At 32.9% G+C, this 139970-nt stretch overlaps 11 protein-coding genes, 1 non-coding gene and 2 pseudogenes across 17 annotated transcripts; 8 read left to right on the top strand and 6 right to left on the bottom strand.

Annotated features, from left to right (window-relative positions):
* Window positions 1-5211: 5211 nt before the first annotated feature.
* On the bottom strand, window positions 5212-8765 carry LOC120578410 (uncharacterized). The gene is made up of 3 exons (XM_039831111.1): window positions 7703-8765; window positions 6135-7581; window positions 5212-6040 (listed from the first exon to the last, which is right to left on the bottom strand). The coding sequence occupies exons 1-3, from the start codon at window positions 8763-8765 to the stop codon at window positions 5212-5214; spliced, it is 3339 nt and encodes a 1112-aa protein (XP_039687045.1).
* A 15023-nt stretch (window positions 8766-23788) lies between these two features.
* On the top strand, window positions 23789-31395 carry LOC25487462 (uncharacterized). The gene is made up of 17 exons (XM_039830732.1): window positions 23789-24918; window positions 25044-25130; window positions 25243-25447; window positions 25541-25676; window positions 26195-26398; window positions 26552-26633; window positions 26717-26829; window positions 27658-27824; window positions 28742-28952; window positions 29180-29234; window positions 29339-29395; window positions 29471-30043; window positions 30186-30250; window positions 30345-30401; window positions 30490-30583; window positions 30709-30849; window positions 30928-31395. The coding sequence occupies exons 1-17, from the start codon at window positions 24166-24168 to the stop codon at window positions 31030-31032; spliced, it is 3105 nt and encodes a 1034-aa protein (XP_039686666.1). The 5' UTR covers window positions 23789-24165; the 3' UTR covers window positions 31033-31395.
* A 9642-nt stretch (window positions 31396-41037) lies between these two features.
* On the top strand, window positions 41038-45621 carry LOC25487460 (uncharacterized). Of its 5 annotated transcripts, none has more exons than XM_024776595.2 (9): window positions 41038-41228; window positions 41572-41743; window positions 42679-42874; window positions 42998-43084; window positions 43190-43394; window positions 43488-43581; window positions 44160-44272; window positions 44385-44549; window positions 45339-45621. In XM_024776595.2, exons 3-9 carry the CDS (start codon window positions 42731-42733, stop codon window positions 45365-45367), a joined length of 837 nt encoding a protein of 278 aa, XP_024632363.1. In that variant the 5' UTR covers window positions 41038-41228; window positions 41572-41743; window positions 42679-42730; the 3' UTR covers window positions 45368-45621. The 5 variants fall into 5 exon arrangements, with proteins under 5 accessions (XP_024632363.1, XP_024632360.1, XP_024632365.1 ...); XM_024776592.2 differs by having other exon boundaries at window positions 42601-42874; XM_024776597.2 differs by lacking the exon at window positions 41572-41743.
* Window positions 45622-55090: 9469 nt separating this feature from the next.
* LOC25487457 (uncharacterized) lies at window positions 55091-55969 on the top strand. The gene is made up of 2 exons (XM_013609399.3): window positions 55091-55175; window positions 55380-55969. Exons 1-2 carry the CDS (start codon window positions 55148-55150, stop codon window positions 55823-55825), a joined length of 474 nt encoding a protein of 157 aa, XP_013464853.1. The 5' UTR covers window positions 55091-55147; the 3' UTR covers window positions 55826-55969.
* Window positions 55970-60443: 4474 nt separating this feature from the next.
* LOC25487456 (uncharacterized) lies at window positions 60444-62950 on the top strand. Its single transcript, XM_039830731.1, has 7 exons — window positions 60444-60591; window positions 60712-60798; window positions 60903-61107; window positions 61204-61297; window positions 61470-61582; window positions 61695-61859; window positions 62650-62950. The coding sequence occupies exons 1-7, from the start codon at window positions 60490-60492 to the stop codon at window positions 62676-62678; spliced, it is 795 nt and encodes a 264-aa protein (XP_039686665.1). The 5' UTR covers window positions 60444-60489; the 3' UTR covers window positions 62679-62950.
* Window positions 62951-64814: 1864 nt separating this feature from the next.
* On the bottom strand, window positions 64815-66136 carry LOC25487455 (berberine bridge enzyme-like 22; annotated as a pseudogene).
* A 362-nt stretch (window positions 66137-66498) lies between these two features.
* Window positions 66499-71555, top strand: LOC25487452 (serrate RNA effector molecule-like; annotated as a pseudogene).
* Window positions 71556-77335: 5780 nt separating this feature from the next.
* LOC25487450 (uncharacterized) lies at window positions 77336-78264 on the top strand. The gene is made up of 2 exons (XM_013609392.3): window positions 77336-77420; window positions 77662-78264. The coding sequence occupies exons 1-2, from the start codon at window positions 77351-77353 to the stop codon at window positions 78093-78095; spliced, it is 504 nt and encodes a 167-aa protein (XP_013464846.2). The 5' UTR covers window positions 77336-77350; the 3' UTR covers window positions 78096-78264.
* Window positions 78265-82684: 4420 nt separating this feature from the next.
* On the bottom strand, window positions 82685-84158 carry LOC112419036 (protein SENSITIVE TO PROTON RHIZOTOXICITY 2). Its single transcript, XM_024775775.2, has one exon. It carries the CDS (start codon window positions 84059-84061, stop codon window positions 82859-82861), a length of 1203 nt encoding a protein of 400 aa, XP_024631543.1. The 5' UTR covers window positions 84062-84158; the 3' UTR covers window positions 82685-82858.
* Window positions 84159-89693: 5535 nt separating this feature from the next.
* On the bottom strand, window positions 89694-89766 carry TRNAV-UAC (transfer RNA valine (anticodon UAC)). The gene has a single exon. It is a non-coding gene; the product is annotated as a tRNA-Val (tRNA).
* A 7514-nt stretch (window positions 89767-97280) lies between these two features.
* LOC25487446 (zinc finger protein ZAT5) lies at window positions 97281-98479 on the bottom strand. Its single transcript, XM_013609390.3, has one exon. It carries the CDS (start codon window positions 98325-98327, stop codon window positions 97434-97436), a length of 894 nt encoding a protein of 297 aa, XP_013464844.2. The 5' UTR covers window positions 98328-98479; the 3' UTR covers window positions 97281-97433.
* A 14755-nt stretch (window positions 98480-113234) lies between these two features.
* LOC112419446 (uncharacterized) lies at window positions 113235-116141 on the top strand. The gene is made up of 5 exons (XM_024777137.1): window positions 113235-113708; window positions 113866-114327; window positions 114417-114567; window positions 114675-115220; window positions 115303-116141. The coding sequence occupies exons 1-5, from the start codon at window positions 113235-113237 to the stop codon at window positions 116139-116141; spliced, it is 2472 nt and encodes an 823-aa protein (XP_024632905.1).
* Window positions 116142-116637: 496 nt separating this feature from the next.
* LOC25487444 (uncharacterized) lies at window positions 116638-125422 on the top strand. 2 transcript variants are annotated; one of them, XM_024776590.2, is made up of 7 exons: window positions 116638-117152; window positions 118178-121060; window positions 121640-121693; window positions 123156-123485; window positions 124119-124264; window positions 124374-124494; window positions 124803-125422. In XM_024776590.2, exons 1-4 carry the CDS (start codon window positions 116709-116711, stop codon window positions 123411-123413), a joined length of 3639 nt encoding a protein of 1212 aa, XP_024632358.1. In that variant the 5' UTR covers window positions 116638-116708; the 3' UTR covers window positions 123414-123485; window positions 124119-124264; window positions 124374-124494; window positions 124803-125422. The 2 variants fall into 2 exon arrangements, with proteins under 2 accessions (XP_024632358.1, XP_013464841.1); XM_013609387.3 differs by having other exon boundaries at window positions 116639-117152; window positions 124131-124264.
* A 3106-nt stretch (window positions 125423-128528) lies between these two features.
* LOC25487443 (transcription factor FER-LIKE IRON DEFICIENCY-INDUCED TRANSCRIPTION FACTOR) lies at window positions 128529-130382 on the bottom strand. Its single transcript, XM_013609386.2, has 4 exons — window positions 129863-130382; window positions 129440-129625; window positions 128995-129168; window positions 128529-128890 (listed from the first exon to the last, which is right to left on the bottom strand). The coding sequence occupies exons 1-4, from the start codon at window positions 130343-130345 to the stop codon at window positions 128792-128794; spliced, it is 942 nt and encodes a 313-aa protein (XP_013464840.1). The 5' UTR covers window positions 130346-130382; the 3' UTR covers window positions 128529-128791.
* Between the last annotated feature and the right edge of the window lie 9588 nt (window positions 130383-139970).

Below are 139970 nucleotides of genomic sequence, written 5' to 3'. Positions count from 1 at the left end.
CTCAACATTTTCAAAGCTTTTAACATCATGAGTTGGTCTTACTTGCAATCCATCTTGAATGAGATGGGTCTCGAGATGGGTCTATGTTAACAGTGGGTCTTTTGGATGATGATGTGTATCTCTACTGTAGAATATCATGTCATTTTTAATGATGTTCACAATGGACCAATTACTCCTGAAAGAGTTCTCCGACAAAGATGTCCCCTCTCGCCATACTCATATATTATATGTACCGAAGGTTTGCCGGCCATCATAAAAAATAACGAGATTTAGGGTAAGCTTTATGAGACTCGTATCTATGGCACTACTCTATCAATCAACCATTTTTTATTTGTTGATGATAATTTCCTTTTTTTTACAAAGCCAATACTTTGAAAGCTCAAAGTTTCAAAGACATATATTTTCACCATGAGCATGCATTTAATCAGGCCATACATTTTGGAAAATCCGACATTGCTTCAGCAAGGACACATCCTACGAAACTATTTCCCTCTCTTGGTGTTGTTGGTAATATTGGTAGCCAAAAATATCCAAGTCTCCCTTCCATGGTGGGGCATATTAAGAAGACCACTTTCGCTTACCTAAAACGTAGAATTTGTAAATAAGTGTCAATTTTGAAGTGTTGGATTCTTTCTCGCGTTGGAAAGAAAATCTTAATTAAATCTGTTACTCAGGAATCATGCCGTATATGTATGGATCTTCTCAAGGAACCCTATATCATGCAAAGTATCACTCACATGAGTATCATATGAAATTTGATGATTTCGCCTCGGGTTCAAACATTTCTTTGGCGTTTAGCCCACCAATGCTTGCAGACTCGTGCCAAACTCATCACCCACATATGCCATGTGACAATGTTTGTGTATCTTCTGAGAAACTTGTGGAAACCCATATGCACACTTTCTTTCTTTGTCATAAGGCTTTGAATTGTTTTGTAAAAATGGGATTGATAATATCGTTCGGTAGCTACTTCTCAGTGTTAACATTTTCTCTGATATGCTTTTTGATTTGCTTGATAGGTTATCATCCCAACCACAACCATTGACTGTGATGATTTCATGGAGTTTGTGAAACACTAAGTTGTGAGAAGCCTCTAACACCACTCCCATGTCCATTGTCACTTGAGCAATGGATTCACTAAACAGATAAAAGAAATATGCTGTTGGAACATGTGTGGAAATTGAGTTAAAAAGACTAAACACAAATTCTCATGTTGGGCAGTGTTGTGTGAATTGAAAAAAGTGGAAGTCTCACATCGGATGGAACACACACATTAGTAGTGTTTATATATTGGAGGTGTACCTCTAAAAGATACATAATTATGTGAATGAAGTAAAATAATGAATAAATTAAATAATAAATAATAAATTTAATCATTATTAGAAAGTGTTTTTTTAGTCCCCAAGTTTTGCTAAAATATTTGGAACGCAATCTATAATATTTTGGTATATTTCTTCGACTTGTGTTGACAAGTTATTCTCCTTTTTCTACTCCTTTCTCTCCCTTCAAATTAAGAGTGTTCTTAAGACCATATAGTCCCTTGTCGATATATTGTCCCTTCGGAATCAAGAATGGTCTTAAGAGCACAGTCCCTTCAATTATTTATGTCTTTTTAGAATAAAGAATATTTTAAGATCATAGTCCCTTTTCGGTATAATAAGAATGATCTTAAACATATATATTCTTCTTCAATTCATGGAGAAGTTAGATGTTAGAATGGTTATAACACCATATTTGAGTGGTTGAAATACCATATTGGTATTTGGAGAAGTTAAAAATTAGAATTTTGGTAACACCATATTTGAGTGGTCTCAACACCATAATAGAGTGGTCATAGTACCATATTGGTTTCAATATTAAAGAGTGGTCTTAGTACCATATTTGGATGTGTAATTCTCGAACGGTTTTCTACAGTGCAGTAGTTAATCGAACAATTGTAGCTGGGTTTGTTTTATCCTGGAGGCGGCGTGGTTGATACTCTGTCTTGCACAATTTTGGACAGTGCCACGAAACGTCTTAAAAAGAGCGACCTGGTCGTGATTCAACCTAGTAACAACTTCGGTAGATAATAGAATTTGAAAATCCAAATACAATAGTTTGGAAATCCAAAAACAACATATGCAAAGAGCAAAAATCATGATATCCGTAAAGTTGGTCCAGACCGACGATAGGCATGATAAAGTGCAACATTGAAGCCTCCGTTTTGAACAACAACTATATATTGGGGTATAATATGTGTTTTAAAGGCTCTTTGAGGTTGTTCTTACTTGGCAAATCAAATTATATATGCACTTCCCTTCCACCATTTTAGCATTAAAAGGTAAAGCCATTAGCTTGCTTGAATATATCAAAGTGGTCATATGGAACAGAATACATGCTGTTTTGTTCGAAAACGATTGTAAATTTATAGCTTTTCTAAAAAAAAAAAAAAAAGATTGTAAATTTATAGCTAATACTCTTGCCTTATCTCATACCCCTTTAACGAGTTTGAAGTATTATATCACTACAAGGAACATTGCCTTTTGTCAGGGGCAAAATCCCTGTCAAAAGGACAAAATCCCTGGCAAACGGGACATTTGGGAGGGAAAAAACGAGGGGCAGATGGCCTGGCAAAAGCGCTCATCGCAAACACTTTGCCAGGGGCTACACCCCTAGCAGAAAAACGAGGGGCTGAACCCCTGGCAAATCGCGCCACTTTCTCCCTGGCAGAACCCCTGGCATGGTCCGTCACTTTTGTCTGCAGACTGCACCTCTGACCATGACTGACTGACGGCTTGACTGACGGCTCTGACCGAAGTGACAACTGATTTCAGCAAAAAACGAGGGACATGCGAGGGGTTTAACCCCTGGCAAATGTCCTTATTTTTTTAAAAAAAATATTATTTTATGAAAACGAATTTTTTTAATTAATTTTAATTAATTAATAAAATATATTTAAATTAATTTAAAAATCGTTTTTTTTTAATTAAAAAATATATATTTAAAAAAATTAATTTTTTTTAAAACACAATTAAATGCATATAAATAAAGTTTAATCACACAAACACTAATAAGTCTAATTAAAATGCATGAAATAGAAAGTGTACTTAATAATATTACAAACCGTGCAGGAAAATAAATATTGTGCCGGGAAGAATGGAAAACCTCCCAAAATCATACAAACCATAACATAATAGTAAAGAAAACACACAACAAGCATCATAAGCATCAATCATCCATCTCGAGGTCGTCGACATCATCATCCTCTTCGCCCTCACCATACACTTCATAGGGGTCTTCCGCATCATCATCACACACTAGAGGAGCCCTCACACTCTCTCGGCTTCCACTATGCTGCCCACCACCTTGCTCATTCATATTCCAGCCTTGCTCTTGCCTAAATGTGTCCAACTGAGAGTCTAGGAATTCTCGTTGCTTCCTAACCACCTCATGGATCAGCTCCTGTTGGGTTTGCATATGGGCAGCAAGCTGTTCTTGAGTCAACCTAGTGATCAGATCCCGGATTTCTGGAGTGAGCTCAGGTTGCCGAGAAGAACCCTCCCCAGCATTAAGGGTCAACTTTAGAGTGGTAGCAACACCCTTGCGGTAGTTTCCAGCTAAGTTTCCTGCACCGTACAATCGCCCCTTCTTCTTCTCACCAGCAACTTTCGTCCATGCACGAAGTGTGAGAGCTTCATCAACAGAGCATCCACGGGAGAGCGCCTCTGATAGCTGACGATCATACTCCTCCTAAAATAAATAAGAATAAAATAGTTAAAGATAAATAAACATTAACATAAAATTATAACCACTAATTAATAAAATTAATTAAAATACACTTATGTAACAATTACCTGGCATATCTTGGAGCGATCATCAACATACTGGCCTGATCGATATGTGTGGGTCTTCTTGTGGAGCTCATTTATGTATGGCTCCCTACCCAGCTTCTTTGCCTAATTGACAAGAAACACAATTATTAAGTAGTTAGTAAAACATTAAACTATATTTAACCACAAAATATTTAAAAACATACATTCTATAAAATTAATTAACAGAGTTATTATTTTTAATTACCAGTCGACGGGCATGCTCTGTTGTGCTTATGCAGCCTCCCGTGTGGATGCATCCCCCTTTCTCTGATGCTCTGTTCTTCTTTGCCTTCTCTGATTTCGTCTTAAACTCTGGACTCCCCCAATAGTCCACCAACTGCCTCATAAGTGGCTCCCCGATCCAGTAGGGCCTCTTTCCAGCAGTCTCGTGACGAAGTCGGACATGTCGCAACATGTCGGAGAGGCGGGCAGAAGCTCTAATGTGAAAGTTCCTCCTTATCTGAGCATAGTACTTGGGGTTCCAGGCACACTTCATCTGCATATTTGTTAACATATTTTAGGAAATTAGTAAATTATAACATATGTGCAGATAAGTTAAAATATATTATGATATGTATTAATGTTACCTCAAAAAGACCAAACCATGCATCCTTTTCATCATCTGGGATATCACCATAAGTCTTCCAAAATCCATGATACCTTCCCTGGATGATGTCTCTAATGGCACTGGCGGCTGGCTTGCAGGGCATGAAACTACAAACAATGAAAACTCATATAGTTAAACATTACATAAATTTATAACAATATACATATTGAACAAAAATACATAAAGACTTACGAGTTCCCGCTAGGCACAATGATGTAACGCTCTTGTTCATCTTGCGGATAATCTGCCATCTCCTCATCATCATCATCAGCACCCTGTTGGGGTTGGGATTGGGGTTGGGGTTGGGGCGGGGGTTGTTGAAGTTGAGGGATCATAAAGCCGGTCTGCCCATGAGGTAATGATGGTGGAGGAGGCAACTGGTAACCTGTAGGGAGGATAAAACCAACAGGTGCAACAACACCAGACCCTCCAGCGGGTGCACAGGCACTAGCTTGGGATGACCCAGTCGATCCTTGGCTAGAAGAAGAGGGTGGTCTGGGAAAGGGAGTCAGTGTGGCAAGTGTGGCTGGATCCGCAATGTGTGTTGTGAACCGCCTCCTGGTGTCCTTGCTCTTGCCTTTCTCTTTTTGTTTCGGAGGCATTGTGAATCTGTTAAATAACAAAAAAAGTTATATTGTAAAGGACTCAAATATATACATCATTAAACAAGTGATATCTTCATTCAAACACAAATGTATTCAAGATTACAATAAATTCAAATTCAATCATTACAAGGGTGGATAACAATATACTTCAAGTGTTGTTATCAGATGCATAGTTATATTCATCTACATCACCATCATCAACTTGATTGTCTTGGTGGTCCCCTTCATTATTATCATCAACAACGTCTTCATTCTCATCTTCAACTTCATTACGCATCTCCAAAATAGAAGGATCAACCTGATCCCCTTCAACCTGAGAGTCTTGCCAACTTGTAACTTGATCTACTTCAATTATCTCATTTACATGTGTCATATCATCGGCTTGGTAAGCAACTTCTTCGTTTCGTTCTTCAGTCTCGATGCGGCCCCTCGGTTTTGTTTTGATTGCAACAGACCAACCCCGTTTGCGTGGTAGAGTTGGGGGATAAGGAACATAGTACACTTGCCTAACATTATGTGCCATGATAAACGGGTCATATTCTTTATATTTTTTGTCGACTCGAATGTCAACAGTGTTGCATAATTTATTAATTTTAGTCCATCTAGGCGAGGGATCAAACCAGTCACAATAAAACAACACCACTTTATTGTCATTATATGAAAGCTCATAAATGTGTTTGATCACGCCATAGAAATCATCTTCACCTCCATCTGTAACTCCTTTTACATAAACACCACTATTAATAGTCTTTTTGCCTTCCGTCCAAGAGTGGGTATGAAATTTATATCCATTCACGAAGTAGGTGTGAAATTCATTGGCACATTGTAAAGGACCCTGAGATAATTGCCGTAAACGGATGACTTCATCAGTTGGCTCGGCATTATACACTCTTTGTTTAAACCAAGCTGGAAAATATTCATGTATCGAACCAACTGTCGATCCTTCACCAAACTCCGCATAAAAAGCAATAAATTCCCTAAAAAGCAATAAATTCAATACGAAGTTGTTAACCGCGTTAAAACTTATTGTTATATGAACTAGTAAAAATGGGTAGGAATAGATTTACTTACTCAAGGTATGGTTTAACTTCCGCACAATTAATCAAAACATGAACATGAGCAGACCGCATCTCTTTCTGATCTACCATCCAATATTGAAGCACCTTGCCCGCGTGTCGACCATCAAGATTGAATACGGATAAGGTTGATGGATCCCGTAAATCGTTAACCTGAACTTCATTTCTTGTATTTGATGGAGTAAGTAGACGATCAACGAAATAATGGCCGATAAAGTATGTGGTTTCCTTGGCGGTGTAAATAGCAACAATTGATCCTTCCACTTTGGCCAGATTTTTAACTGCTCGTTTTGAGTCACCCATGAATCTTTCAAAAGGGTACATCCACCTATATTGAACAGGTCCGCCAAGTATAGCTTCATATGCCAGATGCACAGGAAGATGTTCCATAGAGTCAAAGAAACCTGGTGGAAAAATTTGCTCCAACTGACAGATAATGATTGGCATATTCTTCTCCATTTTCTCAAGTTCATCAACTCTCAAGGTTGAAGCGCACAAATTTTTAAAAAATTGACTAATCTCAATAAGTGGATCTAGCACATGTTTGGGCAATGAACTAAATGCAATTGGGATAAAGTTCTCCATGAAAATGTGAGAGTCATGACTTTTCATCCCATGCAACCTTCCCGTGTTGACATCGGCACACCTGCCTATGTTAGAAGAATATCCATCGGGCATTCTCAAATCCTTCAACCATTGACACACTAATTTCGCTTCTTGGGCAGATAGGCTGTAGTTGGCTTTCGGTTTCAACAATTTCCCATTCGGTTGAGGTTTCAACTCCAAATCCTTTCTCTTGCAATATATTTGTAAGTCTTTTCTAGCCTTCTCATTGTCTTTTGTTTTGCCTTTGACATCCATCACTGTGTTAAATATGTTGTCAAAGACATTCTTCTCAATGTGCATTACATCAAGATTATGTCTGAGCAAGTTATCTTTCCAATATGGGAGGTCCCAAAATATACTCCTTTTAGTCCAGTGGTGGTCTACTCCGTATCTTGGTATTGGGACAGCTCGACCATAATCAGTGACTTTTGGATAATCACAAACTCTTGTCCACACTTCTTCTGATGTAATCTTAGGTGGAGGACCAACAAAAACTCTCTCATCCTTCTTGAAACCATTCTTAAGTCTTTTAAACGGGTGATTATGAGGCAAGAACGGACGATGACAGTCAAACCACGAACTCTTCCCTCCACTTTCCAAAGTAAATGCCTTTGTATTTTCCATACAATGTGGACATGCAAATCTACCATGAGTACTCCAACCGGACAACATGCCATAAGCGGGAAAATCATTAATTGTCCACATCAAAGCTGCTCTCAACTTGAAATTTTGTTTTCTAGAAATATCATATGTCAATTCTCCAACCCACAACCTCTTCAAATCATCAATTAACGGTTGTAGAAACACGTCTATGCCTGCTTTAGGGTTATCTGGTCCTGGTACAATACAACTCAAAAACAAGTGTCATGCACATTTCAGGAGGGAGATTATACGGGGTTACAATGATTGGCCAACAAGAATATGGTTTTGCCGAGGATTGGACATATGGCTGAAAACTGTCAGAGCATAATCCAAGTCTCACATTCCGTGGATCTGCTGCAAAATCAGGATGTACTCGATCAAAGTGTTTCCACGCTTCACCGTCAGAAGGATGTCGCATCACTCCGGGAATTCCATTTGAATGATGCCACGTCATTTGACTAGCAGTTTTCATCGATGCAAATAGTCTTTGTAATCTTGGTATTATCGGCAAGTAAAACATTGACTTAACCGCAACTCGTTTCTGCTTGCTAATACCGTACCTCGGGCTTTGACAAAATTTACATTCCTCCAATGGTCCATCATTTATCCCAAACTCATTGTCATAGAACAACATGCATCCATTTCTACAACAATCAATCTTTTTAACTGATAATCCCAACTTCATCACCAACCTCTTCGCAGCATGATAATTCATTGGCAGATTATCTTTGAACGGAGTAACGGCCTTCAACATCTTCGTAATATCATCCATACCATCATCAGGATTAAGATAGTTCGACTTATGAGATAAAAGCCACACACACATAGATAGCTTAGAGTGCGAAGACCCTTCATACAAAGGTGTATTACTTTGACTCAACAATCGGTAAAATCTTTGCGCCTTCTCATTCGGGGGTTGTTCCTCTTCATCATCTTCAACATCTTCACCGTAAGACAATTCCACCCCTAAAGCGTCCGCAACCATATCATCCATCATGTTGAATTGATCTGTGTTGACATCTTCATTGTATTCCACATTTGTTTCCACATTTGTTCCACCATGGCTAGTAGAAGCTTGTGCATTGACCCCTGCCCCAAAATTCTGAAACATTTCACCATTATATGTCCAAACCCAATAATTAGGCATAAAACCAACTTTTTTTAGGTGTTTCTTCACATCTCCAGGATCGGTAATTATATGTCTGCACCTACATTTTAGACACGGACATCTAATTCCTCCCTCATCTCTACAGATTTCTTGCTCCCATGCCCATGAAATAAATCCGTCAACTCCTTCGACAAATTGCGGTTTTAGTCCAGTTCTTCCCGGAAACGTCCTATCGTACATCCAACGACGATAATATTCATAATACTCCATCTTCTACACGTTCCGCAACTTCATTGACGTATTCCACGTCAAAAATAAATTATTACTCAACGGAGATAACTAACATTATGCGGAAAAAAAATCCCGCTCAAACAATAAAATATAAGTTTACGCGCAAACAAATTAAATTTTTATCTCGCAAATTAAATATATAATAATTAATTAGTAAATAATTGTAACATAGTTTTAATTTTCATCGATAAACAACTTTCTTGTACTATACTATTTTTGAGTCCCTCCTTTTTAAACAATATCCATTATTATATTATATTGTTTTATTTTATAAAAATAATAATTATAACATTTTAGACACGGAAATCAAACATATTTTAATTTATTAAAAAAAATTAGATTTTTTAACAAAGTTTTAATTTAAAAAAAAAAACTGATTTTTAATACACTATTTTAATAAATTGTTTTCCAACAATAGAAATTTTTAGTATAGTATTTTTTATGAAGCATTTTTATTTTCCAACGCTTTGATTAGTTTTAATTTATTAAAATAATAATTATAATTTAAATATAGCAACAGATTTTTAAATATAAAAACAGATTTTAATTTATTAAAAAACAGCATTATGTTTAAAAATCTGTTTTTATATTTAAATTATATTTATGTTATAATTTAGAAACTAATTTTAATATGGCATTAACTAAACTAAAATATATTTATAAAAACTAGTTATTATAAAATTTAAAAAAAAATAAATTTTTAATAACAGATTTAGTTTAAAACAAACAATTTAACTACAGCATGCATATATTTTTTTTAACATTCTACTACAACATGCATATATTTCATTTTATCACAAAAAAAAAAAAAAAACAGCATGCAAATCTTTCATTTAATTAATCACAATAAATTAAAACAACATGCATATATTATTTCATTTGATCACAAAAAATAAAATATGCATATATATATAATTCATTTTATCACAACAAAAACATGCATTTCATTTTATCACAATAAAAAATGGATATATTTTGAAAATTGCCAACATTGATGCATAATAATATTAACAAACAAAAATAAAATTATCATGATATAATTTTTTTTTCTTCAGATTTTCGGAAAAAAAATAATACTTTATCAAACAATTAACATATTTTACATACAACACATCATCAACATGTATATCAGTTATAGTGTTATGAGAAAAAAATATCACTAACATGTTGAAGCTTTCCAATAGAAATCTGCAATGCAATCCAAAAACAGCAAGAGTTGGAGCAAAACCTAACACCAGGAGGCGGATAAATAACACAGCTGCAAATAACAAACAAAATAAATAACATTAATAAGTAGTAAAATTTAACATCATGATAAAACATATAACAAATAAATAATTTTTTTACCAAATAATAGAAGATTGAAGAATGTTTTGTATGAAGGTATTGTGTTTTAAGAGAAGGAGAAAGTTTCTAAGAGATTTGCACATGATCAAACCGGTGCTTCACTTATATAGGAAAGGAAAAAAACCAGGGCCTTTGCCAGGGACATGTCCCTCGGAAAAATCGGTCAAATCCTAGCTTAGGTAGGCGCAGAAGTAGGCGCAGAACGTGTTGATATTTGCGACGGAAACTAGCAAAATCCGAGGGGTTCCGCCCCTGGCAGGCCGGCAGCGCTCAGCTTTTGGCAGGCCCTTGTCAACTCAGCTGGGAAAACGCAGGGATTCCTTTGGTTTTCGCAAACCGAGGGGCTGTTCCCTGGCTTTTTCCGTCGGTTTTTGCTGATAAGCACAGATTCCCACAGATTTTCAAATTTCAAACTGGCGCCTTATCAAAACCGAGGGATTTTTGTCAAAAAGCGAGGGGCAAATCCCTGTCTTTTGTGCCACCGGTTTTCCTTGGTATTTTCCCTGGCAAATTTGCCAGGGGTTTCAAACCCTTGTCAAAATCCCTGGCAAAGGGTCATTATTCTTGTAGTGCTCTACTCAATTGAATCATGACTACATCTTTATGTTAGGCTATAGATTAAACGGGTTACTTGCGGTCCGGTGGGGCTAGCCCGCGACAGGCTCAAGCTAAAAAGATCCGATTTTAAACGGGCTCAATTTTTGTACCCAAACCCTACATTTTTTCGGGCTTTTACAGGCCAACCTGATAAGTCCGACCCATTTTGACAAATCTATATTCAATGTATATTTTATATATACGGTGTCGGATACGGTGTTAACTTTTGTGTCTAAATAATCTAGTTCTATTTTATAGTATAAGCATCACGATCCAATAAATATTAGGTCAAATATGACATAGTGATTGTTCAACCCTAGGATAACCGTGTATATTCAAAAACGATGATGTATGTGGTAATGAATCCACATAAAATAGGCACAAAGTATATACCATGCAAGGTTCTTACTCTTTGCCAGTTCACTATCGCACCAATATATTCCTTCCACAATCCACATCGTTAATGAGTTATTATGTGTCGTACCAGCCCCCATAGATCTTTCTTTATCGAACTGATTTAAACAATTTATTTAGTAAGCAAAATGTGGACACACTTTACCACCCTTTTGAAGATTTAACAATTAAATTTTCTGTAGTTAAAAATTGGTGGAGGGAAAGGAAGAGAACTTATATATTCTTATAATAAATTCACACATATAACAATTAAATTTTCTTTAGTTAAAAATTGGTCTAACACAAGCTGTTAGTGTGCATTATGTGTAAGTGTAGTAATCTATAGGTATCAATTGAGTTTGATTCCTACTGATTGAAAAATTGTTCAATATAGGTTGTTGTACAGTCCTAAAATGTCTTCTTGTTTTTTTATTTTACAAAAATAACTGATTATTATTACATATATAAGATAAGATAAGATGGTGGAATAAATAATTATTTATTGATTGTGCAATATATCGAAGTGTTTTTTTCTTGTAAAAAAAACTTCAATATATTACATAGTCAATACATCATTCAAGTAAAGTAAAGTAAATAGATAAATAAATATAAAATTATTTTACTTATCATTAAAATGCCTCAAAATTAACATCGTTTGATAAAATTGTTAAGATGTTAATCTAATCATGTTTCAATGGTATATATCAAATAATTCATAATTTCTTTAAATTATAGAGATTGTCTATATGATATAAACTTTTAATTCAACGGTAGATTTTGTAGCACATGTATCTTTTTTTAATAGAATTTTTTTTATGTTAGTTGGATTTCAAGGCTCACTTTAGACATCACAAATATTAAGACTCGTGGATTATTTATAAGTTACGAGATACTTACCGATTGCTCATCAAAAATGTCATCATATCAATTTGAGAGTTGAATAACTCACATCTTTGGAAGGTATGATTAACTCTTTAATGGCTAAACTAACCTTCATCGACAATAAGATATACTTATAGATAAAAAAGTATTTGAAGTTAATATATTTTTTCCTGTTTTTTATTAATAAAATAAAAAAAGGTTTTACCAATGTGGCTTTTGAAAAGAGAAAAGTACCTAAAAAGAGGGTGGATCAAAGTATATGGAGCATTGAAGTTGGTCGATTCCACGCATATACTTTGGAAGATGCTGAGATCTGAGTTACAATTAAACCCTTTTACCTTTGCTTTTTCTTCTTTATAAACCCTTCCAACCACTATGCTACTATACACCAACATAGTTCCTTTATTATTCCACAAGTTAAAAGCTCGATCAAGTAATTTTCTCTCTTTGCACCTCCAAGCAATGCTTTTCCCACCACCCAAGTTGGCTATTTTATGGCTCAAGCATATGATGAAGGATATTGATGATGAAGGTGGCGGTGGACAAAATCATCATTCATATTATGATTCTAATTAATTTGGAGGTAACGGTGTGGTGATAGTGAGATTAAAGCACAATTATTCTCACTCTAGACACACTTCAGGGCAACTCCAATCCTTTGGCAAACCACTTTTCTATAGTAATTTGACTATATATCATTATCAATGGTCTTGATATGCATGACCAGTTAGAGGGGTCTTCTTCACTTTTCTATAGCTTGAATTTTAATTTTGAGTATTAAAATATTAACTATAACCGGGAGTAGTTATTTGGCTTTTGTTTTGTGGATCTATCATGCAATATATGTATGTATTGATGTATTAATCACCTCTGTATGTGTATCAGAAATTTGAAATCGCCATGGGAGCATAAAATAATATGAGGTGAATATATTTAAGTACATTTGATCGATGCATTTTCCCTTTACGAGAAAAAGGTATAATTCGATGCCTTTCATATTTATAGAAATAAAAAGTTGTATGTGGTGTCTTCAAAAAAAAGTTGTATGTGGTTCAATGAAATTATGCATTAGTTGGCGATTAGATTCCCAACTTCCTACTTACCACATGGCCCTTTCTTCTAAACAAACAAACCTGAACCAGTACTTTTATTAGTTTTATAATCACTTAAAACAGAATATATTTTTTTAATATGGAACATCTTGATAAATGCTCTACCGTGGATAATACTTAAAAAAATGTTTAAAAGTCTAACTACGTTGTAGTCATCTCTTGATAGTAAATGTTGATAGTATACTCATTATTTTGACGATTGAGATAGTGATTTAATGGATACCAATTTGATCGAAATAATGGAAAATGATTATGTAATTCGTATTGAACCAACAATAATTAAATCACCGTGTTAGGCTTTTAGCAGTAAATTTTTTTTTTTTGAAGAGGCTAAAATGAATTATATTACCACATCAAAAGATTCAACCTTGCACAAGGTATGCCAGAGAGAAACACCAGAGTCTGCAAATATTTACAAGGGAAACAAAAAATAGTGAAAACAGAAAGCCATTAACTATTAGCCTATGCCCAAAATAGAGAAGGGGCTAAGCCACCAACCATGATAGTTGAAGGGAAGACACGGATACTTCGCCTTCAGCCACCTGAAAGTCAGCAACTTAATTTTATCAACCACCTGAATAATTGAGCATTCTTTGCCATTGAAAAACCTGTTATTTCTTTCTTTCCAGATTTCCCACGTAGTTGCATACCAAAGAACATGTAAAATAGATCGACGAGTCTTTGAGGCACCACCATCAATAGTGAACTGGTTGAAATGGTCCCCACAGAGAATGGAAGAACCGTCGACAAACCCAACCACCTGAAGATATAACACCAAACCGAACCAAATATATTACAATGTAAAAATAAATGAGCCAAATTCTCCTCAGACCCACAACCAGAAGCACACATGTGGGCATTATGCTGAATCACACCGCGGCGAAGAAGGTTGTCCTTTGTTGGTAACCTATCTAGAAACAAACGCCAACCAAACAGAACGACCTTCAAAGGGATGTCTTTATTCCAAAGGGAAGACACCGCCACCAGAGAACCAGTCGGAGGTTGAAGAGTGATTAAATTATAAGCACTACCATGGTAACTGGTCATAAGTTCTTATTTCTGAATAATATCATCAACAATAGTTAAAAAATTTAAACCTTCGTAATTGGTCTACCATGGATTAATACTTAAAAAAATGTTTAAAAATCTAACGACAACAAACACAGTTTCTTGGTAGTAAATGTTAATTATACTCATTATTTTTAAGATTGAAATAATGACTTACTGGTTTGATTGAAACAATAGAAAATGAATGTGTAATTTGTATTGGACGAAAATTAATCAAGTTACCGTTTTAACTCTATATAATAAAAAAAAATATGAGTTTTTATTTTTGAATAGAGAAATGATATTTGAACATCCATTTTGTGACAACTTTTGCAACAATTTTCTCTCTCATACTCACATTACTTTTTACTTTATCTCTCTATTGTTTTGGTTTTCGTGCAAATATCAACTTTTTCTTTGTAAATTATGGTTGTCCCAAAAATTATCAACTAAATAGTTGTTTAAATAACACTCCTCATTTGAATAATATGGTCAGCAATCATTGAAATTTCTAATAATTTTATATAGGCTTAATTACTCTTTTGGTCCCTTAACTTATTTTTTGGCTTTGTTTTGGTCCCTTAACTATTAAAAGTTTCGTTTTGGTCCCTTAACTTACTTTTTGGTTTCGTTTTGGTCCCATATCTTAATTGTCAATTTATATCTTGATCCTGTCGGACCTAGAGATCTTTGGATAGTGTGTAGAGTGGCCTTTGAGTGCAGGACCTTCGTCGGTAACAACCTTCCTTTTTAGAAGGGGACGTACATGCACACATTCTAACAGATAAGTCAGAAGGCGTTGTGGATGATAGACGCGTCTAGTGTAAAAAAGGAGTGTATCTAGACAAATGCCACGAGTTAGCATTTATATGACAAGTTTAGGTTCTGGTCCTCAGATCGTTACCTAGACAGGTGTTCTTGAGGGATACTTGTAATTATATCAGAGGGAGTCAACATTGGAGTAGGTCCTAAATAGTCCAGGTCTCTTCATGAAGCCTTGATTTAGTTATATTTAGTATGAGTCTGTATCATGCTTAGCTTGCATATAAGCTTTGAAGGGTACCCAGATCTAATCAAGGATTCGCTTGGTCTAGTCCGAAACAGTTGCCCCCAAACTATTATCTGATGGAGTCAAATGAAAGTCTGATCTGTAAGTCTGTTGCGGATTTTAGAGGAATTGTTTTTGTTTGTTTGGCATGATTCTAAAAGGCTATGAATTCTACATGTTATCATATATGTTAGCTTTTGAGCTTAAACACTTATTTTTTTTTATATGTGATTGTCCAATTGTATGTTAGCCTTTGAGCTTAAACACGTAACTTTTTATTGATGTGTGATTGTCCAATCATATGTTATTTCCTTCAAAACTTGCATTTATTTTTAATGATATTGCATGTGATTTTTTCATTACACAGAGACAATTTGTTTTCCACCATGAGCCTTCTTAACCACATGTCAGCCACATCATCTTATGTTTGCCACACAGACGTTTTTGTAAGAGGATGTCGGCAGAGACCAAAGCCAAAACGTTTATAACTTACGAGGGTTGTTTTAGAATAAAAAAATATACATGGACGAAAACCAAAAGCACGCGAACTTACATGGACGATTTCCATATTTAAGCCTTTTTTAATTAAAAAAAACAATTTTAATAATTTTTAAAACTTTTTAATTAATAGAAATGACATGTCAATGCCAGGTGACAAAAGTTGCACAGTCAACAACTACCACATAACCTTTTAAATGAGCCTAAGGACCTTTTTAAAAAAATACAGGGACCAAAATCCATATAGGCCATGTTTATAGGGACCTTTGACATATTTAAGCAAAAAAATATATCGTAATTTACCAAAATAAACCTAAAAACATTATAACATCAAGGCTAATAGGGGCATTAATTCAAGCTTAAATCTTGTTATTGATGTTAAAACTGCATGAAAAATTATGTGATCTTTCCAGGTATTTTTGTTATGTATTCCTCCATTGATTCGAATTTTGAGATGAACAAGACAATTTTTCCAATTTTGATGAATCCTCTCTCAATTGATGGCTCAATAATCTTGATTGAATTACCTCCTCCGTTTTTAATATTTGATTTGTGACTAAAAATGCCACAGGTGAACTTAGACATGCTTTTATATGTGGTTGCAAATTAAGAATCATCATCTCCATCCATGATTGAATCTAAATCTGAAGTTTCATCCTCATCCCTCGGGTATCACTTTGAGACCATGTGAAGAATCAAAAGATAACATATAAATACTCATGAGATAAAAATTCATAAGGTATCATATTGATTGATAATACAGGAATTTGTGTACACAATAATATTGTTTATATAGCTGATAACACATAAGATGTGTGATCTTTTTCTTTCCTTAGTGAGAAGTGAGTGAGAATTCCATTGTTTACCAAAATAGAGAGTTTTCTTAGAGTGAGATCATTACAAGCACTTGATAGCTTATCATTTTCGTATAAGTTTTCATCCAATTTAACAAAAAATCATGGATAACCTACATTTAGAGGAGAAGAATATGAGATTGAAATATCGGAGGAAGAATTGGTATTGAGGAGGTTTCGATCCAACATTGTGTCTGATTAGGAGATTCTTAACAAACAAACAAGTCATAACGCATTTAATGAAGGATAATATGAAGGGTATCTGGTCACTGGTGAAAGGTGTAGAGATAAAAGAGATCAAGATGGGGGTTTATATCTTTCACTTTTTCCATAAGCTAGATGTCCGAAAGGTGCTAAGTGGGGGGGCCATGGTTTTTCAATAAACATACGATGATCTTGGGGGCTGTGGTAGATGGGGAGAATCCATAGCAAGTTACACTAAACTTGGTTCCTTTTTTGGATTCAAGTTCATAATTTATCAATGGCTATATGGTGGAGATGGTGGGACATAATGTGGGGAACTGTGTGGGTGGATTTTTAGAGTATGATGAGAAAAACAGTTCCTGTAACGCCCTAGTTATTTATTTAATTATTTTAAACTATGTGGAGTGTATATATATATTTATATATATGATGTTTGGTGATTTATGCGGAGTATATATATGCATATATTTGTATATATGTGATTTTTGGGTGATTTATGTGGTGTATTATTTTATTATATGGTTTATTTAATAATAATTAGAATAAGTATGAAATATTAATTATTTTGGTGTTTGGGGAATTAATTGGAGTTATTAGGAATTTGGGGGAGTTAAGTGTAATTAGGAGGGAGTTACTCTTAAGTGGGAAGTTAAGAAAATAGAAGTTAGAATTATTGTACGTGAGAAAAACAGTTTTACGTGAAACCAAGCCAAGGAAGAGAAAACCAGGAGCAAGAGAGAGGAACCAGAGGAACCCCTTTTTGCTGTGCATTTTTCATTCTGAACTAAGGTAAGGGTGGGGTTTACTTCAATAGTGTAGAATTTAAAGTCTGATTTTGAGTTTAACAGGTTTTGGTAAAAATTGGGGATTTTGGGTTTTATGTTGAAATTGTGGGTTTTGATGTTGTAAGCATGAATTTGATGTTAGAAATAGGTTCTAAGTGTATACAGAAAGTTAATTTGCATCTGTAAACTGATTTGGGGAGTGATTGGAAGAAAAATGGGATTTTGGGGAAAAACCAGATTTCTGCCCGTACAGAAGTTCATCGCTCGCCTCGCGAGCATTCATGCTTCGCCTCGCGAGTGAGCAACTTCATCACTCGCCTCGCGAGCAGTCCAACTCGCCATGGCGAGTAAGCCTGGATAAAACTTGATTTTTGAAAAGTTGTTATAAGATGTTTTGGGGATGGTTTAAGGTACCAAGATGATATTAATGATGAATGGTGGAAGTTTTAGGTTAAAAGGATGAATAGAGAGTTTAGAATTGGAGTTTGAGTGAGAAAATGTCACTTTTTCCCGAGAGTACCTGATTTTTACTTGCCTCGAGTTCGCCTTGAACTCGCCATGGCGAGCTAGTGTTTTTGTGAACTCGCCATGGCGAGCAGATGTGCTCGCGAGGCGAGCTACTCAGTTCCTGAGTGTTGATTTTCGTGCATGGATAGTAGTAACTTATTGTTGATGTGCTGAGCATAGTTTTATGTAATTGTGCATTATTATGGATTGATGAATTGCTGGTTGTTGCTATTACTGATGGCTATGATGTATGATTTATTTATTAAACCATACATGTTGTATTAATTGGAGTCACATGGAGTTGCATTGCATGGTCAGTTGTATGTAGATATACACAAGTAGGTCCATTGCATATGCATAAAACAGCGGTGAGGGCTTCGGTCCTGGAGTACTAGTTGCTCAACATCGGTGAGGGCTTCGGTCCTGATGAATGCTTTAACCATTCAAAAGCGGTGAGGGCTCCGGTCCTGATTGGTACCACATGCATAATGCATCTCATTCAGAAGTCTAAGATGGTGTCTTAGCAATGGTCATGTCATTTGCATGAGTCTCGGTTGTTATTTCAGTTATTATCTGGTTGATGTTGATGTTGGATATGCATTCATATATATATGTATTCATTGTGGTCTTGGTGTATTGTTGATGTTGTTGATATTATGTACATTGTATACATACTTGTTAAGTGGATGATTATGATGATGTTGTTGTGGCTTGTGAATAATTATGGATATTTGCAAACGATATATTTGAAGTTATAGGGTGTTAGATTCAATTGAAGATTTAATATCTATATTGTTGTTGTGAATCTCACCCCTTCTGCTTGAAAATGTTGCCCTTCCTATGGGTAACTTGCAGGTGATCCTGAGTAGTTGGTGGTGGCTCAATGTCGTGTCTAGGGCTCTGATACGTGGGATGGGAACTATTATTCGTTTTATTGTTGTTTTTCTCCTATGTATCAATTTTTGGAACTTGATGATGTGGCCCTTTGATGGTTGATATTGTTGTTAGGCGTTATGCCAAGATATTATTTGGAGAATTTTAACCGCTGTTGTGGTTGTTTGAAATGCAAACTTTCCGCTGCATAATCTTTGAAGTTATTAAACATGTTGAATTAAATAGCTTTATTTTCTATTTAAAATTTTTGAAATGACGTGTAACATGCCGTTGTGAAATTACTCTGATGTATTTATGCTATTTTATTGCTTTTGGGTAACGGGGTGTTACAGTTCATATTTCTAGAGGTGTTATATGAGAATAAGAGTTGTGGTCGATGTTAGGAAGTCATTAGTTTGTAGAAAAAGTATCAAGAAGAAAGGGGCAGCGCCTGTTATAGTTAATCTCAAATATGGACGTTAAGGCATTTTCTGTTATTACTGTGGAACGCTACAACATACAAAATATGCATGTGAGAAATGGACGATGATGTGACAAATTGGGGTCTAGATATCAGAGTTGCAGTCAATCAGAGAATCCGAGATGGTGGAAGCAGACGAGCAGTTGAAGAGAGCTCTCAGTTAGGTCAGGAACCAATGTAGGGAGGAGAGGCGCAAATGAATGCTGCAATAAATACAGGAATTCAAACTGTAACAACAACTAATAATACAACAGTTATCGTAGCGATACAAAAAAGGAATGGTATAATTGCATAATTAATTAAGCAACAGGCAAAAATGAAAACAATGAAGAAGGAAAGGATTTTCAATTATGAGCTAGTAACTGTAGAGCATTCAATAAGGGTGGCACAATCAAGTGTGGTAATTGTAGAAGAGAAGGATATTGTGGAATCTGACAAGAAACAATTTTGTGATGGTAGGAACAAGGAAGTAGGCAGGGTATATACAACTCGTGAACAAAATAAAAATCATAATCCAATTTAAATTGATGGCAACAAAGAGATGGTTCAATGTGGCACAACAAATGTAGTAATTGCTACATTAACATCAAATAACCAATTTTTATTGACAAGTCGTGAAAGTCAGGACTACTGGGAGCAATGAGTTTCATGAGCTAAAATTTTCGGGGATAGGGCAACCCGAGTGCAGCTCCCACACTTAGAGACTTAGCTCGAAAGTATCGCCTAAATGTCTTATTTCTATGCGGAACTTTGGTACATGCTAATAAAAAAGAAGATATCATAATCAGTTTGGGTTTTAATGGATCATTTGCAGTTGATAAAATCGGGAGAAGTGGATGATCAGTAATTCTTTGGAAGTATCCTTTTGATTGTAATCTTATAAACTATTCTCAAAATTTAATTAATATGGAAGTAATTCACCCGCATTATCCAACATGGAGGTTTACAAGCTTTTATGGTTATCCATAAAACGAAAGAAGACGGGAGTCATGGGACTTGCTTCAAACTCTATCTCAGGACAATGCTCTGCCATGGTGCGTTATGGAAGATTTTAATGACTTATTCCGGTGAAGAAAAAAGAAGTAGAGTTGATCATCCACCATGGAGGATAAAAGGATTCTGGTAGGCTTTCCAAGATAATAGATTAATTGACCTTCACTAGACAGGACATCCGTTCACATGGGTTAAAGGTAAAAGAGAATGAGATATGAAGGAATCAAGAATTGACAAAGCCTTCACAACTCAGGTGAGGTGTGATATTTTTCAGTAACATCAATTTCATAATGTCGTATCGCATAATTTTACTCGAGTTACATGAGAGAGTTACCAATTTTGCGGATGATTGCTTTTTATTTTGCAGGGCCAACATTAGGGAAACTACAAAGATAAAGGAGATTTTGCAGGTGTATGAAGCTGTGCCGGGACAAGCCATCGATTTCCAAAAATTTAAATACTTTTTAGAAAAAATACATCATAAGCGAATAAGGAGGAAATAAAAAATGTGTTTTAAGTGACAACTACTATGGGGAGTGGAAAGTACCTAAGAATGCCATCAATGATTAGTCGAAACAAAAGGGCAATGTTTGGTTATTTGAGGGACATGGTATTGAGGAAGATATGATAGTGGTCTTGAAAACATCTGCCAAAAGTAGGGCGCAAATTTCTAATCAAGTCCTTAGCGCAAGCGATTTCTCGTTTTGGTGGGGATTAAATAGGAGGCAAGGAAAAGGGATCAATTGGCTCAATTGGGATAAATTAACAACGAGGAATGAGTATGAAGGTATGTGTTTTAGGGGCTCGTCTAGGCTACAACCCAAGTTATATTTGGTGTGGTATCTTTGCTTCACATGTACTAGTTAGAGGAGGTCAGAGGTGGATAAGTGGTAATGGTAAAAGCACTGCAGTTTGGACATATCCTTGGCTAAGGAAGGAAGGGATTCATATGTTTCAAGTGAAAAAGTGGAAGGGATGGAAATCATGAAGGTTGCAAATTTGATGAATATAAATGGTGCAAGCAACAAGTGGGGGCTGATTGTAGGAACTTTCAATGAGCAAGACATAGAGGCTATTTTGAAATTGGTGTTGCTGAATCGAGTAAAGGAAGACAAGCTCGTTTGGAAGTTCAACCATAAAGGAAACTACACAGTAAGGTCTGCATATAGGTATGCAACGAAAACACTTGTTGATAATGAGGAATATCAAGTACCAGGGGAATGGAGAAAAATGTGGTGGATGAAGATTCTGCAAAGGATAAAAGTTTTTATATGGAGGGTGTTGAGAGGAGTGCTTCCCACACGTATGCATCATCAAGATAAAGGTGTGTAGTGCACAGGAAGATGCCCTTTTTGCGAAACAAATTATGAGAATGACTAACATATTTTCATTGGGTGCGAAGAGGCGAAAAATGTTTGGCTAACAACTGGATTGTGGGATTTAATTAAAGACATTGTTGTTGTTGCTGCGAGTTTTACAGATTGTATTTTTTAGGCTAACAAGTGAAGAGAACAATGATATGGCTATGATGCTTTAGAATGTATGGCGTCGTCATAATGATAAAGTATGGGATGGTGAATTAAAGAAAATTAACATAGCGGTTCAAATTGCACCCGCGAAGAAACAGACCAGCAATATCTATGTAGAATCATCAACAACAAACAACAACTTGGCATTTTGTTTGAATTCCAATGCCACACGAAGGTGTTTTGGGATATGTGTGGGCATTCAGAATTATCGTGGACATTTTACAAAGGCAGCCACAACTTGGCATGAAGGCAATCCTCCCCCAAAAGAAGCGGAAGCAGTAGGATTACATGATGCTATTTATTGGCTTGGTCTATGAGGACCATCAAAGGTGCATATAGAACTAGATTGCCAAGTAGTAGTTGATAGCATAATTGATGGGAACACCAATAAAGTGGACTTTGGTAATATCATATATGAATGTCACTCGCTTTTACAACAATATCATAACTTTAAGATAAGTTTTGTTAGAAGACAAACTAATATTGTCGCTCATACTCTGCAAGGGTGTCAAGATTGTATCCTAGTCACTAAATTTTTGATTTGATTCCATCTTATATTAAAATTATTGGGAGAAATGAAATAATATGCGTTTTTAACTATAAAAAAAACTAGTAACGCGGAATAATTGAGTAACTAATCAAATAAAACTACCTGAAGAATATTTTTTCCTCGTGAGCTTAGCTCTGCTGAGAGGGACGATGTATAGTATATGAAAGGTCTGCGGTTCAAACTCCGGCCACCACTAACACTTTTCAATGGCAAAAAAGGAGAAGTTTTTTTTTTTTGGTTAATTAATCCTTTGGTTTTTAGGGAAAATAGATTCTGATAATTCGGAGTTCGATCGAAAGATATATAAAATATGACAAAGAATTGTTTTTATCAAATAATCAAACACAGATTCTCTTGAACAATTCACATTTTATGAAAACTCATTAATCACTTGGACGCAATGTCTTATTTAAAAAAGTTATACAATACTATATTAATATTTCCCAAAGTAATGATTCTTTTTAGACCTTTTAAAAGATCCATATATGACAAATTCGTCAACTACATCCTTTAAAATTATAAATATTGTTTTGTGTGCAAGTGTGAGTTATATGTCCCACATCGGATAAAACAATAAATGTTGAACACCTTATAAGTGAGAGGACCATAAACCCATTGCCTTAAGGTTTTGGGTAAGAGTGCGGCGTCTCTCTTGTTTGTGGGGTTGTTCTAGCCTCGATGTGGACGGTCCCCCTGACTCCCCCAATGACCCAATAATGGTATCAGAGCCCCGGTTCGACGAAGGGTATGACCGAGGCTGTCGGCTCGTTTGCGGAGAAACCAACAACGACAATACGAGCAAGTAAAAGCTTCCCCTTGAAGGAGGAGCATGATGAATAGATGGACTCACACTTGAGGGAGAGTGCTGTTGTGTGCAAGTGTGAGGACCCATAAACTCATTGCCTTAAGGTTTTGGGTAAGAGAGTGTGGCGTCTCTCTCCCTATGTGATTGTTTTAGCCTCGATGTGGACGGTTCCCCCGAGCTCCCCTTCATGACCCAACACATATAAATAATTATTTTATAAAAACAATGAACAATTTGAGATACGATAAAAAGTAAAAAAAATAATAAAATGTAAACTTTATTTTTTTTTATAAGTAAACTTTATGTTATTATTGAAAGCAACCCACCAATGAATCAATTCTCCTCTAAACCATTATAATCCAACCAATCACTGTAAAATTCAAATTCTATTAGCTCACACCTTTTCTATTTTTAGATATACAAATAATAATAATTTTTTATTTATCCTACTTACATATAAATAAGGAATTGTTCAAGCCAAAAACACTCCACAAAACACAAGAAGAAAAATTTGAAAAAACCTCAAGAAAATGAATCGCCATCGTCATAGTAGGGTTAGTTTAGTCTTATTAGAGACAAATCGTTTCATTATACACCCCCCTCTTTCTCTCTTCTCTCTCTTACATTACCCTTTCTCATTCTTCAACCCAAAATCAAAATCAAATTTCCACCAAATCAAAATCAAAATCAATCAAATCTCACATTTCTCAATTCGTATCATCAAATCTCATCATTATTCCCAAAAAAACCCTAATTGTTTTTTCGTTTATTTTTCCCTTTTTTAAAACCGAAAAATTAAAGTTGAATCGTTTTCATTAAATTTTTCGCGATTAATTTGGGGGGTTCTATTTTGGTTATCATATAAAATCATTCTATGGCGAAAGGAACCGATTCAGATGAGTTTATGGTTCTTTCTAGGGTTAGAACAGGTTTGAAACGAGAGTTTGCGTTTGCAATGAAGGCTCAATCTGAGATCGATGGTTCGTTGGGTCGAACCAGGGGTGGTAGTAAGAACCGGAATGAGGCTCCGGTTCAGGAAACGCCGGTTGGGAAAAGGGTAAAAAAAACCGGTTTAGATGATGTTGTTATGAGTGAGGAAGAGGCTAAGAGTGATGTTGTGGATCTTGTTAGCGATGAAGAGGTTAGGAATGTTGAAAGGGAAAATGGGTTTTTGTCAAAATCTGATATTGATGTGAAGAGTGATGTGGTTGATGAAGAAACCCTTTTGAAGGAAGAAGAAAAAGTTGTGATTGTGGATGAAATTGAAATGGAAACTGTTTGTGATATCAAAGATGAAACCCTAGAGGATAAGGGTACCCTTTTGGAGGAAAAGGGTAATGTTGGTGGGAAAAGGAAAAAGAGGGTGTCGTTAGAAAAACCAGTTAGGAGGTTTACAAGATCAGCATTGAAGGAAAAAGATGAAGAAATTAAGGATAATGCTGTTGTTGTTGATGTCGATAATGTTGTTGAAAGCGAAAATGGGGTTTCTGAGGTTTCGCCGGTTATGGTGACTCCGACTCCGATGAAATTTGGCAAGTCTGGTAAGAGGTTTCCTGTCAAGCTGAAGGATCTTCTGGCTACTGGGATTCTGGATGGATTGAAAGTGAGATATGTGAAGGGACAAAAGGTATATTGTTTTGAACTTTATAGATTTTGGTCTGGTTTGTGAAATTGTGAATGATGCAAGGAGTTTTTTTTTTCTTTGTTGTGGTGCATTAGTGTGATATGAGTTTATTCGTGATTGGTGTGTAGGCACGTAAACCAGGAGAAAAGGATTTACAAGGTGTGATTAAAGATGCTGGGATTTTGTGCTCTTGTGGGAGTTGTAAGGGGAATCAGGTACGTAAATGGAGGGCTGGTTATTGTTTTTTTTTATTTTTATTTGTGTAGGTTTAGCATCTTGTAGGTTAGTAATGTGGTTTTTTGCTATTTGTTGTTTTTTGTTGAGTAGGTTGTCTCGCCGTCTGTTTTTGAGTTGCATGCTGGTAGTGCTAATAAACGTCCTCCGGAGTATACTTACCTTGAGAATGGAAAACTCCTTCGGGATGTCATGAATGCCTGTTCAAGTCTTCCGTTGGACACATTGGATAAAGTGGTCCAAATGGTCCTGGGTGATTTCACTATGCAGAATTCTAATATCTGTTTCAATTGCCGAGGTTTGAAATGCACGCACTTGCTTCCCTAGCTGTGACACTATGTAATTTGCAATCCTGTTGATTAAACATGTAATTTTGATGAACTGTTTGTAGGGTCAATTTCTGAATCTAACAAGGGTGAGTCAAAACTAGTATGCAATCCATGCATGGAGTTGAAAGAGACTCAAACTAGCCAACTTCAAACAGCAGCAACACGTAGTGAAAGTATTACCCCAGTAGTTCAACCCAGGTGTGTTTTTTTATTTGTTATCAATGTTGAATAGTTGCTATAGTGCAGCAGCATTTGCACAAACTACTATTATTCTGCAGTGCGCTATTTAGTACCAAATTTTGTCAAATTGCGGATATAGCCGCTGTCACACTGTTGCATAGCGGCATTTGATCATGCCACAATTTTTCGTTTTGTTATGTATAACATATTGGGTATGTTGTGGTACATTCTAAGAATTTAAGATAAGAACGTGCTTCATGGTTAAATTCATTCTAAAACATTGTAATGACATAATGTTTGTCGGCCATTTTAGATCCTTACTGTTACTTACGCTAAAATCAAAAGGCTCATTATCTTTTATTGTTTTATTTAACGTAACTTTCACTTGTGTGTACTCTGGCGCATGCTAATGTGTACTGTGTGATAAACGAGCATATTATTTGCTTGTATTTGAATACACATAGTAGGCATGCTGTGTGATCTATCGAAGTTCACTGGAATCATAGCATATATGACGAGTGATCCTATTATTTCAGATCACTAGAAGCGGTAGTACTTCCAGAGTCATTAAATACTGAGACGGTGGTTCCGAAGTCATCAAACACTGAGATGGTGGTTCCAAACTCATCAAACACAAATATGGTTCGAGAGACATCATCCACAAATATGATTCCAAAGGCATTGAATAATGGCATGAAGCAGAGTGCATCTGGCAAGAGTCGGGGAAAAATAACTAGAAAGTATGTCTTTTAAGCACTTAATATATTTGGAAAAAAAAATTAGAATTTACTGATTTAGATGTATATTATATATTATATGCATTAACAACACACAGCGTTCTAGTTTCACCAGGAATTTAAATTTTGCTCTTTTTCTTGAACCTATTTTGATAGGGATCTACGGTTGCATAAGTTGGTATTTGAAGAAGACGTGTTAGAAGATGGAACTGAAGTTGCTTACTATTCTCATGGAAAGGTAGCTTTGGTTAAAGATGGGTTCAGTTTTACCTTGTTTTATGACTTTCATCTTTTCTGATTGTGCTTTTGTGGTGTGTTCAGAAACTATTAGTCGGTTACAAAAAGGGATATGGAATCTTTTGTAGCTGTTGCAGTACAGAGGTTAGCGCCTCTACGTTTGAAGCTCATGCTGGATGGTCATCTCGACGCAAGCCGTGAGTTGTTTAAATTCTCGGATCTGTTGGGTGTATATGTCTCGTCTAACTATCTTTGCATTTGATTGCTTATCATATTCCCAGTTTTATCTTTTTCTTTGCCTAGCAAATATTTTGTGCTTTGTATTGATATTTTTAAATTCAGGTAAAAGTAACTTCATTAATAATTTAATATTGTTGCAAACCAGACAGTTAATTAGACAGTAAATGATTCAATGGAAAATATTGGAAATGCTTGTATATTATTGAAGAAAAGATAGAAAAGTAGAAGAGAATACTCTCCTTAACCACCCACAGAGCTTAGCTCCTCAGAGATCGTGGAATTCTCTGCCTAGCAACAGAACTTTTCATGCGTCTCTCATCTCATGACCTCCGCCTATAACAGAATTCCTCACAAACTCTCCATTGGTCCTCTTTTGATTGTTCAAGCCCACTTCATCAGCTGAGGGCCTATCAAATATATTGTTATTGTTATAGAGAAAAAATATTAAATTAAAACCGAAATAGGAAACATTTTAAAATCAATATACATGATTTTACAAGTTGAGAAATGAGAGTAACATGTGCCATCAATTAGTGAAAAGCAGCATTTTATTCAGAATTGGGAAAGGGGAATACAACCACTAATTGTGGATTTTTTATGTGCGTGCGTTTGCCTTTAAATCATATTGCATTTATCGCAGGAAAGTGGTTTATAATCTATTTTGTTATTTTCTCTCTTTCCCCATTTTCTAGTTCTTGTTGATTTTCTTTTTCGTGAATTGATATGTGCTGTTTTGTAAAATTAGCCTTCATTTCCTTGTTTAACATTGAGTTAATGTATTGCAGTTACCTGCATATATATACATCTAATGGAGTCTCACTACATGAGCTGTCCCTCTCTCTATCAAAAGATCGGAGATTTTCTGCCAGTGATAATGATGACCTTTGCAGCATATGTCAAGATGGAGGGGATCTTTTATGTTGTGATGGATGCCCAAGGGCTTTTCACATAGGTGAACATTATTTGTTTCTATTGTGTATTATTAATTAATGTCTAGTTTATTTGTTTCATATCATATAGATAATTATTGTAACATGGGTTTAGTTTCTATAAACAAGAAAAAGCCTGAATTTGTTGTACTTAAATATAAGCAAATGTCAACTAATTTATCCACATCTAATGTTTGTGTTCCAAAAATGCCCTTAAATGTATTCATTAATGTTATAAGAAGTTAGCCATTTTAGTTAGGGGTAGGTTTGTAAATGTATTTCTTTTTCTATTTCTACATCAAATGAAGCAAATTTAATAAAAAAGCCTAAATTTGTTGGCCTTAAATCTAAGCAATGTGAACTAGTTCATGTTTATCCACATTTACTTTTTGTATTCCGAAAATGCCCTTAAATTAAGTCATTAATGTTGTGAGAAGCTAACCATTATAGGTAGGGGGTAGGTTTGTAAATGTATTCCCTTTTCTACAATAAACCAAGAAAATTAAATGCATTTAATCATCCTTATTAAATGTGAAAGTAAGAATTTTTGCTTATAATTCAGTCCAGAGAGAGTACCTACGTCTCTGCACCCTGCCAAAAAAGAGTTATTATCTGTATCATTAATTATTTCAATTGTAGTATGTCATTAAAGTAATAAACAATTATAATTGAAGAATAAATTGTTACTGATTCAAATTTTGAATTCTCTCATATTTTATTGAATCCCCACTCTTAATTCAAGTTTGATGAATGGGAATACGGAAAAATAATTGGAGAAAATTGAGAATAGCTTTTAGCTTAGTACACACACAAGAAGAGTGCAAAAAGTCAAGTAAACAAACATGGGTCCACCACATACATCGTTTATTTCTATGCAACTTGGACTTTAAGCTGACATTGCGTTTTGTTATTCTCAATTATATGAATGTGTCAATTTCAGATTGTGTTCCTCTGCCATGCATTCCCTGTGGTACTTGGTATTGTAAATATTGCCAGACTAATTTCCAGATGGAGAGTAATGCACAACGTAATGCGAATGCTCTGGCAGCTGGAAGGATTGAAGGCATTGATCCTTTAGAACAGATAAACCGACGATGCATTCGCATTGTCAAAAGTGTAGCTGTCGACCATGGGGGATGTGCCTTGTGTGGGTAATGCTCTATTATACATTTCATCTTTTGTACATATCATTTGTAATCTTATATTCCTATTTCTCTTTTCTACTTTTATCTTTTATGCTATGCTCTGTGACATATTTCTGGACTTGAATCTTATAGTGCTTTGTGAAATATTTCTTTGACATATTTCTGGACTTGATTCTTTTATGCCTGTACCTTTGTTACACTCAGTTTGCTGATGTTTTTGTTATAATGTACAGATGTCATGATTTTGTTAAAACATTTGGTCCTCGAACAGTAATTATTTGTGATCAGGTATTGCCTTACGTGAATTATAGACCGCCAACCCTTTTTTGTCAACTGCTTTAATTGATTTCACCATTGGTTTATTTGAAGCACTGATTAATGTGTTCTTGCAGTGTGAGAAGGAATATCATGTTGGGTGTTTGAAGGAGCACAGCATGCAGAATTTAAAGGTCTCATAGTTTCTAATTCTTTTAACTTTTGATTGAAATTTGTTTGCTTTTTGTTGACCTGGGGTTATTTTCCAGGAGTTGCCTGAAGGGGATTGGTTTTGCAGCACAAGTTGCAGTCATATTCATTCTTCTCTAGTGAATTTGGTTGCTTCTGGGGAGAATAGTCTCCCAGATTCTATTCTAAGTTTGATAAAAAAGAAGCATGACACTGGCGTTGAAGGGAAAGGTGCAGACACTGGCGTTGAAGGGAAAGGTGCTGGCAATATCATTGAAGAGAAAGGTGGAGACAGTGTCGAAGAGAAAAGTAGAGACGCTGTTGAAGAGAAAGGTGCAGACACCGGCCTTGAAGAGAAAATTGCAGACACCGACTTTGAAGAGAAAGCTGTAGACACCGGCGTTGAAGAGAAAGCTGCAGACACCGGCGTTGAAGAGAAATGTGGAGACACTGGTGGTGTTGAGAAAGATGTAGACACTGGTGTTGAAGTGAAAAGTGTAGAAACTGGGGTTGAAGAGAAAGGTGTAGTCACTGCTGTTGATCCTGAAATTAAATGGAGGGTTTTGAACTGGAAGTTAGTTGCCTCAGGTGAAAATAAGCAATTGTCTGATGAATATAGGCAAGTGCTTTCGAAGGCTGTTGCCATCTTCCATGTGAGTATATTTATGTTTCTACCCCGTATCGGTTTTCTGTTTGTTCATCTGCTGTGTTGATAATACTCCGGAATGAAGTCAAGAGTTGTCATTTAGATTTATTATATGCTTACCTTTAAGAGATGGAGTGTTTTTTCTACAGGAGAGATTTGATCCTATAGTTGATTCGTCTTCTGGCCGTGATTTCATTCCGACAATGCTGTTTGGGTAAGCATCAGTTGTTTTTTCTTTCTAGTTGATTTGTTGTAACAATTATGAATGTTAATGAATTAGTTTTCTCTTATTGTTTTGACTTCCACAGAAAGAACATCCGCGGGCAAGATTTTTCCGGAATGTACTGTGCAGTGCTCACTGTCAAGTAAGTGATGAGGGTAGAATGACTTTCTCCAAATGCATACCTTGCTTCTTTCATAACCTGATTCCAGTTTCTTTTTGTTTGTTTTCAGCCAAGTTGTTGTTTCTGCTGGAGTATTCCGTGTTTTTGGACCAGAAGTCGCAGAGCTTCCTTTGGTGGCGACAGTTTCTGAGTACCAAGGACAGGTTATTTAATTTACATGAGTTGAACATACCCTACTTCTGTGCTTTTAAATCTGATTATTTTTTACAATAAAAATTGTGCAATTGTCGGCAAACATTCTTAACTCAAGTTATATTGGTTTATTCAGGGTTACTTTCAATGCTTGTTTTCTTGCATTGAGAGACTACTTCAATCTCTAAGCGTGAAAAACCTTGTCCTACCGGCTGCCGATGAAGCTGAATCAATATGGACTAACAAATTTGGGTTTACAAAGCTAGAGCACGATGAGGTGTGCAATATTTTATGTTGTTTCCTAGTTATATTGTTTGCTACTCATTACACTAACTTTCTGTCGTCGTTTTTACAGATCAACAATTACAAGAAGTTTTATCATATGATGATCTTTCAAGGGACCTCAGTACTACAGAGGCCTGTTCCGACACTACCAAGTACTTCTCAGGAGATTTTGTAAAGTTTTTAGAGGCCCTCTTATGCAATGGCCTTTGTTTTGGGTTTGTTTTGATGGGTTGCAGAGCACACTTGTTTAGTCTGTACAGAGTGTTCTGCCATTTTGGTGTACAGAAAAACAGAACCACCTTTGCTGATGATGCAATTTTTTTGTAGCAAAGAAATGATATGGAGATTAGAATTAAAAATTGAGGAAACTACTAACTGACTAGGACATGGGAGAAGGGATATTGATTTACTATCCAAATTTTTGTTGATACAAATTCACTTATTAGCTGCCATCGAGCGGTTTTAATGCGATTCTGTTTTGAATCTGAAGATTTCGGCATTTGTTCTTAAGGAACATAATTTGTTGCACCCTTTGGTATTTTGATCTTGTAAATTCTTAAGTTCGTTTGATATATAGCTGCAATATCTAAAGGGGTGAGCATCGTTAATAGTAATTTCTTAATTTGTTTTTTAATATGCACTGTCAGTTTAGTACAGTTTTTTTTTTTGACATCCAATAGCAATCAATGATTGTCAACCCAACCCGGCAACCCCCCCTCCCTCTAAATTACAAATCGCTTTGGGAAATGTGAGTTACATCAGCCAAAATTCTACTGTAATCTTTGTTCCTTTTAATTGAGTGCACTAGCAATAAATTTTGACAAAAAAAAATTAGTTATAAATTATATTGGTCATATTTAAGCACGAAGTCTAAGAAGCTTTTTTATGGCCAATAGTTTGACATTTTGATCAAAATAAACTTTTTATGCCCGTCGTTGGCTAAACCATAGACCTTTGCAGAGTAGGTTGACCTGACCTATTTTCAACCCTATTGCTGTTCAAAATTGGTAAGACCTTTGTAGAGTTTATGTTTAAAATAGGTCATTCAATAGGACCTTGGTAACATGAAAACTGTTTGAGTGAGCTTAGGGAAAAGCTGCAAGCGTGTCACGAAATTGCTTCCAATCACTACTCAGACTCAGATTGCAGACTTCTTCACAAAGGCTTTGCTACCTCAACCTTTTCATACACTTTTATCCAAGTTGGAATTGGTAGATATTTACCAACCTCCAATTTATGGGAGGCTATTGCATAATGAAGACATTAGTGATAATAAATCCTAGATATATAGATAACCTGTACAAATTATCAGTTAGTTACATTTACCTAACTGTATTAGAGTGATTGTTAGCATATAGTTAGTGTAGCATAGTTCCTATAGTATTTCACCTCTCCTATATAAGTTGTACTATCACTTTGATCACATTTAATGAGAATTGATTCATTCCATTTGTTCCTTCATAATAAATATCAAATATTTAGGTTCAACCATTAATTTGAAATCTTTGATATCGTAAGAAAAACCATAATATTTATAGGGTTTTTTAAGTTATATTTTAATTATCATATAACGTATTCAGAGTTTATTTAAAAATAATTCATCTGTATATTTGTAAAGCCCATAATTTTTCTCTCATATCTTTATGGTAAATAATACCAATTACAAATACATCTGTTACCCAAAGAAAATACAAGATAACTAAAGAGAATATGACTAGAGAGAAACAAATTTAAATCTTTAATTTAAGGAAAATCATGAATTAAGGAAAGTCAATAATACAAATTAAAAACCTGCCACCCAAAAAATGCGACAAATGAGAAACAAATTTAAAACTATAAATTAAGAAAAATCACAAATACCAATTATAAATACACCTACTATCCAAAAAAATATGACTAAAGAGAAACATATTTAAAACCGTAAATTAAGGAAAATAACAAATTAAGAAAATAAAAAATAATAATTACAAATACAATTGCTACCCAAAGAAAAAAGTCCAACTTCAATGTAAATGTTTATCAAAAAATTCCATGTGTTACAAGCCATATAAAAAGCTCCACATAGTTTTTATTTTATTTTTATCTAAACTTCCATAGGGTGTTTTGTCAAAAAAAAAAAAAAAAAAAAAAAAAAACTTTCATAGGGTTTTAAACTACTTACATTTTTTTTGCAAATTAATAAGCATCTAATTGTGGAGGCAAGACAAATTGGGGGACAATTTCCACTTGTGTGCCTCTACTTAAGGGTGGACAAATGGGTTACACCCGCTGAACCTGGCTGACGCATGAGAAAAAGGAGAAGTGGACGGGTCAAAACGGGTTGGGCGGTTTCGCGAGCTGAAGAAGCGGTTTAGGATGAGTTTGGGCGGTCGGTTCCCGGTTTGGAAATTACCACCGTTGAAAACTGCAACAGACCCGTATGTTAGGAATTAGGATAACATGTGTCTTGTAAATGTATTGGCCAACCTAGTTAGGCCCAAATAATTTCAGCATTTTCCAACCCAACCCAACACAAATTAAACAACCTTTAGTATAAATATTAAAATTACCAACTCCCAAACCCTAGTTTAATTCATCAAGCTGCAGCTGTTTCTCCCTTCTCTTCAGTTTACTGCTTATTCATGGTTGTTTTGTGTGGAGATTCCTTTCTAGTCATTTTTATCTGTTTAACAATACGCCAAACCAACATAAAAGATTCTCCCCTTCCCCTTGTAATTTCTGGAACATGATGAAATATTTGTATCTATACCAGATCCATCTTCATGCACATAAACTTGAATTTCTTCTATATAGATATACACTTTATTATAACTCGATATTTTTTCTTGTCTGATTTGAGATTTTCTAGATCTGGGTTGTAACTTGAATGAAACCACCCGTCTACCTGTAACTTGACAGAACCACCACCTGCAAAAACCGAAGCTGGAAATGGACGACAACGAAGTGGTGTTGTGTTTGCAGCCCGTCGGTTTGGTCTATTCCTTAATTTATGCTGAATCCCATATGGAACCGTCCACTGTCCATGCCTAGCTCTACAACAAAATTTCAACACAAAGTCAATATGGCTAAGTTTCCTTTTTTTCTTCTTCTTTATTTTTCTTTATTTTTTTTTTTTTGGTGGTGATTTTAACTTTTTTATATGATTCAATAGTTGTAGTTGTTATATGATTCAATTTTGTTTTTGTTGTTGTTAGATTGAATAGTTGATGATGCGTGTGATTGGATTATATGGTTTTATTGTAATACTCTGGGGTGTATATAAATTCTGATGTGTACTATATTGCTTCGAGTGAAATTTTGTTTTGCAAATAATTTCTTTTTATAAAATTCTATCTGGGGTGTCACCATTTGTGAGGTGAAGGATTAGTCTTAGTCTCAATTTTAGTGGGTGTATTCTCTTGGTTTAAATAGATTGCATCAATGAGTGTAAGATTAGTCTTGAGATTCAAATTTAGTACGAATCTAACATACGTTCAAAGTATTAACAAGCTATTAGCTGGGGCTGATCTTGGTGTAGGATCAAACGATGTACATATTTGGAATAGGAAATTCTTTTGTCGTTTAATTGTTGTATGATTGTTATTTTATTATTGCTCTTTGTGATTATGGTGTAATTTAGATTGATTGTTTTGATTGTAGTTATATTGAAATTGTGTTGGGACGATATGTACAAACACGTTAAAAATATAGTTCCAAAAACAAAAGAAGATCTAAAAGTAAATGTCTAGGGAAAATGTGTGAAATTAAAATTTAAAAAGGTAGTGATGTGATGAGTACAAAAAGAATAATTTAGTTGGAGACATTATGATTTCTGAACCATAGCAAAGTAAAATAGAAGGTATGAAGAATGTTTCAAATAATAATGATGATATGGAGTCTAACATTCTTGATAGAGGAAAAGAGAAGAAGATACAAACTAATGACGGGTTAGACTCACTATACTCTTGAAAAGACGAGGAGCTAGAATTTGCATTACAAAATTCCCAACTCGTTCACTATCCACTACAATTTTAGGAAGACACCTCAAAACTTTTTTTGAGGAACTAATTCAAGGCCCCAACTGAATATCGAGGAAGACATTGAAGAAAATTCGTTGGAAGATTTTAACATCCCTCCAAATAATATTCAAGTAAATACTTGTAACTTATAATAGTCATTTTTTAAAATTATTTTTCTTAGTGCATTTTTGGTTTGGTGCAAGAATTGTGAAACTTACATTGATTTTTTCAAAATAACTCCATATATATTTGGATGTACACTTATTGAAAATAACAAGGGTTAATGGTGTTTTACCCCCATGTAATATAGGTCATTTTCGGTTTTACACTCTGTAAAATACTTTTTTTGATTTACCCCCTTATAAAATATTTTTGTTTTGATTTAATCCCCTAATAGGTCATTCAAAAACCAGAATTTTCGAAGAAAAAAAAATGGTTAATTTGGTTAAATCACCGTGAATTTGATAATTCTAGCACCAAACCGCACTAATAAAATAATTTTGGAAAGTGAGTACTTTACGAGTATTTACTTGGATATTCTTTGGTGGGATGTTAAAACCTTCCAATGAATTTTCTTCAAATACTTCCTCAATATTGAGTTGGGGCCTTGAATTAGTTCCCTCTTGAAAAAGTTTTGAGGCGCCTTTCCCAAATTGTAGTGGATATATTGAAATATAGTTGGGAATTTTGTAATTCAAATACTAACTCCTCATTGGTTTGAATCCTTTTTTCTTTTCCTTTATCAATAATGTTAGACTCGCCATCATCATTATTATTCGAAACTTGCTTCATACTATTTTACGTTGCTTTGGTTCAGAGATCATAATGCCGCCAACTAAATTAGTATTTTTGTACTCATCACATCACTATCTTTTTTAATTTGGGTTTTACACGTTTTTCCGTTGACATTTGCTTTTGGATTTTATTTTGTTTTTGGAACTATAATTTCAACATGTTTGCACATTTCATCCAACACATTTTCAATATAACTACAGTCAAATTGAAATTACACCGTAATCATAAAGAAAAGGGCAAATTACACTCACCACCCCTCGGGTTTCTTTAAACAACACATAGACCCCTCTAGTTTAAAAATTAACATTGACCTCCCTTATTTGTTTCTTTAATTAACATATACATCGCTTGTATGCTAACACTGTTAGTTGTCAGTTAACTTCATTGATGCAGTGGAAGCTTTCGTCCGCTTAGATGTTTATCACCATGGCAACTCCTTGCATGGCAAAATTCATACCTCCATCTCAGTTGCAATTTGAGAAAAATTACACAATGGAGAAGTACAATGTGAATGTAAAAAGCCATAAATTCATCAAGCTAGAGAAATAGTTAAAACAAACTAGTGTTCAATTGTGATGATTACAACCAAATTAATCTCTCCTGTAATTACAGAGGACAGATAATTTGTTTGGGGACTGAATAATGTACAAACATGAAATTAATTCAGTTTTTTGTGTGTGATGGAAATTGATTCATCTGCCACTCACGAACATTTCACCACTTACGCTTATTTCTCTTCATTTTCAACTTCATGTTCAATTACTTCATTAATTCACTAGCATCATTAGTATTACTATCTGTCATCGATTCTAATCAGAGCGGTTTGACTTGTAAAAAAGGACGATGGTGAAATTGATTTGGAGTTGACCACGGTGACACGCATTCTCTAGTGGTGGGATGTAGCCATGTAGGTAGGTATACTAGCGATCGATAGAGCTATATATAGAGTAGACAATGGATAAAGATTATTACTCCCTCCGTTTTTAAATATAAGTAAAATTGATTTTTTAGATTCATTTAATGAAGTATGTGATTCATAATATGGATACATACATCATTAAATGACCTAAAAAATCAATTTTGCTTATATTTAAAAACGGAGGGAGTACGTTGTAGTGAAGTTATTCTGTAATGGAATAAATCTGAGTTGTTAAGAAAGAAACTGTCAACATACTAATACTAACAGTAACAGAGTTAGTTTGGAGGGGAGGTGAGTGTTTTTCTAAAACTAGAGGGTGTATATGTGTTTTTTAGAGAAACCTTAGGGGAGGTGAGTGCAATTTATTCTAAAGAAAATTAATAAAATAACAACCATACAACCATTGAATGAGGCACCAAAGAATTTCCTATTCCAAATATGAACATTGTTTGAATCTATGTCATATTCCTACAAGAAGTTGAATCTCAAGACTAATCTTACACTTACATTCCATTTATCAATCATACACTGAAATTGAAATCAACAGAAAACACCCAAGACTAGCACTTCACCTCATAAATGGTGACATCCCAAAGTTCTTATCACTAGTGCATTGGAAATCATCAAGGGTGAGTGAGAGTGTTGAGTTTTGATTGCTCGGTTGAGAAAATGTAGATTCTTCTTGTTCTTGCAATAGATACAACGTTGATTGCAACTTCATTAAAAAAATAATAATACAACGTTTACATTAAATTAGATGAACTTCTCTCCAAAAAAATTAAATTAGATGAACCTTCTTTCAAAATCAAAATTAAATTAGATGGACATTTTTTTTAAGGAATTAGATGGACTTAAAATGGCAAGCTCGCCATTTTAAATATGGAACATAGCTATGCTAGCCAATTGGAATATAGTAGGTAGCTTCTTAAAAAAAAAAGAAATATAGTAGGTATTTTTACACAAATTTGTGATTATGTTCCTCATTCATTCCAACGTTATTTAATAAATGTTCTTCCTTGAGTTAATGTTACTTTGCTGTTTAATAAGGTTAAACCATTAATCTATGATAGATATCCTCAACATATAAATTTGTATAATTAAAATAAAGTTGTTGGGTAATTATACTATTTTTTCTCGAATTCTTCCTATGAAATCTTTGATTTTGTTTTTCTCATTATATTTTCTCGAATTATACTATTGTAATTGACCTCGGTTACGGATTGCAATGAGTAAGGTTTGAGTAGAGTTCTTTGTTGTCAAAATCCCAACTTAAATCACAAAATTCAGGATTTTGCGACTTTCTTCATATTCAATGACTCAAATCCATGGTAGAATCCCAAAATAGGCAAAATCCATCGATTTTGATTGCAGTTTTACGATTTCTTATAAACAAAGTCATTTATGACTATATACAATTTATAACATATATTTAGTATTTTTTTTTGGTAAAATCCATCGATTTTGATTGTGATTTTATGATTTCTTATATCGATTCTACAAAAGTAGTTGAGTAATAAAATCCTTCGATTTTAGTTGCGATTTTACAATTATCGATTTTGCTCTTCTCCTTCGACCTGAGGCAAAATCCCGATTGATGGTAGCTCTCATATCCCCAGTTTAAAAAAAATAGTTGTACCTAGACCTATAGATGTGTGAGTAGTAACTTCCATACTTGTATCAATGTCCTCAAGGTACCCATGGACATACCTGTTATTCCCCTTAACAATAGGCAAAAATCCTCCGTGATTATTTTTGTGTATATTTTAAACAGTTGAGGCATGTATCTCCTTTTTCCATTTAGGTCTTCTATCTTTTAAAACATGCAAAAGCATTTCCTTTTAACATTTTTTGTTTAAAAAATGTTGATCTATGTGTTACAAACCAAAATATTAGACTGACTCAAACATGATTAGACATTGATAGATCTACTTCATGTGTGTATGAGATATTTGTTAGCAATATAGTGTTGATCGATATGGTTTGGTAAGTTTTCTTATGTTCCCACATCAAAGAAAAATATGGAGTGTAGGTCGACGATGCAAAAAAAACTGACAAAGAGAGAAAAAAAACTTCAACGCAAGGCAGAAGGAAACGTTAGAGAGAAAATAAAGAATTTCTGTTAGTTTTACTCAAGACGAAGTGGAAATTATTGAACTACACTCTCCAAATGGTAGGCTTATGGGAAAACAAGTAGTTAAGGTTGGAAGAAGTTCTGGCTTGACCATGGGAATTGTTTTAGTGTAAGCCCTAGAGTACAATGATGAGAAAGGGTATTTGCTTTCTAACAAATTTTCATGACAAAGTCCTCATTTACAGCAGTTAGTGAGAAAAAGAACTATATATGCGATTTATGATTTGACTTCTAAGACTAAAATGATTCTCATGAAAGGCTAAGGAGCTGGTCAAATATCAGATGAGCCAGACTCCATCATCTATTGCATGATAGACGACAGAAACACATTGGAAATTGACAGTACATCTACTCTTAAGAAGGAACTTATTATTATTAATGATGATTAAGAAGACCAAGAGGATAAATGCTAAGAAGCAATTTGTTGAGCCAAAAGATGATCAAGAGAAGAAAACCAAGAGGATAAATATCAGATTAAGGAATATGATCGTCAACTTGTTAGCATGGTTTCTGCAACCGGTTCTGTATCAGACTTTCTCTTTCGTGATCATGATGGTTCTCAAACGCGCACGGTAATTAACTCAAGCTCCAATTCTCATTAAATAAACTTTGAATCTTATAAAGTTCTTTTTCTGTTGTATAGTTTTATTTATTAATTTGTTTGTTTGTTTCAATGTCCTACATGCAGGGAGTATTTGAGATAACTTCTATATCTCTATCATGGCCCGCTGATGAAGATTGTCGTCCTAGCCACAACAAAGCAGCATGTTCCGTTTTATTGACCGATGATAATGGAAAGACTTTTGAAAGTTCCGGAGTGAATTCCCTCATATCAGACGAGCCTAGTAAATAAACCATGTTAACAATCTCTAATATCTTTAAGATTGACTGAAAAATTCATGTGGGACTTCTATTTCAAAATGATGGTCATCTACTGATTTTGTCTACTCTACTATGGTAATTCATTTGATTGTTACTTGTTGAGTTTGGACAGAAGCAGTAATTGTGCAACTGTAGTTAGGAAATCATGGCCACAAAGCAGGATACACATGACCATGGATTGGCCATTTACACTGTGTTGAGTAGTCCTCATGCATTGTATCCAGTCTCAAGGGACTATCATTCTTGAAAACATTAAATAATGGCTTCCTTTTATCACTGTCTCCAAATAAAATTTCTAATGCATTTCTCTAGAAAAAACAAAGTAGTCTTTTTTTTTTTTTCAATATAAAAGTAGTCCTTAAATCTGCCTCTTTAGGATTGTAACTTTGCATTTTAGTACAAAATTCCTAGGTTTTTCGGATTTCAAATTAGGAAAATAGGAAGTGAGTATAATAAATAATTAAGATAAACCACAATTATTCCACAATATGCTCTTTAGGACAAAATGTTGTCAAATAATGGTTATAGTGGCGCTTCAACACTATTGAGTAGTTGTAATACCCATAAATTTAGTATGAAATTTTTGACCAAGACAAACCAAGTGTATGTATACCCATAAAACGTCTTTTTTTTTTCTCACTCCACCCCTTTCACTTACTCACCACAACCAAATCCATTACCCCTCTCCACCTCACGCAAACTCCCTTCTCTCAACACTTCATCTTCTTCAAAAGAAAACAATAACCCTTTTAGATCCATTTATCAATATCAAAACATCATCTTCTTTCTCTCCTTCCATCTTCTTTCTCGCTCAGAGCAAGATCACCGGAATTCTCTTACTCTATCAATTAATCGATTGTAAATCCGTTATCATGTTTGGCTTTCAAATCTCAGTAACGGTGCAGCAGCGTCTGGCGCTTCTTTTCCTTGGTTCACAGCTTTGTTTTTTGATTTCAAATCTCAGTAGCTTTTTTATTTTTATTTTGTAAAATTAATCTTCATATATCCTTCATGTAAAATTAATGATTAATTTTTCTTTTGATTATGTTTTTTTTTTTTAATGTTGGATGAATATATGATGATAATGATAAATAAGAAGAATAACATGAGTAGGAAAAGATGAAGAAAAACAAAAAAAAATTAGATATTGGTAGATCACCGTTACATACGATGGACCTGCAATCTAATGGCTGAAATCACATCTAAAATATTAGACATAAAAAAACTAACGGAATGGAACAATTTGACTTACGGAGCATATTTAAAGGATCAAATTGAAAATTTTTAAAGATAAGGGACCAAATTAAAAACAACAGATAAATTAAGAGACCGTTTATGTAATTAAACGTAACTATTTTATTTGAATACAAAATATAAAATAATAATGGAAAAACTAGTAATTATGTAAGGAAGGACAAAAAGGTAAAAGTGGTTGAGACTTACGGATAAAAAGGAAAAAAAAAAAAAAACATTGATCCTCTCTTCTCCTTAGTTGGTTCAGCACCGAACTCACCTCCATTAACAAAAATTCCAAAAGAACTTCATTCTTCCATGAAAGCAATAGGGAAAATCACTTGAAGAGAAATTGGAGTTTTGGGAAGCTTTCACCATCCACTACAATCTTGCAGTTTCTTACCTCAAATAAGGTGAATTTCTCAACTCTGACTTCAAATTTAGTAAGGGCAAACTGAGATTATTGCTGTGGTTTAGAGAATTTCACATGCAAGATAATAGCGGTTGAAACCGTAATTGTTGACCCCTTTTAGTGATTTATTGTTGTTGCTGCTAACTTTTGGTGCTGAAATTGAGATTGTAGGTAGGTTAAGTTGTTTCTATTAACAATTGTGATTTTGTGTTATTCAACTAGAAACTTCCAATTTGACCTTGAAATGGTTTGTTTTCCTTTTTGATATTATCGTGTCCGGTTTGTGATATTTTCATTTTCTTTTCCTTACTAGTAACTCACTTTATCTATATACTCTATTTCAGATATTGAGACTTATGTTGATTCAAGCTTTTCCATTAGGCGTCATTCATTGGTTCATTTTGTCGTCATATAATGTAATGTGTGGTGTTCTCTAATGGCTCTGTTGCATATTGAGTTGTCTCGTAGTAGCTATACTTAATTTTGATAGGCGTGAGTGAGGCCTTGTATTGATAGGTATTGTATTCTTTGTCTTCCAAGTCTTTAGATGTTTTGAGATGACCATAACCTTGTGGAATTTATGTGATAATTATAGTAAATATTTATTTGAAATATAACTCAAATGATTTAATTTTATGTTTGAATCTTGATATGCGGAGTTAGGCATAGTAAGGCTTGCCAAACTAGAGTCCAAGTTTGTGCGCCGGTCATGATCTAATTTGGGTCGTGACAGTAGTTGACAAAAATGTTCTCAAATAGAGGCAATACCGCAATAGTGTTGTTATTGCGCAATAGTTTCATGATCCGCTATTTAGTACTATATGTTTGATCACAACAATGGCAACTACCTAATTGTCCCATGAAAAATAGATCTTGTGCTGCATAAATAATTCAGTGATTGACCTGCAAAGCAAGGGTCTCTTACCATTTTTGGAAATTTACTAGATACTACCAAAAATGAAAGAACTTTTCAGTTGTTAACAATTATTAATGAGTTGTAATTTATAACTTGCTTCTTAATAGAGTACACTGTAGTCTAGCTGTCATGAATTAGATAGTTACTGACATGGCAAGTTAGTTGCATAAATTCCAAAATATATGATCTATTACTATTTTCAAAATAATCCCCAAATGGTATAGTCATAACTAAAAAGAATTAGATACCAAAAAAGAACTTTAAAGGATTTTTAAATGGTTAACAGCTATTGATTAGTTGGTAGTTTTCTGTTATGGTATAGTTACTGACATGGTAAGTTAGTAACATAAACTCCAAAATATATGATCCATTACTATTTTCAAAATAATTCCCAAAATTTATAATGTTGTTTTACCTTAAAACTCAAAAGTGATAACAGTTATTGATAAGTTGGCAGGTTTCAAATGGTATAGTCATAACTAAAAGGAATTAGATACCAAAAAAGAACTTGAAAGGATTTTTAAATGGTTAACAGTTATTAATGAGTTGGCACTTCATTCATACTATATATATAACTCCCTCTGCACATGCAAATCAAATCCATCTCTCTCTCTTCTTGTGACCAAACAATGGAGGGAGGTTCTGGTAAGAGGTTTCCTGTCAAGTTGAAGGATCTTCTTGCTACTGGGATTCTGGAGGGATTGAAAGTGAGATATGTCAAGGGACAAAAGGTATATTGTTTTGAACTTTTGATTTTGGTCTTGTTTGTGAAATTGTGAATGATGTTAGGAGTTTTTTTTTCTCTTCTTGTGGTGCATTAGTGTCATATGAGTTTATTCGTGATTGCTGTGTAGGCGCGTAAACCAGGAGAAAAGGATTTACAAGGTGTGATTAAAGATGCCGGGATTTTGTGCTTTTGTGGGAGTTGTAAGGGGAATCAGGCAAGTAAATGGAGGGATGGTTGTTTTTTTTGTTTGTGTAGGTTTAGCATCTTGTAGGTTAGTAATGTAGTTTTTTTGCCATTTGTTGTTTTTTGTTGAGAGTAGGTTGTCTCGCCGAATGTTTTTGAGTTGCATGCTGGTAGTGCTAATAAACGTCCTCCGGAGTATACTTACCTTGAGAATAGAAAACTCCTTCGGGATGTCATGAATGCCTGTTCAAGTCTTCCGTTGGACACATTGGATAAAGTGGTCCAAATGGTCCTGGGTGATTTCACTATGCAGAATTCTAATATCTGTTTCAATTGCAGAGGTTTGAAATGCACACACTTGCTTCCCTAGCTGTGACACTATGTAATTTGCTATCCTGTTGATTAAATATGTAATTTTGATGAACTGTTTGTAGGGTCAATTTCTGAATCTAACAAGGGTGAGTCAAAACTAGTATGCAATCCATGCATGGAGTTGAAAGAGACTCAAACTAGCCAACTTCAACCAAGGTATCTTTTTTATTTGTTATCAATGTTGAATAGCCGCCATAGTGCAGCGGCATTTGCAAAAAGCACTATTATTCTGCAGTGCGCTATTTAGTACAAAATTTTTTCAAGTTGCGGATATAGCTGCTGTCACACTGTTTATAGCGGGATTTGAACATACCACAATTTTCCATGATCCGCATTGACAACACTATTTGTTATGTATAACTGATTGGGTGCATCGTGGTACATTCTAAGAATTTAAGATATGAACATGCTTCATGATTAAATTCATTTTAAAACGCTGTAATGACATAATGTTTGTCGGCCATTTTAGATCCTTACTGATACTTATGCTAAAATCAGAAGGCTCATTGTCCTGTATTGTTTTATTTAACGTCACTTTCAGTTGTGTGTACCCTGGCACAAGTTATGTGTACCGTGTGATAATCGAGCATATTACTTGCTTGTATTTGAATACAAAATAGTAAGGATGCTGTGTGATCTATCAAAGTTCACTGGAATCATAGCATATATAACGAGTGATCTTGCTATTTCAGATAACTAGAAACGGTAAACCCTAAAACTAATCTTGGTTTCAGATCAAAAAAGAAGAGAGAAGAAGGACCTAAAACTACTTCTGCAGAAACTTCTTCCCAGAAAAGAAAAGGACGCCCTCCTGGTTCCGGTGGGGGAAGATTCACTGAACGTATTGGTATGCTATAAGCGCTTTATTAAGTTGTTATGCAAACAAAGTTCTTATCTATGTTGGTTAGTAGATATACTTTTCGTTTATGTCTGGTGAAGATTTGCTTTCTTATATGCAGTTAGTCCAATTACTCCAGCACAAACACTCGGTTCTTCAGTGCATGGAACAATTGACGGGAAATTTGATGACGGATATATAGTCACGGTGGACCTGGGTTCTGAACAGCTGAAAGGTGTCCTGTATCATGTTTCAAGTAATGCATCTAAGGATTCTTCGATTGGAGGTACACTTATTTCAAACATACAAAAGAAATCAAGATTGTCATTATGTGATTATATTTGGTCCAATCTCATTGTTCCCCCATATTGGGGGTTTTCGGGGGGGTTAAACATACAAATTGACAATTTTATCCTTACAATAATTCAAAATTCAATTCTTGTATCATTCTTTTATTTTTTTAAAAATTATTAATGAAATTTGTACCTAAATATAATAATTATGAAATAAAAGGAAATATAATTTTTGTATATATAGTGAAATTAATTTATCATTATTGTATCACTTGTTTAAAAAATGTTTTCAAGAATTTTTATAAGATCAGTAAAAAAAATATTATTTTTATGTAATAATTATAAAGTATAACACAAATTATTGATTTTAAGAAGAAAAAAGGGTAAAATAGTAAAATTATCACAAAAGCTCTCATTTTCCCTTTCTTGTTGGTTTCTTAACTCCCAAACAAGGGAAGGGTTTTCCATCCTTTCCCCCTCCTCTCCCCTCCCTTCCCTTCCCCTCCTTAGCCTTTCCTTTCCCTCCCCTCAAAACTCGCAAACAGAGCCTTAACATATTTGTCTCTGGCTTGTTTAATGATGATGAAGGGGAGGTAAAGGAAAGGTTAATTGTATATCTGGAATAGGTTAATTGCATGCAAACTACAGAATCAAAATACATATTTGCATGTCAAAAACAAAACAAAGACATGAAGCTGCTATTATCTGTTAGAACTTGGTCTTATATTTTGGTATTATTTATCTTAGACTTTTTTGTACTTTATTTTGTTAATTTAATGCAGGTTTATCAGAAGAAAAGGTTGAGAGATAAAGAAAGATATGGGATTGAAATGTTGAAGTACAAATACAATGGTTCAGCTCTTCAATGGACTCTTTTATATGGAATCCTCAGACCTTTTTTCCTTTACTTTTATTCTTGTTATAGTTGATTTTATTTTATTTTATGGCGGTGAATGATTTTGCAAAACATGCTGTAGCAGTTCACTTTGTTGTAGTTCTTCTTAAATCATGGATCCCCTTATTTTATCAGTCTAAAGTTAATCAATGAATGGTTGTCTTAGCACATGATAAGCTATGCATTATAATTCAAGGTTTGCTAGTACTATCATTTCTTGTTAAGATTTTTAAGAACAACAACCAGCCTTTAGGGTCAACTACATCGATCAATAGACATCACAATAATCTGCCATATATACATCTCATTCCAACTCATTAGTATCTAGGTCTTTCTTAATAGCCTCTCTAATAGGTCCTTCATTTGATGTTATTTTTACCACAGAATCTACAGGTTTTCCCTAAGTCGAGTCTTACCAGATAGGTGTTACCTCAACTCTATAATATTGCTATTTTCAATCCTATTTTGTCTAGTCTTACTAGACATTCAACACAATATCCTCACTCATGCAATGCTTATTTTATTCTAGGGTTACTTTTTTTTATTGCCAACACATCATAAAATATAGTCGGTGTTACAACATACGGTAACATTTTCTCTTCAATTTGAGCGCTATTTTTGTATCACATAAAACACCTCGGAGGATCTTCCATTTCAGCCACATGAGACCTCCATTTTACACTTTGGACTCAAGATATCTAAGTTGTGTAAGCCGTGGAATGAGATTATCGCAAACTTTCAAATCTATGATGGAAATGTTGTCTTTTGCTAAGTTTTATTGAATACCCTCTCTTGCTTCTACGACGGAAGCCTTACGCTTCTTAGACTTATCTCCAAGCCTCTCATCTCCCATTTAATTTCTCCTTTAAGTCTTCAAGTAGGAACATATCATCTTCTAAAAGCATCCATCTCAATGTTGGCTTTTCAATGTGTTTCGTACGTATGTTCAAAACTATTGTAGTGGAAAAATCTTTTGTGGCTCAACTCTTTGTCCTCATCACACTAGTTGAGGTCCCCTCGTACATAAGTTGTTTTGAATAATTTATTACCTTGTAGATGACCGTAAGCATCAACAAGATGATCTGCTGCTAGACCATGCTTCCTAAACAAGGTACCAAATCCACCTCCACTGATTTGACTGCCTATTCCAACGCTTGGACATAACCCTGTTTGGAAAAACAACTTAACTAAGCGCTTATAAATAAGTAATTTTATAACAAGATAAAATAAAGTCTAGACTATTTTCACAAAAAGTTATAATCTTTTTTCACAAGCAATCTTAGAGAGTTTATATAAATAAGCAGAAAACAGCTTATGAACATGTCATAAGCTATTTTCACAAGCTCTCTCAGATCGTCTCATAAATGCTTGTGCTAGTAGATAGTCTCAGAAAGTCAAACTAATTCACCTGAAGGGAATCCATGAACTTTATTTGTTTCGGAGATTTTATAGTAAAGTTCACTTAATGTTGCACCAGCCTGAATCCAAGCAGATTCATCGGCAAGATTAATGTCGATCGAACGGATGTTGATGAGATCAATCATGATAAAGGGTGTCTTACAAAGATAAGATAGTCCGTCATAATCATGGTGACCACTAACAACCCTAATCTGCACACCAATCTCTTTGCTGCATAGTATGGCTCCTTGAATTTCTTATTCATGGGAAGGTGTCATAATGAGAAGAGGCTTGCTTGATGAATTCAGCCATCTTGGATTTTGTTTCAATGATTCCAACACTTGTGGATACAAGGATGAGTTGATAAACACTGTTTTTTCAGTGGATTCAGAATAGTTACTAACTATTGTTGACATGCACTGCATGAAACTCTCCTCAACTGAAGTAGAAGAAGCACAAGAGATTGAAAGAGATAGAACAGAAACACTACAAGATAATCCATCTGTGTGTTTTTCTTCCCTTCCTTGATTGATGATAAGGGAATTACTTTCGGAAGTACTGCTGTGAATTCCCTCAAAGCTGCAGGACCTATTGAGGTAAGCAAATCATAGTTTATGGAATGATTAGTGTTATTAACAATCTTTGCTTTATTTTCTTTACACAGTAGTGTTAAAAAGACTGTGTAAAGCCGCACTCATTTGTTTTATTAAAGTGAGTAACTTGAATTAACAATCTTTATCTTCTGGTTAATCAGATTGTTGCGTCCAGTTTTGTGACAAACGTTGCTAAGGAATCAACTCAAGAATTTTGACTGCTGCTGCTGCTCGAAATAGTAATTCTGATTCACAGAAGGTTCTTGAAGAGTTAGAAGCTCCTAGAATGTTAGAAGGACAGTCGATCACCAACAACTGGAGTTTTGCCACCAACTCCACCGGCTGCAGGTGGAAACATAAATCCCAAAACGACAACCACTAGTACTGCGAATGATCAGGACATGAAGTCTCCTTTGTAGAAGACACTTGAAATTAAGTGTCTAATTTTCAATAAAAAGACTTGTGCCTGAAGTTCATGAATTGTTCGATTTCGATGAGAGATTATTTGATTCTGATCTTGGTGATTGTGTTGAAACTTCCGATGCTCGTCAATTCGCTTTGCGTCTTACAGTCATCATTGAGATATAATTAGAAATTATATATGTTGTATGCATTATTTTGCAAATTATAAACTGTTACTTTCCTTGTTTTGATTACACTATTAAAAAAAAGTTAAAATATTTTGGCTTTGTTTGATAAGGTTAAACAATTATTTAATGATGATTGGTATCTTCTATAGTATAAATTTACACTAATCCCTCGAGCCTTGTTGGGCCTAAATTGGCGGAAAACTCTCCGTAGGAGATTTAACGATGTTGTATGTCCAATGTTGGATTCGAACTCAAGATTCTAATCCTATGACTCTTAACAAGATTTTCATTTGTTTTACTCTTAAAAAAAGTTGAAAAACATTACTTTATGTGTTTTATCAATCCTTTCTTGTTTCTAGAGAAAAACTTATTATTATCCATCCACTGAATCGGAACTGAAAAATTTGCAATTGGAGAACTTTCTCTACTTTTAATGGAACTTTAAAGCCGTAAAATTTAAAGGACTAGTAAGTCATGTAAATTGGTTTTACTGATAAATTAACAAGATTTCACTTCAAACTACTTCATGATTAGTGATTACTAATTATACAAGAGATTTTGAAGAAGTCTTTTTGCATTTCAATTTACCAATTTTTAGCAGTTAAGGGTCCGTTCAAAGTAACTTAATTAAGCTTATGAAAACTGTTTGAGAGAGCTTATGAAAACAGATTATTACATGATCATAAACTATTTTCAGCTTATTTCCATCAACTCTCAAAGATAATTTATTAAACAACTTGTAACTTACATGAAAACAGTTCGAATTTATTTTATAATGTTATAGAGATAGCTTATAGTCTCATACATAAACATTTATATGATAAACGCTATGCTATACTATCCTTAATGTTTTCCAAGCATACGCATTTGCGTAGTTGACAACAATGAATTTTACTTTGTTTCTGTTTGATCAGAACAATGACAACTACTTTCCCATGAAAAATAGATTTTGCGTTTGACCTGCAAAGCAGGGTCTCTTACCATTTTCATTGTTACAAAAGGTCTTGAAGAACTTACAGAATTTTCAAATTGTTAACATTTATTGATCAGTTAGAACTTTTCAGTTATGTTAGTTATAACCAGTTATTTACATTATTCCTTCTTCGCTAACTCTTCATTCGTACTATAAATATAACTCCTTGTGTACATGCAAATCAAATCCATCTCTCTCTCTCTCTCTCTGGCTCTTTACATTCCATAGTTACTTTCTTGATTTTGATTCTTCTTGTGACCAAAAAATGGAGAAGAATCTTGAGAATGAGGCACAAAAGATGATTGGTTCTACGACTGATCAGAAAGATGATGCAGCAATGAATGAGGGAGGCACTGGTAGTGATTCTTCAACTACTGATCAGAAAGGTGATGATGTAGCAATGAATCAGGGAAGCTCAAAAATGGAGGAGGATCATCAGAAAGAAAGTGGTGAAGATTATGTAGCATTGAATGAGGGAGGCACTGGCAGTAATTCTTCAACTTCTCATCAGAAAGATGTTAGTAGTGGCGATGATGTAAACAGGTGCTGATCAGTATTTGCTTTGCGACACTGAAACAGTTGGCAAAGTCAAGCGTGGCAAGAAGAATAAAAAACAGAAAAGCCCCAAGTCTATGGCTGAAGCAAGTTCTGCTAGAATAAATACAAGATCCAAGAAAAATCTCAATATCACCATCCTAATGAAACCGTTTGTGTGGGACCCTCATAGGCAATGGAAAACATGGCTTATGTTTCTAGGCAGAGTCATTTAACACAAATGGAGGGCTTGGTTAGCCCACATAAATGTTTGAGTCTTTAGAAGCTTTCATCTGAGTTGTGCTCTTTTTATTAGCATAATTTTGTTTTAGTATAGATTGGTCATAGTTGGCCTACATATATGTTGTAATAAGGTTCAGGCCTCCTCCTGATTTGCATTTTAATTTTTCTTGCTTTGATAAAATAAAATTCATGTCTGAAATCTTGAATCATCTTAACAATTGGTAGAACTTACATAAATTTCACCTTGGTAATAAATAATGTTAAAAAGAGAGTATTAGAGAAAGTTGCACACATTATGTTTTATTAAAAGTGAGTTACCTTTTTATCTATTGGTTAATTAGATTACTGCAGCCGCTTCCATGGAACAAAAGAAGAAATCAGCTGGAGAATCTTCTTCTGCTGCTGCTCAAGATGGTAATTCAGATTCCAAAAAGGCCATTGAAGAATAAGAATCTTTGCCAACAACTTCTCCGACTGCAAATGGAAACATAAATCCTGCAACAACTAGTGCAACAAAAGATCAGGAAAAAAAGTCTCCTTCCGAATAGGACATTTGGAGTCCTATTCGCTATTAGTTTTGTTGTAGAGGCTGTTCAAAGAATTGCATTGTTTTCTTTTCTTTTAGTTGTTTTTAGGAAGGATGATTAGGAATTTAATTTTCATGCTATGATGCAATTTACTGTCATCTACTAATTCCTTGTAGAAGAGATGATGATATATTTCAGGTTTCTCTTGTTAACTAAACATTATCATATTGCAGTTTTCAATAATTCTGACACTTAAGCAGTCTACGTAAAATTTGTAACATGGGATATTGTCATATGAAATATTTGAGTCTTTTATGATTATGCTACTCTATATACAGTGAACAGATTTCTTATAGTATTTTGTATGATATATTTGTTTTGAATTTATTTGGAAAATAATTCATTTGATTGTTACTTGCTGAGGTTGCACAGAAGTAGTAATTGTGCAACTCCTAGTTATGAAATCATGGCCACAAAACAGGATAGATATGACTGTGTATTGGTCATTTACACTGTGTGTAAGGTAGTCCTGAGGCATTGTATCTAGTCTTAGGGGACTCTCATTCTTGAAAACATTAAATTATGCAATTCAGTTGTCAGTACATATATACATCCTTTCTATTATAGCTTTTACTATTTATTAATCATTATAATTGTCTGCTAGCTTGGTTGAGCCATAAAGTGATCTTTGAAGCTCGCAGACTAAGTCAGGTTGAGAAAGAGCAAGGTCTAGTGGAGGTTGCATGTAAACTTCTTCATCAAGATGTCCATGAAGAAAAGCCTTGTTAACATCAATTTGAAAAAGAGGCCAATTTTGAGAAGAAGCGCGAAAGCTAGTAAAACTCTGATTATGGTCATCTTTACTTTACAAGACCTTTTGTTTGAGTGAAGCCTTTAGACACTAACCTAGCTTTATACTTTTTAATAGTTCCATCAAAATGTAGTTTGATTTTAAAAACCCACTTGCTCTTTTATGAGGGGGAAGCTGTGTCACTCTCTATGTGTTATTCTTCATCAAAGCAGTTAACTCAAATTTCATAGCTAATCTCCAATTTTCATTACACATCGCTTCCTCATATGTATTTGGTTCAGGGATACTGGATATATTTAGAGTAAAATGCTTATGTGCTGAAGAGAGATCGAGATAAGACATAAATGAGAATATAGAAATAACGATATCATCAAGGAATAAATAATAAGGAGAAGCATATGCAATTTTTTTCATATTATAAGTAGACATTTTGGATTGATAAGGAACACTATTTTCAAAGTAAATGACATCTCTAGATAAGAAAACTTCTTTTGAGTGCAAGTCAAATAAGATATGTCCTTTGACACCAATTTTAAGACCCAAATAAATGCATTTTCTTGATCTAGAGTCCAAATTTTTCTATTCAATTGTAAAGTAGAAGCAAAAACTAGAGAACCAAAAACTTTAAGTAAAGAAATGTTAGGTAAATAGATGAAAAGAATTTGGTCAGGAGACTTTTGAGTTAAGAAAGGTGCCGGCAACCTATTTATGATGTGCACAACATGTGCTAAAAAAATATTTGGTAAATGAGATTTAAATAATATGCTTATGCTTTCTCTCTACTATTCCATTTTGATGAGGGGTTGCAACACATGAAGTTTGATGTAAAATTTCATTTTCCGAGTAAAAGTCTTTGCTAAGAAACTCATTGCCATTATCAAATCTAATACGCTTGATTTTAGTGTTAAATTTTGTATTAACCATTTTCACAATTGATTTGATAAGATTTTATGCTTCTGATTTAAGCCTCATGGGATAAATCCATGTAAATATGGATATATCATCAACTGCATTAAGAAAATATTTGAAGCCAAACATGGATGTGAAAGATAAGGGGCCCCATATATCCATATGAATTAAATCAAAACAATTTTCAGAGATATGAGAACTTTGTGTAAAAGGAAGTCTTTTATTTTTAGCATAAAAACAAGCATCACAAGGAATACAAGATTTTTCTATTTTGACACAAGGGAAACTCTAATGTATTTCAATGAATTTGTCATAAGTATGGAGAAATATCATATGCTAAATCTTATATTCTATGTATAACTGTCATGCATCAGACATTCAGAATCATAAAAAATTATATGGCATAATTATTCTGTGTTAGTATAGGCACAAAAATGAGATTGAAGGAAAAAACAGGAAAATATAGAACATTGGTAAGGTAAAGGGAACTAATAAATCGTTGGTGAATCTCGACGGTCGTTCCACATGTTTGCTGCAATCCTCACGTTGTGATATTTCTGGCACCTAGATTCCTTTAGGAATAGGTTGGGAATTGACCCTTGTTAATTCGGAATGGAAAGAAAGATTCCAGAAAGAAAAAGATATTGAAAAATAGAAAGGAAGGCTGAGAGGCTCCAGTAACAATCTCCTATTAGCCAGTTGGCTCTCCAAGAATTTGTAGAGTGAAAGGTAAACCAAGGACGTGTGAGATGTTATTGAATCGAAAATCTCGATGAAACCATTTGGTGATTTGATTTGGATAAGTTTCACTCTTTTCAAACCATGTATAATGAAGAACTATGAACGGAGAGTAACTGAATTGAAAGAGATATTATTCACAAAATATGAGTATTACAATGAGGAACTACACTTATTTATATTAAGCTAATAAATTACTTGTGCAACAAGTAACTGCCTAACCCGTTAAACATAGAGACTAAGGGAGTAATTGTTGGCAGTTATAGATGCACTCCCCTTTTCACCAAATTAGCTTCAAAGTCTACTAGATGCTCTCTAGTAGACGGTCAAGTTCTTAAGTCACTTGATGTTACCGGCAAGTCACATTTCCCGTTCATTTTAATTAAAGGATACCTAAACTTTTAAGTCCAACTTTAAAAACCTATCTTTAACTTCTCAATCTAATATATAACTATAATAAGCAATTGGCTATTTTTTGATAGGGCTATGCTATGTGGTGCGAAAAAAGCATGTGTGAAATTTGACGTATTGATAGCAACTGGTGGATGCGTGTTTTGTTGGAATACATGCTAGGTGAAACTTTAAGAGATGTGCCACACAAATGCTTCATCCATCGTACCTAAGTCGTGTGCTATTTTCCTTTTTGATATTTTGAATTCACACTAATATGCCAAATTTAGAGTTTTAGTTTGTAGATCGAGAGTAATGCGGTAACTTATATATATGTGATAATCAACAAAAAGAAGATAATAGTTATGTTATAACTTATAAGACTTTGTTTGCGAGTTTGGAGGGGAAGGAATGGGAAGTCTTGAGAAAAAAAGAATAAATAAGTGGAAGAAATAGAGGAAAATGGAAGTGGAGGGCTTGGGGGTTAACTGTTCTTCATAATACTAAACCCTCCTCATTTGGGGAACTAAAAAGTTGTACTGGAGTAGAGTTTTGTGGGATTTTGGAGGGTTTATATGAATTCTTCAAATTTAATCTACGTTGTTATATTATTTTTAAAATAAAAAATATAATTATGATATGCATTAATTTATCATTCTCTAAAAAACTATTCTTTTAAATTTTTTAAAAGATTTTTCAATTACCCTCATATTTTCCACCCCTCAAAGCCTTTCATTCCCCTCCCCTCCAAACTCTCAAACAACAAATCCTAAGAGAACAGGGCCGACCTAAAGGGGCTACCACTAAAGCAAGGGCTTTATGCCCCCGAGTTTTTTAGGCCCTGTATTGTTATGCCTCATTTTTATCTTTGAAAATATTTTCGTACATCAAATTTCGTAAACCTGTTCACTCGAAGCTCAAGTGGTATGTAAATAAAGAGTCATAGTTGATGTAAGTTCGATTTTAATGCTACCTATTTTATTGGTTATTTGAACCTTAAATTCTTTTTGCCTTCAGATTCCTATCAATGGAATTCAATATTTGTATCTTTTCAATATTATTTTGTTATCTTATGATCTCTAACAATTGATAAATAAGTCAATATTAAATAATGTATATATTAAAAAGGTCACCCACTAACGGAGTTGATTATAGCGAAAGAGGATATACTCTCACAATGTGACAATCCAAAGTTTGATTCCTGACTGACAAAATACTCATATTTAATCAGTGTCTGACACAAATCATATAGAATTACTTTCGATTGAGGGAACTTATGAATTCTTTTTTGTTAGTTTTGTCTTATTCTCTCTAAACGCACTTAAAAAGTCTCTATTTAAATTTTGCTTTAGGCGTAAAAATACATTGGGCCGGTCTTGTAAGAGAATTGCTTATCTCTTAATTTATCAATTGTTTTTACTTCAAAGAAAAACAAATTGTTTGTACTCGTGACAAAAAGTAGTTTGTAATTGAGAAATGATAACTAAAAAAACAATTTAGTAACTTATTTGAATGATCTTTAGGATTTACTCTTTGAATAAAAGATTATATTTATGATTGGTCATACCTAAGGCATATAAAATCTAAATCTAAACAAACCGTTTTCTTATCAAAAGCAATCCCAAAAAGAAACCTTCTCATCATTTATAAATAATAACATAAATAAGATAATGTTACTGATTAGTAAAAATAAATAAATGATTTTGTTACAATTTTAAGATAATCACTCACCTTTTAATTGATTATTATTAATTGATTTGAATGATATTTAGGATTCTCTACAAAGATATATAACATCAAAATCTAAACTAATTATTCTAACAAAATAATCGTAACAAATTGTTTTCTTGTCCATAAAGCTAACAATCCCGAAACAAAACTCTCTCCTCATGATCTATAAATAGGGTTACATCCATAAGTAAAAAGTGCACAGAAGAAACTAAGAAGATAGGAGTAAAAAAGTTAAGCTTTCGAAATAAAAGAAATAACCATGGCTTCTTCAATCTCTACACAGTCAGGTATGTTTTATGAGAATTAGAATTTTATGAAAAAGTTAGCATGCTCTATTACTTTATTATAGTTATTGATGAGAATCATGCATGGAATCTTTAAGGTATTACGATGATTATTTTGATCTATGTGTATACAATTGTAAATAATTTTATTTTATTCATCAACTATACATATGCACATATATCTTATTTATGTTTTATATTTTTCAGAACCATCATGTTACTATTATGGATTGCATGCACATTACCAAGAGCAGTATGAATACCTTCGAAGCATGAACCGCTATCTAGAGGTGCAGCGTCCCAAACTTAAGCCCACTGATTGGTTAAATTTTCACATTGATGTTCTCTCGCATTCGGTTGATTCTAATTCAGTTACACGCCTCAACACTTTACTTTACAATTGTGAAGAAGTGAGCTGCAAAAGGTTCTTTGAAGAGGGTCAAGATTGGTTTCAGTCTATCTTGTTCCACCAAGTCTTTTCCTTTGATTCACTTGAGCAACTTGCACAAAGACTTGTGCAAGAAGTACATGAATTGTTCGATTTTGACGAGAGATTATTTGGTTCTAATTTTGCTAATGGAGATGGACCTTCCGTTGCTCGGCGGTTCACTTTGCGTCTTAGAATTTTCGTTGAAATACAATTAGAAATATAGTAGGTAGCTTCTTCAAAAAAAAAAGAACTATAGTAGGTATTTTTACACAAATTTGTGATTATGTTCCTCATTGACTCCAACGTTATTTAATAAATGTTCTTCCTTGAGTTAATGTTACTTTGCTGTTTAATAAAGTTAAACCATTAATCTATGATAGATATCCTCAACATATGAATTTGTATAATTAAAATAAAGTTGTTTGGTAATTATATTTTTTCTCGAATTTTTTCTATGAAATCTTTGATCTTGTTTTCTCTACATATTGCAATTGATCTCGGTTAGGGATGACAATGGGTAAGGTGTGGGTAGAATACTATTGTAGTAACTAGACCCATAGATGCGTGAGTAGTAACTTCCATACCTGTATCAATGTCATCCCATACTTGTTTTCCGCCTTAACAATAGGCAAAAATCCTCCGCGATTTTTTTTCTTATATTTTTAACAGTTTAGGCATGTATCTCCTTTTTCCGTTTAGGTTTTCTATCTTTTAAAATATGCAAAAAAAATTTCCTTTTAACATTTTCTATTTAAAAAATGTTGATGTGTGCGTTGCAAACCAAAATATTAGACTGAGTCAAATATGATTAGGCATTGATCATACTTCATGTGCGTATGTGGTATTTGTTAGAAATATAGTGTTGATCGATATGGTTTGGTAAGTTTTCTTATGTTACATACCCAATTCCCACATCAAAGAAAAATATGGAGTGTAGGTTGACAATGCATAAATAACTGACAAAGAGAGAAGAAAAACAATTCAACGCAAGGCAGAAGGAAACGATAGAGAGAAAATAAAGAATTTCTGTTAGTTTTACTTAAGACGAGGTGGAAATTATTGAACAACACTCTCCAAATAGTAGGCTTATGGGAAAACAAGTAGTTAAGGTTGGAAATAGTAGGCTTATTGAACTAATTCTGGCTTGACCATGGGAATTGTTTTAGTGTAAGCCCTAGAGTACAATGATGAGAAGGGTATGTGCTTTCTAACAAAATTTTCACGACAAAGTCCTCAATTACAAAAGTTACTGAGAAAAAGAACTATATGATTTATGATTTGACTTCTAAGACTAAAATGATTCTCATGAAAGGCTAAGGAGCTGGTCAAATATCAGATGAGCCAGACTCCATCGTCTATTGCGCCAGACTCCATCATTTATTGCATGATAGACAACGGAAACACAATTGAAATCGACAGTACGTTTACTCTCAGAAAGGAACTCATTATTATTGATGATGACGAACAAGGCCTAGAAGGTGGAATTGGATTCAATCAGGAGGGGGATAAATGCCAAGGAATTTGTTGAGCCCAAAGATGATCAAGAGAAGAAAATCGAGTCCTTAAATACGACAATTAATGAGATAAACAACAATGTGGCGGTTGATAGATTTGGACAGACTTTCTAGACTAAAACATTTGCCTCTAAAGGCTTAGAATCTTGTCAGATCTTGTAAGCCATGGTTTGTTAGACAGCAGCAAATCAATGGGAATTGACATTGAATTCCAATATTTATGCTCTCATAAGCAAGGTTCATACTCCTATTTACAACAACTAGTGCGGCAAATGATCAGGACATGTACTCTCCTATTAGAGAGAACACTTGAAATTAAGTATCTAATTTTCAACAAAACTGAAAATTCTTGATTAGTTTTGTATTGTTAAACAGAAGTGAAAAAATATGTTTAAGAAATATTATAATTTAAAATCTGGATAATTTTAATGCCCGTTTAGGGGTGATATGTATTGTTAACAAAACTTGTTTTTTTTTTCTTCTTCAAATTGTTAACAAACAATGAAAATGTTAAAAATGGTTTCATTTTCAGCTAGCATTTTATCTTCTATTCATCACTTAACTCACATACATATTCTAGTAAAGTTATTAATAAAATTATTATTTCATTGTTTTTAATAAAAAAATCAACAAAAGGATCAACTTGTCACATTTTGATAGATAAAAGACTTGATAAAAATGTTGTCAAATAGAGGCTATAGTGGTGTTATGGTATGGTTATAATTAGTGAGTTACATCATTCCTTCTTAGCTAGCTCTTCATTCATACTATCAATCTAACTCCTGAAGTATATGCAAATTAAATCCATCTCTCTCTCTCTCTCTCTCTTGCTCTCTCTCTCTCTCTCTCTCTCTCTCTCTCTCTCTCTCTCATTCTCACTCTTCACATTGCATAGTAAATTGCAGCAATGAATGAGGTTACTGGTGGTGATGATGCAGCAATGAATGAGGCAGGTGCAAAATTGCTATTGAGTGATTCTTCAAGATTGCTATTGGCTTCTTCTATCAACTTAACACCAAACAATAGAAAATTTGAATGGGCTCCTGCACTAACTGAAACTACTTCTGGAGAAAATTCTTCCAAGCTGTATACCATCCATTTGAACTATGGCGAGTTGCATACCATTAATTAATGATTTTTCAGGCTGTGGTGGATACTATATACCAAGTACCAACTATCTAAGGAATATGATCATCGTCAACTTGTTAGCATGGTTTCAGAACATATTTTATAGTTCTGTATCAGACGTTCTCTTTCGTGATCATGATGGTTCTCACACTCGCACGGTAATTAACTCAAGCTCCAATTCATATTAAATAAACTTTGAATCTTATAAAGTTCTTTTTTCTGTTGTGTAGTTTTATTTATTAATTTGTTTGTTTGTTTCAATGTCCTATACATGCAGGGAGTATTTGAGATAACTTCTTTATCTCTATCATGGCCCGCTGATGAAGATGGTCGTCCTAGCCGCAACAAAGCAGCATGTTCCGTTTTATTGACCGATGATAATGGAAAGACTTTTGAAAGTACTGGTGTGAATTCCCTCATATCAGACGACCCTATTGAAGTAAATAAGCCATGTTAGCAATCTCTAATATCTTTAATATTGACTGAAAAATTCATGTGGGACTTATATTTCAAAATGGTAGAACTTACATAAATTTCACTTCGACAGTAAATGAAGTGTTAAAAAGAGTGTTAGACATGTCGCACATAATTTGTTTTGTGAAAAGTGAGATCTTTGAATTAACAATCTTTAGCTATTGGTTAATTAGATTACCGCAGAACTTGAGGAAGAGAAATCAGCTGGAGAATCTTCTGCTGCTGCTGCTCAAGATGGTAATTCAGATTCCATAAAGGCCATCAAAGAATTAGAAGCTTTTCCAACAAATTTCCGGCTGCAGATGGAAACATAAATCCCACAACAACAACAACTCGTGCTGCAAATGATCAGGACAAAAAGTCTCCTAATGAAGAGGACATTTAGAGTACTGCTGCGATTAGTTTTGGTGTCGAGGCTGTGCAAAGATTCAGGAAATGATTCCAAAAGACACCATTGTTTTCTTTTCTGTTGTTTTAGTTGTATTTAGGAAGGATGATTAAGAATTTAGTTCCCATGACAAGATTCATTTTTCTGTTCATCTATTAATTCTTGTTGAGGAAAGTGTACTAAAGATGATCATATTAGAGTTGTGAATAATTTCAATACTTTAGTAGTGGATATGAAATCTGTACAATGGGATATTGTCAATGAAAATTTTCTGTCATCTATTAATTTTGTCTAGTTGAGTCTGGACAGAAGCAGTAATTATGCAACTGTAGTTAGGAAATCATGGCCACAAAGCAGGAATCACATGACCATGGATTGGCCATTTACACTGTGTTGAGTAGTCCTCATGCATTGTATCCAGTCTCAAGGGACTATCATTCTTGAAAACATTAAATAATGGCTTCCTTTTATCACTGTCTCCAAATAAAATTTCTAATGCATTTCTCTAGAAAAAACAAAGTAGTCTTTTTTTTTTTACTCAATATAAAAGTAGTCCTTAATTAATCTGCCTCTTTAGGATTGTAACTTTGCATTTTAGTACAAAATTACTAGGTTTTTCGGATTTCAAATTAGGAAAATAGGAAGTGAGTATAATAAATAATTAAGATAAACCACAATTGTTCCACAATATAGCGGCGCTTCAACACTAATGCGTTGTTGACAAAAAATGTTCTCAAATAGAGGCAATAGTGTTGTTATTGCGCAATAGTTTCAGGATCCGCTATTTAGTACTATATGTTTGATCACAACAATGGCAACTACCTAATTGTCCCATGAAAAATAGATCTTGTTCTGCCTAAATACTTCAATGATTGATCTGCAAAGCAAGGGTCTCATACCATTTTTGGAAATTTAATAGATACTACGAAAAAGGACAGAACTTTTCAGTTGTTAACAGTTATTAATGAGTTGTAATTTGTAACTTGCTTCTTAATAGAGTATACTGTAGTATAGCTGTCATGAATTAGATAGTTACTGACATGACAAGTTAGTTACACAAATTCCAAAATATATGATCCATTACAATTTTCAAAATAATCCCCAAAATTTATAATGCTGTTTTACCTTAAAACTCAAAAGTGATAACAGTTATTGATAAGTTGGCAGGTTTCAAATGGTATAGTCATAACTAAAATGAATTAGATACCAAAAAAGAACTTAACAGGATTTTTAAATAGTTAACAGTTATTAATGGGTTGGCACTTCATTCATACTATAAATATAACTCCCTCTGCACATGCAAATCAAATCCATCTCTCTCTCTCTCTCTCTCTCTCTCTCTCTCTCTCTCTCTCTCTCTCTCTCTCTTCTTGTGACCAAACAATGGAGGGAGGTTCTGGTAAGAGGTTTCCTGCCAAGCTGAAGGATCTTCTGGCTACTGGGATTCTGGAGGGATTGAAAGTGAGATATGTCAAGGGACAAAAGGTATATTGTTTTGAACTTTTGATTTTGGTCTTGTTTGTGAAATTGTGATGTTAGGAGTTTTTTCTTTTCTTTTCTTGTGGTGCATAGTGTGATATGAGTTTATTCGTGATTGCTGTGTAGGCGCGTAAACCAGGAGAAAAGGATTTACAAGGTGTGATTAAAGATGCCGGGATTTTGTGCTTTTGTGGGAGTTGTAAGGGGAATCAGGTAAGTAAATGGAGGGATGGTTGTTTTTTTGTTTGTGTAGGTTTAGCATCTTATAGGTTAGTAATGTGGGTTTTTTGCTATTTGTTGTTTTTTGTTGAGAGTAGGTTGTCTCTCCGAATGTTTTTGAGTTGCATGCTGATAGTGCTAATAGACGTCCTCCGGAGTATACTTACCTTGAGAATGGAAAACTCCTTCGGGATGTTATGAATGCCTGTTCAAGTCTTCCGTTGGACACATTGGATAAAGTGGTCCAAATGGTCCTGGGTGATTTCCCCATGCAGAATTCTAATATCTGTTTCAATTGCAGAGGTTTGAAATGCACACACTTGCTTTCCTAGCTGTGACACTATGTAATTTGCAATCCTGTTGATTAATCATTTAATTTTGATGAACTGTTGTTTGTAGGGTCAATTTCTGAATCCAACAAGGGTGAGTCAAAACTAGTATGCAATCCATGCATGGAGTTGAAAGAGTCTAAAACTAGCCAACTTCAACCAAGGTATCTTTTTTATTTGTTATCAATGTTGAATAGCCACTATAGTGCAGCAGTATTTGCAAAAACCACTATTATTCTGCAGTGCGCTATTTATTTGTTGTCACACTGTTTATAGCGGGATTTGAACATACCACAATTTTCAATGATCCGCATTGACTACAAATCATGGTTTCAGATCAAAAAAGAAGAGAGAAGAAGGGCCTAAAACTACTTCTGCAGAAACTTCTTCCCAGAAAAGAAAAGGACGCCCTCCTGGTTCCGGTGGGGGAAGATTCACTGAACGTATTGGTATGCTATAAGCACTTTATTAAGTTGTTATGCAAACAAAGTTCTTATCTATGTTGGTTAGTAGATATACTTTTCGTTTATGTCTGGTGAAGATTTGCTTTCTTATATGCAGTTAGTCCAATTACTCCAGCACAAACACTCGGTTCTTCAGTGCATGGAACAATTGACGGGAAATTTGATGACGGATATATAGTCACGGTGGACCTGGGTTCTGAACAGCTGAAAGGTGTCCTGTATCATGTTTCAAGTAATGCATCTAAGGATTCTTCGATTGGAGGTACACTTATTTCAAACATACAAAAGAAATCAAGATTGTCATTATGTGATTATATTTGGTCCAATCTCATTGTTCCCCCATATTGGGGGTTTTCGGGGGGGTTAAACATACAAATTGACAATTTTATCCTTACAATAATTCAAAATTCAATTCTTGTATCATTCTTTTATTTTTTTAAAAATTATTAATGAAATTTGTACCTAAATATAATAATTATGAAATAAAAGGAAATATAATTTTTATATATATAGTGAAATTAATTTATCATTATTGTATCACTTGTTTAAAAAATGTTTTCAAGAATTTTTATAAGATCAGTAAAAAAAAATATTATTTTTATGTAATAATTATAAAGTATAACACAAATTATTGATTTTAAGAAGAAAAAAGGGTAAAATAGTAAAATTATCACAAAAGCTCTCATTTTCCCTCTCTTGTTGGTTTCTTAACTCCCAAACAAGGGAAGGGTTTTCCCTCCTTTCCCCCTCCTCTCCCCTCCCTTCCCTTCCCCTCTTTAGCCTTTCCTTTCCCTCCCCTCAAAACTCGCAAACAGAGCCTTAACATATTTGTCTCTGGCTTGTTTAATGATGATGAAGGGGAGGTAAAGGAAAGGTTAATTGTATATCTGGAATAGGTTAATTGCATGCAAACTACAGAATCAAAATACATATTTGCATGTCAAAAACAAAACAAAGACATGAAGCTGCTATTATCTGTTAGAACTTGGTCTTATATTTTGGTATTATTTATCTTAGACTTTTTTGTACTTTATTTTGTTAATTTAATGCAGGTTTATCAGAAGAAAAGGTTGAGAGATAAAGAAAGATATAGGATTGAAATGTTGAAGTACAAATCCAATGGTTGAGCTCTTCAATGGACTCTTATATGGAATCCTCAGACCTTTTTTCCTTTACTTTTATTCTTGTTATAGTTGATTTTATTTTATTTTATGGCGGTGAATGATTTTGCAAAACATGCTGTAGCAGTTCACTTTGTTGTAGTTCTTCTTAAATCATGGATCCCCTTATTTTATCAGTCTAAAGTTAATCAATGAATGGTTGTCTTAGCACATGATAAGCTATGCATTATAATTCAAGGTTTGCTAGTACTATCATTTCTTGTTAAGATTTTTAAGAACAACAACCAGCCTTTAGGGTCAACTACATCGATCAATAGACATCACAATAATCTGCCATATATACATCTCATTCCAACTCATTAGTATCTAGGTCTTTCTTAATAGCCTCTCTAATAGGTCCTTCATTTAATGTTATTTTTACCACAGAATCTACAGGTTTTCCCTAAGTCGAGTCTTACCAGATAGGTGTTACCTCAACTCTATAATATTGCTATTTTTAATCCTATTTTGTCTAGTCTTACTAGACATTCAACACAATATTCTCACTCATACAATACTTATTTTATTCTAGGGTTACTTTTTTTTACTGCCAACACATCATAAAATATAGTCGGTGTTACAACATACGGTAACATTTTCTCTTCAATTTGAGCGCTATTTTTGTATCACATAAAACACCTCGGAGGATCTTCCATTTCAGCCACATGAGACCTCCATTTTACACTTTGGACTCAAGATATCTAAGTTGTGTAAGCCGTGGAATGAGATTATCGCAAACTTTCAAATCTATGATGGAAATGTTGTCTTTTGCTAAGTTTTATTGAATATACCCTCTCTTGCGTCTACGACGGAAGCCATACGCGTCTTAGACTTATCTCCAAGCCTCTCATCTCCCATTTAATTTCTCCTTTAAGTCTTCAAGTAGGACGAAATCATCTTCTAAAAGCATCCATCTCAATGTTGACTTTTCAATGTGTTTCGTACGGATGTTCAAAACTATTGTAGTGGAAAAATCTTTTGTGGCTCAACTCTATGTCCTCATCACACTAGTTGAGGTCCCCTCGTACATAAGTTGTTTTGAATAGTTTATTACCTTATTTAAAAAGGGCATATAATTTGTATTCTCTAGGCTCTTATGAACAGGCTGCAAAGGCAGTAAATTCTTTTGGCTTGGGTTTATTACAAAAGCATAGCAGAAGATTAACATATGATAGATGTTGTAGGAATATACTAGGTATATAGCTTTTATCCACATATATATAACTCAATTGGTCAAATTAGATTTATTTATTTGAGGTTACCAACTAGCATAAGCACATGTGAAACTGTTTGTGAAGGTTTATGGAAACAAACTTATTTTATGACATGTACATAAGCCTATTCAACTTATTTTCGTAAGCTCTCCAAGACTGGTTATGAAAATAGCTTATAACTTATATGAAAATAGTTTGATTTTATTTTATCTTTTCCTGCTATCGAAATAATTTATACATAAGCACTAACATTATGACAGAAAATAATGTAAGCGCTTAATTTACTTGTTTATCAAGCAAGAGTTATATTAAAACATTGCACAAAGGTTCTAGGTGCTCCTAATTAATTCCACCACCTCTATGTGAAGGAGGAATGAAATTTAGAAGAGGAATAATCTGCTCTTTCCTGAAAAAGTTTTGGGGATCAAATTTTGTCTTAATTTGTGCCAAACGCTTAAAGTTTCCCTTAAAGTACTTCATACCCCTAAAACTTGCTTATGAGTAGCTTGTGTTATTATGCTTGTTCCTTCCTATATCAAGATCCCTATAGTTGTAATATGCAGCTCTTGGAGACTTTGAAACATAAGAAGTCATGTATTTATTATGTTTTTTCATCCACTTTATATGTCTTTTGGACTCTTCAATGCTATTCACTTCCCACTTGACCATGTATTGTATGTTGTACAAGTTTCCTTTTCAATGTGGAAAATGGATTTCAGATTTTGAAATTTCATTCATTCTTCCACCATATGGTTCCATTATAAGTAATGCTAATGGATCTTCTTTTAGAAGTATCTTCTTTTAGAAGATCTTTATGCAATTTTGTCTGCTATGTGTTGCCATCTATGAATGAGTTTTGTGGCTCCTTCTTCCAAAAGTAGCAGCACTACCTCCTCTTATGGCCCAAAAAATATCTTCTCCCATTGATTTTCTATTGAGAATCCTTCCATTTACATCTATAAGGTAAGCATCAACGACATGATCTGCTGCTAGACCATGCTTCCTAAACAAGGTACCAAATCCACCTCCACTGATAACCCTGCTTGGACATAACCCTGTTTGGAAAAACAACTTAACTAAGCGCTTATAAATAAGTTTATAACAAGATAAAATAAAGTCTAGACTATTTTCACAAAAGTTATAATCTTTTTTCACAAGCAATCTTAGGGAGTTTATATAAATAAGCGGAAAACAGCTTATGAACATGTCATAAGCTATTTTCACAAGCTCTCTCAGACCGTCTCATAAATGCTTGTGCTAGTAGATAGTCTCAAAAAGTCAAACTAATTCACCGAAGGGAATCCATGAACTTTATTTGTTTCGGAGATTTTATAGTAAAGTTCACCTAATGTTGCACCAGCCTGAATCCAAGCAGATTCATCGGCAAGATTAATGTCGATCGAACGGATGTTGATGAGATCAATCATGATAAAGGGTGTCTTACAAAGATAAGATAATCCTTCATAATCATGGCCACCACTAACAACCCTAATCTGCACACCAATCTCTTTGCTGCATAGTATGGCTCCTTGAATTTCTTATTCATGGGAAGGTGTCATAATGAGAAGAGGCTTGCTTGATGAATTCAGCCATCTTGGATTTTGTTTCAATGATTCCAACACTTGTGGATACAAGGATGAGTTGATAAACACTGTTTAGGATTGTAAATTTGCATTTTGCATTTTGCACATCATTGCATTTCTCAAAACAAAATTTCCTAGGTTTTTCGGATTTCAAATTAGGGAAATAGGAAGTGAGTATAATAAATAATTAAGACAAACCACAATTGTTCCATAATATGCTCTTTAATACAAAATGTTGTCAAATAACGGCTATAGCGGCGCTTCAACAATATTGCGTAGTTGACAAAAATGTTGTCAAATAGAGGCAATAGTGTTGTTATTGCGCAATAGTTTCATGATACACTATTCAGTACTATATGTTTGATCACAACAATGGCAACTACCTAATTGTCCCATGAAAAATAGATCTTGTTCTGCCTAAATACTTCAATGATTGACCTGCAAAGCAAGGGTCTCATACCATTTTCCGAAATTTACTAGATACTACGAAAAAGGACAGAACTTTTCAGTTGTTAACAATTATTAATGAGTTGTAATTTGTAACTTGCTTCTTAGTAGAGTACACTGTAGTCTAGCTGTCATGAATTAGATAGTTACTGACATGGCAAGTTAGTTACATAAATTCCAAAATATATGATCCATTACTATTTTCAAAATAATCCCCAAAATTTATAATCTTGTTTTACCTTAAAACTCAAAAGTGTAACAGTTATTGATAAGTTGGCAGGTTTCAAATGGTATAGTCATAACTAAAATGAATTAGATACCAAAAAAAAACACTTAAAAGGACTTTTAAATGGTTAACAGCTGTGTGATCTATCAAAGTTCACTGGAATCATAACATATATGACGAGTGATCCTACTATTTCAGATCACTAGAAACGGTAGTACTTCCAGAGTCATTAAATACTGAGACGGTGGTTCAGAAGTCATCGAACACTGAGATGGTGGTTCCAAAGTCATCAAACACAAATATGGTTCGAGAGACATCAGCCACAAATATGATTCCAAAGGCATTGAATAATGGCATGAAGCAGAGTGCATCTCGCGGCAAGAGTCGGGGAAAAATAACTAGAAAGAAGTATGATTCTTAAACACTTAACACATTTGAAAAAAAAAAAAATTAGAATTTACTGATTTAGATGTATATTATATATTATATGCATTAACACACGGCGTTCTAGTTTCATCAGGGATTTTAATTTTGCTCTGATTCTTGATCCTATTTTGATAGGGATGTACGGTTGCATAAGTTGGTATTTGAAGAAGACGTGTTACCAGATGGAGCTGAAGTTTCTTACTATTCTCACGGAAAGGTAGCTTCGGTTAAAGATGGTTTTGCTTTACCTTTTTTAACGGCTTTCATCTTTTCTGATTGTGCTTTTGTGGTGTGCTCAGAAACTATTGGTAGGTTACAAAAAGGGATATGGAATTTTTTGTACCTGTTGCAATGCAGTGGTTAGTGCTTCTAAGTTTGAATCTCACGCTGGATGGTCATCTCGACGCAAGCCGTGAGTTCTTGTTTAAATTCTTTTATCGGATTTGTAGGGTGCATATGCCTTGTCTAACTAGCTCTGCATTTGATTGCTTATCGTATTCCCAGTTTTATCTTTTTCTTTGACTACGAAATAATTTTTAGAGATTGATTATTTTGTTATTTTCTCTGTCTCTTTTTCCATTTCCCATTTGCTAGGTCTCGTTGATTTTCTTTTTCATGAATTTATATGCGCTGTTTTGTAAAATTCACCTTCATTTCCTTGTTTAAAAATGAGTTAATGTATTGCAGTTATCAGAATTATTCTTCGTTGAAATATCTTCATTAGACTCTCTTATACTATTATTGGTTTCACTAATTTCATGATCAACCCTTTGATCATCAATATCATCCTTGAGCCTATAATTAATGTTACTATTATAGCTTTCACCAAACCAATCCAATGGTTCTGACTCGTTATTAGAAAATATGCTTTGACCTCTAAGATCAATGATTGTGTCATTGTTGCCAAAATTTGATTGAATATTAGATTGTTGCTTTTGAAATTCTTGGTTTGTACATTTAATAGAAGTAGTACCTTGAGGGAAACTAAGAGCAATCTGTTGGCAAGTGAACATCATTGATGTGGAAGTTACAATGATTTCTTGTATTGTGGAGTTCGTTGTGGATAATGCCATGGAAGTTGATGAGTCTTGTTGATTTGGGGAGAGAATGACACCAACAAGATTTTGCACTTGATTGAGCTTGTCTTTGAGAGTAGAGAGATTGAAGAGGAGGGAATTGGAGGGTAAAGTTGAACTAGAAATTCTTTCCAAATTTGGCAATGGCGTCAAATCTTCTGTGACCATAGGAAACATTTGTAGGCCTTGATTTCCAATTTCAAAAGTTACTTCAATTTATAATGGTTTTATAAATTCTGTTTTTCATCCTTGTGTATATAGCAATTTAGGGTACAGGAAATAAATTTGATTGTTAGATGCAAAACTGTAGTATTATTGATGTTGATTAGTGTAAATAGTGATCATTTATGCATGGACCATTTGTATCGACTGGCCTTCTGGGTGAAGTCTGATCTGATCCAAATGGGACTGTGCAACAGCTGGTGTACATGCACGTAACAGAACAGGAGCTTGCTCTTTTTGATTCCCTTTCCTCCAATTTTCTGGTAAATGCTTTGCTCACTCCACTATGATGTTACTCGAATCCGTCACTTGCTGTCACAATTTAAGGTTCCCACTCTTCCATACACTCTAAAACAGTGACAATTAATTCTGCTTTGCTCTTTCAAGTTTTGAAGCTCGCTGATATACGTTTGAGTTTTGTAGTGATGAAAGTTTGAAGGCGTAGTTTCATTACCGTGAAGCGAAAGTTGATGGGGTTATATATAATCTGGATAATAATGCTTATGTCAAGGTTTCTATTTTTATATCATTTAATGTTGATAAAATTGTGTTGAAATTCGATGGGTTCATTTATTTGATTTCATGTTGAAATTTGAGTATTTATGATTTATTTATTTGATTTGGTGTAGGAAATTATGTTTTATTTTATTTGATTTCACATTGGAAATTGTGTTTTAGGGTTTATTTCTTCGATTTCATGTTGAAAATTCTGTGTTTTAGTGTTCATGTATTTGAGCTGTCTAGAAATTTGGATGTGGTTGCATGTAGAGACTTTTGAAAACATATTTTAAAGTGAGGAACAGTGAATTAACAATCTTTATCTCTTGGAACAGTGAGTAAAAAATACAAGATAGCTAAAGAGAAACACATTTAAATCTTTAAGTTAAGAAAATCACGAATTAAGGAAAGTTAGTAACACCAATTACAAACCTGCTATCCAAAATACGACAAAAGAGAAACAAATTTAAAACCGCAAATTAAGAAAAATGCATGAATTAAGAAAAATCAAGAATGCCAATGAAAAAGGCTCCTACTATCCAAAGAATACGACTAAAGAGAAACATATTTAACGATGTTGTATGTCCAATGTTGAATTCTAACTCAAGATTCTAACCATATGACTCTTAGCAAGATTTTCATTTGTTTTACTCTTAGCAAGATTTAACTCATTTGGTACTACATGGAGTATGTTGCAGCTGTTGGCATTATTGTGAATGATTTAGCTATAAGTTCATTATTTGTGAATGGTTTTAACTGATTTGATTTAAGATAATGACACATTTCATATTATTAAACTATATAAAATTACTAATAACAACTAATGTCAAACAGATTTTGGTTAGATGATTGATTCTGATGGGTGCATGAGCCTTGTTTGGCAACTCACTTCTGGTAGTTTCTTTTGGTGCAGTTGTTGCTAAACAGCAGTAGCTTCCTAGTTTTTCCTACGACAGTAAAATATGTGAAAGACATGAAATTAGACCAAATAAGGTTAGTCTTCGTAGCTCTATGTACCTAGTGTTCTGGTTTTTTATGGACTACCTTTATCTAGAGATGCATGTTAAAACTTAAAAACTCATTTATCTTCACCAACATATACCAAAATCTTATTGACTGCTGAATTGAGACTTTATAGTTTAGGTAGGGAAGGAGGAAAAGGAAGGCGGTAGGTCTCCGTAATAAGGTGTATTTGAGATACAAAACACAAGCCTTATGTAGAGATGCAAACTTAACCTTTTAGTCTCCCTCTTTTATTTTCACAATTTTATTTTCCCACTTTTATTTCATTTTTTAGTAAAAATCCCTCCCAATTTCCCTTCATTTTTCCCTTTAATTAATTTTTTATTTTTTTTTATTTTATGCAGCAGTGATCACAACAAAACTGATGACAAGTCTCATAATGGATCTGTGGGTCCCACAGTCATTATACGAGGCCTAACATATTTTAAGGGTTTAGAAGGTGTTGAGCTTTTGGACACGCTGATTACATATCTGTGGCGGATTCATGGCGTAGATTATTATGGCATGATTGAGACAAATGAGGCTAAGGGGTTTAGGCATGTGAGGCCAGAAAGAACAGGGCATGAAGAAACAGGTAAATCAGGGTCTGAATGGGAGAAGAAACTTGACTTATTTTGGCAGGGAAGGTAGAATGGTCAGGATCCATTGGAAGTAATGGCTGCTAAGGAGAACATAGATGCTGCAGCAATTGAAGTGTTGGATCCATCTGTTAGAAAAATTAGGGACGAAAAGTACGGATGGAAGTATGTTTGTGGAGCTAAGGGCTGCACAAAGCTTTTTCATGCTGCTGAAGTTGTGTACAAACATCTGAAGCTAAAGCACCTTGAGCTTGCTCTTGAACAAACTTCGAAATTGCGTGAGGATCTCTATACTCAAAATTACATAAAGTAAGTAATAACCAAGAGTTTCTATATTTTGTGGTCAGTATTGCGAGTATTGGTGAAAATATCACTAATAGTGGCCTTAGTACTGTTGTAGTGATCCAGATGCTCCTGGTGGAAAGCCTGTCATGCAGCAACCTCAGGTAGACCACTATATCCATTGAAACATGATTTGATAAAACTCTTTATGATTGTTGTTAATTTTTTTGTTAATTTGTGTTAATTTGAGTTCGATCTGGTGTTGATGATTTTTTTAGTTAATTTGATTGTAATTTGTAATTAGAATTTTGGAATGTTTAGTTTTTGGCTTTGGATGCATGTGGTGTGAGGTGTTGGAAATGTAACACTATTTTAAATATGCATGTGTGAATTTACTTATAATGATATATATCCAATTACACTATTTTTGCAAGCCTATATTTGTCCTGCCACCTACTCATATTCAATTGATTGAGTTGGAATTTATTTATTTGTAATGATAATGATACTTATCAATTATTCTCTCTTTTTGTAGGCCTATACTTGTCCTGCCACCAATTGATATTCAAATGTTTGAGTGAGAACAGTCAGAATTTGAACGAGACTTCTATGATGCTCTCTTCATGAGAGCTAAAGTAAGTTGTCATAGCTTGCTATCTGTAAATATTTATCTTGATCTCTTTCAGAAGCATTGGTGTTTGAGTACTTGCATTTAGTGTTGGATTATTCCCTTAAATAAAGTGTTCAAAACATATATTAGCATCGAGTTTGAAGGTCTATAATGTTCTGGCTTTCAGATGGATAGGTAGATGCATGTTGTTATATGCATGTCATTAGACTCGCCACACTTTTTGTCCATTTGTGTAACTCTTTCCCCTGCTGTGGTGCATCGCATTTCTCTTCTCTTACATAAATTTCTCTTACATTACTGATGTAAATTTGGATGGCAGACTTGGTCACAACAATTCATGAGAACTGGTTTAGTGCAAGGTGCAATTGTTATGCAAACAGCAGCACATATCTTCGTGGCTCTGTAAGTATATAATTCTAATTCAGCATGTTTATCATGAACTTCAAATGCACTTCACTCTCTAGTTTCCTCTCACTTTTCACTGTATACTTATCTTTAATTTCACAGGTATGAAGGTTCCATTGGTCCAGCATCTCGTGCTATGGCTGCTGCTGATCAGTTAACTGGGAAGTTAGGGCGAAAAAATCTTTAGTATGATCCTCCTTCAGCTGGTGTCCACTGTTAGGCAAGACACTAATGACCCAATAAATAGGACTCTGCAAATCTATCATAGAAAGATGTTTAGAAACAGGAATTATATTATTGTCCTTTATGAATTATTATAAAGAGACGTGTGTTTCGTTTAATTTTATTTTGATGTTCGAATTTGTTCTAATTTCTGAAATGGATAGAAACTTGTTATAGTTTTAATTTTTATTGTTTTGGAATGCATTGAAATGCTTTAATTTTTTATAAAAAATAAATCAATTTCCTGCGGAGTTTCCTGCGATTTGTTCGCAGCAAAGTGAGGTAGGAGAATGAATACTCCTCCAACACTGAACGAATGTTTCCTGCGAATATTTGAACATTTCCTGCGGATATAACTTTCCTGCGGATCCTAAAATCCTAAAGGTGTGTTTGGATGAAGGTTTTAGGAGGGGAGGGGAGGGGAGGGTTTAGATTCCATTTTTAATTTACGGAAACAATTACCCACGCAGATATTACCTGGGAACCTAAATCCTTGGTAAACTCCGTAGGAAACACGTTTCCTGCGGTATATTTACCTAAAACCGCAGGTAAATCCGTAGGAAATTCGAGAGTTTCTAGTTGTGTTTGTATATGAAACTTGAAATGTTTTGGTGACATATATATAAACTCATACTACCTGAACCTTCGTTGTGCATTGGAGGTATGATGCTATCTTTTAGATCAAGGTATTTTATTTCCAAGTGGGTGTGGCTGACATATGATAATCTAATGTGTAAATAACTGACAAGGTTCTCGTTTTTGCTTCTTGAATTTGAAAATATATATATATATATATATATATATATATATAAATGAATTTTTTATATGCCAATTGGCTATATTAAACTAAAATATTAGGTGGGGGTTTTCCTGCGGATTTTTCTATGTCGTTTGCTGCGGAAGTACCTGCGGATATGTTCCAGGTATTGTGTTTACCTGGGAACCTCAATCCTTGGCAAAATCCCCAGGGTTTCCTGCGGAATGTTTAACGATATCCGCAGGATAATCGAGAGTTTCCAGTAGTGAATGGAAATGTTAAAAATGGTTTCCATTTTCAGCTTGCGTTTTATCTTCTATTCATCACTTAACTCACATAACACATATTAAGGTAAAGTAGTTGTCCCGTAAGCATAGCTCAATTGCCAAGTACATTGCAATATGTAGGGTAAGAGTTCGAACCCTAGATTTTCTACTTATTGGAGGAAATTTCCTTTCACTAGACTACTTACAAGAAAAAAACAAAGTAGTCTTCTTTTTTACTCAATATAAAAGTAGTCCTTAAATCTGCCTCTATAGGATTGTAACTTTGCGTTTTAGTACAACATTCCTAGGTTTTTCGGATTTCAAATTAGGAAAATAGGAAGTGAGTATAATAAATAATTAAGACAAACCACAATTGTTCCACAATATGCTCTTTAGTACAAAATGCTGTCAAATAACGGTTATAGAGGCGATTCAACACTATTGCGTAGTTGACAAAAATGATGTCAAATAGAGGCAATAGTGTTGTTATTGCGCAATACTTTCATGATCCGCTATTTAATACTATATGTTTGATCACAACAATGGCAACTACCTAATTGTCCCATGAAAAATAGATCTTGTGCTGCATAAATAATTCAGTGATTGACCTGCAATGCAAGGGTCTCTTACCATGTTTAGAAATTTACGAAAAAGGACAGAACTTTTCAGTTGTTAACAGTTATTAATGAGTTGTAATTTGTAACTTGCTTCTTAATAGAGTACACTGTAGTATAGCTGTCATGAATTAGATAGTTACTGACATGACAAGTTAGTTACACAAATTCCAAAATATATGATCCATTACAATTTTCAAAATAATCCCCAAAATTTATAATGCTGTTTTACCTTAAAACTCAAAAGTGATAACAGTTATTTATAAGTTGGCAGGTTTCAAATGGTATAGTCATAACTAAAAAGAATTAGATACCAAAAAAGAACTTTAAAGGATTTTTAAATGGTTAACAGCTATTGATTAGTTGGTAGTTTTCTGTTATGGTATATTTATGGTATAGTTACTGACATGACAAGTTAGTTACATAAATTCCAAAATATATGATCCATTACTATTTTCAAAATAATCCCCAAAATTTATAATGTTGTTTTACCTTAAAACTCAAAAGTGATAACAGTTATTGATAAGTTGGCAGGTTTCAAATGGTATAGTCATAACTAAAATGAATTAGATACCAAAAAAAAACACTTAAAAGGACTTTTAAATGGTTAACAGCTGTGTGATCTATCAAAGTTCACTGGAATCATAACATATATGACGAGTGATCCTACTATTTCAGATCACTAGAAACGGTAGTACTTCCAGAGTCATTAAATACTGAGACGGTGGTTCAGAAGTCATCGAACACTGAGATGGTGGTTCCAAAGTCATCAAACACAAATATGGTTCGAGAGACATCAGCCACAAATATGATTCCAAAGGCATTGAATAATGGCATGAAGCAGAGTGCATCTCGCGGCAAGAGTCGGGGAAAAATAACTAGAAAGTAAGTATGATTCTTAAGCACTTAACACATTTGAAAAAAAAAAATAGAATTTACTGATTTAGATGTATATTATATGCATTAACACACGGTGTTCTAGTGTTATCAGGAATTTAAATTTTTCTCTTTTTCTTGATCCTATTTTGATAGGGATCTACGGTTGCATAAGTTGGTATTTGAAGAAGACTTGTTACTAGATGGAGCTGAAGTTGCTTACTATTCTCACGGAAAGGTAGCTTCGGTTAAAGATGGGTTTTGCTTTACCTTTTTTAATGACTTTAATCTTTTCTGATTGTGCTTTTGTGGTGCGCTCAGAAACTATTGGAAGGTTACAAGAAGGGATATGGAATTTTTTGTAACTGTTGCAATGAAGTGGTTAGTGCTTCTAAGTTTGAAGCTCACGCTGGATGGTCATCTCGACGCAAGCCGTGAGTTCTTATTTAAATTCTTTTATCGGATCTGTAGGGTGCATATGCCTTGTCTAACTAGCTTTGCATTTGATTGCTTATCATATTCCCAGTTTTATCTTTTTCTAGCAAGTATTTTGTGCATTGTATTGATATTTTTTAATTCAGGCAAATGTAACTTCATAAATATTGTTGCAAACCAGAAACAAATGATCTCCGCCTATAACAGAATTTCTACTCACTCATTAGTCATTACTGTTTCCCTTCTCTCTCTGTACTTTTCTTGGCTTCATATTATTTCTCTTTTGATTGTTCAAGCCCACTTCATCAGCCGAGGGCCTGTCAAATATATTGTTATTGTTATAGAGAAAAAAATATTAAAAATTATAATTGAAATGGGAAACATTTAAAATCAATATACATCATTTTACAAGTTGAGAAATGAGAATGACATGTGTCATCAATTAGTGAAAAGCAACATTTTATTCAGAATTGGGAAAGGGGAATACAACCACTAATTGTGGATTCTTTATGTGTGTGTTGCCTTTAAATTGCATTTATCGCAGGAAAGTGGTTTATAATCTAATTTTTAGAGATTGATTATTTTGTTATTTTCTCTCTTTCCATTTCCCATTTGCTAGGTCTCGTTGATTTTCTTTTCATGAATTTATATGTGCTGTTTTGTAAAATTCACCTTCATTTCCTTGTTTAACATTGAGTTAATGTATTGCAGTTATCAGCACATATATACATCTAACGGAGTCTCACTACATGAGCTGTCCCTCTCTCAATCAAAAGATCGGAGATTTTCTTTTTTCTTTTGGTATCCAGATCGGAGATTTTCTGCTAATGATAATAATGATCTGTACACCACTAATTTGAGTCAGGGAGAGGTGCATAACACTAATTTTTATATGCAATTTTTTATTTCATTCACTAAATATTATATGCTTTTGAAAATAATAAATGATTTTGTAGGATGTGGTGGATGCTCTATACCGACTATCTGAGGCATTTCATCATCATCGCCTTGTTAGTATAGATTCTGTGTCTGGTTATGTATCAGACGTTCTCTTTCATGATCAAGATGGTTCTCACGCACACACGGTAAAGTCAAGCTGCAAATCTCATTAAATTAAACTTTGAATCTAATAATATGTAAAGTTATTTTTCTCTTGTATAGTATTATTTATTTATTTATTTATTGTGTTTGTTTCAATGTCCGGCATGCAGGGAGTATTTGAGATAACTTCTTTATCTCTACAATGTCTCGCTGATGAAGATGGTCATCAATGTCAAAATAAGGCAACATGTTCCGTTTTATTGACCGATGATAAGGGAAACACTTTTGAAATTACTGGTGTGAACTCCCTCATTGCGAACGGCCCTATTGAAGTAAGAAAAACATGTTAACAATCTTTAATGTCTTTAATGTTTTTCAAAATGGTAGAACTTGCATAAATTTTACTTCAGTAGTAAATAGAGTGTTAAAGAGTGTGTTAGAGAAAGTTTCACACATATCTTTGAATTAACAATCTTTATGTATTGGTTAATTAGATTATTGCAGAACTGGAGAAAGAGAAATCAGCTGGAGAATCTTCTTCTTCTGCTGCTGCTGCTGCTGCTGCTGGCGATGGAAACTTAAATCCCACAACAACAACAACTGGTGCTGCAAATGATCAGGACAAATAGTCTCCTTCTGAAGAGGATATCTAGAGTCCTATTCGGCATTCGCGATTAGTTTTGGTGTCGAGGAAATGATTCCAAATGACATTATTGTTTTCTTTTCTTTTCATTTAGTTGTTGGATGATTAGGAATTTAGTTTCCATGACATGATTCATTTTTCTGTCGTCCATTAATTTTGTGTCTTTTATGATTATTGTCAATGAAAATTTTCTGTCATCTATTAAATTTGTGTCTTTTATGATTACTCTACTCTAGTATGATATATTTTAATTTTAAGACAATTTGTTCTGAATAAATTTAGAAAATAATTAATTTGATTGTTACTTGCTGAGGAAATCATGGCCACAAACAGGATACACATGGCCATTTACACAAAGGAGACTATCATTCTGAAAACATTTAAATCATGTTCCGTTATATTGAATTTTAAAAACGACAATTCAATAAAAACAATTTGATCTACAAAGTCTGGTAAATTTATGGTTACAAAAAAAAGTGTTAAAAAGAAACAGAAGAGAATGTTTTTTGGTTTTTGTATGGGTACAACATGATTAGAGGCTAAGGGAGCAATTGTTGGCAATTGTTTTCCATTTGATTAACATTTCCTGAAGAAATGTTGCAGACTACTTTATAGTAATAATAAGTCTTGGTAAATGTTGAAGATTCAGCATGGCGTGTTCAACAGGCTCTAAGGTAGAAGGTCACGTTTTTAAGTCACATTTTAATTAAAGGATACCCAAACTTTAAGATCAAATTTAAAAACTTGTCTTTAAATTCTCAATCTAATACATAACTTTAATAAGCAATTGGATATTGTTTGAAATTTTGAATTAAAACTATCTGACCAATATGCCAAATTTAGAGATTTGGTTTGTAGTTTGTATTATTAATATAATGGTTCTGTTATAATTTAAACATAACACTTACCTATTAAATTATGAATTGAGTTTTCTTCAAACAAAAACAAACTCTTAGTAAAAAAAAAAATTCGGAAACAACTTAATTAGATATTTGTTTGAATGATATTTATGATTTATTTTTTGAATAAAAGATTGTCTTCTTTGCACAAAGCAATCCCAGAAAGCAACCTTCTCATCCTCTATAAATAGGGATGCAAACTCATGAAGAAAAGTGCAATACAGAATCAATGGAGATAAGCAAGTTCAGTTTTGAGAAGAAAAAAATAGCTATGATTTCTTCATTCTCTGCACCATCAGGTATGCTTTATGAGAATTAGAACTTCAAGAAGAGCATTCTACTGTGAGAATTAAAACTTTAAGTTCAGTATTTTGTATAAAAAATTTAAGTAATTTAAACCCTTGATGTGAATCAAGCATATGTATTTACGGCACTAGAGCCATTATTTTGATGTAATGAATTGTAAATGATTTTATCTTATGCATCATATACATGCATATATACGTGTATCTTATCTTATGTTTTATTCACATTGTTTAGAACCAGCACAATACTATTATGGATTGTCTGCACAATACAAAGAGCAATATGAATACCTTCAAAGCATGAACTACAATCTAGAGGTGCAACGCCCCAAGCTCAAGCCAGCTGATCGACTAGTCTTTCACATCAATGTTCTATCATATTCGGTTGATTCTAACTCAGTTACACGCCTTAACACCTTATTCCATGATTATCAAGAAGTGAGCAGCAAAAGGTTCTTTCAAGAGGATCAAGAATGGATTCGGTCTATCTTGTTCCACCAAGACTTTCCCTCTGAATCACTTGAGCAACTAGCACAAAGGCTCGTGCTCGAAGTTCATGAATTGTTTGATTTCAATGAGAAATTATTTGGTTCTAATCTTGCTAGTGGAGTCGGAACTTCTATTGCTCATCAATTCACTTTGCATCTTACAATTGTCGTGGAGATATAACTAGATATTAGTAAGCATTATTTTGCAAATAAAAACTATTACTTTTCTTCTCTTGATCACACTATTAAAGGCACATGTTGATTGAATATTAATATTTTGGCTTTCTTTATATGGTTAAACGTTATAATATTTATGCTTTGTTTAATATGGTTAAACAGTTAATTACTAATTGATATCATCTAGAGTTCAAATTTGTATGAATAAAGTAGAGTTGTTCGGTAACCATATTTTTTGAGGTTTTCTAGATTAATATTTTGGAACTACAGGATTTGTTGATTTGCTGAATTAAGGCTGAATTCATTTATAAACACTCAAGAAATCAAATGCTTTATCTGAGTTAGAAACTTAGAATTGCAGAAAGAGTAAAAGAGTAAACAGGTCAATTGGCAAAACACTTGTAAGTAATATTTGAAAGTTGGGCAAGGCTCCTCCTTCTTGAGTAAAAAAGAGTAATATGAATTATTGATAAACAAATCAATAGTTGATATTATATGTGCGTGCATAACGAAATTACATGTGGTTACAACTTATAATATCACTCTAGAGATGTCAAATTCTTGAGAGCCAATTTCTCTTCCAATATCCCTACAGTAGCAGTGAGTATGAGAATCCGACCTTAACCTTTTTTAGTATGTCTAAGAATGCTGTCAAAAAAATGTGTCTAAACTTCACTAATCATCATATCATAATACTTAATGAAACCCAAGCAACAGGGGCGGTTCCCTTCATTAGCATGAGGTAGCCATGGCTACCCCAAAAAAAATATTGTTCTTGAATATGTTGGTATGTTTTTATATTTAGCTACCCCAAATAAAAAATATTTAGCTACCCCAAATAAATTTATTTGTTAAAAATTAACATAAATAAGAAATTTAAGAAATTACTACGGGATATTGATAGATTTATTTGTATTAGTTCAACACTTTCGGTCTCAATAACAAATTTGGAGAAAACTTTTGGAAGAATAAAAATTGTCAAAACAATAGTGAAACAAATTAAACATATAATGAGTTATTTTTTTATTTTTTTTTGCAAATAACTTATTTGTTTACATTGAAAAAGACATTATTAGTCTATTTAGTATGCAATCAATTCTGAAGAAAATTAACTTTTTAAAACATGTTGAGCCCAACTTTTTTAAATAGTTATTGTCAATTTTTATTTTCTTTGTTATTGCTTTTATTTACATTTCATGTAAGTAAAAACTATTGTGTTTAGGGTTAAATATAGTTTTAGTCTATAGAACATTCTTGATTTTTAAGTTAAGTTCCTAATAGTTTATTTAATTTTAGTCCTTAATTTGCTCTTATCAAGATTAAATGACCAAAAACACTCATTGTTTAGGCAAGGATTGAATAATTTTTTTTGTAGTAACGAAACTTAAAAAGTTATAATTTATTAGACTATAATTAAATTTTTCTTTAAATTTAATATGTTGATTTTAAATATATTTTATTTTATTTTTTAAATTTGGCCCCTGCATAAAATTTATGCTAGCTTCGCCGCTGCCAAGCAGCCTCTCAATTCTCATTGTCTTGGTTTTTATTTGTGTTATGTATAACTCCTAATGACTTTCTAATTGTCCATTGAATTGATATGGTTGATGTAATTTTGTTTTACTCTTTTTTGCTTCAAGGTATCAATGAAGATGATGAAAAAGACGGCGTAAATGATGAATTTCAAAAGGACAACATAGATGATGATGATGAATTTTAAGACATATATTTTGCTAAGCTTGTACTTGGTATCAAATAATGTTAGACATTTTCTTTATTATTATGTGTTAACTCATGTATCAAGAATGAATATTTTAGGTCAGGTTTATTGTAACAACTTTTATGGATGTGTTTAAATTCAATTTTTTAGAAATTATAATTGATTATATTTACACAATTATTGTAAAAAAAATTGAGTACTTTCGAAAAATGTCTCCTAAGCCTTTCCTACTAGTTTTTTTTTCCTTACTATTTCAATCTAAGGAGACAAATAATAATCGTAGACCCCTATGGCAACAGTTAAACATTGTTGCTTCAAATTAAATGACATAAAAAAGCGTCTCCTATTCCAATGGTTTAGGCGACGTTTTCAAAAATTGTGCCCAAAGAGCATAAAAAAACGTCCCCTTAGACAATAGGCGACGCTCGAATAGGAGACGCCTGAAAAACGTCCCCTGTTCTTTTAGGCAACTATTTTCACAGTTTTGGCTACGCTTTAACTGTTGCTTAAGATGATAAATGGTGTACTAAGATGAATGATAGGGACACTCTCTTTTCAACATTCTCTCCAACATTCACTTTCTAATTTGCTTAAATCATGGTGGGACACACATTGGTTTAAGTTAACTAGAAGGTGAGTGTTGAAGAGAGTGTTGAAAAGAGAGTGTCCCTAGCATTTCTCTTGACGAGAATCATGCATGGTGTATTTAAGGTATTAGAATTTTGATGTATACGATTGTAAATAAATTTATGCTATGCATCATATCTTATGTTTTATGTTTTATAACAATGTACAGAATCAGCACGTTACTACTATGGACTGTATGCACAATACCAAAAACAATATGAATACCTTCGAAGTATGAACTACAATCTAGAGGTGCGGCGCCCTAAGCTTAAACCCACTGATAGATTAAACTTTCATTTCAGTGTTCTTTCACATTGATCCATTGATTCTAACTCAGTTACTCGTCTTAACACCTTACTCCACAATTATCAAGAAGTGAGCTGCAAAAGGTTCTTTCAAGAGGGTCAAGATTGGATTAGGTCTATCTTGTTTCACCAAGAGTACTATCCCTCCGAATCACTTGAGTACTATCTTGTTTCACTAAGAGGGTCAAGGTTCATGAATTGTTTGATTTTGATGAGAAATTATTTGGATCTGATATTGCTAAAGGAGTTGGACCTTCCGATGCTCGTCAGTTCACTTTGTATCTTACAATTGTCGTGGAGATATAATTAGACATATTAAGATATATATAGTGGGGTTTTTTCCAGATTAAAATATGTTATTTTCCTGTCTTGATCATACAATAGAATGCATATGTTGAATTAATTTCAATATTTTGACTCTGTTTAACAAGGTTAAATCATTAATTTGTAGTAATAGATATCTTGGAACGTTTCTTCAAAAAAAATATATATCTTGGAACGTATGAATTCGTGTAGTTAAAATTATTTGGTAGCGGTCTTTCTCTCATAAATTTCTCAATTGAAATTGTTGATATTGTTTTTCTTCAACACATTATAATTGATCTCGGTAAGAGCTAAGGATCGTACCCATATAGGCCATAACATCTTTTTATCTTCTACTCCAAATTACTTTCCTCCTCTATAGTTGATAAACAAATTACAAAATTAAACCAACAATTTTTGTAACGCAATATACTAAATTTACAATCTTATTTTCTTATCAAATAATAAAATCTCAAATTTTATTTTCAAGACAAATTAATAGTAATGGTGTGAAGCTAGGACAGCACTCTGATGACATCATGTCATTACATAATTTTTAGAGTAATTCTCATAGTTTATATTGAGTATGTAATGATTTGAGATAACATGGAAGTGTTAAAAGCAAGAAAACTGAAGATTTGGAACAAAAGCTGCATCGTGACACGATTTGGACATCGTGACACGATTTGGACATCGTGTCACGATTTCATGATCAAAAGGAAGGTTAATTCTACCTATATAATTGTGTCACGATTTGCAAAAATTGTGTCACGATTGAGGAGCCTATTTTGAGAACCCTGGGACATAAAAGGTGGAATCGTGTCACGATTGGGTGCAATCGTGTCACAATTACATTTGTTGCCTATTTAAACTGAAGTCTTACAAGAAGTAAGGGTTCGGAATTTTGGAGATCTGAAGCACGATTTTGAGAGCAAAGAACTAAAGTGGTGGTCAATCCATCCAACTAATAGTTTGTGTATGTTTTTATGCTTAAATTGATTATGCTATTTGTAATTTCAATTATGAGTAGCTAAATCTATTAAAGATTAGGTTATGAGATGAATCTGATGTAACTTTGTTTGAACCATGTTGTTGTGAAACTCTATTTCATGTGGGTATCAATCTAGTTTTACTCAATTCAATTGTTCTTAATGTATTTTATATACTGATAATATATAACATGAATTCGTGAGAATGAAAGACTACTGATCCTAGCTTTCAACTTAGACCTAATTGATTTGTTCAAATAAACATGGTTAGTCTAGGAATATATGGATAATTGTTTATTTGTGATATAAGGTTAGCGCTCTTAAAACCTTCAAAGAATATTAGATCACCTAAGAAATTAGGGATTGTAATCTGAGAAGAGGGTCCTAAGTCAATGAGTTGATTAGAACTATTTTAGTTAACCATCGAAAAACTAGAGAAATATTTACAGGAAATAGGTGTAGTATACCAAACGGAATAAGTCAGAAAATTCGAATGACCAGATCTCATCTCTCCTTATACTTTCAAACAACTTTTATATTCAGCTCATTTACTGTTTATGCAATCGAACCAACTACCTAGGATAACCTATAAATTTTATACATCCGAGATAATAACAATATTGCTAAATTGATATTAACGCAGTTCTCGTAGATACGAATTTATATTTATTACTTCGATAAATTAGTACACTTGCTAAATCTATCACACTCTTCATGATCAATTCATAAATTATAAATATATAAATGCATACAAAAATTTAATTTTGAACTAACATATATATATAGATCAACCTACATATGCAATTAATTCATGTTTAGAGCTCTAACTTGTGTGAGTACTACTATATGACAAACCATTGATAACCGGGTGGTGTCCCACAAACAAACCAACATGTCCCATAAGCTTATCTTTCCTAGAAAAGGTAGTGCCACATGAACACTGCCACCTAAGATCACCACAATGTTTCTCATGTGTCCTCAAATCAGAAAGAACAGAAAATTGCTTCAAATTACACCTCTTGCACACATACATTTTGGGACAATGACTTCTCTTGTAATGATTCTTAGCACAAATCAATGACTTCAATGGTTGAAACTTGGCATGTTTTTGGTTCCATCTACACCCTGCTTGAGGACATGAATATTTCCTATTTTTCATACTCATCAAATAATCTCTATTCTTATTAATTGGATTGCTCAATGCTGCACTACTCTTGTACTCATCCCCATGAGCTCTCATATGCATCCTCAAATTTGCATCCCTCTTGAACCCTTTGCCACAAACTTGACAATAATGTGTGTACTTAGCTAATAAATCAGCCGCGTCCAATTCAACTATCTCATTGTCACATTCTGGACCGACCCAATTATAAGATGACCCAAATTTTAAGCATGTATCGTCACGATCAGAATTATTCTTCGTTGAACTATCTTCATTAGACCCTCTTATACTATTATTGGTTTCACTAATTTCATGATCAACCCTTTGATCATCAATATCATCCTTGAGCCTATAATTAATGTTACTATTATAGCTTTCACCAAACCAATCCAATGGTTCTGACTCATTATTAGAAAATATGCTTTGACCTCTAAGATCAATGCTTGTGTCATTGTTGCCAAAATTTGATTGAATATTAGATTGTTGCTTTTGAAATTCTTGGTTTGTACATTTAATAGAAGTAGTACCTTGAGGGAAACTAAGAGCAATCTGTTGGCAAGTGAACATCATTGATGTGGAAGTTACAATGATTTCTTGTATTGTGGAGTTCATTGTGGATAATGCCATGGAAGTTGATGAGTCTTGTTGATTTGGGGAGAGAATGACACCAACAAGAGTTTGCACTTGATTAAGCTTGTCTTTGAGAGTAGAGAGATTGAAGAGGAGGGAATTGGAGGGTGAAGTTGAACTTGAAATTCCTTCCATGGAATTTGGCAATGGCATAAAATCTTCCGTGACCATAGGAAACATTTGTAGGCCTTGATTTTCAATTTCAAACCCTAGAGGTGTTGTCCTTGACATCATTTTTCATACAATGTTAATTTGTAGCTAGAATATTTTGAAGATTGGAATAATTGAGTTTATTTGGTTCAATGAAATTTAGGTGCTATATATATTGAGATGCTATAATATGGTAAGTTTTCCTTTTATTTATAATGAAGTCAACTTAGACATGTAATTTGAAGTTGTAGCTTCCCCACTTAAGACCTCCCTTACATATACCCATATTTCAAAGTGAGGCCACATTTCTTAATTTAAATTTGAAAAGAAAATTCAAGTAATAGAAATAAACGAATCTATGATTCAAAATTAAATAAATGAGTCAAGCATATGCCTTAGCTTGAGTATCTTGGACAGTCAACCCCACAAATTCACCAAATGTATGGCTAATGTAGGATTTAATTTTTCTTTGATAAACCTCTCACATCTAAAGCTTTCGGGTTTGGTGTAACTTTAGATTTTAACGTACTTTTGTATCATCGTTAAATTCTGAATTTAGTTCAACTTTATAAAACTGACTTATAACGTATAATTTTTTCTCTCTAAAACTCTATCTTTTCAACTTGATATTTTAAATTTAGCTTCAAACATTGGCTTAGGATTCTACATCTTGATTATGATAGGTTGCTTATAATATAAACCTGTCATAAAAAATGTTGCTTAATATAAAACTATGTATGCTTCTCTCCTATCTTCTGTCATTCAAGAAGGAAGAAATAATAATATTTTTGTCATGCGCACACTTCATTGTCTTTTTTTATTCTTTAACATCTATATATTCAATCTATACGCATGGTTTGACACATTCAGATGCAGAATCTTTACTAAAAAAATGTGTCATGTTTATTGCTTGAGAAGAAAAATACACGAAAGTAAACATTATGGTGGCATGACATAAGCTGATCCAGGCCCACAAGAAAAGAGTCGAAATTCATGCGGCCTTTCTTTGTCTAGCTACAATCCAGCCCAACTAACTATTCATTTAGGTCGTTTATTTTATATATACGAGCTTTTCTTTTTAATATCAAAAAATTTAGATTAGCGGAGACATATCTCATGTAAAGTAAGATAATTCTACGACTATATTGAGGATTTATAGTGAAATTTACATATATACAAGTTTTTAGATCATGATGAACAATGATCTGATATTTTTTAACTTTGTCTAGCTTTTTTGAAAATCCACCCTACTTATTCTTGGCGATTGAACTCCAAGAGCAACTTTAGTAAGAGTTCATAACGTGTTTTTAGATGATTTTTTTAGAGGGTTTACCATTGGAGTGCTCTCCACATTGCATCCAGAGATAAAGATTGGCTCTTTCACACTTGATACTTTCTCAATTTCAAACCGAGTTCATATGTGCACATTTAAAATAGAGTAATGATATTTGAACAACTATTTTGATACAACTTTTGGGACAACTTTGTTGTTCTCTCTTCTTATTGGTCAAAAACAATAGAGAGAGAGAGAGAGAGAGAGAGAGAGAGAGAGAGAGAGAGAGAAAGCGAGTAAGAATCTAAATAAGTATGAAAGAGAAAGTTATCCAAACATTTATACTAAAATAATTGTACAATTATCATTTCTCTTTAAAATAATCGCTATTTTTCTATCGTTCATAAATACATTTACAAAAATATTTGAGGTTTTTTAGGTGATTGCGTGGAAATCTTGTTCCTAAATAATTTATTTTGAAAAGAAAAGTAATGGCATGAGCCTACTTAATTAAACAACCTAAAGGGTGATCCATAAGTTATGAAGAATTACTTAAAATTGATGTGACACATGAGCGAGGTAAAGTTAAGTAGCTCAAGGTGGATTGCATGACTGACCATGCTCTAAATTGAATGTGATAGGAATATTTTGGTACAAGATAGGAGTTTATTATGTAGTCTTATGCATATATTTTTGAAATGGCAAAATATCATTTTATATAATAAGGTGATGTTATATATACTCAATAGGAAATACACAACGTAATTTCTAAAAAGCAAACTTGGCTTGAAATATCTAACTCAATCTATTACTATTGTTAAAGTAAAATCTAACTTAATCTGGTATGGAGGGCACAATCCCCAATTAGGTTATAGAGTTATGTCGAACTTGTTATCTTTTTTTCTTTTAAAATCAATTGGGACACCGAGCCATCAAAAAGGAAGAGGATGATCTCAACTAGATTGAAACTTCTTTGTGATTCCAACTAGATTGACACCACCAACCTAAAATAGAGCAACAACAACTTGAAAAGTATTAAAAAATAAAAATATTAAAAATGTGAGAAAAGAAACAAAACACATGGTAACAACATTACTTAACTTAAAAGTACACCGAACAAATCTATCACGGTCAAAACTCAACCTAATAAAAAGAGGAATATTGGGAATATTTCCAAAAAAAAATAGTAAAATATATTCTCCTCATTAAATAATTGTGATATTACACTATTCTTCCCTCTTATTTTAAAACACACACCTCTGGCTCTCACCCTTCATAGATAACAAAATAATACTCCCTTCGTCCTAAATTATAAGCAAAAAAACAAAAATCACACTTATTAAGAAAACTAAAACATAAGAATTTGGAGTATAGTTTTTTGTGTTTTCTTTGGAAAAAGTTTTATAGTGAGATGTAAAAATAATTTTCATTGGCTATTGGTTATGGAAAAAATGAAAGAAAGAGAAAATTGAATGTAATTTGCATTTAATTTTATGAGAATAACAAAAAAAAAATCTTGAAAAAGATAAAAGTTTGTCTTTTTTGCTTATATTTTGGTACGAAGAAAATGTGTTTTTTTTGCTTATATTATGGGACGGAGGGAGTACAGTTAATCCATTTTAGAAAAATTATATCAAACATTTTGGAATTTTTTGGTCTCAACAATGGCAAGTATTGTATGCACATAGATGGTAGATGAAGACACATCCTAGGAGAAGGGTATTATGGTAAATATCATAGTGTCTATTAGAGATTGACCAGTAAACTAAACTTAAATTTTTTAAAAGATTAAATTTATTATTTTGTTACCTCTTATTGGATGTATGTGTTGTTTTATTTTAAAACATAAAGGGCACCACCAAAAAAGACTTTTTGCACCACCAAAAAAAAATTTAAAACATAGGGGGAGAAGAGTGTAATACCACAATCATTCAGAGGAATAAAGTGTATTTTACACCAAATAAAAAAAAATGCAACAGTTCATTTTAATTAGGGTTAATTAAGTTTTTGGTCCCTATAAGTATCTGCAGTTTTGTTTTTAGTCCCTATAAAAATAAATCATACTTTTTAGTCCCTACAAAATTTTCCGTTAGTGTTTTTAGTCCCTGTTAAATTAAAATTTGTTTAATTATGCTTAAAATTTTAAATTTTTTAATGATTTTTTACATACTTGCTTAAAACATTATAAAAGGTTCCAGCACAATAAATTAGCTCAAAATTTTATTTTTAGATCCAAATTTTCGTTAGTTTTATCTTGAACTTTTGGCGTTTTAAAAAAATTATATTTAATTCATTACATGTTAAAAAATTCTAATTTTATATAAAAAATATTATTATAATGTTCTTAACATGTCTGTTAAAAATCATTAAAAATATAAAATTTTAAGTATAATTAAACAAATTTCAATTTAATAGGGACCGACACATATTTTTAGTCCTCGTAAAATTAAAATTTGCTTAATTGTGTTTAAACTTTTAAATTTGTAACATATTTTTCACATTCTTACTTAGAATATTATACAAAGTTCCTCCGCAAAAAAGTAACTTAAAATTTTATTATTAAGTTCAAATTTTCATTAATATAATCTTGAAAATTTGACTTTTAAAAAAATTCATATTTAATTCATTACATGTTAAAAAAACTAATTTTTTTTACAAAAGAGTATCTTACGATGTTATGAACATGTATGTAAAAAATCTTTCAAAAATTTAGAAGATTAAGCATAATGAAACAAATTTTAATTTAACAGAGACTAAAAACACTAACAGAAAATTTTGTAGAGACTAAAAAGTGTGATTTATTTTTATAGGGACTAAAAACAAAAGTGCAGATATTTATAAGGACCAAAAACTTAATTAACCCTTTTAATTATTGGTATTTCATCCCGTTGTTCTCACATCTCACGGTAGTTAGTGGTTTTTTAGTCTTTTAATTGACACTTGTTCATACTTGCTTGTATTTTGTTTGTGTTTGATAATTCAGTGAGCATCTAGAGCAATAGCTAAGAAATATCATGACCCTATTTGAATTGGCTTATTTTAGAGCTTATGTAAAACAGTTTACGTAAATAAATATGTCTTTATGTATTATTTATAAGTTTGTTAATGTAGTTTATGAAGGTATAATTTTCATTAGTGAGAGTTTATGAATTAAGATAAAAATTTATTTATTTGTATAAGCTCTTTTTCATAAACTTAAAATAAGCTCAATCCAAATGGGGTTCAAGTAGTATGGCAACAAGACCCACACTCAGAGCAAAAAATTTCAATTAAACAAAAGAAGATTCAACAATGATTTATCAATTTTCGACAACGGCATAAAAAATGAGATGGTGATTTTTGTAAGTGTACGAAATCATTCATTTAGTAAAAGGTAAAACTTGATTCTACACAATATGAGACATGATTTCTTGATATTGATATTCATCTTTGATGGAAAACCTATATTTACTAGTGTTCTTGCCAAATGAGGCATTTCATGGTAATCCCATGCGAACTAATCCCTATATCGCATGATTATTATGTTTATTAAATAAATTGGTATTTCTATTTTTATTTATACTTGTAAGAATGTTTTACTTTTATGCATGAATACACACTAATTTTGATTGGGAAAATATGTGATCGGATGTGGGTTCGAAATTGTCCAAAATTCAAAGTTGATGTAGGATATTGATGTGTTGATATTAAACATAGTATAGTTTATATACATATACTTATTCTTCCCTATTTCTGTATTTCTTTAATTATTATTTTTAAAATTTTAATATCTTCACAATAGTGAATATAATTTTAATATTGTCTATTCATTATTATTTTGATTCTATTATTGTTTTATATAAACGAGGACATGGAAACTTGATATCGAGGTTGGATACGGTACTCAAATATCAATCTAGATGGATATCGGGTTTTTTAGAGGAGACAAAACTCTTCTCCAACTCACCTTGTTGCCTTATCGACTATCACAAGACTTTGGAAAAACTTTCAATGAAGATGTGGTGTTTGATGAATTGCTACATTTCTATGAAGTTAAGGTTAAAAAAATGAGGTTGAGTGTTTATGTCAAATTAACATAAGCATATTTTGGAGTTCATGATGAATAGAAATCAACGGAAGCAAATTGGATCAACTTAAGGTACATAACCTACTCATGATAATAAACCATCAAAGGTCAAGTAATTTATTTCTCAGCATGCTTACTTCAATGGAGACAATTTGCAAATTATATTATGGAAATTTCATTTGCAACAAATTTTCATGTTAGAACAGAACTTGAACCAATGTGATGAATTGAACCGGAGCACATATTTACAAGATAATAACAACAATTTAGAAAGAATAAAAGTAGGAAAAAAAATATTATTCCCTTTTCTGGCAAGAAAAGAAACATTATTAGTTTTTAATGTCCCCTATCAAAAAATAAATTTAAAAAAACAACAATGTTGCTGCCCAGGATCGAACTGGAGACCTTCAGTGTGTAAGACTGACGTGATAACCACTACACCACAGCAACTTATGATGTTATTACATCTTTATATATTTATAAGTTTAAAATATGGTCGTGTTTTACTGCATAATTTTTTTTTAATTTTTTTATATACGTGCCTGCCAACCCAAAAAAATAAAACTAAGTGCACCTTTTCAAATTTTCCTCCATCAAGAAAATAAATCCATGTAGAAATGGATTTACAGTATCATCCCATCCCACCACATAATAGATAATGCTTTGGCTTGACTCAAAAGACAGACATAAGTGCAAATACATTTTATTGATGATGCCTATTGAATTTAGCATATCATATTGATTAAGTATTTTAAGTATTTGTTTAGTGATAAACACATGTCGTGTGTATAATTTTCACTATGAATTACTCTCAATTTTATTTAGAAGACATAGAAAAAATTTAAATTTAACTAATTAATTAGTGATAAAGAGTTGTCTCGTGCATGAATTGCACTCCCCCAAAGTCACTATTTAGTGATTCATTTCTAGAAAAATAACATGAAAACTATTAAGCGTAAAATCTTTATAATTTGTGTATTATAATTGTTCTACTTTTTATGTCAAAGATATTAAAAGAAAAACTAATTTTTAGTAATTTTGTAGTGACCTAAAATTGTTTGCTTTTTATTTTTAAAAACATTTATAAATATTATCAAAAGTTGATGTGGTGTAGTGGTTATCACGTTAGTTTTACACACTAAAGGTCTCTAGTTCGATCTTGGGCAGCAACAATTTGGTTCTTTTTGTGCGATACATGTCCTTGCTTAAAAAAATATATAATTATTCTCATATTTATATATAGAAGCTATAAAAAAAACATAGTTAACTTTTTTTTCGAACAAAAAATTTGGTTACTATTCTTATTTTTGTTTAATACACAAAAGAAAATGAAACTTAGTTTTTTTGGTACAAAGAAATTTAGTTAATTGATTAGTGACAAATAATTATTTCGTGTATAAATTATATTTTCATTGATACTCTTTAATGACTCATTTGCCAAAAAGTTACGTGAAAATAATGGAATGACATATTAAAAAAAAATGAAGTTGACAAACGACAACTTATTAACTTTTAGAATTTCCTTCAACAAAAAAAAACTTTTAGAATGAATGTCTCTAAAATAAACTTTTAGAATGAATGAAAATTTATAATAGTTTCCGTATTTTTGTACACAACAATTTAAAAAAATAAATAAATACATGTAAAAAATATAGATGTGGTTAGAAGAGTAATTTTGGTAACCATTTCTTCTCAAAAGTCTATAGTAATAGATAAATATCCGCGATTTGTTTAGCAACGGTGTTCAAAATCTGGCACAGTAGTTTGGTTATCTTTGATGGTGAGGAAAGACAACACAAGCAAATTGATATTAGTCTGGTTTCCTTGCATTTTCAAGGGATTTCTACTATAATCACATAAGATTACAATTGCTCCAACGCCCAAGTCAGAGACTTCCTTGCCTAACACAAGAGGACTTCTACAATCATAGTTTTACAAAAGAGTATGTATATGTTTACACTTTAAAACTTAGAGTGTGGTAAACTAACTTAAAGTTCGAGAAACTTCATACACTAAGAAATGTTAAGATACTAAGTTTGTAAGAATTTTTTTAATTGTTTGTGCACTCTTGAATTTGATAGAGTTTTGACACTTGTAAAATATGTGTAGTATCTTATTTTCTTCAAACTTCTCAGGTCCTTATATAGGAGAGAAATGAGAAAGTAGTTGTTTGAACATTGTCAACTCGTCAAATTTGTCCTTAAGAATATTTGATCAGATTTGAATTTTTTTCCCTCAAATGGATAATATCAATGAATAGTACTAGATGAGTCCTTTTTTTCATAGGGAATGATCTGTTACATTTTTTTTTGCCACTAAAGTTGTTTGTTTGGTTGTTTCTACACATGGTCAGAAGACGACAAACAGTACTATCAGAACTTGAAAGCGACATTCCATCAGAAGAAAACAAATCTGGTCAGAGTCACTCAGACTGTTGTCGCGTCCTTCAGGACATGCTTCCTTCAGAGACCGAGTCCATCAGAGCTTTGACTTTATGCTGACCTTTCTTCAAATCATCTTTTAAGTCAAGTTTCTATGGTTTCTTTTGAATACCATAATGCTTTTCATTGTCCTCAGAACTTGATGTATAAGAACCAAAAACTTAACTTTGAAATCATAATTTAATCATATGGTCTTGTATACTTGAACATACATTAGAGTATCAAATTATTCTTTTATACATCGTTATCATCAAAACATTAAAAACATTGTTCTAAAACTCACTTTGATTCAACAATCCTATTATAATCTAATAGTGATATGATCCAATAGAGATCATGAATGAAGGACAACCTTACTACATAGCTTTTAAAATTGTTAAACTAACTTATTGTTGGAGCATAACTTGTTATTGGACCAATCACATGTGTTGCGTCCTCTGTAATTCTTTTCTTTTTGTATGTATGTATATATCCATAGTAAAAAATTAATTAGATACACATCAATGAATTGGTCCGCCACCAAACACCAAACCCAATTAGTAATTAAGAATGAATAGTTTGGTTCTGGTATTCTGAAACCAAATCCTTTTTTATGGTCAATTAGTTGGATAGAGGATTAGGAAAGTGGAACAATTAATCGGTTGAATGGAAATTTGTTAGACACTAGTAACACAAATAGAAGTGATAGTAAGGCAATGCCCAATTTTTTGGTCATGGACTAGTTTACAAAGTAGGGACAATATGCCACATAGTAAACCAACTTATGTATGGATTTGAGACGTTTGTCTTTATCTCCAAACCATGAGCTTAGGTAGGCTACTCCAATAAATAGATATACCTTGTTGAAACAAAAGGGATAACAACCACACAATGCATGCATGCTTCACTTAAATTGAGTTTCCCACACAAGTACAACTAGAAGAAATACTCCCAAGCTATTCAACTGCTGCCAAGTGTCGAGGTTTGGAAGTCAAAGAAAAACCACGTTAACAATCTGTTTGTGTGGTCGAGAGATAAAATATGATAAATTATTATGTGTTTTAATATGCAAATGCTTATCGTAAATATCAAACGTTTTGATTTTAATATCGATCAAAATATCTTTTTTATTTTATATTAATCCTTGCAAATATAGATTTTTTTGTTTTGATCCTTAGTGTTTTGTTCTAGTCCATGTAAAATCTATTCATATTAAAATTGATTCCTATAATATTAGTAATTTCTATAATATCATATTGTTATTTACTTTATCTAAATTATATAATATAATTAGGCATGTTAATGGGGTAGAGTGGGGACATGTCTTACCTTATCCTCCTCCATCATTGATTTCTAAATACTTAATACTTATTTGTTATCCTACGTGTTTTTAACGGGGATGAGAAATTGAATCTCATCTTCACCCCCGACAGGTTTGGGTATCCCTACCTCATCTTCACATTGTTAATATGTGAGAGTAAGAGATAGAGAGTTGAATTGAGAGACACACCCTGAGTGCGTGAGTGAAATGTTTAGGGTTTGGGTTTCTATTTTTATATAAAGGGAGTAATAATGAAGTATAAGGTAATATCCTACATTCGGGACGGATTTGAGTATGAATTCGAGGTGGATACCTATATCCTCATTACCCGTCTTGTATCTGTGTTTTGAAATTGGGGAAAACCCAAACTCTTACCCAAACCTAGTCAAAGTAGGAAAAACCCATCAAATCGAGATGGGTTTGGGAGGGTAATCGTTTGTATGAGCTTTGTTGTCATGCCTAAATAGAATAAATTTAATCTCTTTTATTATTCTTTTGGGTCAAATAATTTATTTATTTTGTTACCATGAAATTAGTACGAATTTTCCACCGTCGGTTCTTCCATTGCAACCGAATTTTTTCATACGCATGAATTATGAATCCAACCCATTACCACATGCTTAAGAAGTTTAAATTCTTTGCCACTTGAATCAATCTTCCGTTGGTACAAATAATCTCTTTTATTTTTATATATATTTAAAAGAAAGATATATATTTTTTTATATTGTTAACTTATTAAAAATACGTCATACAAATAATGTTAATTAATGTTATGACCCATTAAAATATAGAGACTCAAAATACTATTTATTTTTGTTATGGCTAAAGAATATGGGTATCTCAGCTTTCCAGGCTTTGTTTCTCCGTGGCTGGTGGTAATTGAGTAAGTAAACAATGTCCATTTGGAGCACGCAAAGTAGCAAACTCAAAACCAAATTAGTACACAATGTGTAGAAAATAATTCCGGGTTGAATTCATCTTTGACAAAAGATACAAACTTGTAGTAAGAATGGGACAACAAAAACACTCTTTATATGTTAGGGACATGAGTTCAACCTTACAATTTTTCACTTTTCAACGTTGTGTGAGCATTTAAATCAGTCATTTAAAATAAGTGATCAATAGTTTGGTCTTGAGTCATACACATTAAATAAAATTCATCTTTTATATGAGGTAAAATCTCTTAATAAACTTGACATCTTAATTAGAATGTATTCAGATTTTTTTAATGGTAATATTAATATGTTAATTATTTTGTTGGTATTTTTTTTCTTTGTTAGAATTTGAACCTTGTATCTTTATCTTTAACTTCTATAGATCAACCAAGTGAGCTACCCACCACTGAGATCCAGCGCAAATGAATTTTGTGTGAGTGTTGTAACTCTTTTTTGTTTTTTGAATGGCAAATATGTATTATATATATATATATAAAGGAGAAATCTCATATAAGAGCACAAACATATATAAAAGTTGAGTACAATAAGTACTCAAGTCAAGTAATAAAAAAATAAAAAAAATCCCTCCAATAGTAAAACAAGAGCGAAAACTAAAACAAAAAAAAAACATTTAAACTCCTAACAGGACACCCAACCACAGTAGAACAAGCGGAAGACTATGAACATAATCCCTTGGTCAACCAACCCTTAAACAAATCCGCCACAAGACACTATCAGTATCATCACATAATGAGTTCATGATCCCACTCATAGAAGGAACATGTGTGACCACAATGTTTTCCTAAAAACCACGCCCAAGAGGTGGATTTAACCATATCCACCAATTGAAGCATAGACGTCTCCTTCACGAAAAAGATGTCACCATTTCAGGATCTCCACAAGGACCACACAACAGTTTGCCAAATTAATGAGAAACATAACATCTTCTCTTCATCGAAGTCTAACATATATAATACTAAGAAGACTTGATAAATCTGAAGATAAAACAAACTCTTACCCCAACTATCTAAACACATGATGTCACGCTTGACTTAAAAATGACATCTAACAAAAATGCGACTCGAGTACCAAGTTCAATTTCTACTTATGTACAATAAAATTGCACAAAAGATACAAACTGATATGGAGTGTGTCCTTACCTTGTGGCGAAGTTAATGACATTACATTTTTTTTTTAAGAAGTTAATGGCATTATTGTTGATATAATATAATAGAAGAAATACAGACAAAAAAATATATAATAGAAGAAATTAATGTTCAATTAAATACGTACAGATAGACTATGGAGATAGTTGAGTGACCAGAAATTAGGATAGGCCTAACAACGCAAGCAAAGCAACAATTCATTATTATGGTATTGTATTATGATTAAGTTACTTTTGGAGTATGATAAGAATATTATATAGAATATTAATTATATAAAGTAGAATACGTAATGGGAGGTTACACGACATGGAGGGAACTTCTCAACCTACATGTGCTAATGTCAATGAGTGATCAGATCACTTCTTATCTCTCCCAATATTTCTTATGCATTCGGACACCTCACGCAATCTATGTGTCCACATGCTTAGCTTACCAGCATTCACCAAAACGTGCACATAACTAACTTTATATATATCACTATCTACGGATTAGTAACACATCTAAACACGATATTGATACTGACACGTTAACAGTGATAGTAAGTTGAAAAATGAATAATTATATGTAATCGTTTGTATTGAGGTTCAAATTAAAACTAATACGTGTTTGATATTCGATACACATTCGATCAGAAGTGTTGGTGTTACATATTTTTTTAAGTGACTTAAACTCCCCTTTATCTTACATATTGACAAAAATGCCATTGTCTTTGGTTAAGACAAAATAATACCATTTTGGTATAGTTATTCTCATTTTGTTATTTTTCATGGAAGAGAAAATTATGGAAATGTTTTCATGTGTGATGTCTTTATCTCATCTTCAATCTGTGAACAACATAAATAAGGATGAAGCTAATAACTAGAAACTAGAAAGTGAGATAAAGAGTATGGTTGATGGGTCCAATGCAAATAGTGGACCATAGTAAAGCTTCTATAAATAATCAAATGTTTGTGGTCTGCAAGTCAGCAGTATCTTTCTTGGGAGCATCAATTTTGTATGGGCTTCGAACTTCCACTAATAGATGATCCCAAAGCTACACATATGATGCAATAAATCAAATTTGACAACTAAAATTAGAGATAAAAAAACAAATTCTTGTCTAAATTATTCTTCATTAAATTTATTGACAAAATTAGAAATAGACCTTATAACTTTCCTTTAAATTTCTTCTCTAATTTAGTTTTATTTTTAATAGTGACAACATTTGGTTAATTAGGTGGAACTGATCGATGAACTAATTAAAGTTTAACTTAAAATAAACAACTACATATAAGAATGGATGGTATTGGAGTGGACCAGAAAATATAGTACTTGTACATATCTTTTTAGTGGATTATAACGAATAGTTAGGATATATAAGCCAGTGGTATTTTAAAATAATAATTCAGTGTGCAAATTGCTAATGAGTAATAATGACATAGTGACATTTTCCAAACTAAGCATATTTTTATTTTTTTTAAATAAAGTAAACGCTATTTTTTAAAAAATAAATTGGTGAAAATTTAAATAATAATATATGTGAGTGTGGTAGTAGAGTAGAGTGAGTGAGAAACTGAGAAAGATAGGTAGTGAAAGGGAAAGAGATCTTTTTCAAAACTTTATTAAAATAATTATGATAAATTAGAAAGCCACACAATGGATGCGTATTCCTATGACTTTAATTTGGTTGTGGTAGTGGTGCAACCAAACCCTAATTCATGCCACCACACCACTCTATCTATCTCATCCATTAATGCAATCTTACACAAAAGAAACACCTAAACCAAAACTAAGATATATAACAATCAAAACCAAAATAAGTTAAAATAAAAATAAATAAATAAATAAATAAAGATATGGGTCATGATAACCGATGTCTCAGACACTCGTTAAAGATATCAAAAAAGTAAATTATTACTAAAAAAAACATTTTTGACATTTTATGAATTGACTATATAATTTTCAATGCAATAACTACTATATAATTTCTTTTTTTTTTAGTATATTCATTTTCTAAAGATATATACTCCATGATATATGACTCACTTTTCGTGAATGAAAGGCAACACTAACCAAGTAACCACTTACTTACTCAAAGTATACCAAAACTTCAACAAGTAGATCATCTAAATAGAAAAATAAATTTATTCATAAACCCTGAAAATATAATCCTTTGAATTAATAATAATTTGGAATAATTGTAAATTAAAATGAAGCTAAGAATAATAATTCACAATGATCATTATTGATCAAATTAAATAAAAATATAAACCCCTCCCCTTCATCCCACGCTGGCCTAATAATGGCAACCCACCAACGCCGGAAACTGAAACGTCGAATCGCGGAGATCTTCCTCCGGTGCCGGAAGGTTAAGGTCTAATTCAAGAACATTCCTAGACCTAACATGAACATCTTCAAAACCTGTAACAACACCAACGTTGTTGTTTTTGTTGTTATTGTTGTTGTTATTAATACAAGCTCTGTGTCTCCTCATGTGACCACCCAATGCTTGACCTGATGTGAATTCAGCTCCACATATTGAACACCCATGAACCTTATTAGGTTTGAAGTTGATATTAACACCACACCTTAATTCAAGAGAAACTGGAGGAACAAGAGGGTTAATATTCTTGGGATGAATTTGCTTATTTTCTTGTTCAAATTCACCAGTGGCGGTGATTAATTGTCGCGGCCGCGGAGGTGAGGATTGTTTGTCTTCTTTCATCTTTGGTTTCTTGTGACTTGCTCTATGTCCACCCAACGCTTGAAATGAATGGAAAAAACGGTTACAAGTTTTGCATTCATAACTATCAAAACCATTTTTTGTCTCCTTTTCAGTTGTTGTTTTGTTGTAACCATCCACTTGTTGGCTGTTGTTGTGGAGGTGGTGGTTCTGAGGACGAAGATTTTGATTCTCCTCATCTCTTCCGGTTCTTCCTTGAGCCAGAAGAATCAAACAATTAGCCATGTCTGCTTCCTCTTCATGCTCAGTGTCATCGAAGGTGGTGGATGAAAACGATCCACCACCTCCAGTGGCACTTGAGCAGCTTGATGTCATCGTAGCAGTTGCCACGGTGACAGGAGACAATTGCCTTAACCGTTTCGTTCGCTTTCCTTTGATGAGATGCCCGGCATCATTACCATGTTCTTCACTTCCTATTATTCCTTCCATGTCCATTTTAGACAACATCTTAAGAAAAAAGAAATATAGGGTTTTGAATTTGATTTAACAATATGAATATGAAAGGTATAAGGTAAGGTAAGAGTAGAGAATAATAGGAAGAAAGAGATACACAAGTGTGTGATTTATATATAAGTATAAGGAGTGTGTGAAGTGTGAATAGATGATTATGTATTTATATATATTGGTATAGTGAATGAATGAAATGAATGGTTTTGTTACGAGTCAGCCACCCAAAATCTTCCTTGCTTTTTTTCCAACCTTGGAAGTGTTACTGGCAAGAAATTAAAGTTCTTTCGTTTCTATACACGCGCCTCTATTCGCGAGTGGTTTCACGCGTCAATCATAGCCACACTCCTTATTATAGTATTACTTTTTTTTTTTTCTTTACTAGGGTTTACCTTTATATGAAATTATTAATTAATTTTTTTATTATTATTTTTAGTGAATTCTTGACTAGCACACTGTATTGTTGGCATGGAGTGATTGTAAATTTGTAATGCATGGGTATGATTCATCAATGATTAAACATGCTTTTGTATTATGTGTGATTATATTTGGAACTTAATGAGTTGGAACATGTCCAATGTGTGTTAGTTTGTTTGTTTTTGATTAATCATAATCATAACTTGCGAGTGGCCAAGATTAATTGCGTGCTATAGTATATTAAAACATAAGATCAGATGGAGATTAATGAACTAAAATTCGGTTTTAGGTGGTAGTGCTAACTGATAATTAATTAAAATTGAATAATGTTTCTATGGTTTAAAATTTAAAAGCATTGAATTAACAAGGAAATATTGTTGTTAAGTGTTAACGTTTTGAATCCGTTTCACTCTTTCTTTGGTTAGACGATTATTTAGGCCAAACAAAGAATTGGATAGTGATTTACACAAACCCATTAAAGCAAGATAGCACGTTAGAAGTATGCCAACCCTAAATCTAAATGGAGTGATTAGAGATTCGGGTAGCTTTTAAGTATTATTTTAGTATATATTTGATAAAATGTATTTATTTTATGAGTAATAGTATTCCAACAAGAAAAGAAAAAGACATAAGTGGCATGTGATTAAGTATAGGATTCGGTTAAGAACTAAGGAGTAAGGAGGGTATGTGTAGCATACAAGTATATGATGACATAAGCACTTTAGGACGGTTCCTACTTGCAACAATGCTTTCTTTTAATTCCTAATTAGTTACACTTAATCTTCTGCTTTAAGGTACATTTAGGATTTTAAGTTGTATAGCTGATCTGTCATAATAATCCATTATTGCTAAACCAATGTTAATATATCATTTCATAACGATGGGACTTCTGAAAGTTGATCAAATCATTTGTCTAATTTGGCTTGTAAAGTAACAGAAGACAATTTGTTTCATAATAAAAAAAAAATCTTGCTAACAAGTACCCTTACAATTGATAAATTTTATGTTAAAAAATATTTACTTTTTAATATTTTAATGTGTTGAATGCGCAACTTTAAAATAAAATTTTCACTTTAAATTTCTTATTAAGTGTTCTTAAGACAGTTGTTAGCGTTTTTTTTAAAAAAGTATATCATAAGATCGTTCAATGTAAAATAATGTAGTGAGCGAATTAAAAAGAAATACAATAAAATCATTTCAATTTTTCCGGTTTGAACCAAAGTTATAACATATTTGTTCTAATTTTCTTCCATGTATGCATGAGATAAATTTATTTATTTTAGTCAATTCACATAGCGAGAATCATACATCTTAAGTGCGGAGAAGTAAGTAACCACATGTTCGAACACATGGGTGGTCTTGAGGGCATGTTAAAGGTGCAGTCACACATGATCTAATTTGTCAATTAACTTGTTGTTCCACTCGAATACATTGATCCACTTATTTTGTAGCTTCGATTCCTAAGGTTATTTATTTCTCCTTCTACGTTGACATATTATTGACCTATATCTCTCCTTGGTTTCTTATATAAGTTAATATAGTTAAGGTTTTTGAAAGATCGTAACTTAGTTGATGGAGTGATGGTGGTTAATAAGCTGGTGTATCTCTTGAGGAAATATGTGATCGTATTTTGATAATCGTGAACACTCTATCTGAGTTGATTAGATACATATTCATCATCTAATTATTCAATCTTATCATATTTTTTATATTTAATTATTTTAAAATGAATATAACTTTTGCATTTATTTTTCCTAGAGGGTAAGGTACCCAATCAAATTCTAGGGTGGGGGTAAAAATAAGTTTGACCGACCGATATGAGCCTTGGTTCGAAATTACTTCATCTCTTGATCAGGCTATACTTTTTTTAAATAGATAAGACTATGTCTTTTTAAAAAATGTATTTAACTAAAAGTATCAGACTTTAATTTTATCACAGTGAAATACTTAGAAATTTGTTTGACTGCCCTACTAAAGTAAATATAAATAATTTATTTTTGCATGGTGAATATAAATAATTTCTTGTTATAATATTAAACTATAGATTTTGTATTTTGTGTTAGACATTTTTTAATTTTACGGAAAACATATTCATTAATCTTTATTTTTGGATATAACATTTTCATTAATCTAAACATATTAGCTCACATTATTATTTGATATATTTAAATTTATTATTATTATTATTATTATTATTATTGTTGTTGTTGTTGTTGTTGTTATTGTTATTATTATTATTATTATTATTATTATTATTATTATAAACAATAATTAAAATAGTTTGTCATATAAAATCGTATTATCTAAATATCTTATAATCTTAAAATATAACTAAATCTAATAAACATATTAACTCGATAATCTACGTAAATATGGTCAGGTTACTTCTTTGAATACGTTAATATATATGAAGTAAACTTTTAAGTAGACTTACATGACTCTTTTAAAAAAAGTAGACTTAATTACATGACATAAAAGACTTTTAGAAAAGGTCCGACTCAAACCTAAATATAAGTTTGTGACAACTGACAACTGACAAATAACATGTCATGTTTAAACCTTGGTTTTTTTTTTTTTTTAAAACAAATTTAAACCTTGAATTTTATTAGACTTAGGTTTTACAAAACCTAACTCAACACCTATTTCCTCCCCTGCTCCCGAGTACTGAGAATTTTCCTTTAATAAATTTTTTTTTTTTGAAGGACCCTTTAATAAAATGTTAGTTACCCTATTTTATAATCTTTTGCTGCTTAAAAAAATTGAATTAGTTACTGATTAAATATAACTCAAATCAATGACTTAATTAATTTATTTATAAAAAATATCATTGACTTGGTTTTTACTAAGAAATGGTTCACGAGTAGGTGAGCAATATGTGTAATAATACCATTAAAAGAATATATATATATATATATATATATCATAAAAAGTTAAAGTAAAATATGTTCTTCGTCGTCTCGTGAGCATAACACAGTTGGTAGGACAATGCATTATTATATATAGGGGTCGGAGTTTGAACTCCGGACACCCCACTTATAAGGTTAATTTTAGCCGCTAGATTATCTAACCAAAAAGAATATATACTCATTCTGTCCCTATATGTAAGCATCCTAATAAAAGTAAAAGGTGTTTCACATAGGGACCGAGGGAGTATATATGTTCTTCGTCGATAGATAATGTAGGTTTTTTTTTTTATTTTGAGCAAGATAGATAATGTAGTTAGCTAGCTGAAATCTTGATCAAATCATTTGGCGAATCAATATATAGTTAGGGAGTACAAATTTATCTCATCTAACTAGCACTTGATTACACTATATCATCATCCATTGGTGTCTAGTGTCATATCATATCAAGAAAACCTATTTCACTCTTTGACATTATTAATCCCACTATACTAGCTACTATATGTTTTTTGTTAGATGGTTTGTTTCATGGCTTAGATATAAAGTAGTCCTTATCTGGTTAATGTACCGTTGACCCACATCTTATTATGATGCAACAGATAATAGATGTCAATTAATTTGGAGTTGCTCAAAGATAAAGCAAGTTGGTTGGTCCAAATAAATCCTAAATTTTAAATATGGAGTCATGTTAACCGGTGCTCCGGAGCACTGGTTAAGGATTCCAAAAGTAGAAAAATTGATTTGGAAATATAAACTTTTATTTTTGACTAACTAATTATTACATCACTTTTTAATAAAATCTTACTTCTTTTACCTGCTTAACCAATGCCCCGGAGGCATGATTAACATTCTCCTATGTTTAAGTTCGGTTGAATTTGAATTGAATAGTAGAAAGTATTAAGTAAGATAAATATATATACTTTTGAACATAAATAAAATATTATAATTAATCATATTCATAATTGGTCTGTTTGTACAAAAAAAAAAACTCAAACAAGATAGTCATGTTACAAGACTATTCAAAAAAATTCTTTCAGAAAAAAAAAAAAAAAAAAACCGTTCAAATTTTCATAATTGCAAAAAAAAAAACTCAAACAAGATAGTCATGTTACAAGACTATTCAAATATTTTCTTTCAAAAAAAAAGAATGTTCAAATTTTCATAATTGCATTTGATCGACTGTTTATGAATTGTGATTGTTCTTTGTGGTGGCGGATGGTTTCAAGCATTCGTGGTGGTGTACGGATGGGGGTTGAGAATTGGTTTAATGATAATGTTCGTTGACTGGTTGGTGGAGGAGGCACAACCTTTTTTTGGACGGACAATTGGGTGGGAGGAGTTCCCTTATGGGTTAGATTTCCTCGCCTTTTTTATTTGGCGGACGATAAAGGGGTGTCGGTGGAGGTTATGGCGCGTAGAGGGTGGGAGGTCGGGGGCGGTGTCTGGGTGTGGATGAGGCGCCTTTTCGCTTGGGAGGAGGAGAGTGTTAGGGAATGTTCTGCTTTGCTGCATGATATTGTTTTGTAGGATCATATTATTGACAGGTGGGCGTGGCTACTTGATCCCGTCCCTGGCTATTCCGTAAAGGGAACCTACCATTTTCTCACATTGGCGTATGAACCTCCTGCTAGGGGCTTGTTTGACAATGTATGACATAAATATGTTCCACTTAATTAGGTCTCTTTATTTGCTTGGCGTCTTCTTCGCAATCGACTTTCGACGAAAGACAATCTTGTTTGGCGTCGTGTCCTTCAACAAGACGACAATCAGTGTGTTGGAGGGTGCGGTTTTGAGGAAACCACATGTCATTTATTTTTAGGCTTAATAGTAGTTTTGGGGCCCTATGTTTCAAGAAGTTGCGATTTTGGCCCCCTAACAAAATAAAATACAAAACCGCCCCTTAAGTATTGCCCCTTTTGCAGTTTTGGCCCCCACAGACTAATTTTGACCAAGTCAATGCACACGTGGATGCCACATGTGTAATTTTTTTATTTTTTTAATTAAAAAACTAAAAAAAAAAAAAACACGTGTGGCGTCCACGTTAGCTTTGACTTGGTCAAAATTGGCTTGGGGGTCAAAATTGCAAAATGGACAATACTTAGGGGGCGGTTTTGTATTTTATTTTGTTAGTGGGTCGAAATCACAACTTTTTGAAACATAGGGGGCCAAAACTGCTATTAAGCCTTATTTTTAGGTTGCGCTACAATTGGCATCATGTGGTCTTGTGTGTCTCAGTGGTTAGGCATTACCTTTGTCGCTTCAAATGTGGTTCGCGACCATCTTCTTCAGTTTGGTCACCTAGTCGAGTTACTGCGATATACACATAATTTCATGCAACTAATTTGGCTTGCGTGCGTCTGGGTTATTTGGAAGGAAAGAAACAACCGACTTTTTAATCAAAAGGCATTGGATATTCAACATCTGATTGACAAGGTAAAATTGTTATCTTTCTAGTGGTTAAAGGCATGTCATACTACCTTTAACTTCAGCTATCATGACAGGTGGAGGCAACCTTTACCTTGTATGGGCATTTTACAATAATTTTTGTTGTTTCTTCTGTTTACTTTAGGGTGTACCATACTGAGGCATTAGATAATTGACTTTGTACAAATTTTTGGGTGATTCACTTTTGCACACCTTGTGCAAGATGAATCACTCTTTTTAATCTAATATATTTCATTTTGGTTTGTTAAAAATAAATTATATAAACTATCATCATGACGGGCGCCGCCAACCGTATCCGTCTCTTCACTTTTATGGGCAAGAAACAATAAAATGATTAAAAATAATTAAATGAATGGTAATAAAAAAAAAAAAAGTGTCAGTGTTACATCACAATAAAATAGGGTATTTCTTATTACCAAAATAAAAAAGGTATTTCTAGTATCCAATATTGTTCTATAAGAAAACTAATGTCCACAATTTTTCATAATATTGTAATCGGTTAATCTTTTAATCTCATAATTTTTTTTTGAAGGATTTTAATCTCATAATTTTGAAAATTTTGTTTCAAATGGTTGTTCAATATCAAATCGTATTTTCCAACGTAGTTTCCACTTCCCATTATTTTCTCTAGCAAGAATTTCTCAACAACTAAATCAAGACATATTTTCCTATAAACATGGACAAGTATAATATTTAAAAAAAGATGCTAAGCAGACACCAATTAAGAAATCAAATATAGTAGTATATTATATTGGAAGTTTTGCCGTTAATGTCTCAAAATTCTGAAAAGTGTCATTTTTAATTTAAGGTTAATTATGTTTTTGATCCCTATAAAATTGAGAACTTTTAAGTTTAGTCCTTACTTAATTTTAATAGGTTTTTTAGTCCCTACAAAAAAAATTACTTCTAATTTTAGTCCTTGTTACGACAAAGTTTGTTTAATTATCCTTAAACTCTTAAATTTTTGAACGATTTTTTTATGACAAGTTTATAACACTATGAAAGAACTATTAAATATGAATTTTTAAAAATGACAAAAGTTAAAGATAAAATTAACAAATTCTGGACGTAGAAATCAAATTTCGCGACAATTTTTTGTAGAGAAACTTTTAGTAATGTTCTTAACACGTCTGCGAAAAATTGTTCAACAACTCAAGAGTTTAAGCATAAATTAAACAAATTTGAATTGAGAAGGGACTAATACTGATTGGAAAAAATTTATTTTAAGGACTAAAAGAACTATTAAAATTAAGGAACTATTAAAATTAAGTAAAGACTAAACTTAAAAGGTCCCAATTTTATAGGAACTAAAAACATATTTAACCCTTTAATCTAAAACTTCATTTCTTTTTTGCTTTCTTATTTGTCTGCTATTTTATAAAGGGTCATACTAACTAGTGTCTGCACGACACTAATTAAGAAAACCAAAAATGTAAGTTTTGCATTGAAAACAAAATTTCTACATTTTTAAATATTCAATTACACAAGTTTCAAAGAAATTCTTATTATATACTTTCTCCGGTCATTGATATAAGTAAAAATCAATTTTTTTAGGTTCATTCAATAAATGATGTATTTGGTCTATTTATTGATTAAATACATCATTTATTGAATGAATCTAAATAATTGATTTTTGTTTATACTAATAGTGGCCGGAGAAAGTACTTCTTTTTATAACTAACCCCAGAAGCACTATTTAACATTTTATAATATATAATATAGGAGATATACCCTAGGAAGAATGTTATGTGAAGATTGTAACAAAAAAAAAAAGAGAATATTACGTGAAGAGGAGGAAAGTAAAAAAAGAAAATGATAATTAAGAGGAACCATACTTCAAGGTTTCAATCAAAATTAATTAACGATTTGAATTTAATTAATATACTCTGTCAGTATACAATTATTGTACACAATCAGTAATATATTGCCACGTCAATTAATAAATATAAAAACATTATCGGATGTTTATGTAAAATAATCATACCCTAATAAAGTTAAGAGTATACTAATTAAACTTTTAATGGTCCATGGTAAAAGATTCTCATTCCTTTTTATCGTGTAATTTAAACACAAAAGTTCATAAAAATCGTGTGTTCATGCATGGGCGGAACAAATAAATTGGAGGATTTTGGCTTAATCTTGTGCACACAAATGATGTCCTCTTACTATACCTTACTTAGAAGACCATATCGCAACTTTTGTATATAAAAGACTTTAAAGAACACAAATTATCCTACGTGGATTGAAATATCTCAAAATACACATCAACCACATTATATATATATATTATATACTTTTTTTCTTTCAAAAAACAATTAGATTCAATCAAAGTGCATGAGGCAACTGGGAATCAAAAGAGAGTGATGTATATGCAAGTGACATGCATTTACAACAAAGGTTCAATGAACAGTGAAGTTTGCGGAATAAAAAGAATAGAAATTATCAAGCAAAAATGGACGGCATAGATTCTTAGCGTAGGAAATTAATGGTAGTAAGTTGTGTTGTGTGAGGCACGTAATGTAAGAACTATTGGATGCTGCCATAACCTGTTAGTGACATATTGGTATGTGCAAGTTTTTCTGCCTTTACGTCCACCACTTCCTTTTGAGAAAGATAAAGAAAAAATATTAGTAATTATCTACTTTATATTATTAGTGAAAGAGAAAAACAAAGATAGAAAGGGATTAGAAAGTGCAGCATTCTTCCTTATCACTTTTTGTACTCAACTTGTGAGATGAGATGAGAAAGGTGACTGCGCAGCCTTTTTGCAACTAAGGCCATGCGGCAAGTGTTTAACTTTACAAACTTCTAGAGGTGGTGAATGAGTCGAGACCGTTAGCCGTTCTGTTACATCTGTTATTTAAATGGAGTTGAATTGAAGTTTTGAACTCGACCACTAAGTTGTTGCTCCATTTAAAGATGTCAATGGAGTGGGGATAGGGGTGGAGTGTACTTTCCTGTTCCCCGTCTCCGCCATCTAAAATGCTCTCGTTCTTGTATTTCCCCAATCCTTCCCCCATAAGTGGATCCCATAGTCGGATAGTCCCTTCGGAGATCCTATCACCATTAAAAAAGTATCCAATTTCTATTATTTTTACTTATTTGTAGGTAAAAAATTTGAAGTTTAATGATAAAATAAAAAGAGAATTAAGACATTATTGTGAGCCATGAGACAATTATAAAATCACATATATAAACAATTATTAGTGCCGTTGCATCATCCTATTGAACTTGTACAAGTACTTTATTGAATTTTATCAGGTTAATATAGCTCAGTCTAATATTAGGGTCGGATAAGATATAAATAACTTTACCTAATTCGTCTTTCGTACGTCGTTACTTCATCCAACGAAAATGAATTGGTACCGATTATATTCTACCTTAAATATGTTAGGTTTACTTTTTATTAATATATGTTAGGTTTAGTGATGAGAACACAACTATGTTTATCTCACTCCTTTTTTTGTTTGGATGGAATTTATCTCACTCCCATAGCTAGTAGTTAGCACTTTTATACTTTAATACCTCACGCCTAACTCGTGAGCAAACTTTTCTATCAAAATTCCTCCACAACTTCTAACTGCAATAACAATATACATAAGAGATTTTGTTATGGTTACTTACGTATAAAAGTTTAAGCATATAAAAAGAAATATTTTTGTTAAAAAAATGGAAATTTCCTGCCAACTGTTTAAGTGCTTAATTTGCAATGCCGTGTGAATTAGCGTGTCTTAATCGCAAACACATCTTGCTGATATGATGTTCATTTGAGGTTAATTAGGCATCCTCACATGAATTTGTTTTTTCTAAACTTATAATTAGATGAACCAATTAATGTTTTGGTACAATAACATACATAGTAGTAAAGTGGACGGTTTTATTTTAAACATAATCAGGCATAATATTTAGAAATAATGCATTCCACATATAATAAGATGTGTATATATAGGGGAAGTTAGGCATGGGAGGCTAAAAGGGGTACAATCCCAACTATCAGCTTATTATTTATGTTTTTTTTTTTTTTAACAACAAATTTTATTTAACAACCACATTCAAGCTCAAGATACGAACAAAGATCGGTGATTCAGAGCTTATTATTTATGTATGGTTATGATATGATACATTTTATTTATTATATTAATATTTTGTTTATGACACCACACACACACAACTCTCCAATCTCCATCCTTCAAGCATGACCCAAGCTGGAGGGAAGACACTTGCAGAATATAAAATAATTCTTGATAAATATACACATAGCAACTAAGCATGATAGTGACCAATTGTTACATTTCAAGTATGAACATGCTTCTTTAAAAAAATAAAATAGTATGAACATGCTGTTTCTTGTATGAATTTTTTTTAAGGGGGAGCTACCCCTCTCTAAATAATTTAGTATTTCATAATTAAGGATCGAGAATGTCTCACTGTCAAGCTTTTATAAAAATGGAATCATATATTAAGTTTTGCTGAGTAAACACTAATGCATGATGAATTTTATTTTGAATTCTTCAAAATAATTTGAATTTGAAGGTCATCGTGCATCATAGCTTACATGGGTAACTTAAGAAAGTAAACAACCATAAAACAAATGCTTAAAATAACATCAATTCCATTACATTGGCGTCAAACCAAAAACGGATGTACTTAATTACTTAAACAAGCATACACACAAAAAAAAAAAAAAAAGCATAAAAAGGAAGTCATCTTTGAATCATAAGTATAGATTGAGAAAATTGATGTTATAAAACACCACGAAATTATCAATATAACTCCATCGGCAGTTAACTGCCGATGAATTTTAACCGATGGTAATTAACTATCGATGAAATTTGAGATTAAATTTGTCATTTCTTAACATTGAGTGAAGTGTGAAAAACAATTTTCATAGATTGAATCAAATTCAAACATTATTGTTTGGGCTAATAAAAACAGTTGTTGGGCCTTTACTAAATGAATTTCGTCGAGGTCCAGTGGTAAGATCCGAGTCTTGGAATTTGCTTTTTTGGTCCCACTAATTACTCACATGCACCTCAAAATTCTAAAATTGTCATTTATACAACGATCAGACATTACGATCTGATGGAATTGGAAGTTATCTACCGATCACTAGGTATCTTAAGATACATCCCGGCCTATTCTAGAATAATACCAAAACAAAGACTCTATTCTCATACGTTTGACACATGATTTCAAACTTAAAAATTTTGAGTTCTTGACATTCAAATACTCTCCTTATTTCAACCATTGATTTCCGTCAAACAAACGTCAAATACATTATATTTGTTGTTACATTTCTTCTCAAATGCAACAAGTAAGTGTTAACTTTCTCTCATTTAGATTTTGAAGGTTAGAGTTTTTAGTTGTTGATTAAGTATAAATTGTATAGGGTTTGAATGTAGTTTATGAATTTTTTAGTTGTTGATCAAGTAGAATTTTTTAGGTTTAAATCTGTGAAAGTAAACAATTTAGTTCGTTAATTTATTTTTTTTCTAACAAATTGATTCTTTCTTTTTTCCATCTACTTTTTCATAATATGCTTACAAGACCATTTAAAGTGAAATGTTCAAAAGTATTTATGACACCATATATGATCACATACACTTTCTTCTTATTGTTTGTCAATTCAATTTAAATTTTATAGATAAATATTTCATCAGCAATTTTATAAATCAAGTCATTGATCAATTTTGTTTCAAATTAATACTGAATAATACACGCATGAATTATAGTTTTAAGAACGGTGAATTTAAATCTACCAAGTTAGCAGTAAACGTTCACATAAATACTTTTTAACTTAGTATGATGAAAAAGAGCAATAATGTGTGTATTTTATCGTCTTAAACATTAGGGCTCACACTTTTACTAATACAAATGACCAATTTAAGACCAAAATGGAACTAGATTAATGTAGTAAAAACTAAAAGTAAAAAACGCATGACAATCTATCATAATTTATTCCCTTCAAGTCTTTTTTTTTCTTTTTTGGTAGATAGATGAAATGACAAAGCCATTATAAATTCACACACACAAGTGGAGGTACCGGAGTTCGAACCTCGATCACGACATCCGGCCTAACAATTTCGGGTTGAGCTACGACTTCTGGATTCCCATCAAGTCTTTTTACTATTGTGCATATGAAACTAAAAGCCGCTCATTAAACACCTCAAAGTTTTCCGTAGGTTCTAACTCGTCATACTATTTTTATGTGTAAAATTCGATTAGATCAGTTAGTAATTTTCGATTGTTTTTTCTTTTTTCCAAGAGGTGATTATTATCATCAATGAAACTTGAGAAGAGAATTGTTGTTGACACATTGCATAAGGTTGAGACACACGAGTAAAATACGCTTTTGCCCCCTCGGTAGTTAACTGCCGAGGAATTCAAAAACCAGCTGCAGTTAACTGCCGAGGAAAATATCGGTAGTTAACTGCCGAAAATTTGTTATAAGAACAGAACAGACATGAGAGTTTCCAAAACTCCATTGTTACGTTTTTTGATCTCCAAGTTGTGATTTTGAGCAATTTCAAGTCATTCCAAGCCAATTTCAATCACAAAAACAAGTAAGTTTTTTTAATCCTATTGCATTGTTGTTTTGTGGTCGAATTGTTTTTTTTTTTGTTAAATTTCGATTATATAGGTTCGATTATATAGGTTTTCTTGATTTTATGATATGTTAGGATAGTTTAGGTTAGAATGGTTAGAATTGTTAGAGAACTTTTATTGAATTGTTAGGTTTAGGTTTTGATGAATCGTTGTAGAATTATTATAATTGTTTAGTTTTAGGTGTAGGTTTTGATGATAGTTTAGGTTTAGTTTTTGATTTTACGATTTTATGGCATTGTTGTTTAGTTAGGTTTTGATCGCCATTTTTTTTAATGTAGATATGTCTCAGAATCAAATCAGGGTAACGTTCAGGGTGATGAGAAGAACAAAGAAAAATCGTCTATGACGTGGCACAAAATTGTTTGTGATGGTTCCGAAAAGAAAAAAAAAAGGTTCGAAGGTGCCGGTGTACAATTACTCGAGGTTGAGGAGGAGCGGGAGGACATGCTATTTTGGTCCTCAACCAAAACAAGGTGCCCCAGGGACTGTAGTGGGCAACCCGATTGACTTGTGTGACGAGGAAGAATGAATGTAATGGTTTTAATGCCTAATTGTTTTGGATTTTTTTATGATTAAAATAAAATCGCATTTGGAATAATTTCGATTAAAGTCGTGTTTTGAATAATTGCGTATTCGAATAAAAACTAATTAAATATAACGTGAATTCAACTAATTAAAATTGCGTAATGAATAAATAAATTCGAAAAGTGAATAAATAAGATAATTATTGTTCCATTCAAAACAAAATATATGTTATCACATTACATTGCATTACATTACATTCCGGAATGTACCTTCCAACTGCAACAATTATCTTACCACTGAATGGGGCAAATTCAAACTTGCTAAACAACAAGACTCCAGCATCCGATAAGCATCTTGAATGATGGTATTCAAGTGTCAAAAGAATGAGGTGCAATCCTTGACACTTGACAAGTTTGAATTACCAAATTCAGAGGAAGACAATTGTTGCAGTTGGACGTTTGTACCTCCCAACTACAACAATTGTCTTACCTTTGAATGTGGTAAATTCAAACTTGCCAAGCAGCAGGACTCAAATATTCGATCGGCATTCCCAATGTTCCATTCAAAAGATTAAATTCTTGTTAGGCGGGATTAAATGATGGTATTCAAATGTCAAAAGAATGAGGTCCATTCCTTGACACTTCAATACCTTCATTTAAACCGGCCTAACAAGAATTTAATCTTTTGACAGGAACAATGGAAATGCCGGTTGAATATTGGAGACCTGCCGTTTGGCAAGTTTGAATTACCCCATTCAAAGGAAGACAATTGTTGTAGCTAAAAGGTGCATTCATTCCGTACCTAATGACGATCTTCTGGCGGAATCAAACTTTTGATGATATCTTCAGTTGATCTCAGCAACATCACCCACATATCGCTCCACTGGAACATGTTGTGCTCCCAAAACATGCTCGTCAGGTTTTCGTCGTTCGTGAATTCCACCCAAGTGAATGATACTCTCCCCTCGTCGAGCGTTGGACGTTTATACCGAACGTGTTCCACCCTCCTTGTGTCTCTGGGGTTGACTCCTTGGTTGAATTGAGTCAGTTCATCCTTGAGACCTCTTAACGTTACTCCAAGGCACCGAACCTTCAACCTCTGAGGTTCTCCGCTGTTGAATTGTGCATGAACGTCGATCCACCCGCCCATTGTTCCAAATCTACACAATAAGAAATTAAAAACAATCAATGAAAAACTCATTCAAACATTTCATCAAACACTTGATGTGAAAATTATACATAGACTCTAAAAATCATAAAAATAACCCTAAAATTATAAATCATATACTCTTACTAAAATAAAAAAAAATTAATCATATACTATAACATAAATCATTCAACTTATGTTTAACATAATTTTTTTTTGTTATAACGTAAAATATAACAAAATTATTCAACTTATATATACTCTTAAAATAAATCATATAATCTTACTAAAATAAAATAAAAAATATAAAACACCAAATTAAAATATAACCCTAAAATTTTAAACTATAACATAATCATCATGCAAACATTTTAACTAAATTAATCAACTAACATCTAATCTAAAAATGATTTATAACAAGTAAATCTAATTAAAAACTAAAATAAAAAAATAAACATAAAACACCAAGTTAAAATATAACCCTAAAATTTTAAACTATACCATAAACATCATACAAACATTTTAACTAAATTAAGCAACTAACATTTTCTCTAAAAATGAATTATACTATGTAAATCTACTCAAAAACAAAAATAAAATAAATCTACTCAAAAACTAAAAAGTAAAAACATTTATAACAACTAAAATGTAAGTTAATAGCATTATAATTACTTACTTGTGATTTTGTTGAATAAATTTGGTTGAATTTGGTAGCAGAAGATCCTCGATAGTTAACTACCGAGGTTTTCCTCGGCAGTTAACTACCAAGGTTTTCTTCAGCAGTTAACTGCAGCCGGTTTTTGAATTCTTCGGCAGTTAACCGTCGAGGAGGCAAAAATGTATTTTACTCGTGTGTCTCAGCCTTATGCAATGTGTCAATAGTAATTCTCACTTGTTTAACGTGTACGCCCCTTGGAATGGCATTGACAAACAGGTCTTATGGGACTCTTTGACGACTCGTATTCAGGGTCTACTAGGTAAGAAGGTGTGTGTCTGTGGTGACTTTAATGCGGTAAGGTGCAGGGAAGAAAGACGTCCTGTGAGTACTTCTGGAGGTGTGGTGGATTTTGGTCCGTTTAATCATTTTATAGTTGAGAATGCGTTGGTTGACCTTCCGTTGTGCGGTCGTAACTTCACTTGGTTTAGAGGGGATGGAAAATCGATGAGTCGTATTGATAGGTTTCTTCTGTCTGAAGATTGGTGCTTAGTGTGGCCGAATTGTGTTCAAGTTGCGCATTTGAGAGGCTTATCTGACCACTCTCCTTTGCTTCTTTCGGTGGACGAAGAAAATTGGGGTCCGCGGCCGTCTCGGTTCCTAAATGTTGGTCAAACACACGGGGTTATACGCAATTTGTGAGGAATAAGTGGAGGTCCTTCCAAGTGGAAGCGTGGGGCGGATATGTCTTAAAAGAAAAGTTCAAATTAATTAAATTGGCCTTGAAAGATTGGCAAAATTGCACTCTTTGTCTAGGCTTAACACTAGCATTTGTTGGCAGCAATCGAGGAATCTTTGGCTCCGTGAAGGTGATGCGAATTCTAAATTTTTTCATTCTACTTTGTCCTCGCGTCGCCGTCGTAATGCCATTAATTCAGTGTTGGTTGACGGAGTGAGAGTTGAAGGTGTTCATCCTGTTAGAGAAGCGGTGTTCAATCATTTTGTGCAGCATTTTAAGGCCCCAGAGGGAGTGAGGCCGATCATTTCTAATCTTCAGTTCCGGACACTGTCAGTGGGAGAAGGAAGGAGCCTTATCAAACCGTTTTCCATGGACGAAGTTAAGGAGGCTATTTGGGACTGTGATAGCTTTAAAAGTCCAGGACCGGATGAAGTCAATTTTGGTTTTATTAAAGATTTCTGGCTTGAGTTGAAGGATGATGTGATGAGGTTTGTTTCCGAGTTTCACAGAAATGGTAAGTTGGCTAAAGGAATCAACTCTACGTTCATTGCGCTAATTCCAAAGGTGGATAATCCTCAGAGTTTAAACGACTTTCGACCGATATCTTTGGTGGGATGTATGTATAAAATTTTAGCAAAATTGTTAGCGAACAGATTGAGGTTGGCATTCTCGATGGCATTCTTATAGAAAATGAGGTAGTTGACGAGGCTCGTAAATTTAAAAAGGAGCTTATGTTATTCAAAGTGGATTTTGAAAAAGCATATGACTCTGTTGATTGGGGCTATTTGGATTCGGTTATGAAAGGTATGTCTTTTCCTGTTTTGTGGCGGAAGTGGATTCGAGAATGTGTGAGTACTGCCACAGCCGCTGTTCTTGTTAATGGCATCCCTACGGATGAGTTTCATTTATAGAGAGGCCTCCGTCAAGGGATCCCCTATCCCCTTTTATGTTTCTGATTGCGGCTGAAGGTCTTAACATCTTGATGAAAGCAATGGTGGATAATAATTTATACACAAGGTATGCGGTTGGTACGGTAAATCAGGTCGTGGTATCTCATCTTCAATTTGCTGATGACACTCTGTTATTAGGAAACAAAAGTTGGGCTAATGTGCGGGCCCTTCGAGCAGTTCTTGTTATCTTTGAATCTATGTCCGGTGGGAAAGTGAATTTCCATAAAAGTCTGTTGGTGGGATTAAATATCTCTGATTCTTGGTTGAATGAGGCAGCGACGGTGTTGAGTTGTAAAGTGGGAAAAATTCCTTTCATGTATCTAGGCCTGCCCATAGGTGGTAATCCGCGGAAACTTCAGTTTTGGGAACCAATCGTGAATCGTATTAAATCTAGATTGTCGGGATGGAATAACAGATTTCTCTCTTTCGGTGGCCGCTTGATCCTTCTCAAATCAGTTCTGACCTCTTTGCCTGTCTATGCTTTTTCCTTCTTTAAAGCTCCTTCAGGTATAATCTCTTCCATTGAATCTTTATTGAATAATTTTTTTTTGGGGTGGGAGTGAGGTTTTTAGAAAAATTTCTTGGATAGGTTGGAATACTGTGTGTTCTAAAATGGAGCATGGAGGTTTGGGGGTTAGGAAGTTGAAGGAGTTTAATGTTGCTTTACTAGGTAAATGGTGTTGGAGGTTGTTAGTTGATAGAGAAGGGTTGTGGTATCATGTTTTAGTCGCCCGTTATGGCGAAGTAGGTGGGAGGTTGGAGGTGGGGGGCCGAAGTGGTTCTTCGTGGTGGCGGGAGGTAGGTAGGATTCGTGATGGTGACAGTGACGTAGGTGGTGGGTGGTTTGGTGATAGTGTTAGGCGGAGGGTGGGTGATGGTGCAGCGACTCTGTTCTGGTCGCATAGGTGGATTGGCGGTTCCCCGCTCAGTGTGCGGTTTCCCCGCTTGTTTGACTTGTCTGAGAACAAAACCATTACAGTGGCTACTTTGTTCTCTATGGGTCTGGAGCAGGGTGGGGAGGGGTGGAGTTGGCGGCGTAGGTTGTGGGCGTGGGAGGAGGCTTTGCTAGAGGAGTGTATGGCTCTACTATTTGATATCTCTTTGGTTCCTAATGTTTCAGATATATGGGAGTGGCTATCTGATACTGCTGTGGGGTACTCCGTGAGAGGTGCCTATGATTTGTTATCTGACGGTGATGTTTCTCATATGGACATACCTTTTGAGTTGGTTTGGTATAATCAAGTTCCTTTGAAGGTCTCAGTTTTTGCTTGGAGGCTTATTCGGGATCGACTACCTACGAAAGCTAACCTGGCTATTCGTGGTGTTATTCCTGCGGATGATATCTTTTGTGTTTCAGGGTGTGGAGACGGCCGATCATTTATTTTTATCATGTTCTACATTTGCATCTTTGTGGCAACTGGTGCGTGAGTGGATTGGTTGTCTTGGGGTGGACTCTAATATTATTGCAGATCACTTGGTGCAGTTTACTCATATGACATGTGTTGGAAAAGCTAAAAGTTCTTTCATGCGGCTTATTTGGCTTTTGTGTTCTTGGGTTATACGGAATGAACATAACAACCGCTTGTTCAATAATACTGTTACTACTATTCCTCGCTTGTTAGATAAGGTCAAATTGTTATCTTTAGGGTGGCTAAAAGCTAAAAATGCTATGCTTGTTTATGGTATGCAGAGGTGGTGGTCAAGCCCGTTAGATTGCCTGGGCATTGGCTAACTTGTGTTCTCTCTGTTTTAATTTTTTCTGACATCTTGTAATTTTTTTTAGTGGTCTCCTAGGCACACCTTATGCTTTGAACTGCTGATTGTTGTGGTAATATAATTTCATTTTGATTTCTATCAAAAAAAAAAAAAAAATTCTCACTTGAGAAAGTCCACAAGAAGTGAAAAAGTAGTGAAGTGAAAGTGTAAAAAAATTGAACGAAAGTGTAAATATAAAAAATTGCAAGCGAAGAAGACACAGCGTAGTAGATTCTGTTAATGGAGGCTCGAAACCCTTCTCCTTCTCCGTCTCCGGTTCGAGTCCTCATCCGTCCACCACCGTCTTCCTCCACTTCCACCACCACCACCGCTCCATCCTCATCGGCGCCACCTCCTCCTCCTTCGACCGACAATGTCGTAGTAATCGGTTTCATTTCCCAACAACACGACGATTCAACTCACTTACTCAACCGAGTCATCGATTCCAACGTCTTCGCTTCTGGTAACCTCGATAAACCATTACTCGTTGAAGATGAAGAAGCTAAGGAATGGTTTAAGCGTAGAAGAATTAGTTACTTTCGTGACCGTGATAAGGGGATTTTGTTTCTCCACTTCGCGTCAACTCGTTCTTCGTTTGTTCATGATTCACCTTCGCCGGGATTTGATTCTGCTGTTGAAGAGTGTGAGTTTAGTGATTTACAGGGAATGCTTTTCATGTTCTCTGTAAGTCGTTTTCTTCGTCATTGCTTTAATCTTATCGAATTGAATTAATTACACTTTGAAGATTATCTTTAATTTTGTTTTAATTGTGCTAAGTTTGTAGAATTAGAGTAGCATTATGTTAACATAATTAGATTGAATTAGGAAGTTTGGATTTAGGAACTGTAATGTCAGTGATTTAGGACCTGTTTGGATAAACAGCTTATTTTGTAGCTTATAGTAGAAGCGTTTATGAGTAAGCTATTTCTATAGCAGAAGGTAAAGTAAAGTCAAACTGTTTTTGTATAATCTATAAGCTGTTTTCGCAAGCTATCCTGGAGAGGTTATGGAAATACGCTGAAAGTTTATGAGTATGTCACAAGTTGTTTTCATATTTCTCCCAAACAGTGTCGCAAGTGCTTATGTCAGTAGATAAGCTGTCACAAGTTGTTTTCATATTTCTCCCAAACAGTGTCGCAATTCGCAAATGCTTATGTCAGTAGATAAGCGAATAAAAGTCAATTCAATGAAAACAACTTATGACATATATTTTCTCCTAAACAGTGTTGCACATGCTGTTTTCTTTCATTTGTTTTGATTGTGCTAAGTTTGTAGAATTAGAGTTCGATTGTATTAAGAAAATCAGATTGGATTAGGAAGTTAGGATTTAGGGGCGGTTTGGATTGACTATTTTTGAACTTATCTACCGACATAAGAACTTGTGAGACTGTTTGAGAGAACTTACTAAAGCAACTTATGATATGTTCATAAGCTGTTTTCAGCTCATTTCCATAGGCTCTTCAGGATAGCTTATAAAAACAACTTATAGCTTATAATGAAATAGTTTGACTTTATTTTATCTTTGGTTGCGATAAGCTCTTACGCTTTAAGATGCAAATTAAACTATTTATCCAAACAGGGCATTAGGAACTGTTATGTTAGTGATTTAGTTAGCTTCATGTTATAGCAGGGTGTGTTTCTGTTTGTACTTTATGCTAATGAAATTGTGCGTGGTTGTGAAAATTGTAATTGACTAGTTAGAAATGCAGGTTTGTCATGTTATCGTATATATTCAGGAGGGGTCAAGGTTTGATACTAGGGTTTTAAGGAATTTTCGTGTGTTACAAGCAGCAAAACATGCTATGGCTCCATTTGCTAGGTCGCAAGGTGGTGCGCCAGGCTTACCGTCTAGAGTGCATTCTTCGGCTTCGTTATCTTCTCGAGCTGCCTCATCACGAAATAATTCTTCTCCGGGTAGAGGTGGTGGTAACTTGAATCGCAATGCATCGGCTGTGTCTCTTATGTCAGGTTTAGGATCTTATACTTCTTTGTTTCCTGGACAGTGCATACCTGTGATGTTGTTTGTGTTTGTGGATGACTTCTCTGGTTTATCGAATTCTAGTACAAATGGGGAGGAATCTTCAGATGGCTCTTCGATTAATCATTCTTCTAGTTTGAGTAGTGTAGCGAAGACAAGTTTGCCTGCTACTAAAGGTTCTGGTTCAGTAGTTGTGCTGGCACGCCCTGCAAGTCGATCTGAAGGTGGACTTAGGAAGAAACTACAGTCGTCTCTTGAAGCGCAAATTCGATTTCTGATTAAGAAATGTAGAACATTATCAGGTTCTGAAGTTACTCACCCTGGTGTTAGAGCTGGGGGATCCTCAACTTCTGCAGCACTGTTTTCACTTGATGCATCAAAGGCAGTTGTTTTGTTAGATCGCCTTTCAATTCAAAAAGGTGAATCTCTTGAGTTTGCCACAGGACTTGTTGAAGATGTCTTGAATGGGAAAGCAACCTCAGATTCCCTTCTTCTGGAAAGCCATGGTCAAATAGCAAGCAAAGAGGATTTAGTATCTGTTAAAGAGTTCATTTACAGGCAATCTGATATTTTGAGGGGAAGAGGGGGGATAGTAAATACCAACAGTGGCTCTGGTGTTGGTATGGTTGCTGTGGCAGCAGCAGCGGCTGCTGCCTCAGTTGCTTCTGGCAAAACATTTACTGCTCCTGATCTTCCAAGTTTTGAAACTTGGTTAACTTCAAGTCTTCATATCTTGAGTAGAGTTCTCTGTGCAAAAGGGGGTTGTTTGGATGAATTTGAAATTAATAAAAGAAAACCTCGTCAAAGGAACACTGTTTCACCTTCAGTGGAAGAATCTTTGAAGAGTACAGATCCATTAGACGTTGCAGTATCTTGGTTACAGTGTGGCAGAGGGTTGAACACTAAGTTTTCGACTTTGTGGTGCCAAAGAGCCATTCCAGCTGCAAAGGAGATATATTTGAAAGATTTGCCTGCTTGTTATCCTACATCACAACATGAAGTTCACTTAGATAAGGCATTGCATGCATTTCGCTCAATGGTAAAAGGACCTGCAGTGCAACTTTTTGCAAAAACATTGGAAGAGGATTGCTCTTCCATTTGGAAATCAGGAAGGCAACTATGTGATGCTGTTAGTTTGACGGGAAAACCATGCATGCATCAAAGGCATGATGTTGAGGACAGTAATTCAGAATTGGGAACTTTGCCCAAGGCACATTCAAGTGGCTACTTTTTCTTGCATGCCTGTGCTTGTGGCCGTTCTCGAAAGTTACACCCAGATCCGTTTGATTTTGAATCAGCTGATGCTGGTTGCTTCTCTGACTGTGATAAGCTACTTCCTGCAGTCAAACTACCAGAAACGGAAGTTGCTGGACCTGTTCAATCTTCTTCTTGGAGTGTACTGCGTATTGGAGGTTCAAGATACTATGAATCTTCCAAAGGCTTACTTCAGAGTGGATTTTGTGCTACTGAGAAATATCTTCTGAAATGGACAATATACCTAGAGAAACAGAAAAGGCTAAATGGTTCAACAGAGAGTATAGGGAAACAAAGTTCTGTAATTGGGGGACCGAATGTTGAATATATTGCAGATAGAAAGAGAACCGGTGATGGACAATCCCACCCTGCTTTGCAGAATGGAGACGAAGACCTTAGAACATCTTTAGATATTAATAGAACTGACGACAAAAATATAAGTTTTGGTAGAGGTTTTCCCATTTTTAAAATGAGAAAACCTTTTTCTGAGGTTGTTGCTGGATCAGCGGCTGTTGATTCAGGATTCCCTCCTCTTCAGCAAAGGAAATTGCCCACATTAGGTTCAGAGAAAGGTGTGAAGCAAAGCAGACCAAGCAATCAGAATGCAGAAAGGGTTAATGCAACTATCAATCATCAAATATCTCAAAAATCTCAAGATATGTCGTTTACTGAGGGACCTCTTCATGGTAATGGAAATAATGGTAGCAGAGACGGTGACCCTTTTTTGAGGATAGGTAGCAATGTATTACCTGTATACTTAGATGATGGTACAAGGAACAAACCACATTCTTCTTTAAAGCATGAGACAGTGTATGTTGGATTTGAACATGAATGCCCCCGTGGCCATCGTTTCCTGTTAAATGCAGATCATCTCACTGAACTTGGATCTTTATACTCATCATCTGATGAATCTCATTTATCTTCTTCTACGGAGCCTGTTGAAAGAAATCAGGCATCTCATACTAAAGTAAGCAAGAATGCTTCCTGGTCCAAAGTTCATCGAAGCTCAAATGAAATTCTTTCTGCATCCATAAATAAGGAAAGAGACGTGGGCAAATCAAATGAAATCATTCCTAATGGTCATCTGAATGCTGATGGATCAGTATATACTTCTACTCCACTGAAGGAAAAAAATATGACATCTGTGAATATATTGGCAAAAGCCCCCAATCTCATGAAAGATTCTGGAGGGGATCTTCACACTATTAACATGGGTGGTGATGAACTTGCGTTCTCCATGCTGAACCGAAATTTGCCCATCTACATGATCTGTCCTCACTGCAGGCGTTCCAGGAATAAGAAAGATACAGTAGAGGTTAAGTTTGCAAGTGGTATCTCACAGCTTAAAAGGATTTTTATGGTATGAGTTTCCGCTCAAATAAGCATTAAATTAAGTTTCATCATTTACTGAGTTGTTTTTATTATTAGAGTTATAAACCAGGGGGTTGCACAAATTTTCTTCCTTTTTTGCGTTTTATACTGTCTGAACTACACTTGCATCAAGTTCTAAAATCAGAATATGACATGTAGATATTTTCAATACTGAATACTCTCCATTAAGAAAATGTTTCTGAATTAGAAAAATAAATCAGCTGTCTTTTTTTAATTGATAACTTGATGTTGATATAAAAATCATGATCCAAGTGTTTCCGCCGTAAAATCAAAATGTTAAACCACTGTTAACATAGTATATTTTTCCCATACATAAATTGATGTCTTGAATGGGAACACTGTTAAACCAGCTGTCTTATCATTAACTTTTGTTCACCGGGCATTAGCACAGGTGGTTGAAAACTGTAGTTAATTTTGCTGGCCAATGTATTGGATGTCACATGATATTTGATTTTCAGTTTATTTTAATGTTATGATGATTATTTTATATGTAATATAATAATTACTATTATCGTATCAGCTACCTAATGTATAGATATTGCTGTAGGTCACACCAGCATTTCCTGTAATACTAGCAACATGCCCTGTCGTGCAATTTGAGGTACACCTTTCTTCTTCTAGTGTGCATTTTTGGATATTTGAATGTAGTTTACGAAAAATCTATATCTTTAAAATGCTAAAGACTCAGGTGGATAAATATGTCACCCAATTTTTTTGAGTTGGGAGAAATATGCACCCAATTTTTTGGGGAGAAACTGCCTCCTGCTGTGTTTGGCCCATGCTGTGTTAATTTATGTAGGGTATGATAGGCCAAACTTATTTTATAACATATTTTATATAGAAGAAAACATGCAAAAAGGAGCTTCTAGTCAAGGCTCTCGTCGAGTCCCAAGTACAGGAGGAATCTGGAATACGATATTTTGGAAATAATGTATGCAGTGCATACTAACACTCTCTGACACATAGTATATTTTGCCCATACATAATTCCTTTCTTAAATGTACCTAAACATTTACGCGATGACAAGGGGTATGACTTTTGTAATCAAGTGGTCACCATGTAATGGTTTATTTTTTTAAAAATATAGAAGTAACCATTTCAATAGCTTTATCATATAATATATCTTTTATATCAAATCTAGATAAAGTGTCTATCTATAAGAATATAATTTAATGATAAATATATTCATTTACGTTTGCGATAATATATTATGTATTGAAATAATGTAATATATTAAATTATTAATTAACAATAAATCAAACATATAAGTTTTCAAATAATTAAACAATAAAAACACATTACAATTCATTTAACCTCTCTCTCTCTCTCTCTCTCTCTCTCTCTCATGTTTTTAGGAAGCTAAACACTACAGTGTGTAATCTAGTGTATGTTTGAAAAGGATTAATTCTGAACAAACCATTCCATGTTCAATAATTATTTGTCTAAGATTAATATTATTTTTTATTTATATTAAAAAAATTGTGTATTTATCAATTGATTGTTTTTTTTTTTTTCAAAAGAATTTGTTTTCTGTTTATTGAATAATTGTTTCACTTATGATAATTTTTAATATAATAAGAGCTTTAAAATGTTTTACCAAACATCTGTTAGCATAAATATAGATTTTATATTTACAAATAGATGAAATTGTCAAATGACCTTAACTTTATTTTAAAACTCTTATTTGTAGGTTTACCTATAAAGTAGATTTTAAACCAAAAGAAGTCGGGTCCCAAACACACTCGTTGGGTTTGTCGAACACCATTCTTTCATTTTTGTATTTGGCTTTGCTAGGATTACTTTAACTATGATACTGTACAATCAACAGAGAACTGGAAAACCTTTTTTGAGTTATTTAAGATTTATTTGTTGCTATCACTCAATGGGTTTCTTATCAGTGTTAATTTTATGTGGCTCAGGGATATTTTATTAAATCCATTATTTGCATGTTTATTTGCTCCTTTCCAGCATTGTTATTTGGTCTTTTAAAATTATATTAATATAGCTATACTTTTTGTGATTCTTCTTAATTGTATAATCATCACCTTGTTTTGTCCTTGTAGACGTCATGCCTGCCTCCATCAGTTCCAGATCGTGAAAAAAAATTGCAGTTTAGCCTTGGATTCCCAGTCATCTTGCCACCAGATAGTTTCCTTACCCTTAAATTGCCATTTGTGTACGGTGTGCAGCTTGAAGATGGAAACAAGCATCCTCTTAACCCCTTTGAACAACAACCAGAAATGACTGCCTGGATTACCAAGGGCACAGTACTACAGATATTGTCCAAAGGGAGCAGTGATGAGGGATATCAAGCACAGTAAAGGCTGACTAAATTTTGGAGTGGCCTGTTTAGAATGTAAATGAAAGGTTTCAATAGCTTATCCAAAACTCAGGTGAAGTTCTACTCCCCCTCCTCCTCTTAACTGGCATTTGTTTTGGAACTTCAATTGGGAAAAGGATGCACCTTGCAATGATCATCTGACTATATAAAAGTAGATGCACTATATTAAATGAATCAAAATTATACTTTCCACTGAATGATTACATGTGGTTGTGATTACTCACAATTAAAAATTACATCAACCATAATATTTGCGCTTTAAAAATATTATTTTTTAACAGATAAAATTAAAAAAAAATGAAATGATATATTATTTTAAAGACATTCCTCAAATTTCACTTTAGGCCTAAAATTCGTATGACCAGCTAAGGTGTACAGTTTATGATTAATCTTTTCGGCCTAAAACAATGTTTAGAGTTTTCTGCATTTTATTAGCCAAATTACAGGAAATCGCTTGCTTTAAAAAATTATGTCAAATTGTGTAGATTAAAATCTGAGTTGTAAATTTCTCAAATCAAACATCGTTTCATTAGTGCTGATTGAATTGATGTTTGAATAGACGTCATCTAAAAATCATTGAATTTATGACGCTGCTGTTTTTTTTTTAGTTGAATGGACATGGTCATATAATTTAAATTATAGTTTTTAGTACAGTTGCTAGATTATACGTATAAACTATAACTAGATGTGTGTGCAGGACAAGGACCTTTGTGGTCTATGAATGACGAGTATGATCTATAATGTAATTACTGAGCTGTAATGGAAACACATGAAATACATCATCATTCAAGCATGGATTGGTAACATGGAATTACCTGCTTTAATAGTAAGGTATGATAATGTGAATTATTTAGCCAGCTTTTTAAATAGCCCTTCGGATGGCTTTCTAGCATGTTCATCTACTCTGTATAATCTCATGTGGATAAATGCCAATCCATAGATCAAATATTGCTGTCTGGATTTATTTGGATGACACTGTCAAATGAAAGCATTCTACAGTTGGGGGGAGTTTGAGATTTGTTCATCAATAGTCAGACCGACCTTGAAGTGTGCTAGTAATGGTACGTATGTTATGGTCCTTATAGTTTATAATTATCTACTCAGTTACTTACTCTCCAAAATGACTTCACTTGTTATGGGAAGAATTACTCTTTAGCTTGCCTGAACCTGATAGTAAACTTGTGTATTATGCTTCGATCTCCATGTGTAGCTTCATAGTAATTTGACCAGTAGTTTAATACGGTCATTCAAACACTGGGGGCTGGTTGTAACAAATTTTATAAATTAGTGAATAAAAAAGTGTAGTTTGTTGAATCATGCAAGGTTGGTGGAATTTTGATTGATGACTTGTTATTTTTTTCATTTGCAGGTGAAACCCCGCGATGTCGTAGTTGATAAAAGGTTGGATGGCATCATCTGCTGCATAGAATATGATGTAACCAAGGCACTGGTTATTGCCTTTTATGTAATGATGATGTTGCTCTTCAATGTGAAACGCTGCTATATATAAGATCAAGGAGCATTGATATTGGCCTTGTGCATTATTATACCGAAAGTGTGAAAGGGAGAAGCAAGTGTCTCTAACTCTAAATTTCAAGGGGGGTTGGAAGCCCTGGAACGAGATAATACGACAATTGTTGGGCTTGATGATGTCGAATTTCTCTCCCATTTTGAGTTCTTGATTTAGTGGAAGCTTGCTGATCATCTAATGTGCTGAAAAATTGTGTAACCGGAGTCTGAAGCTGATCTTTGTGAAAGACTTGCATTGCCTTCTTTATATTAGTTTTGTTTTACTAGATTGCATTTTTTTTTTTTTTGTTGGTAATTATGTTACTGACTTTGTTGATGCATAATCTCTGTCAGTGAATCTGGCTGATAACACGTTTAGTGGGTGCCTCCCATTCAACTTGCATTTTTATTGAATTGTATTCACATTTGGTTTTCTATTTCCGATTAACAACTCTATCTATTAAAGTTGATTAAGAGGTATTTTTGTTTTTTCCATTGATAAAAAAAGTAGTTATTCCATTCAAATTCAAATCTTTATTTTAAGAGACAACTGCACCAGTATGAAAAAGACAAAGCACTCTTGATTTTGCAACAAACCAACCAAAACTGACGGGTCTAATGTTACTTACATTTATAATGTCGGTACTAATGAACCAAAGGGATCAAACAACATGCCACGCCGATTGTAAATAACATATCATTATCTGTTATGGATATAATGACCTAAAGTATCAGAACTCAGAAGTTAAAGCTACTGAACCGACCATTCAGAATGACATACCATTAAAATTAAAGACTTAAAAATTTGCAAATGTTTAATCCCTTACTAGGGATAAAACAAAAGTGATACTTGTGTTGTCCTTATTGCCACCCGATAAATTTAGGTGACAATTTTGTTTCAAATCACCCAAGTGATACTTGTATTGTCCTTATTCCGACTCATAAATTTATTTAAAGAGTGCTAATGAAATATAAGAAAAATGGCAATTACAGGTTTAAAATTTAACTATCTTTTTGTTTATATTTTATTCGGTAGGTAGTACTTTTCACTTCTTATATCAATTTGGACAACAAAAAAAATAGTTTTTTTTCTTGCGTCTAAATAGGTAAAGGGTCTTGTTAATAAGTGTCCCGGGGCACTCTTTAAGAAATAAGCAATTATTCTTTAAAAAAAGTCAAATATTTCGATTTCCAAGACAATGATGACATGCATTTTTAAAAATACTTACTACTTATAGGTCTTAAAGAGTACCCTGAACGTACTCTTTAATATTTCCCATAGGTAAATTCACATAAAATAACATTTTCTTTGTTCAGATGGATAGATTATTTTTAGAATCATGGGGATGATAGGAGAAGCTCCATGCAGCTAATTCCTAATATTAGTCCCGCATAAATCATGTCAGATAAATAAAATGAGGGAAATGCTGACTAATGTTTCCTGTGGGCAATAATTAAAGAAACTAATATAGAAATTTTATATTGAGATATGTGGAAAATGTGTATATTCAATTTTTTGAAAGTAAATAATTTGATTATTTCAATAAAAGATTTATACTTTTAACATTCTTGACTTGTGGATCGTGAGGGACGCTAGTTAGCATGATATATAGAATAAAAGCAATCAAATTTGCAATACATAAAATTTAAAGCGGCAAACAAAATTGGAGATTGCTCTTTAAGAGCCTAGTAATTGCTCAAATACACCTAAAATATTTATGTTGATAGTTAACCACCATTCATCCCTTTTTAAAATTGGTTTGCATCACTTTTTCAATCGATTAAACTGATTTTTACAACAAAACTTTGTATCAACTTTAATCTTTTACTACAATTGACCAACCAAAAAATCTTAAAAATGATTTTAGATACACGAGTTTAATTTTTATGTTGTCAAAGTAAAAAGTTTAACATTGTACACAAATTAAAGCTAATTATATTACAACTTTAAAGGTATGAGCAAATCCACAAATGTGTTAGACAACAACCAAACAAATTTCCTCTAAAAAAACGACCAAACAAATTTAATCCTAAATAACACGAATTTAAATTAAATAATAAATTTGTATTTACCAAGAAAATAATGTATTTGTATTTCTTTTTTTAGTGAAATGTATTTGTATTTTATAATACATAATACGTTGTGATGGGAGGGAGGGGGAAACGCTCCTATTTGCCACCCCTCCCGTTGTCCATGTTAAGAATAATTACGATTAAAGTCAAACGTTTTTAATGATCAAATGATTGCAATTATCTAATGATTTGTAAAATCTTTTCAATGACAATTTATATAATTAAATTACAATTAATTATCCAGAAGTCCTAGCTCAACTGGCAAAATGTCGAAATTGTTAGGCCGGATGCCATGACCGGGGTTCGAACCCCGGTACCTCCACTTGTGTGTGTGAGTTTATAATGGCTTTGCCATTTCGTCTATCTACCCAAAAAAAAAAATTACAATTAATTGATAACGTAAAGAATCTTTTGAATGAAAATTTATATAATTAAATCCTACACATATACTATCATCAAACTAGCTTCGGTAAATACAAGGGCCCTTGGATAAGATACTAGGAAATCTATTTCAATTTGGTGTAAATCAGGTATCCTTTACGCGCGCAACAGTAGAAACTGATCCTTCGAGTTTTGTGAGACCCAAATGGACGACAAACTCTCCCGAAGAGTTTTAACAATGTTGCATGCCCAAAGCTAAATTTGAACTCAATATCTTGATTAAGTTATATGAGACTCAGAAGTCCCGAGTTCAAATACAATTTTGTTAATGTGCTACTAGCTAGTGTTAAATATATTGAGGGAGAACTTTGTCAACCATTACGATTCTATGCGGCTCGAATGGATAGTCTCTATTATTGCGCTTAGAAGATACCGGATTTAAAAAAAACTAGCTCCGCTAACAACAAAATACGGTAAATACAAAATACTTTCAATGGCTCAAATTCAAACCCCCTAAACATTCCGAAGTGTTAAACGAATCAAAACTTGACAGACAATGTTAAGAAATACAAGAGGATCATGAGATCTCTTTTTATAATATATGGAATCTTTTTATGAGATCTCTTTATATAGTATATTGTTGGTTTACATCCTACTATTTCTCGACCAACTAACATTAGAGGGGAATAAGCAACTATATGTCTTTTTAGGTGTCTTCATAAACGTGAATATGTCGGAATTGCTTTCATAATTATGAAATGATAGAATAAATTCAACCAATGATTTTATGTCTAACAACTCGTTAGTTTAGACACAGAGTTATTTTTGATGCATTAGGAATCAATGTTAGGTAACTCCGCGTAAATAGAGGGATTTCTCATTATTATTATTCATTTCTAGACAAATACAATGCACCACTAGTATATAGTGTTTATATGGGTTGATCAATTTACATTTTTGAAATTTGCAAATAATTTTCTATTTTACAAATTTAATTTAAAGTGTTCGATTCTTACAATTCCGAGAGACAAGCATGCTCATTTACTCGTTTATCTAGTGATTTTAAGTTCGCATCCAGCATTAAGAGATTTTTTTGAAAGATCAACACTTAAAGATATTAGTTGGGTTTAAGTTGCACGAGGAAGAAATACAATTCATACAAAAAAAATATCAACAAATTTAGTCATTCCACCGAAACATCAATTTGGTCGGTGACCGAGACATATATCAATATTAAAAAAACTTGAATTAAGGATTTAAATTAGAGACATCAAAATTTAATACTCTATAAGTAAAGTGACAAACTTCTTCCAAAAAATAAAGTGAGGAACACACCAAAACTTAATTAGCAACTAAATTAGAAATCTCTTCACGTAGAAAACTTCATGCAGTGGCTCAAAATGATGGCATGAATTCAAAGCCTTGGTTCAAAAGAGCACCAGCCACCCATAGCTTCAAATTTTGAAGGTTCATTTCTGGTTCAGAACCGTTTACCTATATTTTTCAACCCAACAATGACTAATTAATCTTTAAGCAAAAACATCAATAACCCTAATCATTAATCAATGAATTAACGGAAGAGGGTAATAATAACTTACATTCAGTGTAAATGTAAGTAGAAAAGTGTCACAAACTGTAGCTAAGTTTGAGTTTTGGACATTGAAATTTGCAAGAGACTCAAGAGCCTTGTACAATGAAGCAGCTACTCCTTCTCCTTTATTGCACAATATTTTTGCATAATAACCTCTTTCCTCCACTTGAAACATCTCCACCTACATATCATAATGCACAACGGTTAAAATTGTTCCGCCTATATACGACGTCATTTGTTTGTAGTTTTCTATTTTATCTGTCTCTGTTTGTCTTGTGCAGAGACTGATTATTTAATAAATTTTGCCGTTAAGAAAAAAATGTTGGTCTAAGATAAGGTTTAGAGTTTGAGTAAGTTTTTTCTTTATTATATGGGTTTATAGACTCATGAAATTATAACTTGGATCTAAAAGAAAAACAAGAATGTGAAATGAAAAATTAAACAAATTAAACCTGGATAATTTTCTTGCAAATTGGATGGCTTTGAACATTAATGGTGTTACTAATTGATCCTTGATAATTTTCAGACACTGATAAAGATGTTTCAAGCCCTGAAACCTCAGCATTTAACTTCCTAGCTTGTGCTTGAAGGTCATGCACATATGATACTGCATCTCCAATTATAGAAGCCTTATCCATCTGCACGTGGATATATATTACATTACATTTTTCATCCTCAAATTAATATCAAGCATATCTTATTCAAAACTTAAAAATAGCAACCCTAACCTCTAGTGCAAAAAAAAAATATATATCTATAAATGTTTAACCAAAATCATATCTTTGCAACTTTACATTGGCAGATTAAGGGATACTAAATGAGTTTTATGCAGGAGTTATAGAGTTCGAAATTAATTGAAAAAGGATACTAATTACCTTTGTAATGTTGGGAACCAAAGAACGCAATGCATAAAGCTTATCCTTCATCCTGCCTCTCCTCCTTCTCTCAGAAATGAGAGTCTTGGACCTATCAGTTTTAGCCCTAGGGTTGGCATCATCGATCGTGGTTGTCGTTGTCGTTGTTGTTGCAGAAGAACCACCTCCATCATTTTCTCCTTCTCCTTTAATCACTCCATCATAACAAGAGAAGGAGCCAATTGTTGTAGGGCTTGGATTATACTCATTAACAACATTATTATTAATAATATTGTTGTTGTGATCAAATAATGGATTTGGAGGAATTGAAAGAAGTTGGTTAATATTATTATCAATGAAGCAATCATTGATAAGGTCAGAACCAAAGTTAGATATTGCATCTTCATGCTCACCTCGAATTAAATCGATAAATTGATCAAAGTTTGGATCGTCAATGAAGTCATGCAGCTCAAAGTTATTGGTGTTGTCTAGTGATGAGTCCATGGTGGATTAACTTGGATAGAGTTGAGAGGTCTAATAGTAATATAAATAGAATTTATTAACATAATTCTTAATTAATATATCTAGATAGTTTTGGTGTGAATGGAATAAGATAAGTTTCAGTTAATGTATTGCTCTGGTCGAGGTCCGTTATTTTAAATTTGATAATTAGTTAATTAGTTACCTTTCTTGAAAAGGTGATAAATAAGTTATCTAGATTAAAATAAGTACAAATACATAGCTGGATGTGGATTCCCTACCTATAGTGGGAAAGTTTTGTCAAAAAAAATCTGTATAAAAAAAAAAAAGTAAGTCTCACATAGGGTAGGGTGTGTTTGATATGCTAAAAAGTAAACACTAAACACAACAATACAATACAAGTTAGAACAACATATGACAAATTTTGATGGTATTAAATAATTTTTGGTCTTATACAAATTTTTATGGACAAAAGGATATTATGGTATTTTAGACAACTTGTACGTGGGACAAAAAATTGCAGAGTGGTTTAGTGAGGAATAAGAATTTCAGTTTTTGACTTGTCCCTTGCCTCCAATTTGTCCTTTCATAGATATAGTTTTACAAACCAAAGAGTGCATAACTGAAATTGTAATGTCCTTCATTTTTTTAGTAAATCAAACGCATGCATAGTCTATAAAGAGTAATTACATCTCACTCGTTTTTGTAAGGACAAATTATATATAAAAGTTTGATATGATATTATAGACGTCTATACATTCGGACTACCAAATATATCTACATACAAAATCCAATAGTGTAAGAGAATGTATCAAGAAAAACTCAAATTTCACTTTGAAAATAAATATGATTTGGAAAGAGTTTATAGATAGTGGCCTTGAACCTAATAATCTACATGAACTTGTGGATTAAGAATTAAGATTACATAATTTACGTTTTAAGCATGCATTGCCTTGATTTGATAGTATAACCGATCAAATGCGTGATTTTTTTTTATGTTAAGTGTTCTTTTCTGCAAGAAAATACTTTTTATATCTAAGAGTCGATGATCGAACCTCTGATTATCTTAAAGAGTTTAAGACCTTTATCACTTAAACCAATTCATTGTTGATTATTTTTTTATTTTTTTTTATAGAAGTATTGAATGCATTATTCTATTTTCTTATATAAAATAATCGGCATCATATTTAGTTATAACTATATATAGGACGGTCATGATCAATTAGTATTCGGTTAGTAAGTGTACTTCCAAGGTTTGGTAAAAGATGCTTGTGGCCAACGTATTCATATGAGATAGATCTTTAAAGTAGCTTCAAAGATATAGAGCATTTGGTATATATATTGGATGTTTGCAATTCAATTGAATTTCAAGAATGGTGAATTGAAGACATTATTCCCTTTTTTTTTTTTTTTTTTTGGAGGAAGACATTATTCCCTTTTGAAATTCTAAAATTCATGTCTTTGAAACATACATTAACATAAATAAATTAATATTATCCTATCTAACTTTCATCTGTTGCTTGATGTAAGTGTATAAGTTATGACAATTATCATTAAATAAACATTCTTTTTGATACAAGTTTATACAACACATATCACATTTTTTCTATAAACATTACTACATATCACTTTATTTTTTAATTTTTGATAAAATATACAAACACATCATGCTGTTTGGCTTTATAATATATATGTTTTTATACAGCTCTAGAAAAGGTTGATCTGGTCCGTCAAAAAAGAAAAAGAAAAGAAAAGGTTGAACCAGTGAAGGTAGGATTTGATTCCCTCATGGTTTATCCATATATATAAAAATTTATTTAAACAAAAAATAACTGAGAGGGCCTCTGCATGAGCATGCAATGTTCAACTTGTGTCTAGCTCATCTTTCTGCATCTGTGCCAAGTTTAGCTATATTTGTTTTAATTAATTTTTTGCTTATTAAAAAATTAAAAGCCAAACGTCACTACCTAGGTCATCCTTTTTTTTTGTGGACCTAGCTCATTGTTTGTAAGGGTCATTTTCTGATCATGATGGACTTGCAATTTCTTGTTCGGATTTTGGAATAAATAACTTGTGTGGTCTCTTTTTTTTACACCACGTTGTGATCTCACTATAATATACATACTACTATATAGTGTGAATGGAATCAAGTTGGAAAATATTGATATCCATCTCCTAAAAAAATGAAATCCCTCACATTTAATATAAAAAGTTAGGGTAACATCTTATTCATTTATTTAGGGAAAATTTGATTGAAAAAGAGAAGAATCCACCTTGTGTGTCTCATAAATTTTTTCAACAAAGATTAATCATTATTAAACGGTAATAAAAACTTTGTGCTTATAACATAGGAACTTATAACCCCTCTCCCAAACTCTTACATCCATTAAGACGTGGCTCCGGATATGATAGAAATCAAAGTGTAACCTAATTTGAAAGAAATATGAGATTTGTCTATGACTAACATTAGTTGGAATTATCATTAATTTTTTTTTTGGTAACAAGTGGTGAAATATTTAAACCTCTTAAATAAGTAATTAATAGTTTGATCTCTGACCATTGTGTATGAAAATAAATCGATTGACAGATGAAAATCCATGTTGTGTATCCTATAGGGTTTTTTATGAAGATTATTCATTATTAAACATCGGTAGAATCTTTGTACTTACAACTCCATTTGTAAAAAGATAGACACAAAAGTTTGAAGAAAAAAATGTAATGATGGTGTGACAAGATTGGAATCTTCTACGTTCAATGAACATCTCCGTGAAAAAGATCAACATTGTATGACAATATAAAATTTTGGGCATATAACGGATAACTTATAGCTTATAAGTTCATAAGATCAAAATAAAATTGTTAGGTAACAATATTTTTTCACAAGCTTATAATGTTTTTTTTTTATAACTTGCTGAGTGGCTTCTTTTATATTTGAGGGGTGCAATTCTTGAACAGATCTTATAGTATAGTGAGAGCTTGATATAATTTATACTGAATTGTTTTATCTTGAAGATATCGAGAATTGATAGTCGACTTGAACAATTTTGATAATTGCCACAAAATGTCTAAAAGATAGCATTAGTCCACGACTCATTTTGGAATCATCTTCATTGATAGAAATATGTTACTTTGTCATAATTTTTAGGGAAATGTTAACCGGTGCCTCCGGGGCACTGGTTAAGGAATTATTAAAGGAAATATTTCCTTGAAAATTGTGTATTCTATGTTTTAAAAGTTAAAAAGTTGTTTTTTCAATGCCAATTATATATTTTTTTTCTTTCTACTTTTAACTTCTTAACTAGTGCCCTAGAAGCACCGATTAACATGACCCTAATTTTTAATATATTTTTACAATTATCCATATCAAATGAGATGTAGAGTTGGATATTCGTGTAAAAAATGTACTTACATTGCATGCATAATTGGGATAACTGTGTGAAACTAACATAGATGATACTTACTACTACAATATTAGTATTTGACAATCTTAAAAGATTATAAGATGGTTGTATAAATATCATTACTCTTTTATTATTGTATTGATTTATACAAGTTAATTAAAGCATGCCAACTTACTTTTTTTTTATGAAGGAACAAGCCAACTTACTTAACAATATTCACTTACTCATTATTATTAACAAAAAAGAATCACTTATTCGTCATGGAAAGATATATACATGTATAAAATATGAGTTCTAAACTGTCAATTGTGAGCGTAAATAACTGACCATGTACCAAATGATTGAAGAGTAATGAAGACCCGGATAGTGACAATTATTTTTTAATATACTATATTTTTTTTCTGGAGAATCTAATCTGACATCAGCGCCCACTATTTTTACAACATAATTTAGTTTTTCAATTGTATCCTAATTAACCAACTAATCATGGTCTAACAAACAAAGGACTAGATAAGAAGCTATCCAACCATGATAAAAGAGATGTCTATCTTTAGGAACAATACTATTTCGAATATAATTTAGCTTTGCTAATAGAAATATTTAATTATTGAACTTGTTTGTAGTCGTTATTAGTCTTACAATACTTAGTTTTTCAGATTGTTGAGTGTATAAATATGTTTGAATATTTTTATCCTTTAAGTTAGTTTTTAGGATGAGATCAAAGTCTTTTTAACAATAACGATTCAAAAAACAAAGAGTAAAGAAGAAAAACAAAGATGTGGAGGTGAACGTATATGATCAATTTCACAACATTGCTATTCATTTCTTTTTTGAAAGGACAATTTTGTTATTCATTTCTTTTTTATAAGAAACGTCGTTATTCATGTTAATAACATAAAACAAAATATGTATAAATGTAACAAAATCAAAGCGATCAGACAAACACCAAAGAACATAAACCACAATGCTGAATAAAACGTTATACTTCGATGAAAAAAATCATAGAAAACCACAAAAGAGGGAGAAACAAAAAAACATGTGCACGCACACAATTTCCTTTTAATTTGATTTTTTTCCTTTACAATTTAAATCTTTTTACATATATTAATACAGACATTGTGTGTTTATCTGTCCGTTCATTTTATTGTGCTAATGCGTATAAATTATGAACTATATTTTCAATGAAATTTTGATTAAAATTATTTTTATTTTGATTAAATTTATATATATATATATATATATATATATATATATATATATATATATGTTATAAATTTTCATAATTAAAAAAAATATATTATACAGTTTCACATTGTAACAAACTATATATTTTTTTTTTCAATGATATCAACAATATAATAAATATAATATAAATTCTTATATTTTTTATTGACACCAACAAAATAACATTCTTATAGTCAAATTTGCTTAAACTATATATTTTTATTGACACCAACCCAAAACTATGTATTCTCTTTATATATAGCATATATTATTTTATTTACATTTTTTTCTTTATTTAAGTAAATAAATAATTTTTTAAAATATCTACACTTTTATTTAAAGAAATATATTAAGTTTTGGTACAACATTTTTTCTTATAATTTTACCATTCACTTCAACTCTGTTTTTTTTAATCATTTTACTATTCGTTACCAATCAAGCATTAGTGTTAAATCTCTTGAGCGGAAGCTTTTTTATTCATTGTGGTCCTACCTGACTTGAGGGATTAATCTACGCAGTTGCATGTAGAAGATACCCGATTCATACGAAAAAATAATTTAGTTTTTAAATATAATCAGATAAAATTTAACAAACCAAGCAATTGAGATCAAGTAGTTAATGAACTCCACCAACGATGAATAGTTCACGCAAACCTAAGTTTCACGTGTGCAACAATTTTTTATCAGATTTTAAATACCTCTTAGCTCAACTTCAAATTAATATAACATATTTCCCCTAAAAATCAGATGGTTAGGAAGGAAAAAAAAGATCAAGTTTACAATTTCTACTAAAATTATCGATAAAAATGGAAAAACAAACACATTAATGTTGGTTGAAAACTAATTTAAATAAAATAAAAGAAAAAGCAATACAAATATGTGATTCTTGTTAAAAAAAAAAAAAAAAACTTTTTTTTTTTTGTCCTATTAGCTAAAACTCATACAATTTAATTGTGAAGAAGTAGAGTGTTTGGGGTTCGAACTCTAACATATAAAATGTAATATCCATACCTACCAACTGAACTACGCTTACGGAGGATAATAATAATCTCTTTCTGAGAGAAATGAAAATCGAAGTAGAAAAAATGTTGATGAACAATCATAATAATTAGTTTGATATAAATTGGTCCTATAATGGAATTGAATTAAATTAAAGTAAGATAAATGCATGCATGTGCTTGAAAATGAAAAACATGCATGGCACGAAAAGGGGCGTGTGAGACAACAGTTTGAGTGATGCTGACACGTGCCTTGGCCCATCTTCTCAATTTTTTATTTCTCAGAAATAAGATCAGAAATCCATCTCATATTACCACGACCCACGGGTAAAAGATTTCAAATTCAAATGACCAAACATTACAAGTGACATTTTTCCATTTTATCAATAAAAAGAGATAGAAGTCGTAAACCAACAATAGATTGATTTAAAAGTTAAATAATTTGAGCTCCTTAAACAAATGGTTATGGTTCGATCTTCGGCGTTTGCGTATGAAAAATTTGATCGGGAGAGGAGAATTCATCTAGCGTGTCCCACATGTTCTTATACCTAGATTAATTACAACTAAGTGACGGTGAAAACTTGAATCCGACTTCTCTAAAGTGAGCAACTCTCACTTTAGAGTTTAAGGGTCCGTTTGGTTCGAGAATTAGGAGGGGATGGGAGGGATTTTTACGGAGGGGAGTGGAGGGAAGATATTTTTAATTAAAAGTGTGTTTGGTTCACAAGGGGAGGGGAGGGATTTTAACAGTATTTTACTATTTTACCCTTAAACTTAATTAAATAAAAGAAACTGTTTGTTTTTACGATTTCAGAAACTGACAAAGACAAGCACACATCTAAGCCGCTATTTTATCTTAAATAATAATACTACGATATAGACAATGAGATGATGAAATTACTCACAATTCACTTTGGAGGAAGCCTCAAGCAGTCGTTGACAACAACAAAGTAGTAGTAAGAGCGGTTTGTACATCTAACAAATAAGAGTGGTAGACTATATAATAATAAAAATTGTTACAAGGAAAATATAACAAAATAATAATAATAATTGTTACAAGAATAAGATAACCTAATAATAATAATAAGATTGTTACAAAAATAATATAATCTAATAATAATAAAAGTTGTTACAAGGTTAATATTGAGATTTGAAATTAATTTAAGGATAATTATGGCAATGCAATAAAATTTTAAAGAGATTTGCTCCCCTCCCCTCCCCTTCCCTTCCCTTCTAAAAATTGAACCAAACACTTCAAATTAAAAATCTCCCCGCCCCTTCCCTCCCCTCCCCTCCAAAACTCTCGAACCAAACGGACCCTAAAGTGTAAGTACATCATAACAAATCATGAATTTGTTATAATAACATGATTTGACATAAGAAGTTTTCTTCGAAAATAAGCTTATTTGCTTGGCAATTGCTTCAAAATCATATTCCTTCAAAACAATACAAAATTTTGTGTGGGAGGGTGCAATTGCTACGAGCATGTGGATTGATTTATGCGGTGTGATTTTTTAATTACAATTTCGGCTTTGGTTTCACAATGGATAGATTTTGACACGGTTCATATGGTGCGTCTTTCAGATAATTTTCTTCAATTTGGTCCTCTTTGTGGAGCTTCAAAGAATTATAAATCAGTTTTGTATCTTTTATGAGTTTCTTCTAAAAACAACCGAGAGCATATTTTACAAATAAAATAACATAATTTAATTTAATTTATCAATGTTTCATTATTTGAGGACTGGTGCAACAGCATGGACCATTCTTATCATTCTATTCTTTTGCATCACTAAGCTAAGTCAACCCTCGCTTTGTTTTTCAGTTTCATTATTAATTTTTCCAAGTTTAATGACTCTAAAAGTCTTAAACTTGTTGACAAATCTATAAATTAAAAAAATTCATATCAAGTCTCAATGTAATGATTCATCAATAACTTGTAATAAAATTCTTAAATTTAAATGTATTTGTTTAGGTCCTAAACTTTTAAATAATTTGTGACTAGATCCTTATATTCAAGACCTAATTTTTTTTAAATAAATTGAAAAATGAAAAAAAAAAAAAAAAAAAAAACGCTAATCACTGAGCTGTTTCTTGGACTCGTGATCTAATTTTATGTTATTTAAAAGTTAGCGAACATTATAACAAATTGTTTAAAAGTTTATGAGGAATATATTATAAATTATTTAAAATTTCAAAAAACTCAATTAAATGCTTTTTAGTTCATAGACCTAATGACAATATTTTTTTAAAGGAGACCTAGTGATGACAATATTGATAGCTTTAGGACCCAAGTTATAAATTTTTTAAAGGCTTATTTATTATTATTTTTTTTAAAATAGTTTAGGGACCGCCTCTAGAGTATAGAAATACTATATGGTAAGAGAATATAAAAGAAATCTTTTTTTTTTAACAAGGAATATAAAAGAAATCTTATTAATAATATATAAGAAGCAACCAACACAATGAGAGCAACCACCACAAAAACAAAGAAAAACAGAACTTTCTTAATTAAGAGATACACATGTGACTTCTTTGATAACATGATTTTTATATCTATTTTTATAGCTTTATTTTATTTAATAACTTAGTATTTTTAGTGTGTTTTTAGTACTATTTTACTACCATTTGTTTTATTTTAAATTATAGGGAAAACAAAGAAATATGTCAAGAAATTGGTGGAAAAGATTCAATTATTAAAGCCTTGACGATAATAGATGCAATGATGGTACTTGAAGACAAAAAAAAAGTAAGAAAAGTGCTAAAAAACAATTCTAGCCATAGTATGCTTGTAGATATAAAGACTCGGTACATGAAAATAATTTGGTTACGGGTGGCCATAGGTATAGGTTGGAGTCGAGATATGAAGTAAGAATTATTGTTGACAAGGGGTAGAAGAAGTAAATTGTGGAGATAAAGAAGATAGGAGATCGATTCGTAGCCCTAAAATTTATAGCGCAACATGATATTAGTTCTTCTGCACCTCAGGTTGAGTTAGCATAACACCTTGAACTAATGTTTTGGGAGGAGTTAGAAGATTTATTTCAGGATATACCACTAGGAGAAAAAGTTTTTCTATGAGGGGATCTAAATGGATATGTAGGGAGTGTATCAAGAGGTTTTTAGGGCTTGCTTGCGGGTATGACCTTGGGGCGGTTATTGGAGAACATAATTCCATCTTGGATTTCTCGTCGGCTTTTGATCTTAGAAAATTGATTTTGACACTTCAAACAAGGCTAAAATACACTTGAAAATGACTTAAAAGACCTCTCGATAGTTAATTACCGATAGTATCAACTGGAGAGTTGACTACCGAAATTTCCTTCGGCAATTAACTGCTGATACGTCCTGCACATATACTGAACATAATGCATCAATTACTTAAAAAATAAAAAACCATCCATATTTCCTCCCATCCTCTTCAATTCCATTTTGACAAAAATCAAGTCAATCATCTCCACAAAACCACAAGTAGTATTAATCATTTGTAATCATAATGTTAGTTTATGTAGGTTTATTTTTGTTAATTTTAATAGTTTGCATGTGGTTAGGATTTATGTATGAATTGACATTCTGATGATTGCATGTGTAGTTTATGAATTTATAAATGAATGTAGTTTAGAGGTGTAAACAATTTATAAGATGAGTGGTGATGTCGGAGAAGGTGTTCGAATATACAATGTTATGACAACCTTCTCCAACATCACTACTCCTCTTAAAAAACTAAAACAATATAGTCATAAATTAGGTAAGTGCCAAATATGATTATTTCCTTTTTTGCTTTATAGTTTTCTTTTTCTATTTAATCGCATATTTTGTCGTTTTTGTTTCCTTATTTATTGACTTTGGAGGACATTAAAATGAACAAATGTGAAGTTCTGTTAAAAATCACAACATGGACACATCGGCACCTAACTGCCGAGGAAATGTAATCTGGCGGTTGTTAACTACCGATGATTTCCAATCCAGCGGCAGTTAACTGCCGAAGAGTATTTAAGTTTTTTACAAATGTGTTTTAGCCTTCTTTAAT

This window comes from Medicago truncatula, chromosome 2 (genome assembly GCF_003473485.1).
Source record: "Medicago truncatula cultivar Jemalong A17 chromosome 2, MtrunA17r5.0-ANR, whole genome shotgun sequence".
NCBI classification, from domain to species: Eukaryota; Viridiplantae; Streptophyta; class Magnoliopsida; order Fabales; family Fabaceae; genus Medicago; species Medicago truncatula.
Note: the sequence above shows the minus strand (reverse complement) of the source record. Positions and strands in the feature narration are given on the sequence as shown.

Coding starts and splice junctions, on each gene's coding strand:
- LOC120578410 (XM_039831111.1), bottom strand. CDS start 8,765: ATGGAGTATTATGAATATTATCGTCGTTGGATGTACGATAGGACGTTT. Junction 7,582..7,702: donor ACTTGGATTATGCTCTGACA/GTTTTCAGCCAT, acceptor GTATTGTACCAG/GACCAGATAACCCTAAAGCA. Junction 6,041..6,134: donor GAAGTTAAACCATACCTTGA/GTAAGTAAATCT, acceptor ATTGCTTTTTAG/GGAATTTATTGCTTTTTATG.
- LOC25487462 (XM_039830732.1), top strand. CDS start 24,166: ATGGCGAAAGGAACCGATTCAGATGAGTTTATGGTTCTTTCTAGGGTT. Junction 25,131..25,242: donor GGAGTTGTAAGGGGAATCAG/GTACGTAAATGG, acceptor TTTGTTGAGTAG/GTTGTCTCGCCGTCTGTTTT. Junction 26,830..27,657: donor TGGTCATCTCGACGCAAGCC/GTGAGTTGTTTA, acceptor AATGTATTGCAG/TTACCTGCATATATATACAT.
- LOC25487460 (XM_024776597.2), top strand. CDS start 42,731: ATGCAAATCAAATCCATCTCTCTCTCTTCTTGTGACCAAACAATGGAG. Junction 42,875..42,997: donor GATATGTCAAGGGACAAAAG/GTATATTGTTTT, acceptor ATTGCTGTGTAG/GCGCGTAAACCAGGAGAAAA. Junction 44,550..45,338: donor TAAGGATTCTTCGATTGGAG/GTACACTTATTT, acceptor AATTTAATGCAG/GTTTATCAGAAGAAAAGGTT.
- LOC25487457 (XM_013609399.3), top strand. CDS start 55,148: ATGGCTTCTTCAATCTCTACACAGTCAG. Junction 55,176..55,379: donor TTCAATCTCTACACAGTCAG/GTATGTTTTATG, acceptor TATATTTTTCAG/AACCATCATGTTACTATTAT.
- LOC25487456 (XM_039830731.1), top strand. CDS start 60,490: ATGGAGGGAGGTTCTGGTAAGAGGTTTCCTGCCAAGCTGAAGGATCTT. Junction 60,799..60,902: donor GGAGTTGTAAGGGGAATCAG/GTAAGTAAATGG, acceptor TGTTGAGAGTAG/GTTGTCTCTCCGAATGTTTT. Junction 61,583..61,694: donor AAGATTCACTGAACGTATTG/GTATGCTATAAG, acceptor TCTTATATGCAG/TTAGTCCAATTACTCCAGCA.
- LOC25487450 (XM_013609392.3), top strand. CDS start 77,351: ATGGAGATAAGCAAGTTCAGTTTTGAGAAGAAAAAAATAGCTATGATT. Junction 77,421..77,661: donor TTCATTCTCTGCACCATCAG/GTATGCTTTATG, acceptor CACATTGTTTAG/AACCAGCACAATACTATTAT.
- LOC112419036 (XM_024775775.2), bottom strand. CDS start 84,061: ATGATGTCAAGGACAACACCTCTAGGGTTTGAAATTGAAAATCAAGGC.
- LOC25487446 (XM_013609390.3), bottom strand. CDS start 98,327: ATGTTGTCTAAAATGGACATGGAAGGAATAATAGGAAGTGAAGAACAT.
- LOC112419446 (XM_024777137.1), top strand. CDS start 113,235: ATGCAATGTGTCAATAGTAATTCTCACTTGTTTAACGTGTACGCCCCT. Junction 114,568..114,674: donor TTTGGATTCGGTTATGAAAG/GTATGTCTTTTC, acceptor TTTCATTTATAG/AGAGGCCTCCGTCAAGGGAT. Junction 115,221..115,302: donor CTTCTTTAAAGCTCCTTCAG/GTATAATCTCTT, acceptor TTTCTTGGATAG/GTTGGAATACTGTGTGTTCT.
- LOC25487444 (XM_024776590.2), top strand. CDS start 116,709: ATGGAGGCTCGAAACCCTTCTCCTTCTCCGTCTCCGGTTCGAGTCCTC. Junction 121,061..121,639: donor AGCTTAAAAGGATTTTTATG/GTATGAGTTTCC, acceptor ATATTGCTGTAG/GTCACACCAGCATTTCCTGT. Junction 121,694..123,155: donor GCCCTGTCGTGCAATTTGAG/GTACACCTTTCT, acceptor TTGTCCTTGTAG/ACGTCATGCCTGCCTCCATC.
- LOC25487443 (XM_013609386.2), bottom strand. CDS start 130,345: ATGGACTCATCACTAGACAACACCAATAACTTTGAGCTGCATGACTTC. Junction 129,626..129,862: donor TGGTTCCCAACATTACAAAG/GTAATTAGTATC, acceptor ATCCACGTGCAG/ATGGATAAGGCTTCTATAAT. Junction 129,169..129,439: donor TTTGCAAGAAAATTATCCAG/GTTTAATTTGTT, acceptor TATGATATGTAG/GTGGAGATGTTTCAAGTGGA.